At 39.8% G+C, this 144179-nt stretch overlaps 2 protein-coding genes across 2 annotated transcripts in view; one reads left to right on the plus strand and one right to left on the minus strand.

Annotated features, from left to right (window-relative positions):
- Positions 1–56126: 56126 nt before the first annotated feature.
- On the plus strand, positions 56127–117395 carry LOC310957293 (netrin-G1-like; the record flags this gene model as incomplete). Its single annotated transcript, XM_083927790.1, has 6 exons — positions 56127–56375; positions 79944–80587; positions 103117–103289; positions 106967–106993; positions 108992–109036; positions 117157–117395. The coding sequence occupies exons 1-6, from the start codon at positions 56130–56132 to the stop codon at positions 117393–117395; spliced, it is 1374 nt and encodes a 457-aa protein (XP_083783916.1). The 5' UTR covers positions 56127–56129.
- Positions 117396–138535: 21140 nt separating this feature from the next.
- LOC310958174 (guanine nucleotide exchange factor VAV3-like) overlaps positions 138536–144179 on the minus strand; it is a gene marked incomplete at its 5' end in the record, with an annotated part of 48451 nt that continues 42807 nt past the window's right edge. Inside the window, 3 exons of the mRNA XM_083929011.1 lie at positions 138536–139068; positions 139717–139865; positions 141251–141304. Coding sequence (XP_083785137.1) covers positions 139027–139068; positions 139717–139865; positions 141251–141304 — 245 coding nt within the window. The 3' untranslated portion in view covers positions 138536–139026. The remainder of the gene's footprint in view (positions 139069–139716; positions 139866–141250; positions 141305–144179) is intronic.

Consider the following 144179-nt stretch of genomic DNA (forward strand, 5'->3'; position numbering starts at 1 on the left):
CGTGTGCGTGTGCGTGTGCGTGTGTGTGCTTGATGCAGTCATGACACAGGTGTGTAGGTGAGATCAAAATGAAGGCCGAGTTCAAAGATGGATTTGATCTGACGAGGGTGCAGGAAGTAGGGGGTAGAAACTAGGGAAGGGGTCCAGACCTTAGAATCCACCCACTTCACAGAGTTTATTGCTTTGTCTGGCAATGTTGGCCAACTGTGCTTTCTCGGTTTAAAACACAGATGGGCCAAATCAGCACCAGCGATTAGCCTATTAGCGCCATTTGCGGGACTCACTCTGATGTCAAGCTTTGTGGCTTACAAATACACTTACTGGCTAATCAAATCAAGCCGTGTTGACGTCATAGGCTCCGCCTTGATGTGCTGTAGCCTACTCTGTTGCCACTATGTGGCAGCTGTACAACGGACAATAAATAGTGTTGAGCATCACAACCTCCTCAAAAGGACTTGTCTCACTGGCAGAATCTGTGCGTTTCGGTCCGATAACATTTTGGAAAGTCTAAAAGAGCCACATGATTGAAATTAATATACCCCACTATTAAAAACACATAAGTCACATTGTTGCATTGGGTGACATGTTCTTGTATTACCAAGTCACTCTCATACAAACCAACGTGCTGCTGTAAACAAACGAGTACCAAATGCAGTTTGAGTAATGTTTGCTACAAACTAATAACCCCCCCTTTCAGGAATTTATTTTTAAAAACTTAAATAAGAAAAAAAACCAAAAGCTCTATGTTTAAAGTGGCTATAATCAATTGTATTTTTTCTCAATATTATTTTCACCACACACAAAAAAAAATACTTACCCATTGTATAATTTAGATTGTTGTGAGTGCAATATAATAACACAATGACCTCAACAAGCACCCAGCGAACAAAGTTCCTTTTTACCTGTTATTTGCATGGCAAACAAATCCATCCAATGTAATTCCATGCCACTACCCTTTGTTGCTAAAAATTGAGATGTAAGGTGCACTAGTTCAAACATTAACACCACCTCACATCAACATGCAGACCCCATGTAGTTGGAATAATCAACAAGAGAACAACAATGCCACTGTTCTCGGGGTGAGATCGAGGTTCTCTTTTTTTCCTCCGCACCATCACAAGGCTCTTTGACATGCTATGAATCACTGGCGCCTCTCATTCCATCTGTCAGTCTGTCTCTGTTCCTATCGCCCCCTGCCTGGGTTCCTCTCTTCCTTTGGACAAACTTCAAACATACCAGCTCCTAGACAGCTACATCTATCTTTGAGAGCTGGTCATCGGAAAATCATAAAAAAAAAAGTTATTCTTAAGTTTCTAATGGTATTTATTTTTGTAGTTTTGTTTAAATTGGTCCAGTATTAAGCAAGAGCACTGCTGGCAGCCAGGAAGCAATGTAATCACACAGGTCAATTACGTACCGTCAAGAATGTCCACTTGCTTGATTGTTTTTGCCACTGTCAGGCTCTGATTGTCTAACGACATCAAGAAAACATGGAGCCTTGTTCTAAAATCTTGCAAGGTGACTTGTTTCTGGAAGACAGCCAGCAAGAGAGTTAAGTGACTAATTGGAACAACATTTTTTTAAATTGGTCCAGCATTGAGAGTGCAATACTGAGGCACTAGTTAAGTCCACTAAAGGTCAAGTTTTTGCCACTGACCGACTCAAATTGTTATTAGAAGTTTCTGACTTTATGAAAAGATGGAGGAGTTACCGCGCCATACTTTTATGTGTACTGATCCCAGGTCAACAAAGCTACTTTAGATAATGACATACCTCCACTCTGACTACAGCTCTCTTCTCTTGGAACAGCACCTTTCTTCAGGAAAATGTGTTTTGGTATAGGATTTCTTATCCTCTTTGGCTGGCAGTAGTCATCTGTGTATAGACCGGAGTGTTAGCATGAATTTGTAGCACAACAAGCCACAACTTCAACCTGTCCATGAGTCACACAAATACATGGGAAAACAGGGTCCAGGTAAAAAAAATACCAAAATCCTCCTTCAACAACTATAAGGCAAAAACAAGGTGATGAATTGTTACGGTCATGTAGCTCTTTTAGCGTCTCTCAAGCTGGTGCTTTTAGTTGTCTAACCTTTGCAGGTCATAAGCGGTTATTGAACGACTAAACTCAAACACATCTGAGGTAAAAGCTTGACAGACAAGTTAAGATAACACATTCTTTCTGCTGTTTCTGTCAAAAAATATGAATTTCTAATGCAAAATAATTAGAAATAAAACATCCATAGCTGCACAAAAGCATTTATAGGAGATAATGATGTTACTCAAAGTGAGAATTGTTATATTGAACTTTTTCAAAGCAAGAACGAAACACAGAGTAAACCCACTCTTCAGTTTGCACCAGGGGTAGAAAAACACAATGCATCGTAGGCTAGAATTATCACTGAGGATAAACAGAAGATTAACAGATGCATATTCAGCATTAAAGGACCATTTATCTCTCCCCTGGGTCAACTTCAGACATTCTATATTTGCCAATTCAAGTCTTTTTTTGGTTACTGTATTTTCGAGGATACACACCTAAGCATAATTCTGGGTATATATTATTAGGACAAGTGTGTTTTTGCAATTTATCAACAATGCAATACCCCCCAAACAACTGTAACTGTAACCTCATGATGCACATCACAAATAAATATCAGTTTAGAAATTGTATTTAAACTTACCAGTGCACTTTTTTTGACTCTGTACTTAAACATTTGAGTGGCTGTCAGAATGTTAAAATGTATAAATTCAGAGTTCAACAATCTCCATATGTCTTGCGCTCCAAATATGTCAGGACCAAAACATCAGGGAGCCTCTATCACATCCATCTCCCGCACAGGAGTCAACTGAACTGCAGGGAAGCTTTGTAAATTTGTCAGTGTGTGAAAGACAGGAACCGATTTTTTTCACTGGAAGAATACATGATTATAAATGATTGTATGAAAATACAAAAGATCTTTTGTGAAATGATCTAAAAGGTTGTTGTGGAAAAAAGAGATCCTGGAAAACTGTCAATCTGTGCTTCAGCAGGAAGCATTTGTGCCCATGTGTTTACTCTGACACCCGTGAGGTTCCCAATGCACTCAGGCTTTATGTCTACAGCTTTAAGTTTGTAGTACAAAGATGCACCAAAGGATGTTAATAATTTAATTAAATGAAATTTGATGCAGGGTATTGTAAAGTTTGTCTGGATGTGTTTAGGTGTACAAGAAATTTGCAATTAAGTTTTGAAGGAAGCGTAATGCTGCTAACATTTCATTTTATTATTAATTGTGAGGCCCATTCCATGGTGAAGATGCACGTAAAAATGGCCGCCACTGACACTTTAGCTGCGTTAATTTGAATGGGAATGCCCTTTCTGGCCACTTTATTTCAATGGCAAGGAATCCCTATCCATCTGTGTGTGTGTCAGTAATCACATATCTTGATAACACTTGGCGGCTGTATTGCTGGGTAAACAATGACATGCTTTGTGTTGAATTTGGTGAAATTTGGCCAGATGGTAACAATTAACTGTTTTTAAATTAAATTTTTGGACAGTAACATTTGAACAGTAAGTCTCAGAAAAAAGAAATTCTGCCCCAGATCTATTTTTCACTATTTTGAATTGAGTCCAAATTTGTTAGTTTTTTTGCTTCTCCACCTACAAATGGATAAAATTGGATTTGTGAAATTTCACACAGTTTTGCTATAGCAGTCCCAAAATGTTTGCTCAGGTGTTGGGCTTGGCTTATATTACAAAAATATCATATACCCAGAGCACTATGTAGATATTATGTCTATGACAAATTTGGTGCCATTAGGCAAATAAGTGTTAGGCTATAGCAACATCATCTAACTATAACAGAAGGAATGTCTGTCTGCCTTTGTTTGTATGTGTGAATGTATGTATGACTGACCTTGCATATTCCAAGAACTGTCCTCCAATCGATTTGACACTTAGCATGTATATTGCAGAGGATCCAAGGGAGTGCAGTATTGAATGTGAAGTCAATCGGAAGAGCAGTTGGCCACGCATTCTGTATGGCCATGTGCTCGGGCGCGCTCCTGACTCTGCTGCAAGCTGATACACTGGGAGCCAAGCAATTGCCCTATACTGTAAAACTGTCAGAAAGAGCATAGAGCAGAATTGTACTGCTCAAAAAATTAAAGGGAACACATAATTATTAGGATGCAACTCCAACTTAATCACTCTTCTGAGATATGGACATGTCCAGTTATGAAGCAATACTGATTGTGAATCAAATTAAACTGCTGTTGTGCAAGTGGAACAGTGAACAGGTGGAAATTAGATATTTTCTGGATTATTTTGGTCACTCTTGCATTCACCACTACAGCTAGCATGAGGCGGCGTCTTGAACCCACAGATGTTGCTCAGGTAGTGCAACTCATCCAGGACCTTCTTGCTATGCGCTGCAGCAAGAAGGTTTGATGTTTCTCCCAGCACAGTGTCAAGAGCATGGAGGAGATGCCAGGAGACAGGCCAGTACACCAGGAGTGGTGGAGGAGGACGTCGGAGGACAGCAACCCAGCAACAGGACCGCTATCTGCTCCTTTGTGCAAGGAGGAACAGGAGGAGCACTCCTGACCTCCAGCAGGCCACTAATGTGTATATTTCTGCTCATATGGTCAGACTTCATGAGGGTGGTATGAGGGCCCGACATCCACAAGTGGGGCCTGTGCTCACAGCCCAACACCATGCAACCCGATTAGCATTTGCCAGAGAACACCGGGTTGGCAGATTCGCCATTGGTGCCCTGTGCTCTTCACGGATGAAAGCAGGTTGACATTAAGCACACATGACAGACGGGACAGAGTCTGGAGAAGCCGTGGAGAACATTCTGCTGCCTGTAACATCGTCCAGCATGACTGGTTTGGCGGTTGGTCAGTGATACTCTGGGGCGGCATATCTTTGAAAGGGATGCACAGACCTCCATGTGCTAGCCAGAGGTACTCTGACTGCCATTAGGTACTGGGATGAGATCCTCAGACCCATTGTCAGACCATATGCCAGTGTAGTGGGCCCTGGGTTCCTTCTGATGCATGACAAGGCTCGAGTGTGTCAGCAGTTCCTGCATGAAGAAGGCATCGATGCTACGGCCTGCACGTTCCCCAGGCCTGAATCCAATCGTGCACCTCTGGGACATCAAGTCTAGTTCCATCCAGCGATGCCACGTGGCACCGCAGACTTTCCAGTAGTTGAGTAATGCCCTGGTCCAGGTCTGGGAGGAGATCCCTCTGGAGAACATCCATTGTCTCATCAGGAGCATGCCCAGACATTTTAGGGAGTGCATGCAGACTCATGGAGGCCACACACACTACTGATCCTCATTTTGCATTGTCTTGAAGAATTTCCACAGAAGGGGATCAGCCTGTAATCTATTTTTTCCACTTTTATTTTGAGTATTATTCTGAATCCAGACCTCCATGAGTTAATGATTTTCATTTTCATTGATCATTCTCATTTCACACATCCTATATTGAAATATAGATTTTCAAATGGAATATTTCATTCATTCTTGTTACCCTTTGAGTGTTACCTTTATTTTTTTGTGCAGTGTATATCACCCCATGCGACCTTTCTTGGGGTCAACATGGGAAAACTGAGAATCACGTGCCTATATAACTTTAGAGTTTGTCTTCTTTTTATTTTACAGTATGTTTATTGGGTTTTACACTTTTGTGTCTGAGTAATGTGAATTATGTGTTCCCTTGTACTAAGTCAACAAACATTCATTCTTTAATAAGAAGTTAAAGATAAGTCACAAAAAAACAAAAAAAGAACTGGTATTGCTGTGAACAGCATCTAGTGACCTTTATATGAAAATTATTGGTACAAAGAAATCACAAATGGAGCTCCAGTCCTGGTGCTATTGTCCTGCATTACCCCAGCCTACATAAAACCCACATAAAATGTATTTCTTTTACAAAGTTTTAATAAAATCTGGTAATTTGGGTTTGCATGATTCAAATTTTTTTACTTCAATGATTTTAGACATTTCTTTATAACCTGAATACAACCCTTTCCCATGTGTGTTTGATCATATTTGAATGTTGGTTGTCAGCCGTTGCATGATAAAAAGTAGATATATTGGAACCAATGAGGCTGGTGTTATTTTATCTATTTCTTAATGTAAACAAATCCCATTTTTAAAAAAACAAGGAACAAAAAACAAAGCCAACATTGCATTAGTGGCTGTTCACTTCTGCGAGTGGTTCATCATTTAAAATCATATGCACTAATATCCTTATCATAATATTTAGCCAAGTTTAAAAGAAGTATGGCAAAATCCCTTTACAGCATTGAAGCATCCAAACAACAGAAGGTGACTAGAAATGAGAATTTGCGCTATTTGCTAGCCTCTCAAAACCTTAATGGTGATTGACAGCCATAAACACCTACATACATAAAGAGGAGTTCAAAGAGGTTCATTTGCATCCACAACAAGATGGCTTTTGACAATTTCCCAGCTGCTCACTGTGGGAAACTTTCAGGAGATAATGATCTTCCCTGACAGATTCGGTGCAATCAAACTTGTTTCTGCCAGTTCTTTTCATTGCACATACTCCACCCTAACAAGGACATTTTCAAAGCTAGGAAGTTGTAAAGTGTGAAATGCAGAGAATGCTTGTGTGTCCAAAATAATGTTTAAAAAGATGATAATCCTGTTGGATTGCCATGGCTTTGACAATGAAGAGGTTTCTGAGCATTTTTTTTTAGAACATAAGTGCTCTCTGAAAATATTTCAACATTAATTTTTCTGTGGATTTCCTCAAAGTCTTTGTGTCTTTTTACATTTTTAATACATTATGGTGTAAAAAACAAAACAAATGTGAAGGTTTGCACCAAGTTTGTACCAAACAAAATTTATCAATTCAAACATTACTGCAACAATTTATGAGACATAATTGAGCATGGAACAAAAAGGCCATCATAACCCTTATACACTCTAAACTTTAAACATTTAAATACAGTAAGCGCTGCACCAAAACAAAATTTTTATTACAAATTTATGATTAGGGAAACTTAACACAGTGCAGAACTTCTTTATATCTTAAGAAATATGACATTCTATGAAAGAGTTACTGCACACTGCAAACATGATTTTTGAGATGTCAACTAAATCATATGACTGTCCTGTGAGGGAAAACCTCAGTGCTGGTGTTAATATTGGAATTCCTCATTTCTTCATGGGTTGAAAATGGCTCAACATGGCCCCCACCGATCTAAACCAGTTCTACTGCAAGTCCATATACCAAGGTGAATCGACTGGGTGGGACATCTCAATATCATCAAACTATAAATTGTTAACGCCCTCTAATTTGGTGGGGGCAATCCTCCCTTCCCCTTGCCCTGTCTCTGCCTCCCACTTAGCCCCTTGTACACTTTATTGCATTTTTCAAAAGTATGTAGTGGGCGGAGTTAGGCTCACACCAGGAGTTGAAGTTACACTTTCATACTGTGAAACAGGTTTGTATAATATCTTACAAAATATGGCATCCTATTTAATATGTGAAATGGTACGTGAGTGTGATGGTTAAAGGTATAATATGTATTATTATCCTCAATAACAATGTATAAACTAATTCAAATGTGATTCCTGTCAATCATCACTTATGGCCCACTAGTAGTGTGGTGTCTGTATCAGCAGTGACCCTGCCCTCTGCATGGCTTTTCTGTTTTCACAATGATTGTGGTCTATGAGGGACATTTGTGGGTGTCCGCAAAACGACTTTGAACCCATGTGGGTGTTTAATCCCCAGCCACTAACAGTGCGCAAGGTAAGTAGCTCTCTGATTCCTAACCACTGCTTTGTGATGCCCCTCTCCCCAGCATTGCAAACTGACACAGAGCATAAGGCAGTCTGTGTTTCTCAATCTCAAGAAAGCAAAGAACGGACGTGTGCTCTTGGGGGGAACGCTCAAGCAAGTTGTTCTTGGAAAGTACTGTTCTTGGTGTGTTATTTAGTATGTAGTTTTGTGTTTTGAATGCACACTTCATGGCAATGACAACAGAAAAGACACTCTCTACTCTATACATAACACATTATTTTAGTTTATGTCAAGACTCGGTTCTGTCAGTATCCTCCTCTCTTCCTTTTGTGTGAGTTTGTCTCCCTCTGTTTGGGTTTCCCTGCATGTGTCTCCCTCTTGTTTTTGTCGTCTAGGTTCGGTAGGCGTGTTTCCCCCAAGCTGCAGCCTGTTCCGCTAATCACCTGATGACTACTAATACCCTGAGCTGACAGGCATGCAGCGCCGGACCGTTGTATTCCTTCATTGGTAAACTATTCCCCCCTCGGATTTGGCTTTCCTTTCTCGTTTGTGGTTTTCATGCTCCCCGTCGATAAGTATATTTAATCGTTGTTTGTATTTTGTTTCTCCATAGTTTTGCGTGTTCCTGTTTCCTCGTCCGTCTCCCTGATCGTCCGTCGTCTCCTCGCTCCTGATTTTCCTCGACTGTCTGGTTCATAGTATTCCTGGTTCCCTGTAGTGTTTTACATTTTGTTTGTAGTTGATATTAAACATTTGTTTGTACTTTTATTCCGTGTCCGTGTCTGCATTGGGTCGAGTCTTTTTTGTGTTATCTCTGTACCGTTCATGACAGTTTAAGCATGGCAAATCTTTTCGTTATTACTTAAAGTCATAATCCGTAAGATTTGAGACACGTTGTTTCTAGCAGCCTCTTTGGCCGTAAAATGTAATTGTTCTTTCAGAGCCCTCCATCTTGTCAAGTTGCTATGCAAATTGACTTTTATTTTATTGCTCTGCACTTTTGTAAACTTTATTGACACACATTCACCTCTCTATTTGCAGTCCGTCCCCTATATGTTACCCTCTTAAATCCATACACACATATGTTCCTATCACACTTCTGTCCTTACTATAAGCCTGAATCAGAAGTTGAAAGTTCCCGATTTCCGATTACAATGAAACGCAGCATAACCAACAGGGATGAGCTTGCACCAGAAGACCAACCGCTGTCAGTAAAGTCACTAACATGGTGGTGCATTTGCATTCAGGGAGGGAATGTAGCCACAGACACACATATTGTCATACTCTGCAAAGAAGAAAGTACAAGTGCTTTCATTGGTGGGTCATATGATCACCATTGTTTTAATTCACTCTTTGATAGATAGTAATTTAGCAGACTAATAACTAGAGGAAAATCTTACAGATTACAACTATAAATAGAGGTACAGCTATATTGTACATGAATCAAAGAGAGATGATTAACGTCGAAGCGCCGCTGCACTGCGGGGGCCTCTGCCTGCTGCTCTGTAGCAGGTCTGTGTGGGTGTGTGACTGGCGGCTGGTGAGCTTTTAACCTGATTGTGGCGCTTTTTAACTCCTGCCATAATAAAGGGAGATAACAACAAGGTCCCAGAAATCTTATAATGGACATATGTGTTGTTCTGTCAACAGGGTGGCTTCTCGTCTACGAAACCAGTCTCAGAAAGCTCGAACCAGCTGAGAACCAGCTGAGAACCAGCTCAAACCAGTGGGGACTGTGAGTGTCACGCTAACAGGTGCTTGCTTGCAGCTGCGTCAGTTTGTGGAGCTTCTGACCTCTGAAGTAAATTTGAGGCAACAATTCACCATCGATTTTCATAAAATTACCAAATGCATTCAACTTAAAAAAAACAGTGGATTTATTGATAAAACAGCATACGAAAATGATTTTTAAAAAGATGTTTGTTGTTTGTCTGTTGCTGCAACCCGACCCTAGCTTGAAAGCCAAAATAAATGGTGAGACTGATGCTGCCAAGTTAACAGAAGTTAGCAACCAATGCTTCCTGAGCAAAAAGACTATATGTGGACTACATACATATGACAGTGCATTACCTTTCATAGGTATATAAATGAACTATGAATGAGGACAGCCTTTTCAAAGAGAGTTAATATGCACATTTTTGTCTATCTTCTTTTATTTGTCAGTGCCATATACCAACAGGCCCTCTGCTGCTTATGCACGTCTTTAAAACACATTTTGTGTGCTGCTTTTGTCATCTTGAAGCTGTATCAGCTAGGTGTCATCACACAGAGGAACAAGCTTTTTATTAGCACACCCAGGCACTCAGGTAATTATCCTAGGTGTCTATTCAGTTCAGAAAGTAAATTGCTCCACTACATCATATGTTTGATCATATATTTGTTTACGGTAATAGAATTACACCTGTTGGGAGAGAAGCTCTACAAAAGGATTGGAGTGGAGTTGTCGACAAGAATGAATCAGGCATGTTTACATAAGTTTTAAATAGGTAGAAAATATACGTTTATGGCTTTCTATCCTATAACACCACTGAAAAGTAAAAATAAGGGGAATTCGTTTTTGTCATTGCATTGTTTAGATTTGGAAACTTAGGTGTAGGTTCCATATGCCAGGCTTCAGTAAATAAATAAACAAATAAATTAATGAATAAACAAACCTGCTTGATTGCAAATTGTACATGTAAGAATATATGTCTAAAGAGACCTGTGTAATATTTTCAAAGCTGAACCAATGTTCTTGAGTTACATCTTTGGTCCAGTCAATACTATGGGTGGCACCTGAAGACACTGTTTTAAGTTATACTGCTATATAGTAATATTCCTGAGGAGTCAATTAAGTGAAGACTGATAAAGATGGAAGTTTCCTTTCTTACTCCCCTTTAGTTATCTTTACGTTACTATTCTAAGTTTAACCGCTTATAAACTTTAGAGTTAATGGATTAATTATAATACATTTATTTGATAAAGCACCTTTTACAGACAAAGTCACATGATAAATTGTTTAAATGAGACCCACACCGTAAAATGAGCAAGAAAAAAAGAAATACCAATGTAAATAAAATTTTAAAATATAATATTGTATATTATATGAAAGACCTTTTCCACAGCAATATCATAGCCTCCTTTTGACCTCTTTTTAACAAAGATACAGAAAATACTGAGATTTACAGTGTTGTGTCATCTAAAGACTGTCCCCCTGACTGACAACATGGTGAATAATTGGAGATGTTTTCTTTCAAGTTGATGATTAGGGAGCCGATGGCCTGGAACATAAAAATGTAAAAGCAGAGGCATGAAATAGTTAATCCCTATTGTTAAAAAAAATAGCAGTTTGCGTCATTGTCACTTGTATGAAAACCACAATGCATAAAACAAACATTTATCACCAGATACGCTGTATATCTCAGCAGGGTGTTCCCCTATTAGTCTGTGGAGTAATGGCCACCACAGGGAATTATTTCTTCACCCCCTAATGTGTAACATCATTCTTTATATTTAAATATCCTATTACAATTCAATAGATGGAGAGAAAAGGGATGAGCATCTGAAGGTAAGGCACTGGACCTGCCTGGGCATACTAAACAGATTATACATATGCGTAGAGGCCAGCACTCCTCTGTGAAGAGAGAACTATGGATTTGCCCAGACTCTGTCTCTGGCATTTTAATCCAGTGTGGAGATTAAAGCAGTAATCCACCTTCATTACAAATACATTGACACATATTGTACAACCTGCTCCTCACACATTGCAGGTGTGGTCTTAACATTATTTGAAGCGTTTTAATAAATATTTTGTAGATAAAATCTATTGAAGGAAAATGCAACGTACAGTACCCTTTCTACAAATTGTTAATATATTTTTTTCTGAGAAAGGAATGGGTTTGTATGTTATGTTATATGATTAAAGAGGTTGCTTTGACATGCTTTGATTTTTTTTTCATATCGAAATTTTTTGAATTTTTTTCTTTTGTGCTTATTATCTTTAAATGCATAAAAGCATAAATCCTTGAATCTAAATTTAAGACATGTTTGTTTCAGCAGGATTTCTCAACTCACAACTAGTTTTGGAAGCCACTCGGGGTCCAGTTTGAAACATTAATCCAGCACAGAGCACATACACAAAGATTTGATCTTTCTGTGAAGTAGGAAACATCGTATCATCTTATGTGCAGCAGCACACAATTTAATTCCAATGCCAACATTTAGGGACAAAGCAGGATGCACAGTGCCCTCTGTTTAGTAAGGTATAAATGAGGGTGTTCAGTAAGGTGGATGGGCATGTTCCATGACTTTCATGGAAACAGAAGTTGTCCAAAAATGTATCTTCAATTAATCTTTCCTTCTCCTTTAAAAAAAAAAAATCTACAGACTGTGCACTATTTGTGACCTTGATGCTCTGTACGTTACTCTAAGCGGGGCCATGTTTTGTAGTGCTGTTCCTGAAAAGCTGGCCACAGCTGGTGGCTGGATAAATATTGGATTTAAACATAGGTTTCAGCCCAGGGAATATGTTCTTATCCTGAGAAGTTGATAAATGTCAGGTGAGATCATATACATGACTTTGAAAATTAAATTCCCAAACAAACAACAGCAGAAAAATAACGTAACCTGAAGACACAGAGTTCAAAAATGGGGCTCAGCATATTCTTTGCTTCTAGTCTTTGTACTAATTTGGATTTAAAATGCCCTGAACTTCAATAGATACTAGGTACTGTTGACTGATCTTCTCATCTAACTCTGGATATTTCAAGTGTATTTCCAAAACTGTTAGTTTTCCTGTTCCTTGGTAGCTGAAAGGTTACAGTGCATGCTGTATAACCAGATGCGGTTCAATTCCCTCCACTGTCATATTTTTTATAAAGTAAAAAATGCACAAAAAATCCACTAAAAGAAGTATACCATCCACCCTCAAACTGCTGGTCCACGGATGACATTCTCAACTTTTATTATCCAAGATAAACACCTCAGGTTAGCATGGCTGGCAGGTTCCCTTACAGTTTCTTTTGACTTGTACCCAATGTCGTGGTAATGATGGTACTGCCAGTAAGATATCAGCCAGAATATGTGATACTGTATTGATTAGTAGAGGGAAATTATACCTACACTTGTCCCTCTCACAGTGAGGTTAGAGCTTGAGGTCAGCCAAAGAACAATACATTTGGAGGGAGCGTTGATCTCCTGAAACATACTTCAGCAGGGGCTTGACAGAAGTAGCAACATCCATCCATCCATCCATCCATCCATCTGAGGGTTGCACCTACAAATGTGAAAATGAAAAAGGGTATTATTTTCTTCCTTCCCTGTCAGAAAGTACTCCATGGGGTAAATCTTCTCTCTATGATAGCCTCAGGCACTGAGGATCTCACTACTATCAGCATGCTCCATCTTTACAATTCTGCCATATTCAAATGTGGACTGTTTGCCAAATGTTGGTATGTTTATTAAATCCTCTTTGGATCCACTTGGCTGGATCATGAAACTAAATGAGAAGCCGCCAACTTGAACCAATTTCAGCTAATCTCATTTTTCATTTTCAAAACATAAGATTTAATGAATCTGAATATATTGTTAATAGTCAAAGATGTGTTTAGGAATAATTACAAAAAAGTGCCCTTGCTAAAATATTCATGCATGAATTATTCTGGAAAGGAATGCAACAGTGCTTAAGTGCTGCATTAAACATTCATTAAATAATGATCAGCATATTGGAATAATTTATACTGTTTTATGGCACCCTTATACAAAATAACCAAATGCAGTTGTGCATTATAATGTCAACACTGTATAGACTGTTGCCCTTATCCTTACTTTTAAGAGTAGCAAAACATTGTGCATGAAATGAACTGGCTTTCAATAAAGTTAATGACCTGTTTTCAGCAGGACAATGGAGAAGATAATGTTCATCTGTACTTTAGTATTTTATGCTTCCCTCGTGTATGCTTAATGAATCAATTCAACCAGCCAGTGGTGGGCAATAGTGAACTGGCTATCACATCAGACTGGAGCTTTAGAATTTAGGTCACACTTCATTTTTCAGCTGATACTGAAAATGCATTCATATTGAAAAAAAAGATACCCTTTACAATTTATGTGTATGGCTTGGCTCACTTTTTCTCAAGTCATAAGTGGACATCTTTTTTTTTAACTGCTCTGTGTGCCATCTTTAGCTCAGAGGAAAGCCAACAGTCAGAAAAAGCCAAGACGGCAAAGTTTTCAAGAGGATTACAGGCAGACTTTGTCAAACAACCCAGGACAAGAAAATCACTTTCACTAATCCCACTCTCTGATGTCCACCCCACAAAATGTCCCTTTCATCAGCAATAATTGAACACTGAGCAGACTGCCATTGTGCTGGAGTCATTTCCTATGCCCTTAGCCTCTTGACTTTCAAAGTATCCTGTCACTCTGTCCTGTCTCAGATTTGGAAAATGTTCCAGCAGTGCTCCAATACCATTTATTGAGTGATTCCCTTACAGTGTTGCAGGATATAGTTTACGATTTCAGTCCACATCTAAATTTGTCATTTCTTAAATTCTCTACGTATTTGACATTTCACTATGCCCTGCTCTTTAGTTACTATTATAACTTTTTGTTCTGCACAGCACATATGTAGTTTACAGTGTTTCAGACTTCTAGCCACTAGCCATTGATTTAGCTATCTAAAAGGATTTTGCAATAGTGAGCTAAAATATGCACTTGATGGCTACTTACATGATGTCATGCCAAGCGATTGAGATGAGATCAAAGCTCAATGTCCCCAAGCAGAGTAGAGCTAGTTAGTCCTAGAATTATCAGTATGATATGGACAAATCTGATTCTTCCTTCATATCACAGCAGCTCTAGCAGGGGGACTCCAAACTTCCCTTTCCCTGGCCACATTAACCAGCTCTAACTGGGGGATCCTGAGGCGTTCCCAGGCCAGTGAGGAGATATAATCTCTCCACCTGGTCCTGGGTCTTCTCCAAGGTCTCCTCCCAGCTGTACATGTCAGGAACACCAGATGGCATCCTTACTAGATGCCCGAACCACCTCAACTTGCTCTTTTCAACGCAAAGGAGCAGCGGCTCTACTCCGAGTTCCTCACGGATGGCTGAACTTCCTATCTCTAAGAGAGACTCCAGCCACACTCCTGAGAAAAACCCCCGGCTGCTTGTACCCCCCATTCATGTGTAGGGTGTTATACTTGAATAAATTCAAGTATAATTGCGCACTTACCTTATGCTCTTTCACTCCCTTAACTAGCAAGATATTTCAGTTTATTCAGCAATGCTTGAATGTGAAACCCAATTTTAAAATGCTCTATCCCAAACTGAGTTAGTGAAATGTCAAAGTGGGCTTTGGGTATTGCTCATGTATTTACAAGGGAGGACATGGTGTTAAAGTTTATACATTTGGGCTTGTTGTTTTGTCTTGTTCTCTAGCAGCAGGGAGTTCTCAGGACCTGCCATCTTCACACATGGTTTCGCCTGGGGCACTTTAAACCACATCCGTGACACAGACACATATACAAACACACACTCGCTTCTTTCCTCCACTCACGGACTCTCTTTTTCTGTCTGTCACACTCTCTCTCCTCTCTCTTACCTTCTTTCTTCCCCTGTTCAGTGTTCAGTTAGTGAATCCCTCAAGTCTATGCTGGACCACTTCCTTTGACACACACACAGCAAAAGCCTGTCTATCAGCGCCTGCACTGACAGGATGAGGCCAAGCTTCCCCAAAAGTTGTGTGGGTGTACGTGAGTAGGTTTTATGCAAGACTGAGCTGTGTGAATTTAGTACTTCCTTGCAGCCTTTACATGCATGTGATGCCACATAAGTTTAATTTTCCATATATTAGTTACTGTCAAAACATATTGAAGTTTCGATGGTGAGTCCAAAATCCAAAAGGGCATTTTTACACCAGAACTTATTAGTCTGGTTAAATTGGACTCCGGTTTGTTTTCCCCCTTGGTGTTCCTCATTTGGGCAGTTGTGAACACAGTAATGGAATACGATGTGGATTAAAATAACTGCATCAAGACCCTTTGAGGAGGTGGTCTCCGTCTTGTTCTTTTTTTTTTTGTGGTGGGAATGTGATCCGGCCCAACTACTATGTATACTCAGCAAGTCTGAGCTAGGTGGATCCTGCAGCCAGGTCTGCTTTGCATTATGGGATGCGGCAGAGCGCGCAAACTGTAACAGCTTGCGTAGCAGTAGCAATGTGTCTCTCACAGAAATATGAACAGCACTAGTTCAGAACACAGGACCTTCTATATCCTCCTAATTTTTACATTTCCATTGTCAAAAATTTTGGAAGGTACCAATAGAACTGTTCCATTCTATTTAATTTATTAGTTACCCCTTTGTTGCGGTACCTAGCACACTGATCAGATACTATAAGGTGGAGCTTCAAACACTGTAATTGGTGCAGATGTGCCAAGAAATATGGTGAGAGCTGGACAGAGCAGTGAGCAATTTAAATGGTTTTCAGCTTGTTTCTCATTGCATGGCTGTCTATGGCTTTTGCCACCCGGTAACAACCTTGCCTACCGTCTGTGGTGGAAAATCAAAATTGGGTTACATACGTTTCCAAGGTACTATATTGAAAGTGTTTGATGGAAACATGGCTTATCTGTATTCACTTTCAGTGAGTTTTCACATGGTTCATAGTGATGTATTTTGGTTTTCATCAATTTTTCTCCGTGTCATAACGGGAAAACAACTACAATATCACATGACTGGTTGTGTTGCTTCTCTCTTTATTTTCCTGTTGACTGTACACGTTTTTAAAATCAATGTATTTGGCTTAAACTTTTCTTTGAATCACTGTCCTGAGATAATGAGCAAGGATGAAATGCTGTGTCACATTTGATTTTACAAGGTTTGTATCGACTGTTACTGAAGTCATCGGTCTCCTTGGAGTCCATAACATTATTTGTTACTTTAAATCAGCTTGACATTGATGTTTTCCATGTTATTTAATCTCCTTTAAAGTCAGTAGAAATTGGTTGTGGGGCGTTTGTTTTATCATAAATATGATATAACAGCAGTATTTTCTCAGCTATCTATCAAAATCAAAGTTGATTAAAGTAGTTGACATCAGTTTCTGCCATGAGTGGTGTATTTTCTAAAGCAACTGATATCATTTTCTTTAAAGACCAGTTGGCTTGCAAATGTATAAGTATGCACTGTGGGATCAAATAATGGAAGGACAGAGATGATTCACAAATAAGGCACAAGGTGATTGTCTACTACCGGTGCATCTTCACGACAAAATACTTGAGAAAAGAGAGGGCCGAGACAAATTGCCTGGTTGACTTTGCTGTTGTCTTCAAGGGCATTTGCTCCAGCCTTACCTCTTCGTCTCTGCAGGCTTGACTGGTGCAATGGAACAAAAACGTTGACACCTTGTTTCAACAAATAAGAAATGACAAATGCATAAATCATTCAGGCTCTGCCGCGTCGAGATTTCAGTTTGACACAGTCTCAGGATGTTTGATGCTCCACTGATGAAAACGTCTACAGAAGCCATGGAAGGTGCATGTATGTTGCTACAGACTTAAGCACACCCTGCAATTTCACAAATGTAATCATTCATGCATCTCACTTAAGATCATTATTAGTCTGGTCAATATAATTTAAAAATAAATACCGTGAATCAATATACTAATGTAAGAATAATTAGATTTTGAACCCATTCAACCTCAGTGGGACTATATTGCACCTATTCTATATTGTGCCTGTCCTCCTAGGAAAAACTCCTTTCTCTTTCAGAGGTTAGTAGTCCTGTGTGAACTGAAACAATATGAGTTTCCAGAGAGATTTTCATCTCATTTCATCTTATTGAATGAAGATATATATATATATACAGTTTAGGTAATGTAAACACAGCAACCCATGTGGTTCAATACTTGAAAATAGACTGTAAAATGACTGTCCCAAAAAGGTAATTTCTTCCAGTTTCATTAACGTGCAAATCAAGCAACATCTTTAATTATTCTCATATCTATACTATGGGTATGGAACACAATTGCTGTAAACTCACTTTCTTGCATTACTTCAAAAGTTACTGTATTTTCCAACTAGACCAATATTCCACAGATGCACTAATCTATCTTCAAGCCATTCCAATTATCTCTTTAGCCAAACGTATAATTACTCGTCTGTGGGCCAAGAGTGTTTATTAGGATTCCTTACACACAAATTAAATTGCCCCATAAACAATTTGTAGGCGCCATTAAGGCATCCCAATAAATGATTCACTTAATGAGGGGGTGGGATGGGAATGTTGACATGATGAGATGGGAGGATGTAGCGAATACGCACCAGTGACATTGGGGAAATAGACAATTAGTTCTCAGCCAGCTAAACTGTTATACACTTTCATGATGGCTTGTTTGAAATCAATATAATGAGCTACATTCAGAGTGTTGTAACATTTTTCTTTATACAGAAACAGATGGAAATAACCCTCCCTTGTGCTATTTATGAATATGTGTTGTATAGAAAGCTGAGTTGGATTTTAATGCAAAACACTCAGGGAGAGCACATTGTATCTCACTGGCGATGTCAAGTGTGCATCTTTTTGTCACCGACGTCTTGTCGAAGTTGGTTCCAGACGCCACCAGAAGGCTAAATAGTAGGTGTGTGAGTGGAATAATTAATCTGTGTAGCAGCTGTCCTTCATTTATGATGATCGATTTATACACTTGCAACCCTGCAGTTGTAGATCTGCAACACAGAATACATATTTAGAAAAGCTGGAAGAACCGGAAGAACTACATGTATCCTTTGCATGAGAAGAAATAATACCTAGTTACTACGTCAAACTATATGAGTAGCCTAAGTAAATAGAAATATAGCCTAATCAGAAAAATATAAATATATATTTCAGAGTATATGACAGTATATAACAATGTGTAGGCAGTATTTTAATGCTGCACTTTGGGGTGTTGGTGTGGGCATTATTTTTTTCCAATCTAGTCTTTGTGAAATATTGGCAAATCCTATCTAAAGCAGATATTAAAGTAAAACCATCTGACAATTTTTGAACTCATACCTAACCTAACCCTTTAGAACAGGGGTATCCATTCCAAGAGGTCCAGTTAGACAACGTTAATCAAGCCGAGGTCCAGTTGTCAGTTTTCACATTTAATTGAAGAGGCTCCTATAAACACATGTTATTTTCTCCAATTTCGAGTAAAGTAAGGCCTGAATTTAATAAATCCATCAAATAAAATACATATCAGAGATATTTTGAAAAAAGTGAATCTTAAAATCAACTACGGAATTTTACAAAAATGAAACAAGTGTAGCTTCAGTTTCCTTTTTTCTTCTTTTTTGTTAACTCTATTTCACATCTCAACAGTGACAACCAAATTTACAATAAACAAAAACACATCTTAACAACTAAACTGCTTTAACACTTTCTTTTCTCTCCCTCTTGTGTCCCACTCCCCCATCTTGTTCAGTGAGAGAATTGAGCTTTAGCTAATACACCATGCTACTGTATTCTCCTTTATCTTATCTTATTCCCTTCTCTCCCACTTTCTCCCTCTTTTGTCTCACTCGTGTTATTTTTTTACCTGTGCTCCACCCATAATGCTGTGATTAGCTTTTATCGTTGCCCCGACTCGTCTTTGTGAGTAGCATGTGGAATTACGGGTGCTAACTTTAAGCAGAGGTGCTTCCATGAGCATTGTGTCATGAAAACTTCCCATTTCTGAGGAGTTTCTGGTACAAAGTTAAGTTTAAAGTCCGAATCAGTTAAACTGAAACTGCCTCCAGCAGCGTGGTGTCGGTGTTAGCTCCAAGGAAGCCGTCGGTGAGCCCCTGGTCCTACAGCCACAGACAGACGCAGCTGATAAGAAATGAGTCTCACGTAATCACTCACTCACTGAAACGGAATGCACAAATCTGATTGGCTAACAGCATCATGTGCGGTAATACACAGGTGCTAAATGCCAGTAAAGCTGCACCGGTTAAAAAAGTATGGCTCTGTCAAATATAATGTTAGTTTCAATCTCCGTTTTTGGGACTCGGTCCAGATTGGACAGTTTCTGGGGCTTGACCCGGAGAGCAGTGCGCCTGTTAATGACCCATGCTTTAGAAAGAACATTATGAAATATCAATATCAGAATCCATTGGCTATCAGTCTGACGATGATTATGCCTCTAGGGGGAACAGCTAATATTTTGAGCTTTTTGTTGTACAGTAGCCAGTGGTTATGCGGGTCAAGAATTCCGCTTCCAGGCGGAGGCCATAATTTACGGTTCAATAAGCAAGTTGAGACGGAGAAAGAAGTTGGAGAATGAGACGGCAGATGAATAACAACAAACATCTAATAAAAAGCTAAATCATCATCAGACGATAGTGGATGGGTTCGTAGATTGCATTATGGCCAATTAGTTTAGCCTCTTTTGCTCTCCACACTGTTTACCTGCATACAACCAGAGTATGCTCAAACTTGATTGGTCTACTACTCAGGCTACTAATGAAAACCAGACCATGTTCACTACCCAAATCCTTCCCCGTTGCATACAGATTCTACTATATATTCCTATGCAGAATCAGTTCGTATAGATTACTATATAAATGTTTAAATGATATGCTGTAATATCATTTCTTCAGCCAACTGTACAGTACAGTATGTGTTTTGAACTTCCAAACAAACCTTGAAGAAAAAAACTTTGACCACAAGAGGTACTGTCATAACTTATTCACTAGCAAACTAGGACTCGTGTTTTGACACCTCACTTCAAAGTATCTGGATTCTATTTCATGTTGGCATTGGAGGAAAGTCAAAAGGATGCCAAATGCAAAATCCGTCACCGAGGTCAAAGCTACTTCCCAAGATGACAGAGGGGTCGACAGATTCATTGTCAGTGCAGAGATACAATGCCACCTGTCCTTGAAATCCTCTTCTAAGCATAAGCTTTGTCTTTTCTATCCGGCGTGACCAGCTCTCTTTTCTTTTTAGCTGCTCTTTCATCTGTTATTTAATTGAGGGATTGCCAACATGAAAGACATGACCACTTTGCTTTTCATCACAATGACATCATCCCTCTGGCTACACCTGAGAACTAGTCTCATTAAAATGGAATGCTGTATATTAAGACAGAGTACTATATATCACTCCTGTTGTTGGGGAGAGTTTAATCAAAAGCCCTGCTTAGACGTAAGGGTTTGGGATATCATCAGGGGGTCTGAAGCCTCTCATTGAGAGTGAAAGGGAGGGAGGTTTGTTTCTGTATTCCTAAATGAAGTTTAATTCTATTTTAAAATAACCTTTATTCTATAATTTTGTTCTTTTGATACAGAAAAATTGCACTAGTATCCAGTCATGGTTCTTCTGTTAGTTGTTTTCCAGTATTCTACCACCGTTATAATTACTTTTCTAGTTTGCAATCTGTCAATAATAATGTGATTCTGGTTTTCCATATTCTCATTTTACTATTATTTTTTCTGTCTATTGTTCAAGTTTTACCTGAATAAGATATGATAAATAGTACTGTATTCTGAAATGAGCAATTCTCCCTAATGATTACTTTTATTTCAGGTACTTTAAGTATAATATGATGCCAATACTTTTGTACTTTTACTGAAAAAAACATATGAAGTATGACTACACTGTACTATTGCCACTTTTACAGTACTCAGGTAAAATATCTGAATCTGAACATTTTTTTAAAAGGGCAACATAACACTCAAAACTCCCACCATATATTGTATTTTCCATATCCAGTTTGTGACTGTGGATGGCATCGTCTCTGCTGTTCTCTGCTGTTCCCTCAGTATCACAGTCAGTTTCAGAAACAAGCAGGTTTTTTTTTTCTTTTTACCAGATCATTATCCCAACATTGCATTCCTTTTATGTGGATTCTGATAAGACCTTTAGGATCTGTCTATTTGTAATGGTCTCTAAGTACTTCAGGGAATAAGGCATCTCTGAGGCACAACAAAACATGTATAGGTGATTCGTATCTGTCTTGGACTATCTGTGTATTTGAGAAAGAGAGGCATTGAAAGGACGACAGTGTGGATGCATCTTCTTAGTGCCATTCATTACAAGGCTCAGACATTCAGTAACACTAGTAGTTTCACTTCAGATTTTAACTAAACATTTACTGAAGAGAACCCCTTGACCCGCTGCACTGATTTTAACAGAAGCTTTCTCTTTTTCATTGAAGTAGAAATGTTTCCCTGTACTTGCTCTCCTGGAGACCGTAAAGACATCTTCACAAGAACACCTGCCCTTATCAGTGTGCTTGACCTATTTCCCCAGCTTCTTTGCTCTATCCCCCCCACTGTACAGCGTGGGCTGCAGAGAACAGGAAATCCCATTGACACCAGCAGAGACTGATGTAGTGCATCTGTGATCTGGTTATCTTGCCCTATCTCGATGGTAGATAAAGCTGGCAGCAGGTTCTTGTGAGAGTTCTAGAGTTGTCACAGATCATTGACTAGTGTTCAGCTAAGTGAGCATTAAACTGGATGTTAGTGAGAAATAACATGGATGGCATAGTTTAATGACGCCTACATTAATGGTCACAGTCATGCTAAGCGTGCAGTAAATCTTATGTTACTAAGGAAAGCCAAAGAAATTCATGGTGAAAAGGGGGGGCGGTTCTGGTGGTATTAATGGAACCACTGTACTAGAGATGAAAAGCAAACCATGACTACATACTTCAGCAGCACAGTAGGGATCATGTTAGAAAATTGGAGTTGTGCAAAGAACAACACATTGATCTGACCAGTGAGGGCTTTTGCATTATGAAAACAAATATAAGTAAAGAAAATATAAAAGTACCCGGAGCATGGTCAATGAAGTGAAACAGATCAACATAAACAAACTTAAATATTGATGGAGGATGTGAATCTCCGGGGAGGAAAGGCAAAGACGTCTTCTGGTGCCTCTGCGTCTGTCTGAGCTGCAAGGGAGCACAGGGAGCTTCTATAAAAGATGTGAAGCAGTGAATGCAGCCCCTATCATTCCTGGCCCTCTAGGTGCTTAACTCATTCTTTTTACTCATTTTAAAACATAATGTGCACTTTGTTTTATCACAGCAGTGCAACTCAATCCATGCTGGAGTTGTCCACTCATTCAATTAATCGATTTTGCTGTCATCAGCCACTCTCTCCTGCGTGCTCTCTCTACCTTTATGCAGTCTCTCTTCCTCCCCGACCTCTCTGCGGGCTCTTGATGGCAGCCGGACAGTCATAGCAAGGCCCAGCAGGTATTTATGCTTTCAACAGCTCAGGATAATGTGCATCTAGTGCATGAAGCTAAAAATGTAGCTACTCAGGCCTCCCTAATTCATTTAGCAAAGCCCAAGGAGGCTGCGCTCGGGATATGTAAAATCCATCACCTGGCGGAAAGAGTTCAGGCAGGAGCACACAAAACAAACTGCCTCCAAGAATCTGTGATGAGTTTGTGGAATAGTTTTAATCCTCTGCCACAATGGCTGCTTCCCATCAGATGAAGACTGATAAGTCACAAATGAGGGAATATAACAGGAAAGGAAAAGGCACAAGTGCCTCACTTCTATCAGGTCTGTTTTGTTTGGCTTTGGTAGGGAATTTTACTGGTTTGGGTGCTTTTTCTGATGGTTATTTTTTCTTTGCTAAAATCAAGCAAATTGCATCTCCTGCACAACCCCAGAGGCTGGTGCAGGAGATGCTCATCTTTCTTGCTAAGAAAACCAGGGCAACCACCTTCTGACAACTCCCTCGACTCCCGTGGCTTATAGAGTCAGACTGCGAACAGATGCATACACACAGGCACACGCCAACACATGCTGGAGGTGGTGAGAGACAAGCACCCATGCCCGCATATCTATGAATCTGGAAGACAGATGGATTGGGAGATAGCAAGACACAATTGCAAGGCAAAAGTGCTGTATATGCAATTCATATCTTGCTGTTTATTAATCACACAACCCTTACTTTAAAAAAATGTGTTAATGTGACAATACGTCCATTACCATATAAGGGTGTAATTAGTAAGATATCTTTAGTTCAAAACATAAAAAAATTAACTAACATTATCAACAGAGAGTGAAGAAGAAACAGTCTATGTATTTTGTTGTAGAGGTATCTACTGAAATGAGTATGCTAACCAGCTAGTCCCCACCTAAACTGTCTTATAATACCACTTGTGCCTTCAGAGGCTGTAGTGACTCACTGTAACATAACAAGTCTGCCAACTTGAGAGGTTGAAAAAGCAGCTACCCCGGCGCACAGAAGCAGCTACTCTGTTAGCAGTAAAACAGCAGCTTTACACCTAAAACCAAAATTACCTTAACTGAGATCATGTGTTTAAGAGAATGTTGCAATAGACGGGTTCCTCAAAGAATTAAACACCATCTAGCTCAGCAGAGCCGATCGGTGGATCATCGATGATGCAGCCTGCTAGCTCCACGGCTAAGTTGGATTTTTTTCATGCAGCCAGTTCCCACCATAACCTAGCTATCCTAGCGACGGCTGGTAATCTGCTGCCTCATGCTGTCCAGCTTTTTAAGGAGAGAGTGGGCTTTGGTGAGAAAAAGATGCTGTGTACAGCAGGTTTATGCCAGGCTGACGGAGTAATCTCCACCCAGATGGAGCTAGACTCTCCAGGGACTCACCCATTAAACAGTTTCTTAAATGCTGAAGTAACATCTTTGAGGTTATTGAAGGTTTATTGTGTGTCTAACTATACACAAGCTTGAAAAGTGTCATCTAAATCATGATTTTTTTGTCCAACGTGAAAAGTTTTCCAATAAAATGTTTCATACCCAACCTGCCTTTATTCAATTAATAATTTCTAGTATGGTGAGGTTTATTAAAAATTGATTGAAGATTGTCTTCCCAGATGTATTTGCTCTATGTTAAAGAAAAATGTCATCTGCAAACATGTTTATGTATTCACAGCCTCACCCCAAATTTTCATCTTGTGGCGACAGAGGTATTGAGGCCTGTCTTTGACTGATGTGCTGTGGCACAAGTTGTCTTCGGCTGAGATGAGGACTGCAGGTTTTGACAGTGTTCACTCCACACATCCTGCTCCGAGTAGAGCTGACCAGAATAGAAGCCTCTCAGCATTGCTAAGCGAGCTCTTCATCTCTGTCCCCGTCACCACTGTCAAATAAGTGGGGACTGCAGTTGGATGCTCACTTTACAACACGACGATGGCCTGTAACATATCAAAATCTCACATATGCCAGTTTTCATGCTCTAAGCAAAGGTCTGGATTTTTTTTTTATACATAAAAGAAAATATTACAAGGATCACACATATTCTTCCACCAGAAGCAAACTACATTTACACACACTTACTGACCCAGACAAATTAGAAATTACTTTTCTAGTTATTGTGAAGTGAAAAATGAATCATTACGCCTGCAGGTATTTCCTTTTCGTTTCATCTAGCCAGAAGGTAACTCCCAAAGTACATGCTGCATTCCTGCTGAGTCCTCTGGTGATAACAGCCTCTCAACGTTCAGGTACTAACAATAGATTGTGTGGATCTGTAAAAGTTAAGGAAGGAAAGAACAAGTCATTTGGGTAATATGGCCATATAATGATCTCATTAAAAAGAGGGAGATGAGCACAGGGACAAGACCATTCTCCCAAACCATTCCCTACATTAGAGGTATTTCTAACTTGAGTTTTGCCATGTTTTTCTCATCAGCCCCTTGATTGGGATTCTGCCTCAGTGTTCTGGTTGCTAGGCAAGATGGCCGGAGAGACCTACCATCAACACTCAGGTGAAGTGAAATCTCAGACTGATGAAGAATTCCCTGGTGACTCTACAACATGGCTAATGGCCTTGCTTGGGGCCTGCCATGGCATAGCTTGTCAATACAATTCTCTTACATTTTGCCACTTGCCTGTTCCCATCTGGAGCCAATTCATGAACTGAAATGGTGTGTACTTTTCCCACAAGGACACAGTCTGTCTCCGTATAACACTTAGCCCCAGTCCTTCCTTCCACCCCTCTGGTCCACTCTTGTCTCGCTCTACTGCGCTTCTGTTCATTGTGATGGGCTGTAGAGTGAAGTACATTACAGTGAGTGAACTGCCTCCTTACTGTAAGGGTTTTATATCTGAAAAAGTGATAAATGTGCTGCTGTGGGCCAGTGAATACAGCCAAATAACCACTTCACTATCTATCTACTGTATCTATCTATCTATCTATCCATCCATCCAGCCATCACAGTGGGCACCAAACCTTTGCATGCAGTTTTAATAATTAATGGATGTGTGTTCACAATTCGCATTTTTCGCCCATCAATATACTATACATTCCCATGGACTCTGTTAAGTGTGTAGTTTGCTTTTGTTTAAACAGATGGGTGCACACATTCTGTTAAACCACGCCAAACTTTTCCCTTGCATTTCATTCATTCTTTTCTTCGTTCCATCCCAATAAAATTCTGTTTATTTTGCGATTACATATTGATCAAACCTGGAAGTTTAAGGTTTGTACATAATGTGTGGGTAGGAAAATATTTGATTCTTGTATGGTGTTTGCTTTAATCACTGTGTTAAAAGTACAACTTCGCCTTACAGCTAAATGAGCTGTTCTCTTCCTGCTGCTTCTAGGAAGCGTGCGTGCGCGCGTTTGTGTAAACGGGAGAGAGAGGGAGCATGATGCAAAGGGCCGCAGATCAGAATCCAACCTGGTCACTGCAGCACTCATTTTAACAAGCCCGTGCAAAGATGCACATGCATCATTTTCTGCGCTGCGTTCTACTTTACCACTGGATAAACAACAACAACAAACGGCTGCTCAAACGGCGTCTCAAGTGAATCATGCAAATTAGGGGCATTTCAGAGAGATAGACCCGCCTCATTCCGGGTATTCGAACAGAAACGCACCTTATATATTCTAAATGGGTCAGTTCTACAATTGTATAAAAATTCAGCCCCCTACAGTTGCCATGAACAGGGAAATATCTACAATATAGAGACTAAAACTGTTTTTTGTACCAGGATGTAAACGTGCATTTCTGCTGTTAAAGCTGTAATCTGTAAGATTTGAGATACATTGTTTCTAGCAGCCACTTTGGCGGTAAGATGTAATTGCAGGCACACCTCTCCCAAAGATCCTTTGGAAACCGAACAGTGTCGACTGTATGACTACAGTAGATTGGTAGCTCTCACATGCGCTATGCTCAGTGATGCCTTCACATGCTCCACACTGATAGGAGGTCCGAAGAGAGTAGGAGAATGACTTAAAAAGTGTCACTTACTGTGCACCGCATTTGTTTTTACCACTGAAAAGTCGCCGGAGACACTTCTCTTGGCAAAGCAGTATATATAAGCGCTTTCATTAGTGGGCAATTTATGCAATCCTAAATTGGGCATTTTAACATGGGGTCTATGGGGATTGACTCGAGTCTGCCTCGAGGAACTGCAGTTTTTGGCTGCTGCTGCTATTTGCCCTTATGTTAGCTTCCACAGTTTACACTTTTATCCCTACACATGCTCTTTCCTGTCTGGCCTATACTTAGGTTGTTGAAACTATTTCCCCTAAACTTGCCCAAAATGTGGTTTTAGTTAAATATTTTTTCATTTAATCTACACTTGAAAATAACATGTCACATTATATCCATCATCTTCAACCGTTTGTCCCTATCGGGTCGCGGGGGGGAGATCCCAGCCGATATCGGGCGTGTAGCGGAGTACACCGCGGACAGGACACCATTCTATAGAGACAAACAACCATCCACACTCACACCTAAGTGTCTAAATGGTAATTTAGAGTCATCACTTAACCTAACACATGCATGTCTTTGGACTGTGGGAGGAAGCCGGAGAACCCCTACGCAGACACGTGGAGAACATGCAACTCCACACAGAAGGGCCCCAGCCAGGATTTGAACCAGAAACCCTCTTGCTGTGAGGCGACAGTGCTACTCACCACACCACCTCTTAAATGATAGGCTTTCTCGTACATCAAATAGCTTAATACAAGACTCATAAGTACAACCCAGTTCAGACCAAAGATTGGTGAACTGACCTGTCTCGTATCAGCTCAAACCAGCTGATGTTGTCAACTGCAACTCAGCTTGTTGAGTCTCCAGCGGCTGGCTAACTCGTTACAATGTCCGCTGGTCAAAATGGCAGTTTTGGACTGAGGCTCAATGAGCGTGTCAGATAGAACGAAAGAGATGGAGAGAGAGGGTCGAGCGAGCTATACACTTATAGGGAGAGGGAGCACCATGATCAATAACAAAGCAGTGAATCAAGGAAATAAAACGGTTCGTGTATGTTTTGGTCATCAGATTTTCAATTCACAAACAGATATTGAAAAAAAGAGCTCTGTAGCTATGGCAACAACAACAACAACAACAACAGGCTAGCGTTTCAAAAACAATAAACCATATTAACCGTCCTCACAGCTGCTTCACTGGGGAAATGGAAACTTCCGGTCGGAGAATATACAAAAGAAGTTCTTTTTTCGTTTTAGTCTTCTAGTGATTTTAGTTTTTGTTATCATAACTACAAAACGACAATCAAATAAAATGCCTTGTAATTCAATTTTGATTTTAGTATTTTAAAATTCAAAAAACCACTCATTTTTTGTTTTTTAATATCCGTTTGGGAACTGAAAATCCATTGGACAAAAGATAGACGGACCTAAAACAATATTTTCACCGTTTTATTCGTATTTATCAGTACTGAAAATGCAGCTTTAGCAAGTATCTTAATATGTAGTTTGAAAGAATTTCTCCCTGATATAATTTCTTCACTCCTTATATGGATATATGCTGTAAGCATAGAGCAACATTTAATTGCCTTTGTTTGACAGGTGTATGACATAACCAAACACTTCTCTGTATCACCTTATCTGGCACTTTTATTTTTATATATGGCAGTTGCATATATATCGGTTGTTAGTCCGCAGGGGATGAATATAATGATGATTTTCTCTTACAATTTTGTTAATTGGATTCCCTTTAGGTGTAAATCTGTACCACCTTGAGGGCTGCAATTAAAATCAACCAAGGTCTCCTAAGGACAATTTAAAATAAACAGGTTGAATAATTTGTGTTATAGCCAAAAACAGTTTGACCAAGTTTTGCAGTGTACTGTATGTACAAATTTCTCCCCTGCCAGCTTAACAACTTAATGTAAAAAAAGTTTTGCTCATCTCATTTCAAAGTGGCTTGGCTTGTGATCCACCAAAACATACCATCCATAATAAAAACAAAAAACTTTGTAAGCTGCCACGAGTCAAGTGCTGAACAGCAGGAGGCTGTCAGACAGCCCGGCTGAGGGGGTTATGGTTTCCACTCACCCAGTCAAAGTGCATATTCATTCACACTGCTCTGCTCTGGTTCAGCGCTGAACTGTTCAACTGTGTCTCAAGGGTGAGCATCAGACAGGCATAATATCAAGGCCATGCACTGTTGCTCTCATTACTATTCTGAGCCATATTTACCTGTTTAGCAAAGGGAAGAAAGAGTGAACAGACGAGACTGAAATAATGTTTGATCAATTTAAACAGTGGGGACTGCTTTTATATTTTTTATTAGAACCTTATGAATCTTTATCGGTAATTATTGACTGTAAAATAAAGAATTTATGGAGAACATATTTTTCAGGCCCATTCTATGAACTCCATGCTATGACTATAGAGGGAAACTAATAGATACAATGCACACGCATGCATTTACATGCAAAACACACAAACATTGACGTTAAGATTTGTAATCCTGGTTCTTTAAACCCAGGCGGAGTCATATAATGTTGCTCTGTTATTCACCGTCTCGTCTTCACGTCTCAGTGTGCTGACTTCTGTGCGTGTACCTGTTCAGCTAATGATGACCTAAACCATATGGTAACTGGCTTATTTCTCTTGAGACGAGCAGGGATGGGATGAAAACTGAGGGCATATAAAGGGTTCTGCCTCTAGAATTTGTGTTCAAGTGCACAGTAATCATTGTGTTTCTACACATATACTGTTATTGTACCACATGCTTTAATGCTGACACAAAGACCATACTTTTGAGTGGTCGCATACAATAAGGCTGCCACTTGTAAACATTTTAGGATTGAGACCCATCTTTTAAAGCAGAGTTTGTCATCCTTTATCAGCATATTGCTATTATTTGTTACATATTAAAGTTGTACTCCATAAGATTTAAGATAACTTGTTTCTAGCCGCCTCTAAGATGGCAGTAAGATGTAACTCCAGGCAAGCCTGTTCTTTCATAGCCCTCCATCTTGTCACGTTGACGATCACTGCGTGTTGACTATTTATTTAGATTTTTTTCTTTTTGCTCTCTTGTAAACTTTATTGAAACACATTCACCGCTCTACTTCCAGTCCATCCCCTATATGTTACCCTCTTAAATCCCCCCCCCCCCCACACACACACACACACACACACTACTACAAGCTTATTTTATTTTACATTACTACAAGCCTCACTCAGAAGTTGAGGTTCCCGATTGCTAAATTCCAAGTGTATGCAGCAAAGCCGTTGCTGACTATCTGGGTGACAGACCACCCGCTGTCTCCAATGTATCTAACACAGCCTATTTACATCCAGCCCTGGAATGTCACCACTTACCCAAATATTGGAATGCTCAGCAAAAAAAGGCAAGTAGAAGTGCTTTCATTAGTGGGTCATATGACCAATCATAATTGTTTTAAATCACTCTCTTATAGATTTTAACTTAAAAGTCAATTAAATATGAAATCTTACTGAGTACAACTTCAAACCAAAAAAAAATTGCTTCTTAGTTTTATTTAAATGCATTTTAGAGCCCGAACCAGGTTAAATTAAGCGGTAATTCACAAAAAAAAAGATTATTGAAAGAAAATCTGCATAAAAGCTTTCCCACTGTGTTAATCAACATGCAACATCTCAGATCTAAAGTATAGCCTATGGTGTTTGTAGATAAACTTCATAGACGGATGAGACCTGGATACTGGACAACAGGATAGCTCCCATTCATTCTAATGAAAGTTGTTTCCCCAGTGTATACCCCAATTAAATCTTTTCTTTTCCAGATTTACTTTAGTGTCACATGGATCAAAACATATATTGGTGTTTTGGCTGACTTTTCCTGATCGTTCCACAGGCTTCATACATTTTTATTACCTATAATTACTAACTGTTTACAGTCCAAAGTTGTGTCCTGTCAACAGCTTTTAAGTCTTGGTTCTGAGGCATTCAGTATGACAGTATGGGGATAGTGGTTTAGACTCAAAGAGCTGTTCGGCAAAGGGCTAGATGGCACCAAATTGTTTTGCTTCACACACAGCTCAATAACTGTCACTTTACAGGAAGTTTATCAGAGTAATCATCACATCCCACATTTTTTTTTCGCCATGCAGAAAGCAGTTGGCAACCCAGCTGACACTGCTGGTGTCATTGCACCACATCGTAAAAGATAAAAGCACCAGTCTTTCATACCCACAGGTCTCTCCCCAGAGCACATACTGTACCTGACACAAAGCAGCCATCTTTGGAACTATGTCACCTCCCACGTAGTTTTGCCTCTCGGCAAAGGTTGTGGACACATACAGTACTTCACACAAGGTTTGACTCAGTGCGCAGCACTGTAGGCCCAGGCATCTGCCTCTCACACCCACAGGTCTCTTCTTAGTCCACAGGTCTCTTCCATTTAAAACCCATTCTGGCAGCAATTGCAACCCACCAGCTATCCCAGCTGCCAAACAGTAGGTGGTGAGAAGCAAAATAGGTAGGTGTAAGTACAACAACACCTCAAAACACAAACCACAGTCTTACCGACACAAAGGTCTCCTCCAGGACCCAGTGCCAAGTAAGAACTTTGAGTGTCATTTAAAAACATTACTTATCATAAAACACGCTAACTGAACTAATGTGCACACTTCCAATGTAAACAATGATCCATATGAACTAGAAAAATTATGTTTCCAAAGTAGAGTAAATTACTCAGTCTTGTAATAAATACATACCATGCTCAGAGAATATACAGAATTAAAACCACTTTCAGAGGCCTTATAGAAATATAAAACTGCCGACGAACTGTGTGGAAATCTCTTTACACACAAGAAAGCAATGGCCCATTGAAATCACCTGCAGGGAAATCTCTTGCAAGATCAGTGTCTCCTTCCTTGTGTGGAACAACACCATTTATGATGCAGTATCCAATTATAGAAGACAGAAGCTTGTCAAGGGTAATGAGCCCTAGTGACCCCCGACCCCACAGCCAATTTGGCCGTGCCTACTTCTTAATAACCTGTTAGCTGCTGCAGTTCACTGTTGTGATGTTCTGCCATTCAACTAATTTTCCAAAATATTTTCCATTCACAATTATTTTATTTAATTTATTTAAGAAACAACGTTTTGGTCATTGGACTTTTGCCATAGGTGTTATGAAACAAGCTCATCTTTACAACATTTTATTGAAACATTAACTAACAACAATAACAAATTATTTTTTGTGAAATACTATAGTATTACATGTTTTCTTTAACGTAATCTTTTTTTTTCTATGCATGCCTGTATTAATCATGATGACGCTAGAGATTTTCATCATTATGTACCACCATGTCTCCTTCAACGAACAAAAGAGTGTCAGTGTTGTCAGGGATTTAGTGCTGTTTTCCTGGTCTCTGCTGTCACTATCCTGCAGCTTACTGAGGGCAAGGGAGCCAAAATACTCTAAGACTGGGGAGCCTTCCATGCCGGCGGTAATGCTTAGCATGGATGCATGATCAAATCAAATCAAATCAGCTTTATTAATACAGCACCTTTCATACATTCAAAAATGCAGCCCAAAGTGCTTTACATTAAAATAAAATAAAACAAACCCCCTTAACATCCCAACTCCTTCTATCGTGTAACCCCCCCCCACACACACACACACACACACACACACACACACGTTGTCCTTCCCCATTAACAAACACTGCAACGCTCAACACTACGCAAGTCTAGCGTTGACCTTTTACCTTTTTATGAGAGTGGAGTGGACTCAAATTAGCAAAGCTTCAGTCAACCACTTCATAACTTAATAATCTAATTTTTTAAAAGACCAGGGGTCTGAGTATTGATAAGGTTGATTTTTTAACGTTAAAACCAGTTTCTGATTTGTATCGGTGAATCGTTACCCTATAGGTGCTTGTGCTTTGTGCAGAAGAGAATTTAATTATGTTGAACATTTTACTGGAGCAATAACTAACAATATTTCGTCATTAAGTTAATAGAAAATATTTTGCTTCAAAACATATTTGGTTTTGCAAATGAGGTGTATATAAACAACATTTCTAGGAGACAGGGTTGGAAGAGGAGGGGTTAAAAGAACACGCCCCTCATTCAAGGCCAGGAGTTTTTTGCACCATCTTTTCCCTGTGAGCACCAGGTTCATGAACACCGTATTTGTTTCTTGTGTTCTTCACACTGTTTTTTTGTTTTTTTGCACCAATCCGACTATTTTGTGATTATAGATAGACCTCTGTCCATCAAATCTAATCAAACCACACCCATACAGTGGCTTGTAAATTTAAGATACTGGCATCAGTCAAATGTCCATTTTTGTATCAAATGTTGTGGCATCATAACCTTGCCATAGAACAATATCGTCTGGATATAATGTCATTTCTAATTCTTGCAAAACAACATCAACAGATGCCTATCTAGCAATGCAAACATACACCCTAGCTTTTCATGAGAAATGAAAAGGGTGGATCCATATATCCCTTCATACCTGGCACCGCTACTACTGTCTACCCGCCAGGCTCTCTCTGAGGTAAGGGGAATATTACACAGCTCTTTTTTTATGTTCTCTGTAAATCCTGTGGGGAAATTACCCAAGCCTGGTCACCACCGTTTGTGACAGATGGAAAACCTTTCCAAAGGGATTATGATGCCCTAGACTTGCTCTCGTTTCTCATTTCTTTTAAAGCCCAGGTATCAGTTATCTGTCAGACAAGCTCTGGATTGCCTTGACAGAGGTGCACATGTCTGAGATCGGCCCTCCTCGAAGAGCGGATGAAATTCCCCGTTATGACCTCTCTGTCTCTGCCATTCACAGCTGTCAGGCAACACAATGACATGATGGCGACATTTGAAATGCACCTAATAGTGCCCTGTTGGGCCTTGTTACCATTATCACCCCTACCAAAGAAAAGGCCTGATAGCCTTTCACTATAGTGCCACATCCACAATTGCCCAATGCAATGGGATTAACTCTTAAGTACACATCCAAGATGGCACAGTTAGAGGGGAAATTGACACACTGGTCTATAATAGGTCATGCTGTTCACTTTTCTTTTATAGGGATATAATGAACTGATGCGAAAGGGTTGTTATAGCTTCAGTGTGTGTGAACTCAGGCTGTTGTTAGCATGTAAGGGGTTTGTTCATTGTCCTATCAAATAATAAATAAAAATAAATTATTCATAGAGGACCTTTTAAAAAGCAGTTACAAAGTGATTTATAACAAAAACAGAACACAAGAAACAAGATAAAAGCTGAAAACTAAACACCCAAGCTCCAGCTTTGGGGTTTTGATCACAGACCACCTCGCCTCCCCTCTGGAAAAACCTCACAGCAGTGGGCAGCACCAGCCTACTAGCATTAGATGAGTTGAATACTCATATAGCTAACTTACTGTGAATGTTATGTGGAAAATGGAACTGTGTAGTAGCCTAAGGCTGTCATCAAAATGTTGTACGGTTAAAGTCACCTAGCATTAGCATTTAGCTTATCGTTGTAAACTAGATGAAATATCACATCGATAAATGAGGTGGATTAACGTCACAGTGTTTCAAAATAGCAAGTAGTTCATGCAAAACAATGCTATGGGGCAGGAAAAAATAATGTATAACATTTATGTTCTTACCATGTTTTCCGTTTGGCTTTCTGACCAATGCCTTGAAGGCTCAGTTCCCTGTGTGTGTGTATGTATGTGTGTGTGTGTGCGTGTGTGTGTGTGTGTGTGTGTGTGTGTGTGTGTGTGTGTGTGTGTGTGTGTGTGTGTGTGTGTGTGTGTGTGTGTGTGTGTGTGTGTGTGTGTGTCTTACGCCGGACATTAGAGCAACTTGAGGTTCTCTTAACACGTCCATGGATATATATGATGCCACTGACAGGCGACTAAAGAACACCCTCTATGTCGTTAAATAAGATTACGGATTTCTCTGTGTTCGCATATTGTGGGAACCATTTGGGTAAATGTAAGTACACACTTAAAGAAAACATACAACATAAGTAAAGCAATTTCAAGACACATGTTAAACATGTCCTTGCTGCACATGGATACTCAATAGTAACAGGAGAATCAGAGGGAGAAATAACACTGAGACATTCTGTGTAAAGAAAGATAGAAATTATATCCATTTCTCAGGGGTGGTATCTAATATCAGGCCTGGAGAGGATCAATGACACGGCTTACAATGTTGTAAAGCATTCTTGGATTTGGCAGATTGTTGTTGTAAAATATGCAGATGTAGAGTTTTTAACCTCTTTTAAAACTCTTAATAGTATGGGGAAAATTCCATATTTAAATATACTAACCATGTTCTGTGGCTCATCTACTCTAAGTGTGCAGGTCAGATGCAGGTGTCTTTGGCCTTCGGTGTTAAGAGATCTTAAATCAAGCATCTTCTTATTACTTCCACTCTCACACCAATACGTCAGAAAACTGTCTCTGGAGGAAGGAAAGACAAGACAGCCATTTGTGCTTATTACATGGCTTTGTTGAATCCTTGATTCTGATTGGCCAGTTATAGCATCACGTTTATTTCTGAAGAACATACTGCTGCTATGCAGTTCTGATCATAGACTCTGGGGGACCATCTTTAAAATCAATAAAATATTTTTTAAATAAATAAGCAAATGAAACCCTTACAAGTTGATGCAGGGCTCTGACAGGTAGCACACAAACAGGATCTCTGTTAAAACAGCCGTTCTGTCACTACTGGGAGGTGGTTCCCTTGAACAGCAGCTAGACTCTTGCAAGGTCACGCGATAATCATGGGATCACAAACCATCTGGGGCGTCAGGTTATGTAGGCATATAAACCAATAAATTACCAAAGTTTCTGAGAGAACTGAGAGGTTCTGGATGAACTGTGAGTTTTGATGATTTCCACAACCACTCCACCCTGTGGCACTCTTGTCTCAGCACTCAAATATTGTAATCTTCCAGGGCATTGCGAGGGGCTAGATTTCTTGCTCTCAAAGGGAGCGATTTCATCTAAGATGGAGGAACATGCATTATTAAAACAGCTCACTTGCAGAAAGAGGCAAGTCAGAGAAACTAGGGGGGAATGTTGAACCAAGTGTTAAATCGAAGCAGAGGATAAGTTAAAAGTTCTAGACCTAGTTTTTTGGACTACACAGTGTAACGCCATTATAGACTAGATCAATATTATGACCTTTTGAGTGAAAAGGTCCAGTCAGAGCATGTGATAAGTTAAAAGTCCAAGGTTTAAGAACTCCAGACACAGAGGGTCGTCAGGGCAACAGACACGGAAAATAAAGTCTCCAAGCAATTCAGCGAATTCCCTTATAAAAGTGGGAGCATATCTAGTTGAAATATCAAGCACAGTGAAGACGATTTCCCTTTAATCAGGAAAGACGGGGCTTCAAAAGTGCTAAGCAGCCATAGATCAATGCTGGAGCATCCATAGCTTTCTTTATGTATAAGGGCAACCCCACCATCACTGCCTGTTAGTCTGGGCTGGTTTAAAGAGCAATGACCAGGTGGACAGGCTTCAAGTTGGGGAAAATTATCATTTGGGGTGAAGAGATTCTGTGATGATAAAGAGATGTAGATCATTTGAAAGAATAAAACCTAAGTATATTACTACAAAAATATTGTAGTTTTGCTATACATTTGATTGGTTACTTTAACTTTTGAACAAATAAAAAATAAATTAACTCAACACAGGGTTTAAATATTGTATTTTTCCAGAATGATTTGGCATGTTGACATTGACAGCAAGTAGAAACAAAGCACCTTGTCTAAGAGCATTTCAGCGACATACATCAGTGGACTGAAGAGGGAGATTACATTCAAACTGGTGACATGGAGGTAACACAACTGCTTAACTAACCTGGATGTGTCTGCCATTTCTTCTAAATGTGTTTGAATATATCCATTGAAGAGTAAAATAATTACATTATTTAATAGACTTAATGACATGAACACTTACCTATACTTGACCCAGGGGGTTAGGAAATACAATTAAAGCTCGATTGGGAGAAAAAAATAATCCCTAATGTATGTCTGCATTTTCTTTTTTTTTTACAACCTGATATTCCCAATGGTTGCCAGACACCAATTCTAGACTACCCACACTATTAAACAGAATATAGCCTGAAGGAAGCTAATTTCCATATGTTGGCCCCCTCATCCCCACACTGGCTAAGAGTGCTTTATGTATTCATTGTCTAGAGCTTCGCCAGGGGTATGGGTATACTTCTTTACATCTTTGACATTCACATGAATGACATTCTCTTTTAAAGTTGAGTCAAACCTCCCAGGTCCATTATTTTCTGCTCTTCTATTAGCTCCTAAGTAAGACAAAGAGAACTGTCCATGAGGAACTGTTTAAATAACTTATTTGAAAAGAAAATTCCATGGAGACTCATGCAGACTCAATGCAAATTGAAGTACTAGTTTAGCATTTTGCAAAATATACTTATTTTCTGTCATTTAACTTCCCAATAGAAAGATGAAAATATCGATACCACTCTTGTGTCTTGAGTTTGAGTCTGCGTTTGTTCAAGGTCTGTGCGAGTGTCTATCCATATTTGAAACAGTCATATCATAACATGTAGTGTATCAACAATATTTCACTACTACATAACATAATTCTACCGTCTCAAACTAAACAGAGCGTGCAAAGACTTTCAGAGATTAGTCACCTTTACTGAGACTGCATTTTACATTAAGTGCCACTGGCTAAGGTTTTAAGGAATAATTAACCTTGTGCTATATGCCACTTTACTGCATCATTATACATCTGGTGAGCCAAACTAATGTGTTAAGTACGAAGCTAGAGCCAAGAGGTAATTATCTCAGTTTAGCATACTGATTGGAAACAGGTAGACTGGCTGTGTGCAAGGCTAAAGAATATGCCTACTAACACTTCTAAGTGTCACTAAATATTATCCTTTTGTTTTTTAAATTTATAGATATACATGTATTGATTGTATTTATTCCCCCCAGTGAAAGCATGTGCCATAGACAATGAGGCCCCGAGCATGAAGGAGGGTCAGGGGAATGGCTGGCACCTTAAACACAGAACTTTAAGCCAGGGGAGCAGGGTTCAATTCCTGTCCGTACTAAACCAAACCATGGCCTCTTTTCTGATCCTAATCATGTGTTTTTCATGCCTAACCTTAACTGTCACCTTTCCTTTTAAGCTTTGGACAGAGAGAGACTCATGAATGTAGTATTAGAACTGGATTGCAAATTAAAAATGGCACCTATTCAATTCAATGAGAATTACTGGTGAATACACCAAAAAAGATTCTGGGCTTCCAGGTTAACTTCTGTTTATGCTAAGCTAGGCTAATCGCCTTCTGGCTCCAGCTCTGTACTTGAGACGTGAAAGAGGTATTCTTCTAGAATAGACCAGAACAGAACAGTCTTTGTCAATGTAAATGTACTGTACAACAAAATTGAACGCAGTCATTTCAGTGCAAAACATCAGTGAAAGTGCAAAGCAGGTGAATAAATAAATATAAAGTCTCTAAAATATATAACAATCACTCTTAGCAGGAAAGTATAAACACAGATTTCAAAAAATGTCAAATTATTCCTTTAAATTTCAATAAACTGAGTCATAAGTCAATAAATATCGTAAACTGTTGCTTAAACAGCGGCAGCAGTAAATTAGTTCTCCCTCCAGAGAGAGCTTGAATCTGGAATCATGAGAACATCCTTTGGACCTCTGGGTATTGAAGTCTTAAATATTTAAACTGGTAACTTGCTTTCATTTGAAACTACCATCATGGGGACATTTTCTTGAACATGTTTAATTAATTTCCATTACTGTTTATATCTAGATATAACCAACTTATGTCTGTGTCTATGTTTTCTGAATGGAATATAGTGTCTTATGTGACTGACAAATAGCATGATGAAGACATTTTTTTCCCTAGATGTCACTATATAATTGAAATACATAATGATTAAGTTGAGTCTGATTATCTAATGAGTACACCAATAAAGCTTTAGTTTTTTAATTGACATCTACGGTAAAATAAAGTCTTTGACCAAACCTCAGAAAAAGGGGGATAATGGAAACTAGCGGGGAGGGTAATCTTTGGGTACTGGGTTGTAATTTTATTAAGTGAGTCATCAAAGATAGCGATTTAATCCCAGATCTGTCCCAGACAGGAATCAAGAACTCTTTGATCAGGAAATGAGGCCAACACTGGTCCTCTAGAGAAACGCCCAAATCCATTTGGGGGATTCAAGTCAATTCTGGGAATGAAAAGATCAACAAACTATCTATTTGTCAAATGTTAAGCCAGTGATTGACCAATTAAGTTAAATATAAACAAATGAGGCTGTGGCTGCTCCATTGCCATGTCTGCATGAGGCATTTTTGTAGATTCAGATTTTGTTCACGTTTTAGCTATCAAAAGATCAAAAGAACAACCGGCCAGCCAGTTCCTGAAGAGATGTTCATGATATTACGGAAACCTGGTGATCTCCGGATCATCCATCAGAATCTCTGTCCTTGTAACTGGATAGACACATTAACTGGTTACACAGTATGTTGGTTTTGTTGTAAACATGCTTTGTACCATTCCGTTATGCAACCAACACTCTCTCACACAGAGAAATATCACAGCTTCGACGGCTGTCCTCTATTATTGAATAGAAAGAGTGAGAAAAACTGCAGGTGGTTGGCGTTTAATATTAAAGATGTTTCGTTGGTTTCCAGCACCTGCCTTGCATACTGAAGAAAAACTGAAGATTTCTCTGGCCTGCAAACCCTGTGGCCTGCGGACCTTGTGGCCTCTGCACCGCCCTGCATCCCACAGCACCCTCTTCCCACCTATCCACCCACATCTCTCAACCCATCCCTTTATTCTCCTCAAAGCCTGTTCTGCACCCAAACAATTCGCCTTCATGCTTTATTCATTTTCCATAACATGAACATCACAAGTAAGTCTCTGTCTGTCAGGCAGTCTTCAGATTCTGAGATTAATGTAAATCTGGACAAACCAAGAGGATCCAGTGGTGGATGATAATGGATTGGTTCTATTTGCATTGTAATATGAATGCATTAGATCTGTCTATAACCAGGAGACGGCTGCCTATTTCAGCGCTGATGTGATGTTTTGTTTCTCTGGAAAACAATGCTTCCTCCAGATGAGGGCTGGAGATAGAGGTGTCCTTGTTCATCTGGAGAAATGTTCATCATGATTCCTACGCACTCTTTTCTTTACTGACAAATCAGCTGCAACACTTTTTTACCAACATTTGGAGGAGATGTGCTGTCACGCTCCCTTAGGACTCCCAATTCTTAAGCTTCTCATTTATATCCTCTCCCAGGCACTCAGCAGGGAAGGATGCAATGTTTTATGTTTAAAATGAAAAGAGGTGTCATGAGGCATCACTAAATGCAGAGGGACTGTGTTTGATTGCTTCGCTCTGGTATTAGGGGCTGTTGTCGTGTCGGTTTGGTGCCTATCACTTGCTGTTGGTTTGCCTCATCATAAATAATGCAGTCTCCACCCTGCCCACCCAACAAACACCTGAAGACAGTCTGCATTGCAGATTCTCAGAATGAGAAAGGTTACTTCAAGGAGCACGGCGAACCCGAATGAGAAAACAACAGGGAACGTTTGACGAGGATGCCTCTGTTTGAGGGCGGTGTTTACAACTATGTGTATTCTTGTTAGAATGATGTGTGTGTGTGTGTGTGTGTGTGTGTGTGTGTGTGTGTGTGTGTGTGTGTGTGTGTGTGTGTGTGTGTGTGTGTGTGTGTGTGTGTGTGTGTGTGTGTGTGTGTGTGTGTGTGTGTGTGTGTGTCTCAGGGTGCTTTTGTGCACACTTCTGTTTGTGTGGGTGGAATAAATAAAGGTACCATACATATCAGGGCTGGTATAGAGGGAGAACAGAGAAGTCTATGGGCGGATACGTGAGCCTGTAAAATACAGTAGCTCTATCTCCAAAAATATCATGTTTTTGGGGGGAGATAAGATTGGCAGAGAGAAATATGTGATGACAGTTATCCTCTACATAAAAGTCTGCTCAAGCAATGTTCCAAAAAACTTGTGGCTAAGACATTCCAACTATGCAAAATCTGCTTCCCCTCTACTTTTAATCACCTGAGTTTCTGATGAAACACCTTAGCTGGAGGCATGTCAATGCTTGGTAATACCGGGAGTAAAGACAAACCAACTGTTATCTGACTGCAGCATAAAAATTAATGACTGAATGTATAAACAGATGCATTTATAAATGTTGGAAATCCATTCTTAAATATTAATTGTTTGCAGGTATAAATGTTAGTCATTATTTAAGGGCAATGTGTATAACCATCTAATTAACCATTAATTCAGTAGGTATAAATGTTAATAGAGCCATTAATAAAGGCTCACAGGCTTCTCACTTTCTAATGTATCATTAACGTAAGGCAGTCATCATTTAAAATGTGGTATGGATACACAAGGTGTATATCAGGGTAGACGTGGGCTAAATAAGATTAATATTTTGTCACAGTATGTTATTTTATTGAAATATTGATAGATATCCAAAAATGGCCATCAAACATTAATTGAAAACGTGTTTCAAGATAAAAGAAGCAGATTTGCATAACCAGTAGATCCAAATACATGTTTATATAATCTCATGGCAACACTTAATATTTTTATATTGTCCAAAAGGTAATATAAGTACAGTTTTATGTATTATTATTTGACTTATTTAAAATGACAACTGCTGCTCTCAGTGTTATTGCATTTTTCTGACAGAAATATTTTCCTCAAATCCCAGCTATGGATGAAAGCTGGCTTTCATACACACACACACAAAACTGGGGTTTATTTTATCTCCTCCTATCCTTAGATACATCTACATCCAAAGGCAATGAATTGATTGGGCAGTTCCTCTGTACTGATTAGCTGGAAATCGAATCATACAAGACAGACAGGAAGACAGGGAGACCTAAAGTACTTGTTTGTTATGAGGAAATGTCTTAAAGGAAACTGAATGTCATCATAAAGACTGAAACTCTGAAAGGGTTATCTTCTAGCCTCATATCAACTTTGACTGAACTTCATATTTTTCCCATGAAATGAGGACTGTGGAATAGCATCTAATACTTTTTTCAATGTACAAATATGCATGTCATTGCCTCAAGACAAACACATGTCAACCTATCCTCTAGGAAGTGTTTTTACTTTGGAAAGTACTTGAATGTATTGTAATTGACCAGATATTTATCTTATGTTCTGAAAACATGTGAACTGAAATGGTCTCTGGACCTGGTGTCACCTTAAACTCAACTGGATTTGCTCTGAAAATGGACTTGACAACTAAGTTTGTCTGGACTCCGGCCCTGAGGCTATAGGAGCCATGCTGTCAAAATCGTGACTATTATGTAACATGCAGTGGGTAATATTTCTTGGTTGACATTTATTTTGAAATGATAGCTTTCCATGTTTAATGACTAAAGACAAGCCGGATAATAATATCAGATACGGTGGTCAACCAATTTCTTTACTAAGCCACTTTCACATATGAACCTTCTACATATCTGACGAATCAGGTGTGAACATTGTCTGAAGTCTCATTTGCACACATGTAGGACACAACAAGAGATTCTCTGTGTCATACTTATTTCCTCAGTATGATTTAAACAACAGGTGGTGCCTGTATAGAGTGCCCAGGACTCAGGAGGCATATGGCTCTGACGGTTAATGTCTAGATAATTTCTGGTTAGCAGTGTGTGAGAAGGGCTTCAGAAACAATGGTCAGTCAGGGCCTTTACTGTTCTAATTTCCAAGTGAAATGCATTGCAGTTAAGGGGAGCCAGTGGGAGTGATAAGTTTGTTATTCTAGTTTTTGAAGATGTGAGTTCTTTCCTCCTGATACTACAGCGGCGATCCCTGTGGTTTTCAAATCCCAACAGGTTAACCTCAATGAAAAGTAAATTAGACATGGGTGAGTGAATGCTTAGTCAGTCACACACACACACACACACACACACACACACACAGACAAGATAGTAGACTTCTTCCCTTTTTTTTTTTTTTTACAGTGTATTCAAACCTTCTGAATCAATATTCTCTAAGTGCACCTAAACATCAGTGAGCAGTCGCCGCATCAAAATGTGTTACCCTCAATCAAAAGTAGATTAGGTAGAGGTCAATGACTACCTTGTCAGCTGCCAATGGTCCATGTTGGAAATAATGAACCGCTCAGAACATGACAGACACAAATAGCATGATATATGAGAGTAACACGCTCAGCACAGGCTGTGCAGGCTTAATTGATAGTCAGATGATTAATAAGGCCGAACACAAGAAAACTCCAATCCATTAATAGTTTCACGTTTATGGGACAACACCCACGCAGCACTGCCTGTAGAATAGAGATGCATTCTGTAGTGACAAAGAATAATGAATGGCTGCTTCGAATTTTAATTAATGACAGTGGCTATGTTTGTCTGTGCTAAACCATGTTAACATGCGCCCAGCATTGGTTTGTTACACTCTGTTGACTGTCTCCCGAGTGCCTCTACTAGACGTATTCAGCACTACTGTTCTCTGTAATGCTATCCAATTTAGAAATAATTGATTCTGGGATATATTCCATCTAAGTCTGCCTTCTGGGAAGTAAACTAGTGGCCACACAACTACTAAAAAGCTTCAAGACATGAATGTCGAGCCAAGAAATACTATCGTGGTCTGAATAATTCTTATGATCTTCTTTTTTGTTCCCACTGTTAAAGCGATGTGATTTCAAACTTTACAATATGATCTAACAACTGACGCCACAGTTTCTCAGTAAATGAGGCCCTAAACATAGATCAAGCTACAGAGCTATTAACATGTTATGGTCAGATATTACACATTTGTACTCTGAAATATAAACACACACCATACTTAAACCAGTGATTATCAGTGTGTCAACCCACCAGAAGTCTTACAAGCAAATCTCAGCTCTCCTCTGCTCCACATAAAAAGTCTAAACATTGTCAGGACAACTCAAAAGAACCCCAGGGAATATATGGACTTTTTGGCATGTCGTGCCTAATAAATGTCAAGAGGCTCACATGGGTTTGTAGACATGTGACTCAAAACTTAGAGCCGTTGGAATCAACGCTTTACTGCAAAAGAAAAAAAAAATGTACAAAGCCGCTTCCAGTCTATTACATGTTGGGATGTTCTTTTTCACCTCCAAAACCAGTAGTGATTTTTCTTTAAAACCTGTTTAATGACACGTTAAGCCCTTTGATTGTATCATTATGATTGTATAATTTTCCATTTTCCATTTTCTTGCTATGAGCCATCATTACATAAAGCCACAATCACTCAGCAGCATCATCTCATCTGTCTATTGATGTTAAAGTGTAGGAAATAATGTGAATGCATCAACTGGCCTATCGCTCATATCATAAACTGTATATAGAGATGGACGATGCAGCTCCACCTTCTGCAACTGTACAAAAGTGAAGCCAAAATATCACAGATACATGCCTCCATATTATTATTTTGCAACCAGAGTCTGTGCAGTAGTGGGGCAGTACAATTGCATCATGGAAAGTGATGTCCATACACCAATGGAGTCTGACCAATCACGAGTCAATCACAGCTGTCAATCATGAAATTTCATCATGTTTTTGATAGCCTTAAAAAACGAATTCAAACATAAGGTACAAGGAAAACGAACATTTGAACATACATCAGCATAAAACCTACCTACATCGACAGAAACCATCTTTGGGAAAAATGTATTTGAAGTGTAGGCCTACTTTGACTTTTTAGTTTTGCCCAAGTCCCATATGCTAACATGGTGAGGGGCAGGACTTATGACTTATGCTGCAGCCAGCCACCAGGGGGAGATTGAGATGCTTTGGCTTCAATTTTGGGAAGCAGTCAAGCTGTCCATCTTTATATACAGTCTGTGGCTCAGATGGGAATATTTCCCATCTATCCCCTCATTAGAGTAAATATTTCAGCCTTTATCTTAAAAGAATTCTCTGACTTTTATATGGAGGTCTGTTGATAAAATTATTTGTTGTTACACCTAAAAATCACTCGTGCCATCCATCATTTTGTGAAATGTAGCACAGTTCCCAAAGAGGTTGGCATGTTACCCACTTTTCTCAAGGCAAGAGATGCCGGGCTTATATGCCCTGGTTCTGGTGCAGCTGAGGTGCCACCTGGTTGCCTCTGATACCTGGCAAGGAAGTGTGCCACCCACTCAACAAGACTTTTGCCTCCAGATGCCAGGAGTGTAAATAGTACAGTGTTGGTGCTATCTGTCTGCTTGTCTCTCTGTCTGTCTGATCTACCTTACTGGACTTGGTCTTGATAATGACTGGAAATGCTGTACCTATTGTATAATTACCCTAAAGTAAGAAAAAGATTACATAAGGTTTACTGAGATAGCCATTCTGTTACTGGGTAAGACTTAAATCAGATTGCTTTACAACACAAAAGAGAAAGTGACAAACTGAGGACATGTCTGGTGCAAAAGGAGATCCACTAAGATAAAGGTAGGCAACCTTTTTTTTAGTGCTATGTTAAATCATTTTGTTAAACCTTGTTAATCAGATTGCCATAGCAATATTAAGTTTGCCATCATCTGCCTATTCCACTTCAACAGTGTTATCTTTTGTCCCACGTGCGGTGCATACTGTTAAGACAGCAATAAGTACTAGCCACTCTGAGGCAGTGTAGGGCTGGTCTTTACAGAATGCGGATGGGGAAAATATCAATCAAACAACAATAAACAACAGACCATGCACCTGCCAATGGCTGTTGAGAGAGGCTTGCTGATGAGAGGACACTTCCACATTTTGACCCCTTCAGTAAGGCTTTCAAAAGTCTAGCAGTACATTATAGAACAATCAATAAAAAGATCCAGAAAGATGGTGGTAATGACAAGGGAACAAAAAAAAGTTACATGCTCTTCATCTGTAATGTGGTCTCACTATGTTTTGACATGCAGTTGATCCAGCAACACCACTAATAAAACACCATAATAAAAAGGAATTGCATTGACCTTTTGTTAATTTTTCTAGGATTTCACACCAAAAGCACAATCGCGACATTCTACAGAGCAAGAAAGTCCTTTCCAATTTAGAGGGTGAATGCACTCTCTTAGCCACATTAGCACATTTAAATATATTCAATTTAAAAACTATTCAAGTCAAAGACATGTGCTGATTTAAAGGTTAACATTTCCCTACAGCCGCATCAATCAGAATCAGACAATTTTGTGACGATATTTCTGTTGCTATTTTTCAAAGATTCATCTGGACAGCCAGCTAGCTTTGATGGTTGACGACATCACCATTTTTTATACTGCATACTACATAATTGGTCGATTGTCTCTCTAAGTTTGGAGAACTGCCATCAACGAGTGCAGCACCAGACCTATCTGAATTAATAAACATATTGGAAATGAGACTCCCTATGGTTATGCACTATGGTTTGATATGTGTATGATGATTATGTTGTAGTAATACAGTTACCAAATTGTACTGGTAACTAATTATGTTTTTTAAGAAAGATGTTTGTAATTGCAGTCTACCTTTCACCACCGAATGTTCGCCAACAAAATGGATATATTTAATGCTTTGTGTATGAACTCAGCAATAGGCCATTCACACATGCATGCACGCACACACGCAGCGCCTGAACTAGTTCCAAAGATTGCTTCCTTGCTCTCTCCCTTCCTTCCTTGGCCTGATCACTTCCTGTTCTCAACTGCACTGCACTGGCTTTGGTTTACTCTCCAGAAAAATGTCACATATTCCTTGTACACAGAGACTTTTATGTGTGGTAACAACCCACTCGACTTCACAACTATGTCTCACTTGGTGAAGAGCTACACATTCATATGCCACTTCATATGTCACTGTAATGGTGAAGTTTCACTCCAATTATCAGTAGACTTCTGTTGACACAAGCAGCAAAGGTAAACAGCCTTCTCAACCAAACTTTACAAAAAGATGAGTGATGTTTGTCCGCATGTGAACTTTTATTAAATATAGCAGAAAGCACTCTGAGGTCTTTATGTAAATCAACAATACCTGAAAAAACAACGTTGGGTTAACTTTCACTGGGAATTGGGAAGTTATCTAATATTTATATCCCCTCTAATTGCATGCCATAATTACAACATTGGCCTTAAGAAAGGCTTTGGAATAAATTGAAATAATTTGGCAGCCATAAGTTGTGCCTGCATGCTGATTCACTATCCTGCACCTCTGGAGAAAGATCTGATTAAATACACTAATAATACATTTAAACCAGATAGAAATACTTCATGAGAAAAAACGAAGCCTTGAGCTGGATGGAATCAAAGCAGTTTTATTCCAACTCACACTGAGAAAATTGCAACCCACACATGATGACAACGGGGTTGAAAAGTGGCTGGACAGACTCATTTCTTCGCCCCATCTTATCTCTTTAGTTCTGAATGTTTCTTCATCCTCTCTATATCTATCTCTCCTTTTTTCTTCTCTTGACTGTTCACACACAAACACTCAAACCTACAGGGCTGCTGATCCCGTCCCCCTCTGCGGTCTTCCGACATGCAGCTAGGGTCATGGATGATTAAAGCAGTGGCAGGTGGACTCCACTTTGAAACTATCAATAGACCCCCCGAGAGCTAAATCAAACAGCAAAACCCTCCATCTCTGTCAGCGAGAGCTCTCAGTGGCATCGAGGGAGAGGACATGCAGAGGGTGAGAGGGCAGACTCTGTCTCTGTATTCTCATCGAGCACCGTAGCACGCTGCTGAAAAAACGTGGGCCAACTATGGACGAATTCCTGAATCTCTGATGTCATTTCAAGCGGACTTTGTAGATTCAGATGACCCTGCAGCCTTTGACCCATGGGGGGTGCGGAGGAGTTCGGAGAGTCATCTTCTGCAGCAATATTCATTCCCACTATGCCAAACTACTAGTTGCAAACAGTGAAATCCAACAACTGTGGTCTAATAGCTACTGTTGATTGAATCCAAATAGGGAAAAGCAAAGACAGAAACCTACAAGACCATTGTGATTGTTGGAATTTTGAATGTGGAATTTTTTTAACAATGGGGCTTCTGACATTTATTTCAAGCCAGTGGCATGGCTGTAGGGACAGCAATAGTGGTAAGTCAGCCAGACCACCACTTTGGTCCAGGCTGAAAGAACTCTTTGAGATGGATTGTACTAATATTCTGTACATGCATGTATGGTCCCCACTGGATGACTCCTCCTGACTTTGGTGATCTTTGAGTGAAATGATCAATCAATAAACAGTTGGAAGGATTACCATGAAATTTGGTATCATCAGGTCAGAATTGTCATTTGTCCAATACTTTTGTTTATGATCAAATAACTTCCAGACTATCTATCTATCTATCTATCTATCTATCTATCTATCTATCTACCTATCTATCTATCTATCTATCTATCTATCTATCTATCTATCTATCTATCTATCAATATATCTATCTATCTATCTATCTATCTATCTGCTTATAATCAAAATGGCCAAGCACAGTCGGATGGATGTGACTGTTCGGGTGGCATGTATTTCCAGGAGGAATGATTTAATGTAAATGTCAAGAGCAGCAGTGGCTTCAAGCAAAGGCTGAACCCTCCGATACAATGTGAGCCACTTTACCACAGTGGGGATGAGGGACTTGTTGTCATTCAGCTCCAGTCCAGACCCAGATCTGCCTTTATCTGAACAGAAATGGCATTGTCACTATTTAATGGGATTACGGGTCTTTCATTGCATATTAATTTGCCAGAAATCAATATGGGCTGTGGTTCTATTTGGGGGTATTTTAAACACTTAGCTGCTTAGCATCCCACAAAAAGAGTGATGAAAAGCAAGGAGAACATAATTGGAAATTAGACTTCTGTATCGTGGATTTTTTTTAAAGAAAGGGGTAGGATAAAAAAAAAAAAATAAGATCAAATGCACCCCTTGTAAACGCGGTAGTTCATTCCAATGTTTATTCTAACATTTTCAAATAAAATGGATGAATGGATGTAAGGACAAGTGAATGACTAAATGTAAAAAATAAGGATGGAGGGAAGGAAGGAACCCACTGGGAGCCCTGGTTTAGTTTTAACTATAAAAAACTGTACTCCTGCTGTAATGCCTTTATACTATAAGCATAATTTTAATGAATATGTTACTTTGTGATGGAATTTTAACTCGTGAGAAGAAGTAAATTGTAGACTGTGGGTTTTGAGAGCAAATCTAGAGTCACACTAAAGTATGGATCAGTGCAAACTGACTGACTAAGAACAAGGATGTATTTATAAGACACTTTATATGTGTACAGACATCTAGACACATGAAATAACTCTTGCAGAAACAGGAACTCTAACAAGACCCTGTAAAAAGTTTAACTGAGTTGGTTCAGGCCAGGTCAGTGGTTTCACATGTGCTCTGTGCAATGAATCACGTGGTCAGTGGAAATTATTTAAAATGATCAACACATAAAAATATGCATAAATGGTTAAAAATATCTCATTCAGCTATTTTTGTATAATTTTACCTTGAAAACTTTCTTCATTGCAAATCGACTCCAGCATGTGGTGAAGTTGCTTTCATGGACACGAGAGCTGTCCAGGGTGCTGAAGATGCGTGCATGTTGGTTAAAGCAGATAGTTTAAAACAGTGTAATGTAAGAAACTAAAAAATCTTCCCTGAGGAGCACCTTTGAATCTTTTGTTAAACAACAGAAAAGAAAACCCAGTTCGCACTGTCTTTGCATGAGCAAAATCATTTCACACCTCTAAAAATATGAATGGTGAATATAAGTGCCAGAGTTATTCATTCTACAGCTCGGTAGTTTTGAGCCTTTATTGTGCCGACATGGGATATCATGGTCCACTCAATTACTGTGGTGACCTTCAGATGGGCGCGGTTGTTCTTATCGTGCAATCCACCGGTTGGCATTACACCACAATTAAAATGCATGTTCAAAGCGACCTGACACCGAGGCTGTTTACCGTCCTGCTTGGCACCCTGTGGGGGAGAGGGTGACATCTATGACTCATCGCCAAGGGAGCCCGGTAGACGCACCTAACTGTAGTTGGTTAACAGCTCTGCCTTCAAAATCCAACAAATAATTACACCAACAACTCCGTCTAGAGGAGTTTTTTCCATTTCCCTTTTCTTTTGTTTTTTTCCCCAAGAGCAGCTCCAATCCCAGATGGAAGGTAAGATATTTTATGTTTTCCGAAAGCATCGAGTCCTGAAGTGTTGTTGTAGTGGACATGATATGTATATGACCTCCGCAGCATATAGACAAACAACTAAATTATTGTTATTTTTTTTTGGATAGCTTTTTTTCTTTCTTTCTCTGGCGATCCAATTCTTACAACTGAGACTGCATTCTCTGTTACACTCTGTATATCTGCCCTGAGGACTTGCCTCTGTTAAGTTTCGGTGGATTCTCCACATGCATTGCCCGCCAAATGCTCCTGAAATGTGCAAATTAAAACTCAATGAGTTTACTCACAGGTTTGATTTGCACGACGTTACATTATAAGTGATCACAGGTGAAGATCGTGGCTGCTATCACTGCTGTAGTCGACAATGTTTGATTGTTGTCTTTGAGGCTTGGAGCATGTTGGATACAGAAGACCGCTGAGTAATTATCGGGCAACTTTAAACAGAAGATTCCACTTTAGTGCCACTGCAGATATGTCTCAGATTACGAATCGATTCATCGTGAATGGAAGGGACTTTTCAAAAGCATCAGGGCGAAATAAAGTCAGTATCTTTGTTAAATTATAGGGCGAGTTGCATTTTTAAACACTACATCAGCCGCGACGACCAAATAAAACTAAGATCCGGAGACTAAATCGCCTGCTTGATTAAATGACTGTAGAAGAGGCTGGAGGTTTTTGCGCAGTCGATCGAAATTACCAGCCGCGTAAAACCAACGGTTGAAGTTGAGATTTACAAGCAGGTCAGTGTTATCTTTAGGACCCGGCGGCGCGCTCGTATGTTACTGGACATAGTGGCTCCATTTGAGGAAGATTGCTTATCTCTCCCCTCCTCTGCCGTCCACAGCTCGGCTGGACTAAGACATCTATTCAAACGGCTCCAAGAGTTGCTCTCCACCTGGCCGTGTTTCAATAAGCGTTGATGGACTTTAATGTATTAACAAGCACCGTGAATCCCGTTAACGGCTATTTGAAGTATTTCTCGTGAGCCATTCCGATGAATGCTGCGCCAAGAGCAGCGCTGCGTAAAGTCAAACATCTTGTGTGGACGGCAGTCGATACCCGTTCTTAAGCGCGAAAGAAAAGGTCTAATGTGAGCCAGTCCCGGCACGTTTTTGGGAAGGAAAGCCTGCTATAGTGTGACGCAAAAGTTGAAAGAAAAGTTGAGAGAAATAGAAAGCTTTCTGCTCTTCATGTGCAACTCTCGCTTTTTTGATCCATGGAGAAATTAGATTAAATTAGAAAGGGAAGGATCAGTCGCATGAGAATCTTTCTGCAACTCCTCGTGGCTGTAAATGACTTGTTGAATCAGCAGCTCGTCCCAGGAGCGCATTTAATTGTGAGTATTGTGTTTTGAGCACTCAGATTGTTCATTTTGCTTTTCTGCATGCCGTCACTTGTACAGTGATGACAATCGTGGCTAAATGGGCAATTATATGGAAATGACAGTAGGCTGTTTCATGGGCGGAACGTTAAGTGTAATCAGGTTAGGAGTGGGTTAAATGGATAAGGAATGAGCGGCCCACATGAAATAGAAATAATAAATAAAAAACATTCCAAAGCGTTTTCCCTATTTATTTATTTTTTTCAGTATTAAGAAGGTATTTGTTTTGCAAAAGATGGGAAACATTCGGATCAGCATTTTATATGCTTTCATCTAAAGCTGTTGTTCTAAATGTATCCACATTATCTGCGGTGGTTTAAATGAATGAATTAATGTGACTAACCTGTTGCGCAGCAGGTCAGTAAAGTCAAATATAGGTGTGTCTCGCCTCTGCGCAAAATATGACCCAGAACATACGGAACACAGCTTGTGTTGAATATCTAAGTTGTTATAAATTGATGCTTTCTTTGCATCTTAATTTAAATTGGGTATATGGCCCGAGCAAATATAAAACAATTGAACGTTTCCCTTTGTCTCTGTCCTGTGTTTCTGATTGCATGAATGTTACATGTCGTGGATTTTAAAATGTTTGCAACATGTTCTGGGTTTTTGGATGTTAATGGTTCAGGAGAAGAACTTTGAATGATGAATGGCATCAGATTTCATGTGTGGCAGTGTTGCAGGCAGGGCTCCATATTGAGGGACCCTCACATTGTCTTCACATCAACCACATCCTCTCATTGAAAAAGCTCTTTGCACGAAAGCAGTCAGTGATTGTTGTAAATAAAAAGTTACTCTAATTGCAGATGCTAAAGGTACATTCATCTTAATGTTTTACTATGGATAGCGCAGCAAGCCTGCTGATGAGAGACAAAGGAGTGGACAAGGGTTTGAAGAGAGAAAGATTGCATGAAAGACCCAGAAAATGAAGGAGTGAAAGACAATGGGAAGACAAATGTGTGCCAGTACAGACACGCTTCTGCTTGCCAGTCGATCCCACTGTGACTTATATGGAAGGGTTGGTTCTTGGCTCGGAGAATGTTGGAAGCATTAACCCGTTTATTGTTGCACTCATCAGCCAGCCACAAATAATCGGTCTGCTCAAATTGGCTACGGATCAGAAGGTATTGGTTGGAAGTCAAAGAAATCAATAAACACAGCGAAGCACTACTGTATGTGTGCACATCCAAAATCCCGACCAGGTGCTTGATACAGAAAGGCAAGACAACAAAACAACAATTGTTGCAGGATAAACCACAGAGGAAGCATCAGATTAAGCTGTCAGGGGCTTCTTTTAGTTTTTATTCTAAAATCAATAAAACTGTAATCTTGAAATCACTGTTGTCAGTGTTAAAGGCACTGGACGTCCAGTGAGGAGCAGATTTTATGTCCTGTTATCCAGCACCATGGATAGCTCCCCTCCACGTTGCCCTGCATGGGAGCCAAGAAGCCATCAGAAAGTCACGCTCAGAGACAGAGAGCAAAGCCACACTTTAGCAGGATTACTATAAAATAAATGGAATACATCCGCCATGGTTTTTAAGAGTCTGGCTGGGGGGTTATAACCAATATAAGCCACAGGGCACGGCTGCCTGCTGACTTTTAAAACACTCTGCCATGCTTGAGCTGCCCAGGGGATGGAATGCAAGCGGACACAAGGGGGTGTTTCAGAGACTTTGAAAACAAGTGAAGGAGAGAGAGAGAGAGAGAGAGAGAGAGAGAGAGAGAGAGAGAGATGGGGGTGGGGGGGGGGGGTGCGGTGGTCACCCTAAGCTCTAAGCTCTCTCTTCCTCCCTGCATACGGAGAGCTGCTCAAATATTGATGACTTTTAATATAGAATCTGACCTCATATGTTTCTCAGTGAAATTATGACATTCCTGAGCTTCTCTTTGCATTTTGAAACCAGGGTAAAAGAGTCCAACTTTGCTGTATATTGTATTCATAATTTCTCTAATTTTAACTAGAGATTTTGATGTCATTTTGACCTCTATTAATCTCTATATGAGATGAATAAGCTTTCTAAATGGTGTCAGAACATTAATTGTATGCTGAAATTTGAAACATGAAGTATTGTATGCTTTTGCCTCCCTTTCTTGTCACCATAGAAGTGCTCTAATGTTGAATGGTATCTGTCCATGGAGGTTCACTGAGCTTCCTGGCACCTTTCCTTCATATGTGTAAATCTCATTACTCCAAGTGTCATCCAATATTCCGGTGGTTGGGTCCATTTGCTGTAGCTTATTAGCTTTGAATGTTCCCTATTAAATAAATATAAGATAAGCGACCTCCATGACCATGCAACTGATCGACTTTAGTATTACGAAAGGGGGTATATAGGTGTGTGTGTGTGTGTGTGTGTCCGCGCGTGTGTGTGTGTGTGTGTGCATGTGTGTGTGTGTGTGTGCGTGCGTTATGCAAAATGTGGTCCTGGAGACACCTGCTGTAGCGGGAACTATCCCAGCCCCATGTGTATGTGGCCATGTGAGTTGCCAATGGTCCATCCCGTGATGCATTTCTGATCAGTGACTGACATTTATATATATGAAATTTATTACAAGCATCCCCATGAAAGAAATGGCTTATTCATCACTCAGAGCTCCAGCCGTGTTATCAAATTTGTAATTGGTCTCTTCTTAGGAGTCTTGTTGATTGACATGAGCACATCTAAAGAGCCAAATTATTTTACTGTACATTTTTTTCCGCCCGTTTCTTCCCTTCTCCCAACAGAGGTCTGTGAAATGAAGCCTGCCATCCATACTTCCTGACATAGCTCACTTTGAAGGGTCTGCTGAGTCTGAATGGCAGTGCAGATAATTTTTCTGGCTCAGATGAACAGCTGGCATTACAGTTGGAATGTATTCAAGCTCGTGGTCATTTTGTAATAGGTGCATTAGGTTGGGAAATTAAAGCAGTAATTGCCTTAGATATGGTCAAAACCCATTCAGACTGGCACAATTTTCCGTCTGAGAGAAGATGGCCAAGTTAAAATAGTGAATTACAATGCCTCCATGTGTCAGCAGGGAGTACAGAATCCAGCCTGCATGTGTGAGCCACAGCAACTCATTAAGATGAGTTTCCCAAATCTGATCTGAATGTCTCTCCTTTCACACCGTGAACCTTTTAATTAAAATACTTGATTTAATTTATTCGATTTGATTTGATTCTTGATAAAAAAAAAAAAGAATAATATCTTGGCAGAAATCCAGAAGTAGCTCTTTCATACGGACATAAAAGACCCTCATTTTACCTGAAACCTTTTTATTTCAGCAGTGACTTTCATTCTCGGGGAATCAGCTTTAGCCTGAAGGTTAGAGAGGAGAGCTGCTGACCGGAAAGTTACTGGTTCAGCTGTATGTACCGGCTGGTTATGCCAGGCATTTTTTCAAGTCTGAATCTGCGTTAGACTAAATGTGATGTGACACTGCAAACTTGTAATGGGCTTTTAGAGAGGATAATCGTACATGCTTGTAGAGAGTGTGCCCTAGTATGCAAAGGTTCACTGGAAATGTAAGTACATTTTTCTGAACAGCCCCTCCAGGGAACATAGACTTATTTTCACTATGGCAAAACCTCAGGCCAGTAACTTTACTCCTCCTATTTGCATTGTCATTACTCTGTTGCAGGCAGCTGTATATAGCTGTTCAATTTCATTTTCTTCAGTACCGCACACGTTTTGACATTGAGATGGTGTGGCTCTCTGCTGACTGCTACCAGGCACCATTACCTGATGAGTTAGGCCATCTGACGGATGGCTTGTGATAGTTGAGCGAAATGTACAATCCCTCTTATAGACCATTTGTGTCTCCAGTTTTACTTTAATATTTCCCAAATGCCTTTGAAGGCACTGGGACAAACGACTTTACATTCAGATAGTAAAGGGGCAAGAGAATTGGGAAAAGCAATAACTTAAATGCAGTGACATGGAAATAAGCCTTTTTGTATGAAAATCAAATGGAGATTAGTCTTTGCAGAACAAGCTCGATTTGAATTGTATACACTGACTTTGGCAAGGTTATTATTAAGGGATACAGTGGAACCCTGCATTGTGTTTGTATATAAATTATGTATGTGTGTGTGTGTGGGGGGGGGGGGTACACATTACTTATCCACTTCAGTGTCCTTAAACTATGTAGAACCTCTGTTAATATAATAGTAATAATAAAAGTGTTTCAAATGTATGTTTGTTTAATTAACAAAGCCATCTTTTTCTTCTGTCTTTTTTAGAATGCTGTCTGCTGCAAAACCACAGTTGACAGGAGATCAAGCTAAGACATCAGACAGCCACTGACTTATGTGGAGTGTCACTCCTCTCTGCACATCACATCTGACCGTTAGTTGACCCAACACTTGTGAAGAAGCTCCTTTGTTGACACACCTCATCAGCCAAGCAGAAGTGGCAGCAATCGAAGACAAAATAACTGAATGTGGGCTAATCATTGCCCGAAGCTGCTCACACAAAAGTAGCAACATGCTGCCACAGTTCCCAAATGCATCATTGCACTGTTCAAAGCTGCAGTGATTTAAAAAAAATATTCTGTAATATTGTCATTTCTGTGACAAAGCAGCAGCTGTAAAAAACAAGAAGTTCCACAGAAACCATACAGAACAAGATCAGCGATGCTTTGGTCTGTATTGTTCACTCTGCAAGCTGTGTGCACTAGCATGGCACAGGCCATGCAACATTACCCGGCGGCCTGGGGACACTATGACGTGTGCAAGTCCCAGATCTATACAGAGGAGGGCCTGACGTGGGACTACATGGCCTGTCAGCCAGAAGCCACCGACATGACAAAGTACCTGCGAGTGGCCCTTGACCCCCCAAATATCACGTGTGGTGATCCGCCAGAAACGTACTGCGCTTTGGTGAGTCGTAACCTCGCCTGTCCAGTGATGGAGACAAATGAGGCTGTGGGAAGGATCACACAGCATACTGGGTCAGGGATAGAGAGCAGTGCATACAAGGCAACGTGCTGCCGCTGCAGCAGAGATTAATGTGCACAAAGACCTAAAGTGCCATGCAGCAGCACAGTCACAAGCGAGGCACACACAAATATAAGGACACAGACACACATCAGTATTTGCACAAATCTTGGGGAGGCAGATGAAAAGACACAGAAGATCAGCACACACATACACACCTAAGACAAGTTTCCCACAAGGACATACAGGCAACTATGAATTCACTCATACACACATGAACCCAATCATACAGCATGTACAAAATGACATGCATATGAAGACGTACATTTACAATACATATATTCAACAAGTAACAGAGCATAACTAGCAGTGAAATTACAAACATTTCTGAGCTGATCCATCTGGTCTGGCTGAGTTAAACAAAAAGTGTAATTTATTCGACCTAACTGAGGTATTTCTTTTTCACAAAAGTCCAATGTGTATGTATCACAGAAGGGACATGGGGGTCCATCCCACCCATTAAAAATTTACAAATCACCTAATGCATAATTAAAATATTATATACACTTGTACACATGACTTCACATACCCAGTTAAACCACCCTCAGAACTGCATACAGACATGCACAGAGGGAGGATCAGCGTTAACAATGACAGGATAATTGTACTGCCACAGTTATTATGCACTGCATGCTCACCTCAGTGTTCAGTGTTGTGTTTCATTTGCTCTTATCAACTATTAACAACAGTTCAACCCCAGGTTGCATTTGTTTAGAATCACACTCAAAGTAAGCAGCAAGAGCCCATAGGCTTTAAAGTGCTTCATTTGAAGTTGTGTGTGTGTGCCCGCCGAGAGCTCCTGCAAGTAAACATTTACCAATTAAAATGGGCATCTCTAAAAAGGAGGGGTTTTATTTTCACAGCTCCAGATGGTATTGAGACATTTAATGCCACTGTACGCTGAAAAAGGAGCCGGTAGCCAGATGTGTGTGATGTTCTGTGAAGCCTTACTGTACATCAAAACGAACAGTGAAAGCTTTATCAGCCACAACAGCCACATTAATATAGCATAGGGAGTCAGATTGGTAAGACTTTATACTGACAGTATTTCTTTTTTATATTTCTATATTTTTCTTTGTCAGAATGAGTTGTATAGTTATCGTCACACAGCTAATTTATTCAATTTTTACATTTATAGATAAAACTACCACAGGTGAATTTTTAAACTTGATTATATATACCAGTATCATAGGTCAGCTGTTTAAGGAGAGTAGATCACTCACTGGTCACTTTTTTTTATAGAATTATTATTTGCTTGTGTGGGTAGTACTTTGCTGGACACTTGTTGAAGTTTAAATTATTAGAGAATGGTAGCGATACATGATAGTTGAGTCTACTTTAATGTTGAAAGAGAGCAGGAGCAGTGTCTTTTCTTCTTGACATTGGTGCATGGACATTGGTTATCCTGATTATTATACTGGAATAATGGTTTACATGAATGATGCTGACAAGATGCTACACACCTAGTTAGGTGCTGTGGGACTACTCTGCGTCTGAATTTTTTTTCTGTCTAGCGTCTGAGTTCTGTCTAGTGTCTGAGTTTGTATACAAGTGGTGCAAATTTGGATATTTTTAACCACCCTAGTGGCCTGGTTTTAGAGATATCAGTTGGTCATCAGTCAGTCAGTCGACCACTTTGGTTCAGACTCAACAACTATTGGATGTATAGGAAGACGTTACACCTCTCATTCAAGAGGCTTCATCAGTTCATGTACGCAACTGACCAGGCTGGGACCGGTCCAACTAACTGGTGTGGAGATCCAGGTATTTAACCTTTCACAAGGCCGATGATGTCACTGGAACCCTTTGTGCTTCAAGTGCCAACGACCGTCGTTAGGGTGGCAGTCGTTGGTGGGAAGTAGGTTTCAATTTAGTTAGTGCTCTATTGAGTCTTAACTACAGTCGTTGGAGAGAGTGAAATCAAGGAGGCCATTTGTGAACAGTTGTTCTTTGAGGTTAGATTGTTGAAAATCCTGGAAAGGGATGAAAGGGCAGCATTGTAAATTGGAGATAAGTGGTGTCTCAGACCTCCTCCTCTGTTTAGCGATGGTTTCTCTACTTTCGCATAGACAGCTTCTTTTACTCCTCTTCCGAACCATCTGTCCTCTCTGTCCAGGATGTGGACATTGTTGTCATCAAAGGAGTGGGCTTTCTCCTTAGGCTTTCTCCAAGACCTTTAGGGTGACTTGGTCAACATTTCAGTATGTCTAAAACTTTGGTTTATGACCAAATGCCTGCCAAACTAATGGAATTCCCATGAGCCTCAGCTATACTTTATATTGATGGCTAATTACAGTAGATAGCATGCCAATTAGATAGCATACTTAAAGGCTTAAATAAGATAGTGAACTTAGTAAACAATATTTAATAAATGGTAACAGTGCCATTGTCAGCATGTTACGATACTGATGTTAGCATTTAGCTTACAGCAACATTGTTCCTTCATTGACTTTATTGCTCTAAATTCTAAAGCCCAGGCCAGACTACATGCATGAGTAGTGCGTGCCACCTGCATTGCTGAAACTGCTGTGGCTTGCACGCTTGTGGTGTACACAGAAACAGCTTTTTTGCTGCCGTACTACCCACATTTATAAATTGAGTTTGCCTATGAAAATGGCCAAGAATAATAGAACGTTCCATTTATTTTAATTAGAAGTATAATTTACATTGTTTTAGACTGTAGAGGTTTAGATAATTACTACAGAAATGCTAGAGTGCTTAATGTAAAACAGAAACACACTAAACAGTTAAATATAAATATTTATATTTTTCATGTCTGTGAATATTCTACATATAAACACATCGAAACTAAAGAAAAAAACAGTTTTATGATGTCAATATGAACATTTCGCTAGTTCTATGATGACATATATTTTCAAACTTGACCTTCATTTTTACCTTAACTAGACTAGACACCTGTATCTTGATTGTATCACTATCACGGTGACAGACAGACTTATAAACATTTAGCACAATACTCAAAACTGCCTTTGGGATAGTTCCTACTACAGTAGGTGTCTCCAGGACCATATTTTGCCATAATCCCCCCCCCCCACACACACACACACACACACACACACACACACACACACAAACACACAGGCAAGGTTAAAAAAAACCAACCACAGTTGGTAATAAATTCACTTTTCAGGTTTTAGGCATTGATGTAATCACTGCATGTCAAGGTGAACGACCTGCCATAATAAGACATAATCCTGTTCACATCATGGATCGAATATAACATTTGCAATCCCCACAGCCCCGAACAAGTGTACATTCAAGCTGTACCTTAACTTGACTAAAACATTTTGTAACTCTTCAGATGTTCCTACATCTGACTTTCAGGATGTCAGGATCACCTCTGACATGAATTTGAGGTCATCATTGTCCAGATAATCAAGAACACAGACTTCTCTTGCACTCGCTTAAACGTCTGTTGTGTGTTTGATCTGTTTATATTCTCGGTGGCACACAGGCAGACTGACACCAGTGACCTTATCCACCGGTGCTTCCTGAGAATTTGTTAGAAATGAGAGCAGCATGCAAATGAGCTCTTTTAGCCAATCACCAAGATGCCAGCAGTGAGACTAGTCTAATCACTTTCCCCAGGAGTTGGTTTCCCTCACTGTGGATGGTCAAAGAATTCAGGATCTCTCTCCCCGTACCCCCCCCCCCTCCATCTGTCTTTTGCTTATGATTTCCATCTCTGTCGCTCAAGGATATTTTTGTTCATACTCAGCTCTGCTGAATATAGTTATAAAACAGTGTTCGCTGATGATAATGGCATTATGGGCGGCTGTGGCTTGGTGTAAGAGTGGGTCGTCCTCTGTTCGAGAGATTGGTGGTTCGATCCCCATCTCCCCCCGGTCCTCATGTCGAAGTGTCCTTGGGCAAGACACTGAACCCTGAATTGCTCCCCGTGCTGCGCATGGGTGTGTAAATGTGGTGTGAATGGTTAGATCAGATTAGATGGTATGTTGATGTCCACTGCCATCTGTGTGAAGCGCCTTGAGTAGTCAGATGACTAGAAAGGCGCTATATAAGTACAAGTCCATTCCATTCCAATCAACCAATAGTGGATCCTTTATTAATGAAGGTTTGAGGTTGTTTACTTTTTCGAATAAATGATTTTGGTTCTTATACCAGGCCTGCTTTGTTTTGAATGTTAAGGACGAATAATAAAGAGAGTCCACGATAATAACTGCCTAGGACAGGTGTGGTGCATCAGGGAGTTAGCCCTGTTTTTATTTTTAGCTGCAGACCTTCAGGGGTTCTTCAGAATGTGTTGGTATTAAGGCTGATCTCCTGTGGTGCACTGCACTGTCACCCGCTATCATTCAACACCAGTTTAAGGTATTTGTCAACTAAGAGGCAGTGTGCAAACCAAACCATTGCAATACATGGGCTGTAATTTCAGATTAATTATTATTGCCATTACTTTTCCAGATTTGTATAATATGTCTTAGTCAGGTAATTCTACTGTAACTAATGGGGGAAAAGACATGATATTCTGCATTTTCATAGATTAATAAAAATGATCTATACAAATCATCCACTTAGACCCATTTGGAATAGACAATGATTAAGCTATTGCCCCACATGGGCCATAATGAATAATAGCTATTAATGCTGAAGAATGCTTGCTGAATTTTATCAGCATTTAAAGGCTCTCATAATCATTTTGATATGGTTAACAGACATGAGAGTGTTTTTAATTACAGCACTTTTCTATCTCTCTTAAGTCCAGAACAGGTTGGCTTTGGTGGAATTTAATGGCAATTTAATGGCAATTCACAAAGCGGCAGACCTTTACATCGACTTCACTGAGAGAGGAGGTTTAATTTTCATGCTCTTCAAAGTTATACAAAATAATTTGTAGTTACCAAGTAATGGGCATGGATGTGTTTATTCCACAAAACATAAATAAGCGTTTGGCAGATGGCTGCCAAAGTCTGAATCTGCTGGGTAAATACATTCTGTTTTGTTAAACAGACCACCCCGTTAAGCATTTCTAACTGTGACTGAGTAGTGTTTGGATTAGTACCCTGCTGATTAGAGAACTTTTCACACAGTTGTTTGAAATGTGGTAGCGAAAATCTTGGAGAAAGAAGTTGAGAGACACTCAACTCCCACAACATCTACAGTGATCTGGCAGTAGATATAAAATAATGAATGTGAGCTTTGAGTTAGATGTCTTTGGCCCACACGCCCCACGGTATCTGCAGCCCTGCTGATTCATCCGTGTCACGTTGGCAATTGTATAAACATTTGTGAGACTGATTCAGTAATGGTGCTTATTCCAGCTACTCTGAGTCTAACTGGGTAGATTCTTGTAATTCCTCTGAACTTTATTCAGCTCTCTCAGAATGGATGAAAGGAGTTGCGGCTGCCAGTTCACCACACGGCCCCCTCAGAGGCTTAGGAAGGAAAGACGAGACGAGGCTCCCACTAAGCTGCTCGGAGACTGCCATGTTATTGACAGTCAATGCAGCAGACTTATCTTTGCTGGCAATGACGGGGGTCATTGTGAACTTTTCATCTGTGTCTTACATGCCCATAAGAATTGATATAATGGACTTAAATCGATTATGGACAATAAATAGGGAAGTAACCTTTGCTACATGAGCTGTGAAGTCATTGACATAAATAGTGAATCTGCAAAATGGCTGGTACCTCAACTCTGTCTTGCCGGAACATTTTGAAAGAAATGGATTAAGTTCACTGGCAGTTTTCAAACAAGGAAAGTTCAAGAAGTGTAAGTAGAGATAGGAGTTAGTGTCTCATATCCCACAGCTAGGTTTAAGCTAATAACAGTTAGTGAAGACAGTCTCGTTGCGATTTATTGTCTTGGAATTGTATTGTTTTGGTTCCCTCCGGAGTTGGTGGAGCAAGAAGCCTAACTCCAAATATATTTTAACCTTGTGTCGTGTCTGCTAGATGCCTATATGGGAAAGTGTTTGTTAATCATAATAATAACCACCTTAATAAGGTAATATTAACTCTGGGGGACTCTGACACTTCCTCATCCAAATTTAACTGACTTCTATAGACACTTTGGGTTCAGTCTTTCCCCAGTCCGATGCTGAACATAATGTTTCCTATCAGACCCAAATAAATTGAACTTTAATGTCGTGTCATGGTTTCTGGGATGTTAACTGCAGCAGGAGTTTGGCCTCTTGTACAGCTACATGGCAGGGTGAATGCAAATGTTTAATTGAACATCCTTCAGCAACATGCAATACCTGCACTGTAATTGTCTCCTAATCAGCCCACAATTTTCATGCAAGACAATGCCCCCTGTCACACTGCAAAACAGGTTAAACAGTTCCATGAAGCTAAGAATATTGAAACAATGAATTGGCCAGCCCAGGGTCCAAAACCCCATAGAGAATCTATGGAAAATCCTTGGCAACAAAGTAATGGCTAACAACCCACTACAGTTACTGAACTGTGGAAGAGACTGAAGAAGCTTGTGTGAAGTGGATGTCAGCAATGCGTTGGATGCCAGGTTTAACCCCAGCACTGTACATCTGTTGAGCCAGACTATCCCCTATATATTAGACTCTAAGTATTTGTCTCTGTAGGGAGGAGTAAATTGAGATTTCTGACATTCATCATTGGATAAAAAGACTGTTTTACTGGAATCAATTCTTCCTCACCGCTCTAAAACAGTAGCCTAGACAGTAAATTGAACCGTTGATATTTTGCTGAGGCATCAGTCACAGCCTCAGCAAAATATCAACAATTTGTCATTACACTGGAAAACCCCACCGATAAAAAGTAACTTATTCATAGATTTATTCATTCATATTCATTTTCCATTATTACTGATTGTCAATCTAGATAATTAGAGAAAGATCTATGGCATTCGTTGTATGCATTTGTTCACGTTTTACAGAGGGTTTAACCTGATCCTGGCAACAATGATACTAATGATATAATCCTGTCCAGGGTGTACCCTGCCTCACACCAAATGTCAGCTGGGATAGGCTCCAGTCTCCCGCAACCCCAACCACGCTAAGCAGTTGCAGATAATCGATAGATGGATTTTTTAACAGAGTGGTATCAAATTGATACTTGGTATCGACCGATAAGCAAGTTCAGTTATTGGAACCAGTATTGGGAAGGAATAATGGGATGGTATCGGAACATCTGTACCTATCTGTACATCATGTCATGTCATGCCATGTCAATTTAGCATTTTCTTTTCTATTGTGAACTTAATCAAGGACATTATATAGCACATAAATGTGCTATATTATATTGAAACACAAATAAAATGGTGGAAAGTTCTTCTATATAGTAAATAGGAAGTGATTTTGGACGCAGCCTTTGTCTGTGACAAACCCATATTTTCCAGCATCTCTAGTTGCTTAAATGACCCTCTGAAGTTCAGAGGTCAAACCAGAGATTGCCTCTTTGATCCCGGTACCCTTACTTCTTGAGAAGGGAGGGGGTTCACTCATCCATATATTTGTTTGGGGAAAGGAAACAGGTGGAGCGTTTAGCTTCCTGTCAACCTTGTGCCCTTGACTCTGTTCTGAACTGGCCCTGCCCAACACATCATCACCGCACCACTGCGTACCAAGACATCGAGATGACATGCAACATGTCCCCTGACTCCAGGAGAAGGGAGAGCCATCATTTATTCTTTCACTCGCCTGCCACCTCTTTTGTCTTGCGCCTTTTTAATTTCCTTGTCCCTTGTTTTCTGTCAGCTGATGATGCATAATATCCATGGCATGTTTGAACATGTGGAGGCTGGATGCTCCATATGAGGTGAGCACTCGACAGAAAGAGATATGTCGGCATTATTCACTGGGATCTGTGACAGGTTAATTCTTAGAGGGTTGTAAATACAAACACAGATGAATTATGCATGGAGATATAAAAGAAAGTGATGGGCTTTGTGGTTAGACTAGACAGTCTTTCTGAACAGCTTAACATTTGAATGCATGTTTGCTGTCTGAAATAGAGCTCCTTTAACACTTCACATTAATTCTTTTAAAATAAATCTAAGCAGACATAATCCTTAAAAAAGCCAGGTTAGAATATTTTTTCAGAACTACAACTTATTCAGCACAAATGGTATTAGCAGGTTTCCTTGTTGACAAAAACTAAAGTTACAGTAGCATGAGATTGTATTTCACAGTGTACATTCTCTATTATATTTAATATCCATATTGAAAGTAAGGACAATTTATAAACAATTATTCTGTGAAACAGACCATGCAGTTATTATATTGTATTTCACATTTATTTCATTGGTCTATGATGAAACCAAGCTGTGTGGAGTGACAGGCTGTCAAACCTTTACCGACTTTATTTGCCCACTATGTTTGATATGATGTATTGAAATTGTGACATATGCCTCCATTTAACACAGCTGGGGTCGGGGCACATTTAATTTAAGTGAGGCAGAAATATCAGATCACATTTTCATTATTCAGACATGATGAAACCAACATCATTTAATTTGAAGTCTTTTCTTCGCAGTGCTTTAGAGCTCCCCTATTACAGAAGGAATTATTACAAACATTATTATGCTTAAGCCTTTTTAAACTTCAGGTCAAATATTCATATTCACGTATGGGTGGGGTTATTGTTAAAACAGTTTAGAAACTACATTGCTAACTTTATTGATAACAAGTTAATGTAACTATTAATCAGCTGAACTTGACTGATGTGTCCATTAGATGTATGAAGAATAAACATTGCATCTTGTGTATATTGTTTATTGAATGGAATATTACAGATTTGCAGATTTGGTCTTTTGGTGGCTATATATGCCATGAGAGGTACTTGATTGAAACGTTGCTGTTTTTACCAAACCACATGGTCTGTGATTCCTAGAAACAAAGTGAGGCCATTTTTATTTGTGAGCCCAGCATTCTCTTTAGAGCATTTGCAATTCAGTAATCAGTTTGTATTTGAGGTTGTTTCAATTTATTTACTTCATGTGGGGAAGTAGTCTACATTGCCAATTTCTCAATTAGCATAGAGATTCAATCTTACAATACAAAACACTAACATGCTCTGTGTGATTTGGACTGTTGTATTTTTACATATAGATTATTATAGAGAAGAGTTTTTTCAGTTTTCAGTGTACATGCGAGAATCAGCCAACTGAAAGTGTATTGACTGCATCTCTACTCTCATCTATTTTCAAATTTTAGATCAACAGACTTTACACAAGATATTAAATCTTTTTTTCCCTTTAGGGTTAAATCTCAAAGCCGGATGACAAAGATTCATCTCATTAGCATTCACTCCCTGGGGTCCAAATTGCAAGAGATAAGATGGTGAATTGGAATGATTCAAAGGAAATCCTTTTACCTCACGATATGACTCAGCTTCCTTTCTTCCAGTTAGTCCAGTCATATTTGACTAATTTGCTGTAGACTCACATGCCAACGCATTTCTGCCGCTTGTTTGACAAAGGCATACTGTAATATCATGAATGTTTGTCTTACATCTCAGCACACATGAAACTATTTGTTATTTCAGTGTGTGTTGTACCTGTCAATACCAGCAAGACAGCAGTTCTTGGAGAGAACCCCACTCCCCCTGAGGGGGCCTTCTGTCCCACCAGCTTTGCTGTGTCCATCTCATCTCTGCTATCGTTTCAATAAAGAAATAATAGGGTAACAAGACTGTCTGCACTGTAATTTTAAAAAATAAAAAGGAATTATTTCACCATTCAATTGAATTCTTTGCGCTCTCCAATCGCACAGTGCTTATACCCATTCAGCATCCTTTTATTCCTAACAAGCTTGAATGGGGTTCTTGTAAAAGATATAGTAAATTAATTACTCCAAAGCTATTTGGCAGGCTGGCTCCATGTTGCTGCCCAAAAACATTCAATTTGGCTCATCCATTTGCAAAAAGGTTTTTTTTTCTTAGCAGGGAAGTGCATGTGCATGTGAAGGACTTCCCCAAGACACTGCCTATAAGTTTGGCCAAACTGAGAAGTGTCAAGCAATCAAGCAGTCATGGGAGAGGAAGACTTTCAAAGCTTTAACCTCAAAAGTCTGTGTTGGTGGGAATACAGCTGTGTTATGACATCCTTTTTAAAAACCTATTTAACATGAAAACACAGCAGATAACCTTTTTTTCGAATGTTATTCAGGAGATATAATATGATATTGACTAGAATATTGTATTTATTGTAATCTATAGTGTGCAGTGTTTGAAATTTCAAAAGAGAGAAACTTAATTTTTCAAATTTCATATTTTGGAAGGCAGTGATGTGCAGCAGAGATCGGGAAGTATGAAGGTAGATTGGAATTACTACAATATTTTTTGCTCAGGTAAGAAATCCAACAGTTGAAATCACATTGACTTTCGAGTACTCAAAAACGAGTAGAACAGAGGGGTAACATATAGGGAAGGACCGGAAGTAGAGAGGTGAATGTGTTTCAGTAAAGTTTACAAAGGAGCAAAAAACAAATTCCTCATGCATAGTGACCATGGACGTGACAAGATGCAGGGTTCTGAAAATGCAGGTTCACCTGCAGTTACATCTTACCGCCAAAGAAGCCGTAAGAAACAACGTATCTCAAATCTTACGGATTATGACTTTACTATGTAGAGCACATCCACTTAGCATTGTGTTCCCTTTGAAATCCCCTAGAAGTCAAAAAGCTGGCTGTGGTTTTTTGAAAGGTTCAAACATTATATGGTAAAATTGTTTTTGTATTCATTTAATTATTTTTTTTATCTGGAGAAATCATGAACTGAGTCAAGACTTGAAAGAGAGAAATAATGGCGAGATGACAGGCAACTGTTGCGGCTCACCTCCCCTTAGGAAACCCAGCCATCATGTTGTCAGGCCATATCGATCTCTGAGAAAGAGTGAAAGAGTCTGTGCTGTAGAGATGGAGGGGGAGGGAGGGATGTAGGTGCAAAAGGGAAGAATGTCCACTTCCAAAAGTGGCTGGTGTGATTTTATCGTGCTCAGTGAAAGGGTGACATTTCAGTAATGCTTTATTCGTCACTTTGGCATTTCAAATTAATAAAACCCTCTAATAACTATGCAGATTGAAAAGATGGAGGACGAGTTGACACACTATGAGCTAACACACTGATGAACAGTGGAGCAATTTCACTCTCGCTGTCTCTTGTTCTTTCTTTCGCCCTCCAATTTCATCACGGTTTCTATCAATGTCTCTGCGATGACCCCTGCATCTCATTGTAAAAGGCTGAAAACTGAGTCTGTGTCCCCTGATTTTCTCCTCAATGAAAGAACACTTAAAATCCCCTATTGGAAGATTGACATGTTTTAATGCTTTTTATATGATAACTGGCAAGAGTCAAAATCAATAATGCAATGATTTTAGAATATACTAGATTATCAGTCTGTTGCTAAGGTGGAAAACGTAGATTACACTTTCATTTTCATTTTATTTTAAAGCCCTATAGGAGTCAAATAGAGAAGATCAATAATTGTGGGTTTATGTAAATAATTCTGTGTTGCATCTTAAATTGTTAAAATTGAATGATAAATGACAATCAATATTTAGAGCGCACAGGTCTGGTGGCATAGCAAAGGTCATCTACCCTTACTAAGGACTTTAGCCATGAGGGCTGAATCAGTTATTTGAATGGAATCACAATTACCCGTTTAGTCACTGAAAGGAAAGGGAATTTTATGGTGTTTAAATTTAAAATTTTCCTTCTTGACAAGAGTTAGATTATAACACTGATTAATCTGTCATGGCTGTGTATCAAGTATGGAGCGAGAGCTGGATTAGGCATTTATCTTATTTTAGCATAGAGACTGGAGGCAGAGAGAAAGCCTAGCCTAGCTCTCTCTACTTTCAAAAAGATGCCCACCAGCAGCTCACCAATGAACATGTTCTATGTCATTTGTTTTACCCACTCATGCACAAACAATAATGTGAACAGTAGTTCTAGGGGAAGTTATGCTGTTAGACAAAATACTTAAAGACTGTGGAGTACGATCACATCAAAACCTTTTCATTTGTTATATGTTTTACAATAATAAAATAATATTTTAGCCCGGCTTAAAAACAACGAGACACAAATCTAGAAGTCTAGCATTGTGAGTGCCATGCCCTATCTCTACAGGATCAAAACAGATGCTTGTAAAATGCAATGTGATGTGTTTATTTACACACAAATATCTGCCCGTGTTAAGTATTCTCTCTAAAGTACCCTGACAAGAGAGATCAATTTTTACCACACAAGCAGGCAGCGTTTCATCCAGAGGCTGCTTTGGAATACAGAACGGCGCAAAGAGAGGGAGAGATCTAGCAAAGAGAATTAAACATCCCCTCATTATAGCAATGTTAAAGCTTTTTATTGAATCCTGACATCAGAGGGATTCTAATCCCATACACAGCCAAGCTCTATCTCTCGCCCATACACACACACACACACAGGAAAATATGCAGGTATGCTCACATACAGATAAACAGACAAACAAAACAAATACATATGTAGAAATGACTTTGATTCACTTCTCCATATGTAAACACAAATGAAAGCATGACAGCCCACCTCTATCCCCCATGATAATAAGGTGGTGTTATTTACCCCAGTGGTACTCTACCACATGGGACAGATAATGATGCCAGGTGTTAATTAATGTAGAGTGCGTTTTCCCTCATCCAAGACACCCCATGAATTCCAATCAGCGCTGAATTGCGGCACAATTATTTGCCAAGCGGTATACTTCAAAAGCCCAGACTGGCTGTAGTGCAGTCTTCAAAGGGACTGCTCTGGCAATGTCTACGTTCCAAAGGGGGGAGGGCTTAGCATGTGGCAAATGGAAACACGTGCTCCGAGAGAAATTTGTATTTTGATCTGAAGTCGATGTGAATAGCAAGTTACAGCTATCACCTCTGCACCCTGATGTGCGGTTCACTGAACTACCTGATGCATTTTTTCGATTTTGTTTGCTGTGTGCAGTCTTACGCATGACAATAAGAGGAGTCTGACGTGTCCTTGCAGATCACAACCCTACCAATATTGGTATTGTTTCTACCTAACATTTTACTGATATGAGAGACTAAAAGTCAGGATATTCTGACCTCTATACCAACTTTGACCATAATTTCTTTTAATTTCTCTGTGAAATAATTTATGTATTTAAATCATTTCTTTTCGTCAGAGAAGGTTGAGATCCTGGCCATAGGAACAGAATGTATTGTGTTAAAGTTATACTTTCATGTATTTAATCATCTTTTGAGTTACTATCTATGAAAGGGTTAGTTAAAACAATGGTGATTGATCATATAACCCACTAATGAAAGCACTTGTACTTGCCTTTTTTGCCAATTATGGGCTAAATGTAAATAACACTGCTGACAGCAAGTTTAAGCAGAGAGCTTACTGTTAGCCAAGTGTGTATTTTGCTCGTAAATAAATGGAGTTACTAGGAACAAGTGTCTGCTTCTTTACGTGACATGGTGTCAGAAGTCAGGACTCCACGCTAATACAGGAGACAAGATGGCGAAGTTTGGTCCCCCGGAGCCATTCGATTTCACCCACCTGGCGAAATGTGGTGGTGTAGAGGCAAAGGTTTTCCTGCTTTTGCATGGCATCAAAGCTGGATAGAGAGACTGGTGAGGTTTGTGTTTCCTGCTGTCACGGAGGCCATTCCACACCCTGAGTTTCACTTTAACATGTAATGGAAAAGTTTGACAAAGACTTTGTACCCAAACGCAACGTCATCCATGACCGCGCCTGCTTTCACAAAAGGACCCAACGGGCTGGTGAGACCGTGGAGGCGTTTGTCCAGAGCCTGTATGAGCTTGTGCAGTACAGTGAGTTCGGCAACAGTAAGGACGAGAAGATTCGGGACTGCATTGTGATAGGAATATTGGGCAATGACATTTCACAGAGGCTGCAGCTCGAGGCGGATCTAACGCTGGAGAGGGCGATCCAGCTCAAACTGCGGAGTGTGTGGAAACGAGGTGAGACACAAACAGTACGGCAACATGAGACGGAGCTATGATAAATTACGACAGCCACAGGGACCAAAACACAGTGATGCTAAACAGAACTGCCAACGATGCAATAGAATGCATGATAAAACAGAGAGCTATCCTGCCCGCAATAAAAGATGCAGGAAGTGCAATAAGATGGGCCATTTTTAAGTTGTATGCAAAACCAGAATGAAGTCAGCACAGAGGCTGTGGCGCTGTCAGAGGATGATTCACTTTTCCTGGGAACTGTAACCAAGTCAATGCCAACTGTCATAGAGGAACCAGACTCAGACACAGATTGGGATGTCGAGCTGATGGTAAATGGCAACCCAGTTGATTTTGAAATTGATACTGGTACTGACAAAACTGTTATGACAGAAGAGACATTTGGTGGGTTACGACGGAGGCCCAGACTGATCACCTCCGGGCTGACAGTGTAAACCCCCGGAGGGAAAGTTGTGTGTGTGGGAAAAAAAACTTGTCACTACCATGTACAAAGGGCAAAAATATCAGCACTGGATCCCAGTCAGTAAAGGACAATATACAAGTAACTTACTGGGCAAGTATGTGGCAAAGCAGATGGGACTGGTTGCAAGAGTCAACAGAATCAACAGCAGCCTAATAGGAGATGTGTTTGGAGAATTAGGATTATTGAACTGTGAGCCTGTTGAAATAGAAGTGAAAGATGATGCAGGACCATACACTCCACGCAGAGTGCCCTTTCCACTTTTCCTAAGAGTTGAAAATGAGTTAAAGCGCATGCTCAACCTGGGGATCATAGAAGAGGTCACCGGGCTGACAGACTTGTGTGCACCGATGGTGCTGGCTCCAAAGCACAACAAGGATGAGGTCAGAGTGTGTGTGGATTTAAAAAGGCTGAACAAGGGAGTAAAGCGGGAGAGCTACATTAGGCAGAACAAGCAAACAGAACAAACTATTTTATTTCCTATTTTTCCCCTTGTGACCCTAAAATATTATCCTAGCACTCCAAGGTTGACGATCACTAAACATTACTCAAGCCAGTTTGGGCTAAATGATTTTCATTCTATACAGAAATGAATGTAAGCTTGTGGTTGTCTGGAATAGTTATTTTGTAATGTACATGCCTTCAATTGCCATTATATGCTGTCAGGTCTCCATCATCCAACCCTGCAACCGCCGATGTGATGTGATGGTGCATTCACAGGTCAGATGAGCATTCCTCTGGCCCTTCATGCCTCTGAAGGTCAGACAAATGAAAAGCCTGGCTCTGTTGTGAGCCACTGCTGGCCCTGACTACAGGTCATTAAAGCTCTATTGAGTTTCTGCCAAAGCTCTGACTCTCCCAATATCTCACCATGGCTCATCTGAGCTGTCTCTTCCGTCAGGGCTTATACCAAGCCCTGAAAGGATCAACACCCAGTCCCTGTGTTCACTATACACTTCAGCATTCCCTCTACTAAAAAGCCGACCAAGATCTATCTTGATAACATCCTTTTTGGCTTGGCTTCTGTATATCACCACAAACATATCATCCTCAGTTATAACGAAGTACCATGTGAAGAGCAGGGCTCATAGAGGTTGCCTTTTTGCACTGATGAGATTTTATTGTGGTCTTAAAATGAGCATTTTGTGATTTCAAGTGGTCCTTCAGTTCCAATAACTGTCATTTTTGTTGTCCTGGATCAACTCCCTCAACACTGAATCACACACGAGTGATATCACCAAGCTGTCATTTGGCAGATTCTCCTCCTCTTGTGCACCCCATGAAAGGGGGTGGGCATCTGGAGGTGTGATAGGGGGGGTTTTGGTCAGCGACAGGTCTGCAGGAGTCATGTGGCAGGTTAGGAGGTGTAAGGGTGCGCAGGATCATGGGCTGATTAATCCAGCAACACCTTGGGTCCAGTGGGAGAGACTTGTCTCACAGCCACAGAGGCTCTATAGCTGGGATGTTACCGAGCGCTCAGCACAAACTAGTGAAGTGCACACACATCACAGACCCATTAATGTTATTTTACTGTATGTTTCACATCGTAGCTTTATCTCAAATGGGGCATTGTGAAGGTGAAGTCTCAAGTTTAAAGGGAAATTGTGGTTTGTTTATTTTTGTAGAAGTTTTGGCCATCCTTACTGTTGGTAATGGTAAAATTCAGATTCTTAATTGCTGAGATTGAGGAATGCAGTGACACAGCTACAAGAAGTCAGATGATCATAGATTGTAAAAATTAGAGATGGGATTTTCCATATAAAAATATACAATTCTTTTTATTTTATATCTCTTTCCCTTGAAAGATATTTGAACCAGTCAATGTCTTAAAAAAATATTCCATATCTAACCAAAATAATTTAACACATCAACATTCATAAACTTAGGCATGCACAAGAAAGCAGTGTGGACAACTGTGGAAGATGTCGTGCGATACAGTATTTGCGTATTTCAAATAAGCACAGCATGGGCACTCTGCTATGCTCCTCCCCTTGTGCCTGATCTCCGTCTCACTCAGTGGAGTAGCAAAGAAGGAGCCTGTGTGTGCAGAGTTAAAAAAAGAAAAAGAAGAATGTCTCACTACTCTAATAATAACTCTACTCTAGCTGTCCATTGTAAACACTGATCACAAGTCATTCAAGTCTGACTTGCGAAATGACTTTGAAAAATAAAAATAAAGTAACATTTTAGTATGGTAAATGTTTTTTGTTTTTTTTACATTACATCACATGCAGCTGTGAAATCATTTGCCTTAGAACATCATCTGTATGGTCGGGAGGAGTGTATCCGTGCCCCCTCAAACTATGTTGAACAAAGGTACCAATGTGTTCCTCCAACTCAACAATTGCTCTTGGGAGTCTAGTGTAAAAGAAAAAAACGGACCAAACTCTCACTGAAAAAGGATTTTCCTTCAAAGTCTAAGGTCTTTAATAGTTCAAACCATACTTATCATTATAAATTGGTAAGCAAATTCAGTTTCTGCAAGGCTACAGGTGCATGTGCCTCATCAGGTAAGAGAGTAGGTTTTCCTCATTATCATCATCAACTTCAGATTTCTTAAACACCTCTGCATTGAAAGGGAACTGCTATCAATTATAATTCTAAACAAACATCTTACCCATGTATACAGTATTTATGTCGGTAGGCAGTATTATGCATCAAAGTAGTTGTGCAGTATGTACTGTATATGTGCTGTATTCATGTAGGCCGGGCGGCTGGCGGAAACTCTGGCAAATAAAGAATTAATCAAAATGTAATCAGTAATTATTTGATTAAGTCACAATTTAAAGTTATTATTGCTGACAAAACGTGGTATACAATCATCATTATTATACCCCATTATTATACCCTTCCAGTGTTATGGCTTCTGACTGAATTTCTGACTGAAATTTCTGTTCTTAATGCACTCTTTATATGTTGTGGGCCTCTGTTTATAACCCAAATGAATTACCCCCCTGGGCTGTTTGGTTACTGATAGCACAATATTTCTTCTTTGTTTCCTGAAAAGGGGTGCATCAGTCAAAAAAAGTGAAGCCAAATAAATTTAGAAAGCATTTACTCAGCAAAAATATAGAGTCCCAGAGTGATTTACAGAGAAACAAAGCAGCGATCACATATCAAACTTTAAAATGTCACAATAGTAAAATAACAAGCTAGCCTTAAAGGAGATGGTCAGAGCAGAAAACAGGGGGGAATTCAATCTGTGATCTGAGCTTCAAGTCCAGAAATCTGTCAACAAAACTGATTGGTTAGATTGCATGCACCCATCCTTCAACTGAAGCCGTCATTGGCCAGAGAATTTATCTCCCGAGCCACATCTTGTGTCAAAAGGCACATCAACGACAGGTTACGCTTTATCAATCTCACAGGCCATATGTCACTCATTTAAAGATCTATGTGAGTGTGTGTGTGTGTGTGTGTGTGTGTGTGTGTGTGTGTGTGTGTGTGTGTGTGTGTGTGTGTGTGTGTGTGTGTGTGTGTGTGTGTGTGTGTGTGTGTGTGTGTGTGTGTGTGTGTGTGTGTGTGTGTGTGTTTGTGTGTGTGGTGTGTTTAGTGTTTTAATGGGTTTTTGTATTATGTGTACATTTGCCCAATTATGGATGTTGCCTGTGTTGGCGTTGCCAATGCAGCCAATTTAGGAGATAAACCATCACATACTGTACTGTTAGATCATAGTGCCAATATTGCAAAGATTTTATTGATGTATTCTGTGTGCAACAAATATATATTCTGTGCTGGGTTGTTTGTTCTGTCACAGTTAATTAATTCCTATAGAAAAAACCATAAACATGACCATGAGAAAACATTAAAACGTCTACTTATCCTTCATGAAAATCTGAAGACCTGAATGTCCTGAGTGCTTTATATTCCAGTGAATGACATCTGGATGCACATTCCCAGCTCAACTCTCTGTTTCTCTCTTCCTTGTTGTTTTCGCTATTTCGATATTGGATTGACCTTATAGGTTGCAGAGATCGAGTCATCATTAGCTGCGACCAGCCACAGACCTGCTGTTCAGGCCTCCTGCACTAAGCCACTGCCCCCGGATAAATCATATAGCACTGATAGAAACCAGCTGGCCTTGGTTACACAGCAGCCATGGTGGCAATAGAGTTGTCAGCAATACCAAGAAGAGACAGGCCATTAGAAGCCCATGCAGCACTGCATGTAATGTCAATAGTTGTGGCCTAGGGTGACTATCGGACTGCTATACCATGACCTAATCATTTAAACATACAAACCAAGAACAAAATAAAAAGAATTATAATGATGAGTAGAATATTTAGCATAAAACATCATGTTTGATGTTGAATTAGGGTTTATTAGAGAGGTGACACATAATAATACAATAATGTAATACATTGAAATATCCTAGTTTGTAACTAGACATGTAGCCCAGGTTGAGATAACTCTGATGACATCACCAGGGGTATTTTTCTTAGACTTTAGAAAGCCCATTTAATACACAATTAGACTTTAGAAAGCCCATTTAATACTCAACATTAGACTTTAGAATGATCATTTAATACACAACATATTTTTCTTGATTGATATAAGATATCAATAAGCTCATAAAGTAGCATTGCATACGAATTATATTCCATACATAAATTGTTATACAGTTAGATATGTTAAGTCATTCTGTGAAATGGTATTCTACTATCATTAAAATGATAAAATGTACAGTATGAGTAAGTGTATGCATATCAGTAAGCTGCTTTCATCAAAATACAGAAATACAATATTTCAAATATACATTGAACAAACTTCTCAATAATCTCATTACACGCGATGACCTTTAACTTCAATTATAATCCCTGCTAAATTCTACTACATGGCAGCAATTCTTTTGTTAGGGCAGGTCCCATTTTTCGATTGGTCGATAACTCATTTTGGTACAAAACTCTTGTTTCTTTCTAATTCTCTGCTGACTATTTCCCTCTCCCACAGCCATGATCACAGGTAAAAGATCAAGCTACGAGGGCTTATTGTTTTTCAATAGCCGCCCCACGGCAGAGCACTGAAGCCCTGGGCCTTAAATGACCACAGAAGGTATTGATCTTCATAAGGCACTGTTTTTGTTGTTAAAGAACCACCACAGGGAATCAAATGAAAGGTCCTAACCTTTGCCTAAGTCCCTATCATTCCACCTTCACAGGGCTGTGTGAAAGTGTTCCAGTGTGGTGGGCTTTTCTGGGAGAAAATACATACTTTACATGTCACTTTTTGTTGGATTGGAAAAGTGCCTTCACATTATTGAGCATTATTAATGATGGTAGGGTCTCTTATCCCCAGCCAGCTCCCATAGTGAACAGTTAGAATGATCACTTCCCTGAAGGCCTGAAATCGAGAAAGGCAATGAGAGAATGATTTTGGATTGAATTTATAACTTGCTTTTCGCTGGTCTCTGAGCACTTCTGCTGGCGTGACGAAGCAAATGTCTTCCTTTTGAAAGCATCTATTTATTCTTCTTCTCACTGTTCAGTCGGGAAATACTTTTTCTCATTTGCCACGGACGCTACGGTCTTAGTTCTTTATATTGATGTGAATAAGGCTCCCATTTTAGAAGATGCAAAGGAAGCCACCTCGCTGCTCTCCTAAACCAGAGACAAGTGAAACAAAAATAAGTTAAAGGGGAAATATTGTACTCTTTTTCACCTTTATACATATATTTTGTGTTTCTACTAGAATATGTTTACATGCTCTAATGTTCAAAAAACACTTTATTTTTCTCATACTGCTCATCGCTGTCTGATACGCTCCGTTGTAGCCCATGTTTCTTTTAAGTACCCCTACCGAAAAGCCCAGTCTACTCTGACTGGCCAGGCACTTCCTGGTCTCCGTCAATGCTATGGAAGGGAGCTAGGACACCAAACAAAGATGGTGGCGCTTTGGGGGCATGACGAATACTCAGTGGAACTGGAGCTGAGCCGATGGCGCTAGAATTAAAGTGATGGTTTCCGCTCAGGTGCTGTTTGGGTGCGATTGGGCCATTTATTCTTCTCTTTCTATTATAGTGTTCCGCCTATTGAGCCTTATTGCAATTGAAGACTAGATTTTACTGCACGTGTTAAACCCCCAAAGCGCAGCCATTTTTGTTTGGTGTCTCAGCCTTTTCCCACTAGTCTTTGCCTCCACTTCGCTATTCCGTCTCTGTCTCCGTACTACTGCAGAGGACTGGCAGCAACTAAACGTATAGTAGGATTTTCTATCGACAAAAGTCACAAATAAAGCTTTCTAAACCAAACAATACAAAACTGAACATGTTGCAGCAGGAGTGTGATTCGAAATTAGGGAGCAGCACAATCTACTGGAGATGTGCGTCACTGTACTATGTGGGCGTGCCCGGCGTGCTTTTCCTAGAGCAGATTACCTTCTTTGAAAATCTGCAAAGGCTTGATGTCCGACCGCCGAAAAAAGTAGAAAGAATTGTCTGAAAGGAGAAAATTACAGCAGTCTGTATCCTTAACAGATCTGTTAATGAAGAGTTAGACTGGTTATTTGAAACTTTGGTTATGCTTAGCTTGAACACATGAACATCCGACATTATAAAAACATGTTTTTATATATATATGACAGAAAATAAGGAAAAGCATAATAGGGGTGTTTCTCATGAACCTTCAAGGTCAGATCTCTGAGCAGACCACCAAGGCTGTTGAATCACACGTTGGGAATATAATGGGCCTCAGCAGACATCATTGGCAAACAGTAGACAATAGTACAATTTATTGTCCTTGTGGTCAAATTCAGGCAGCAAACATCCTCTCTATAAGACCTTAACCCTTTCTATCGGATCTCTCTTTCTCTGTGTTTATGCATTCGGTGTGGCTTCTCAAGCTTCATGTCGGCTTTGCATGTGAGTGGCTGTGCATGTCCGTGAGAGGAGAATACTTATAGCAACAGAGATCTTTGTTCAGAAAACACAAAAAGGCACACTTATTTTACGTTCCCTCTCCTTCCCAATATCTCGTATGCTCTCTGTCTTAGCAGCATAACCCTTATTACCCTCCTAATTGGATTATGCAACGCTCCTTTGAGCTAGCCGAGCAGGCCTAGTGACCCACAGTCTCTCAGTCTTGTTCTACCTCATCACATAGTTATCACCTCAACAGTAGCTGAGGAGCTGATAGCATATCACAGTCCTGCAGGAAATAAAATGTACTGTGAAGATCTGTATCTATAAACAGGGAAGTTGTACATACATCTGTGAAGAAGATAAAGCATCAAATACACTTTTTCTTTGGGTGTGAGGAATTTAGGGTCATTACTCAAAGACAAAAAGCAGCCATTGGTCTTTTCAAATAAAATATAATGGCGTCTGCTTATCAGTATTCCTGCCAGTGATCTTCACTCAACTAAGTGGCAGTCTCTGTTGAATGCACTGCAATTCCGGAGAGATAAGCGTGTAAGGTTGCCGATAGCACTGCTCACCTTTAGATAATTTTGCGTGTAGAGTGTCGGATGATTGCTGATTATCGAACCGCTTAACAGTTGATCTGAATCTCATCTACACTTAACCTCATTGTTCCTGGAGCAGAGGTGATAGGAATGTCAATTGGAGTGTGTCTTCTGCTCTCTGGCTCTGTTTCAGCTCTCTCTCTTTCTCTCGTTGCCATTCACACACACACACACACACACACACACAGAAAAAAACTGCATGTGCACACGCAAGCAAACACATTGAGGGCTCTCTTTCCCTCTCACAAACAAACACAAGCACATCAAGTACTCCTCTTTCCCCCAACTAGCACGCTCACATAAACATCCAGACTCCGTGGATGTCTATGGTAAAGAGCAGACAGGCCCATGAAAAATGCGTGTTTCATAAGAAACACTCATTGGGATTCTATTCCAATCTCAGCTGAAACACCACACAGGAATATCAATTACACTGGCAATTTGGGTGGCAGCGTAGGCAGGAATGGTGCTGAACGAAAATATGGGATCCACAGAGTCGTCCTAATGAGAGGGTCAGGGTCTCCTGCTGCTCTAGGGCCAACATTGCTTGCACAGATTATAAAATACACGTTGGCCTGAATGTGATAAAAGTGCTATTGAATACGGTTGTGGAATCATGATAGGATGGCGAGCCTATGAGGCACAGGGTAGAGGAAATAACCTGTCGATGCAAAGCGGACTAAGAGCCAACCCGGGAGATGCTTTAGGGTTTGTTATCATGAGAGTGGGACGATAAAAGAAAGCTGCTTTTCAAATAACAAGTGCTCAAGGATTCCACATTTCCTCTGAATATTCTGTGCAGAACTAAATATTTAACTACCTTTTAGACATTTCAATTGCTTAACTTACCTTCTTTAAACTACATAGTTTGTCTGTAGGTTTTTCCCCATTTGCCATTTTTATTGTACAAAAACCTTTCTCCACAAAGGTAAACTGTTTAAAATTTCAGATATTTTCAGTATGTGCCTTGATATCTAATATTTTTCCCAGTTTGCTGCAGAGTTACCTACTCCACAGTTAGCAGGTGGAGCTGCTCCCTATTATAATCTAAAGTCAACAAGAAAGTCAAGCAGTCCAACACAAAAAGCAATTAAATCTGCTCTAGACCCATCGGCCAATTGTGAAAGATTAATTTAATAGCAGGTATAATTACTGTAGGTGTAACATATTTGGTTTTGAATTTCAGTGACTTGTTGTAGATACTGCCATGATTTTCTTTATAACACTCTACACATACATAACACATTTCTGAATGTAAAGGAATATATGAATAATTCCACCATATTTTTTCTGTTGCACTTGTTCAATAAATAACAGATTTCACTGCAAAGTTATAAAGATATTATTTTCAATATTGTACCTCACTGGATGAACATTTCTCTTCATATTGTATGTGCTAGTGTCCCCGGACTTAAGCCCACATTTAAACTACTTCATTGTATGTATTTATCTTGGGCATTGCACTTTGAAAACACTGAATTTTGTAAAAAAAAAAATAATAATAATAATCTAACTATACAATTAACTCAGAGTTGCAATGTCCACTTACATGTGTGTATCCATTTTTTTTTATAGGAGAATCCTTATATGTGCAATAATGAATGTGATGCTACCACTGAGGAGCTGGCCCATCCTCCAGAGTTGATGTTTGACTTCGAGGGTCGCAACCCCACAACGTTTTGGCAATCAACCTCATGGAAGAAATACCCAAAGCCCCTTCAGGTTAACATCACGCTGTCTTGGAACAAAACCATTGAGCTGACTGATGACATCGTTGTGACCTTTGAGTCAGGCCGGCCGGAGCAGATGGTCCTTGAAAAATCACTCGACTACGGCCGGACCTGGACCCCGTACCAGTTCTACGCCACCGACTGCCTGGACGCCTTCACCATGGAACCTAAGACAGTCAACGACCTCACCCAGCGCACCCTGCTGGATATCATCTGCACTGAGGACTACTCCCGAGGCTACGTGTGGAAGAACGACAAGACGGTACGTTTTGAAATAAAGGACCGCTTTGCTCTGTTTGCCGGGCCTCGGCTACACAACATGGCCTCTCTGTACGGTCAGCTGGATACCACCAAGAACCTGAGGGACTTCTTTACCATCACTGATCTGAGGATTAAGCTTCTGAAGCCAGCCACTGGAGCCACCATGGTGGATGAGAATAACCTGTCTAGATACTTCTACGCCATCTCCGACATCAAGGTGCAGGGCAGGTAAGACCCATTTATATTTCTCACCGTTTTTTGGGTTTAAATAAAGGGCTGTCTTAATGTTTGGATGCTTACAAATGCTTACAGTATCTTTTAAAAGGGCCTTCAGTTTGTGGTTAAGTTTATGGTTACTTTTTATACATTTGTTTTCTATTTAAAAGGTGCTGAGTTTGCTGGAAACCAAAGAAAAGTTATTTTTACATGCAGGGTTTTTCCACTAAGAAAACACTGTGTATCCTTAAGGTTTAAACCAACATGTTGAGTCAAATTCTTTCTCATAAAACATTAACAGAGCAGATTTTTATACTTTTTAAGTCGTGCATGGTTTACAATCCATGTTTACTTGTTTAAAATCTACTTCTTCTCAACCTCTGTTTGCTGCTGTTAACTAAAACTGGCTATTGTCGGGGTATTTCAAACCGAAAATCCTGTGATGACGAGCTGTATCAACACTCCTGACATTCTGTAGACCTCAGTATTGGAGAAAGACAGATCAATATGGATAGAGTTTATGGCATCACAGTAGAATCATCATAAAACATCAGTATTAATTGGGGGTGGTCAACCATGTGCTATTGAGAGGCATCAATGTTGAGGTCTTCTCACGCTCATGAGTGAAATCTGCTAATGTGATCGGCTGGAATCAAAAACCTACAGACTGTGGCTTTTCCATGGTACAGTACATGACACCAACCTATTTTTTATGTCTTTGTGTAAAGGTTGCATCTGCTTGGTGTTGTTCTGATGTTCTAGTTAGAGATAGAGCTAGAGATCTAGTTTCGATAACATTACTAAAAGCGGTTGAATATTCAAAGTACAAATGAAAGAAGCTTTCTTTGGGCTAAGTCTTGCATCAGATGACCCAGAGTTTGGATGAGCCCAAAATTCTGTTTCTATAATGTGTCTGAAAAGAGACAGCCTGGGCAGATACTGAACTCTACTCTCTTAAATTACTTATTATAACCCTAACTTGACAAGGACAGAGGGCTGAGATTTGCTCCTGTGCTCTGTGGTGAAGAGTTTTAATGCATGTCTCTCTGCATTTTTTATTGCAGACACACATTAAGATTCCAGACATCTAAAAATCCCATAATATGATATAAAGATTATCAGGTCAAGTAGAACATGAATTCTAGGGAGCTGAACTTAATTTGGTTATTTTCAAGTTTTAAAACATTATTGTCATCTTCTTTTGACTAATGTGACTTAATGCATATAAACGTTACGAAATTGCTTAACTTTGTTACATTACAATACAAAAAATTCTGTTGTTGGCGTTTCCCCATTGGCTGCTCTTTTAAAATAAACGGGCGCTTACAGTCCTCATATGTCCTCAGAGGGCATTTATAGCCATTTTCAGAGGCGCGCCTTGTGAACAGGCAGGGCAGCCAACTGCTTGGGGCCCCACCCCATCATTGGTCCCCTGAGGGCTGACAAACTTTCTCAAAATGTGGCAACGGCAGTGAAAGCAACCCTCTCCGTCCCCTACAACCAATGGAGAATTTGTAGTTATCCGTCTGGAAGTTTACAAAAAAGAAGAAAGGTTTAAAGAAAGCAAGATGGTAGTAAGTGGAGCAGGTGATGAAGTATAAGATTAAATAACTGGATGCTGTACATTTTTTCTACCCTTTACTAATAGGGGGCACTAGCCGGGAAGTGCTGCTTGGTTTACTGGTGGCCATATAGGTCATCCAGCCGAGACCAAGTCACTTGTTTATTAAAAAGAAAAATAAAGAAGTGGCTCAAAATCTTTACCTAACTTGCTGAGAAGCCTAAACAGTGTACGCAGTCTGGAGTGTACACACCAGACTCATTTTTGATATGATTTGGTGATGGCACTGTTGTTTGCAGTAATATAACCAGGCTTATAGAAAATTATTCAAGAGTCAATGTAACATAATATAGTATACTATGGTAGCCACCAATATGATAAAGTAAAAATATATTAGGCATATTATAAGGGGAAGTGTAATAATATAGTAAGCAATTCAGTTTAGTTTATAATTTGCTTCACCCAATACAGAGATGACAGGGGCCACAAGACAGCAGGGGAAAGCTATAAGGATTCATATAAAGAATAGAAAGGTAAAGTAACGTTTTTGATGTCTGATCAATAACAACAATGTAAAGCCTTTTGTGAAGCAAAATGTAGCCAAAAGTCAAAGATTTCTGTGTGCAGAGTCCCGTTCAGGTACATGACCATTAGCTGTAGAAACAGGTAGGTTTAATGGTCTCCCTTAAGAGAAAAGACTTTGTGATTTAGGTGAGACTGGAGATGAAGTCGATTTTGAAGTTTTATTGCTCATTATATGATGATTTAGGGGCTCCTTTTAGTGAAATGTCTATACTTTTTGTTTTTTTGAATGTGTAATTATAAGAAATGTGTGCTGTATTTTAGGAAGGGAACCTTTTCTGTGACTAATTCTGTTTCTGTAGCCTGGGTAAGTTTGTCTTTTTTGCAAAGTAATTTAAAAAGTTAAGTTCATGAAATATTAAACAAATAACTATGATTCTTTGAAAGCACATGATGTATAACTAGATTATTTAAAGCTACATAAAGTGAGGGCACCAGGAAAAACTATAAACACAACATATTTATATCAGCTTATAAAGTCCTTACAGCAAAGTCAACAGTAAATAAAAAAGGGACCTCTGATGTCAAGTCTTAAATGTTAGCCCCATGTGAGCACTGGTGTTTCCTTCTATCTGCGCTTGCACAGCAGGCAATGGTGTGTTGAAAATACAGAAACAAAAAATCATGTGTAGGTATCTTGTTGTGGTGATATTATAAATGTTCCTGTGATCCTTTTGCAGTCAGTTATCTTTTAAATAACTATTTAAATTCCCTGTTTTCTGTCTTTCTGGTGCTGAGTAGATATTGTACTGTGAGTTTATCATATTTTATAGCCTGTAAATGAGGATGACAAAAACATGCAATTGCAGGCCAGAAAACCAAAACAACTATCTAAAAACTACATTTAAAATAAGGTTTGAGCTGGGCCCTTCACATCACACATAGCCTACTAACTTGATCCATTGCTAATATAAAATATATTGATTAGTGAAGCTTTTAATAGAGCCAGTGCTATTTTTTACCTCCTTAAATTTAGATAATCCTCCCTCTCCACCAACAGTTTCCAGAGTAAAATGTAGGCATTGTGCATTTCTGCTTACCACAATGAATTTTAAAATTTCATACGTTCAGTCTTATCATTACTCATGCTCTATTTATCCCTATACTGTTTACTCTCCTCCCAACCATCCACCCCGACATCCTCCCTAAGTGGAGTTTAAGTCTGAGGCGAAGTCACTCCCCTTCCGTTGGACCACCATGGGTCCTTATTATGGAAAACAATAATTTAATGAGAATTTTTCGATCATGTTTGAATCGTGCAATGAACTACAAATATGATGCTTGTTAATTTTAAAGAAAGTTTAAGGCTTTGAAAATACATAATTCGAAACTACTCATCCAAAGTCGCACAAGTGACGTCTCACTCAAGCTTTGATGAATTTTCCCGAGATGTAGCCTAAATCACACAAGCAACAGGTGAGTATGTTTCATAACCAGTGTTGTGCCTGAACACGTTCACTGAATGATAGTTTATGAACTTGTTCATATTCATTCTGGTGTCTGTGAACAGCACAGCCTCTCAGTTTTACTTTGTTGAATAGGGTGCCAGATTCCTACAGAGCCTTCCAGGTGAAACTTAGGCTAAAACACACAGTAAACAGGCCTTGATATGTAACGGAAAAAACACCCGATCTGGCAACACCAGCCACCAGTGTCACACTGCCGCATGCGTCATTGAAACAAAAAACAGCATGGAGGCGACAAAGCAGCAAGGAGGCGTCGTATGATCATTTTTATGACAAGGTCGATGAGGGTAGGAAAAACCTTATATTTCTGTGCAAACTTTGCTTTTAAAAAGAAAATCTGCACTTCAGTCACATCCACAGCAAACCTGGAAAGGCACATTGAACTGAAGCACCCGGCGTTTCAAGGTATGTGTAAGCAAATACAAAACCAAAAGACAATCAAGATAGATCCCTAATACAAATCCTATGAACTGCGTACAGTAGTGTCTCCGTCAACCTGGTGGTAGAGTATATTGACGGTGACCTGCAGCCTTTGAGTAAAGTGGAAAGCCCAGCTTTCTTAACCTTAATTGAGGGGTTGCAGTCCAAAATCCAAAAAGGTGCCATCAGTTAAAACTGTTAAAATAATTGCTGTATGTGGTTCTATATGGGCTGTGGTGATAATTTAAAAAAGTAATAGCTTGCAGCATAATATTGAAAAAAAGAACTATGAACTAGTTCATTTTTGGAACTGTGAACTTAGTTAAACATTTTGAATTATGATCTTTGGACTGGACATTTTAGTTCATTTTAAAAATGCGTGAACTGAACTTTGAACTAGTTCATGTAAAAAGTGAACTTTTCCAACACTAACCATAACGTATATTGTGTGAGACGACCCACACAAACCCACGATGTAGTGTGACCTCTTGACTTGGAAAATTACCTTTCAATTTGACAAACATAATATGTGTAATTCATGGCACGATTCTAAAGCAGGGGTGGTGCCAGGCAGTAGCTTGGACTTGCTATAGCAACCCATTTTCAAAGGGGTTAAAAAAAGATATTTGACTCTCCCTGTTGGCTACCATTGATATTTTTTTTCTGATATTCACTGAATCTGATGCTATGCTCTGATAGAACATAAATCATCTGTTCTAATAGAACATAAATCATCTGGTCTTAGAAAAAAAAATATCCGCCCCTATGTGCACCTAGAGCCTGTTTGTTTTGCAAAAATCCACAGTGCCCGTATTATTCTGTCGACACAGCGCAGTTCACAGTTTGTGCACACGCCACAGATCCCCCTCACACATGTTACAATATCACACGCCCACACCTCAAGCTAGGCATACGCTAAATGATGTTAGCGATTGCTATCTGAGTTAATTAGCAATTTTACCACCGTGTAGCGCATTCTCCGTGGCGGCGCGTTCACAGGAATCCGGTGCCCATGCACTGTCCAGCACTCGATGGGGGAGAGCGGAGGAGCCTTGGAGGAAATGGGGGAGGGTTGTAAACATTTGAAATTTTAATGAGTCAACTCAATCTGCCAGACTTGCCGACTGCCGCCTTAAGCCAGGCTTTATTCAGAGCACCTCAGCTCCACTGTGCTCTGCCTCTGCCAATTTTTGGATTAGCTGGGGGCAGGCGGAGTCATGACTGTGCCAAGATGGTGACGGCCGGAGCTACTGGTAGCCGCCCATTGAGCTTCATTTTGGCTCTTCAGAAACCTATGGGTAACGTGATGGAGACTATGTCTAAATTTTATACATTCTATGAGCGCACCATGGCAGGCTATGTGGAAGAGGACCCACTCCCTATGTGAAGGGCTCATTCCAAGGTGATGAAAACACAAAGATTCTTAGTGTCAGGTGATATACACTAATAAAAACATAATTTGGACTATTGTATTCGATGTCTGCCAATTGATCCTGCCAAATCCTGCACCCTGCATATGTCATAAACACAGCTTGCAATGTTGCAATTGCATAATATATTCATCAGTGAGTCATCAGAATGCCTGTGTGATTTTCAGGGAATGGAAACATTGTCGTTTCATGATGCATGAAAATTGCCCACATGATGGTCATAAAGCCTCTGCAGCTGCTCTCCAAATGGGACCTGTGTTGCTTGCTGCAGTTGGTTTATATGAGGATAACTAGGTTGGTAATGACCCATCAGATGGGCCCTCAGTGAATTGAAACAGTTAGTCCCTAATTAGAATTCAGTCGACTTCAGTGGCAGATTAGAACCATTAGCACATTGGCTAATTGGTAGGAGACTAATCTTGTAATTAAGAGCATTTGCAGCTGATTAAATGGTAATCATCAGAGACACATCAGTGAAACATGGAGACATTCAGAATTGCCAGGCCGTGGTCCCAAATTTAGCCTCACCCTGTTTAGAGATTTATGGTTTAACCTATGAAGTAAACCAATGGTCTATGTTTTAATTAACACACATTTTCAGAGATCTCTAGTATTCATTAATCATCTTTGACTGCTGGTAGCAAAAACTCAACAAATCAGTCACTGAACATGAGATGTCATAACTGCCAACAACATGAAAAAACACTTGTTTGATATCTTTGATCACATGCCACAATATTTTTTCATATTTTCATACTTGGGCATACGTGGCAACTGATGTTCACAATCGAGCCCTATCACAGAGACATACATGTTCTGCATTCAGACACACTCTTCCCATATTCACACTCGTACTGTAAACATGAATTGATTAATTATGAATTACTTGGCATGCTACCCCGTACAGACTAGCATCTCTCACAGATATCTTACTTTGCCATTTGTTAGAAAAAGCGGCAAAAGGTTGGATGGGAGGAAAATAAGCTATTTTACCCAATTTTCCATCCTGCCCCTGGGCATCAAATTCAATTTTGCACCAAAAGTTTGCAATGAGAAAGAAAAGAAAATAAACATACGATTTCTGTCCAGAGGTGTATCAGTAACTCACTTGAAAGAGGGTGATGGAGATGGGTAGGGGGAGACTGATTAGAATTCCCAGCAGCCTTCTAGCTACAACCAAATGTGAAAGCCTTATCACAGAACGGCCATCCTGTCTGAGAATTCCCAGAATACTCCAGACACACTGATTAACTTTCACTCATACACTGCTAAATATGTGCAGTGTCAGGTAACCTGCAGATATGTTCATGAATGTCACAGCTCTTAATGGATGGATACCGCTATGCTTTAGAAATGTCAAATGATATTTCCACAGTGAATGGTTTTGCCTGATTTTACATTTACATTGCAGAAATGACGGAAGTAATATAAATTTACTGTGTTTGTTTCGTGAATTGCAAGAAAAAAAATCATAGAACAATTTAAGTCCCTTGAACTCTAGCTATCAGCAACTTTTCAAAATGATAATTTTGTCATGTACATATGAAGGTTTCATATTTGAACACGTTTAAATACTTCCAGCTACAATAGAGTTGCACATCAGAAAAGCTTCAGCATTTTTTAACATCAGCAGTAGAAGATATACCACTTTGTCCAACAGTATCCAGAGAGTTATTGCATTAAACAATAAATCCAGCTGAACACTTACCATGACTTTAGAATACTTTATTTAGTTATTTTCCTAACCGTAATGTACAATACACACTCACATGTTGTAGAAACTAATTACTTTGATGATACAATAAATCCATACCAAACTACGAAGACTACTAGACCACTACGACTAAGAAGTAAAGCAAGTCCAACTTCTACAAAAAAATTGGTGATTTCATCATCGGCTCCTTCTGTTCATATGTCGAAGTGTCCAAATTGCTCTCGATGGTTGGCCAGCTTGCTGCCCTCGATGTGTGAGTGTGTGCGAATGGTTGAATGAGATGCTAAAATTATATATAAACGCAGTCCATTTACCATTTACAATTGTGTGGGGAAAAAAACAGCATCATCAACATTGTTCATTTGTCAGTTTGCTCAAGTTGTGGGTACATATCTCTCATAAATGAGGCTCATTACCTGTCAGCTCTTGGAAGCCATTGCAAGAGACTTAAGCGCCGAGGCACACCAATAAAAGTAAATAACATTTAATTCTGAAATAAATACTGGGAAGCTTTAGATGCCACGCATGAAAACATAAAAGAACCAGAGCGAATTTCTCTTTTAATAATCTAAGAATTGTTACAGAGCACAAGTTTATAAAAGGCTCACAGTCAATGAACTGAAAATACTGTGATCTCACTGTGATGTTGTGTAATAGAATAGTTCTGTGTAAAAAGAAGACATGAGGAAAAAGCAGAAGGGGTATTATTTATTTTACCTCTCCCAAGCAGAGAGTCATGTGTGGCGGGGCTAGCCGTGCTATTGATTTCTAATGTTATTCCACTTCAACGTAAAAACAAAACCCTTGAACCGTGCAGGCTGTCCCACCTTTCACGTCTCCCTCTCCATCGTTCCTCACTTATTGATCAGATGTCTGCTCGTTAATTAAGACATGACCGCTACTGGCTGGCTGCGCGGTCAGAGCTGCACATCTACAGGGCTGCAGCAGGGCCTGGGAATGAGAGGCAGCTAATCCATAAGTGCTAATGTGCTATTTCTCTTACACCCCCCCCCCCCCCATCTCTCTCTCTCTCTCTCTCTGTGTGTCAAAGTAACAACATTTCAACACTATATCCATTTATCAACATATATACAGTACAAAGAGAGCAATAAAATATGTCTTTCAGAGTTAGCGGTATCCATGCGGTTATAAATGAGTGGGAATTGTGCTAACCTGACTGATGTCATTTGGCTATTTAGTCTTATTTTACTGCCATGATATTTTGAATGTTTAAGGTATTGTGTTTTTGCGTGAAAATTCATTTTAAACCAGGGACTTTTACATATAAATGAAGGTCAATTAGATTCAAGTCCTTGTCAAATGATTTCACACAATGCTGATTAAGCCTATAGCAGCCAGGGAGATTTGTCTGTATTTCTCAGTATTTCTTAGTATATCAGAGTTGTGGTCTGCGGTGACATTTGCGCACTGGAAGGACGCATTTTACATCAACCAGCCACAGCTAAAAGGGGGCAGGAAGGGGTGGGGAGACCATAGCAACGGAGTAGCAGCGTAATATTGCGTAAATATGTGTGAAGTCATTCATACAATGCACCATTTGAGGCTGAAACAATTGCAGTTTTAGTTCTTAAATCTTAAAAAATAATTTTGCTTTTCCTTGTTGGAGAGCACTGAAAGACAGAACAGGCTGTAGGCAAATATAATGTCATCTGACAACTCAAATATTGGCCTATTCTTTCTCTCTGGCCTTATTTGAATGGGAAGCCTTGGAGAGAGCGCTGGATCTTCCGCAATGGAGGCAGGCTAAACACTGTTCATCTAAACACAATGCCCACACTGCCATGACACAGAGCTGGATTAACGTATCCTTTTAACATCATGTTTAGTTCATTTTCATTTACGACAATTTGTCATTTTTTATGGTAGCAGGTCTTGTGCAATTGAATACCCACTGAAACACTGCTTTGTTACATTTAGACTATCTAATGCTAACATGACTGCAGGCTTGTAGAAATTAAAAAGAGTGAGATGTTGTATTCCCTTCTGACTTTCTATACTGACAAATATATAACAAAAGCAAAGTTCAAAGACAAAAAAAATATACTTAATCTTCCCTCTGAAGTATACATGAGAGTTATTCAAAGACAATGTAGATACTAAAGAATACTAGTTTGAGATAAGATATTAAACATTTTCTAGTATGATGTGTTCCCAAATGTTCCCCTCGAGCTACAGACAAACTCTGTATCCCCTCTCCCATTGGAAATCCTGAGCTCATAAAAGTATCACATCTCACACTCTTGCACTATCAAAAAAAGGTCTATTTAAATCCTCCTTCACAGTGCATTCACACAATACACCTCGCTGAACCACATATACAAGATCTAATCCCGGTGGATATCTACAGTATGTGTTCCGATTGTCTCATATAGAAATTCAAGAAAAAGTCTAATGATATTACATCTTTTGAATGTGCCAAGACATCTCCCCCCTCATGTCATACTGACATTTAACTAGCCTTCTATCTTGAATAAAAAATAGCCTTCCTTACTGTCTTTGTGTCCATCTCTCATTCTCCCTATAGCTTTTACATGTATAAGGCATGACAGGATGCAGCAGGAGGAAATAAATCAATCTGAAGTGTTAGAGTAAAGGATGTTGCGGCTTGATGGAATTGGTTGTGAGATTTTTAGCTCAGTGTGTGGAAATAATTTTATTATTTTTGACTGTTGCAAAGTACACTCCCGCAAAGACGGCAGGCCATCCACAGTTGAACATTGTGTAGCTGGGTTTTTAACCCACAAGGACTTTCTAGGAGGTGACCTGGGGTGGCACCCACCACCCCTAATATCTGATGGTCAACCAAGGTGCCATTCTAGTAAGAACAGGCGGTCGATCTCAGCCGTTAACTGAATTTAAGAAACTTCCATATTAAAGCGAAGTGAAGATGTCGGTAGCATATTAAACTAGGTGGGAATCCATTGGTTCCAGCCATGTCACACTAGCTTGTTAGGGAGACAAAAATTTGGCGAGGGAAAAACTGGTATGGCCCTTTTCAAAGAGGTCCCTTGACCTCTTACTACAACATAAATGGATTCTTTGGGTACCCACAAGTCTCCCATTTACAGACATACCCACTTTATGATAATCCCAGACAGTTTGGGGTGACAAACTTAAAAATGTGTTATTCTAATATGGTGTATGTGAATATTTTTGCATTCCTTAAACATATGGTGGTGGAATGGATCAATTGGGTCTGACTTGAAAGCACAGACTTTTGTGGATTCTATGTTTGATGATGTTAATCTCCATAGTAGCTATTTCACTGTAGAAAAAACACTTTTCTTTTTAAACATGACTTCACTGTATAAAATGACCTGTGGTGACCTCTCGAATAACCACAGTCTCATCCATCCAATCGAAATCTCGAAAAATGTCAAAAGTTTTTCATTCCAAATCACTGTGAAAAAAATAATCAGTATGGCTTTTTCTATGGTGTTCCTCAAGTGCTGGGTGTCTCAATGTGGTATTTTGGAGGACTTGTTTTATAATTTTTTAAATCATTTCTATCAATTCTGAAAAAAAAATGGGTAGCTAATGTGTAGTCTAGACAGAAATGGTAAATAAATGTTATGTGTGTGTTAGTGTGTGAAACTATGCAAATACTTCATGCCACCCCAGCATAACACATTGGGAATAGACAAACAGCATACGTAGTTCGGGCGCAGCAGGGTTTTTTTAGCTCCTACTCCGTCAGTAGCATGTGGCTGGTGCCAGGTTCCCTTTGTGTATATTGAGTTTTGCCAAGTGATAATTCAGTTGGTTCTTCAGGTTTGGAAGCTCTTCTGCCTCACATAACCTTCTGGTACAATGACGTATGTACCCTCATCATTTTAAAACAGATTCTAATCGTTAAGTTTTTACCTGTTGAAACATGTCGGTGTGTAGGTAGAAAAAAAGTTGAGCCGCGTAAAAATAGAGTTGAGCCACAAGGTTTTCGTGGTCCATGTAGCAATTTCAATCTCCTCTTCCCTCCGTATTTTAACATTCAAAGCTTTTTGAACACAGATTCACCCTCATAGTTGACAAATTTCTGTTTCTGTGCCTTTTGGGATGTTTGCTGCCTCAAATGGATGCTCTTTCTTTTCATGTCGGTCTTGTAAAGACTGTCAAAGTGTGCTGTTTTTTTTTAATCTGCCATTGCCAAAGTTCAATTGTTGATCCACCTTTTGCATTTTAGATCATGTCCAGTTAGCAGAATATACTACATGATCAAGTATCACATTATAGTAAGGTGCTTTTGTAGGAAACATTGCCCTTATATGTCATCATCAAAGAATGGGGACATAATTTGTGATGATGCCCCTAATGCCAGTCTGATCAAAAATTCCTATGCCTATCAGAACTGTCTGTCTTTGACCTTTTAGGGGAAGATAAAATGCACTGAAGAGTGAACAAAATGACGTCAAGGTCATTAAATGAAGAACCATGTAAGACTAATTTATGTAAGACGAACAGACAGTGTCAAAAATTTAAATTAAACTGTCAACTAATGGAGAAAAGACTTTCTCAGGGGAACTTTTATTGCACCATCGACTCTCCAACCCAACTCCCCAAACATTCCTTTCGACCAAGAACAACTCACTGAAACCTTCAACACTTTTATGACTCTGATCAACCCACAGACCTTCTTATCAGATAAGGAGACAAAGACTCACATTTTTAATGTTCTTAAATAAAACTATTATAGGAGGTATAAACTGTTATAATGCATATTTTGTTCATCTGTAAAGAAATTTGTGTTGTTTGAAAGGTCTCTGGCCGTTCTATGATCAAGACTACCAAAGTTACAGAAATGTGGTGACGTTAAACCTGATCCTCTTCTTTTAATTCTTGCAGCTGACTAGGTTTCCATCAGGCTTAGTCCACATTACCTGTCTATACGGAAGTAGTGCCTCCCTTTTTAACAAGGAATAATTAATTAGCCAAATTAATACTTAATAAGGTGATTAATTAATGTATAATAATATAATACGTGTAGTTCTCTCTTCTCTTACTTCTTAAACTATCTTTTACCTTAATCAACCTCTATAGGTGACAAGAAGATATTGCATCTGTTGCATCTTCAGTTACACCTGTAACTATCTCCAAGTTGAGTCCAACATTTCAGAGACCTCTAAATAGCTCATTAGAGCAGAGATCCAACATAACAGTTTACTTGAGAGGATATCTTGCATTATCCATTATTTAGAAGAGCTACAAGATACATTTAATGTTTATGACTGACTGAGTAACCACAGGCAAGCCTATCAAATACAGGACACTATTGTTTTAGTACTGGACTGAATTCTGCCTTTAAATGGCTGCACTGCAGTCTTGCCATTCACAGAACCACCTCAGTCAACACACACTGCACACATCCAAATATGCACACAAACTCTCTGGCTCTTATCCAGCCTCTCACATACAGTATATCCACACGCGCACGCATCCAATCCTCTAAGCCCGTGCCCTGTGAACCATGACAGCTGTAGCCAGCTTGATTGACAGAGTTTGAAAGTCAGGTTTCAAGTGCAGGTTTACACGACCCCCAGCGTTACTCCGCTACCACCGTAAGTCATTCTCCAGCTATGCCAACGCCTGCTCACTTATCTTCTACCAGATGTCTGTCACATGCTGCAATGTTTTCTGCCAGTCATATTCCACTCTCCAGCGTTTAATTAGAGCTCATTAAGGCCCAGGCTTTCTTTGTAAATAATATATGGAGAGAAAGTACATCAACATAAGCTGTCTCTGGTGGGCCAGCAGCCATGGATAGTAAAATCATCAGCATGTCTTTTGGTTTCATGTGTTGTATGATCAAGCTTTAATGGAACAGACAAGGTTGTTGAGGCTTCACAAGTTCAAGTTCAAATAGAGATGTGTGTGTGTGTGTGTGTGTGTGTGTTTGTGTGTGTGTGTGTGTGTCTTTTTTCACTAGAGTAATGCAGTGTCAAATAGTGTTTTTTTATTACATTAAAGTATTTACACTTCTTTTCTGAAAATAGCCTTTTGATTTGTATTTTCACCCTTCACAATGTAGTTGGTGAGGGCAGGCAGTAAGCACCACTTGCATGCTTACACACATACACACACACAGACACACACACACACAAACACACACACACACACACACACACACACGCCCTCTGATTTCCATATTAATATGTCTTCCCATTACTGATTTCTTCATGGCTTCCTCCTTGTCTCAGTGGCTTACATCACATGAATGAGACAGCCCTCCTAGGGCTGAGGTGGGTAGACATTACCATACTGTATGCCTACATCAATGCACAACCGCAATAATAGGCCCTGTCATTGAAACAAATCATAGGCTTTCAGTGGCAGTGGTCCAAGCCACGTAAATTCAAATTTCATTTCGCCTCGGCAGAAAATTGAACCAGGGGGAATTAACTTGTGATCCATTCCTAATATTTCTCCAACAATTTGGGGAGCCCTGGCGCGGCTACTTTATATTTCGATGGGCGACGCAAACAATTTGCTTGAGATGTATTACATTACACCCCGAAGAATGACAAAATTGGCCACAGCACAGAGCGACAAAAAAACAAGCCTAATCGGACTCTTCAATTTCACGGTGACACAGCCTGCTGTAATGAGGTGACTCTGTGACTCCCCTCCTCTCCTCATGAAAGTGTTCAATGCCATCCAAAATACAAAAGGAGTCAATGTAAAGTAAAGTTGTCAAACTCATTATGTCAGCTATATTTGCCTTGTTCTCTTCTCCAATTATTGCTGAGGCTTCCCTCTTATCTTTAGGGCCTTCTTTAAAATTATAAACAACAAATTTTTCCTTCCAACTTTTCCCACAGGAAAGTATCCAGTCCATTCGTATAGAACTTTTCAAAACCAGGACCACAGAGCTTCCAACATTCACATTGATTCATTCAGTTAAATTCTGAAACCTTAACCACACATTAAAATATATGTTTGTATTCTTTTGTATTGTTTCTATGTTATTTGTTTGTTAATATATTGAGATAAAAAAAAAATGTTGGAACAGCCTTAAAATAAACAGCGTGTTAGATTTTTAATTGTAGACTGTTAAGGCATTAAGATAAGACAAAGAAAGTTCTTCGCCTTCATTAAGCATTAAGGTAACAAGATAGGATAAATAAAAATATAAAGTAAAGTAAAAAAGATTGAATAGAAAACTACACTTCAGTGCAAGCTACAGTATGAGTGAATAGTCGCACATCGGATTTGATGAAATGCAATGGCAAACAGAAAGGGTTCAAACCTCCTTTTCCAGAAGTTCTGAGTGCTCATAGCACCGGACCAGTATTCAAGCTGAATACTGATAACCATTATTCTTCATTTTTGTTTAGCTGGAGGGTCATACAACGAATAAACATAATGAAAACAGCACCAACTTCCTGATTTTTCATTTCATTTTGGTCATCTTGCAACTCACATGTATCACAGCATTCCTTCCTCTCATGTAAAAGACATCACCGAGCCTCTCTTTGCCTGTAAATGTTGGTGGGTTATTCTGATTCGTCCAGGTAATACATTGGTATTCGTCTAAAACTCTAGGCAAGGCAAAAGTTTTATCCAACAGCCTTGATCTCACCATACCTGTCACTGGTCAGGATGTGTGAGCCTCTCAAAGCGTCTTGTCGAGGAAAGTTTTAGGAAGCCTCAGTATGTATTTATACAGCATGGAGGTGCATTACAGGTCCTGACCATGGGCAACTTGTGTGAGGGAACAGGTCAGATATAAAGCTGAGGGAGGCTTGTTTGCTCAGTCAGTCTTAGCAGTCAGACTTGCGGTCATGGGTTAGATCTCTAATGGAAAAAAATAAATACTGTACGACCATTTTATACAATACTTAATAAGTAATGTCACCATACACATTTGCAGGGTCAGGGCAATGATCTTTGGAGAAGTCTCTTTTTTTTGACAGAAAACATTTTGTAGGATGACAGCAAATACTATGCCATGTTCCTTATCTTCATAGAAGTAGGGAACCATGTACAAACATACATACTCTTCATTAGTGTAAGGCCTGGCTCTGTGAGCTTCAGGATCCATACACTACCACAGGTGCAAGATAGGTTATTAAAGAGAATCAAAAGAGAGAGAACCCAAGTTGAATCAAAGTGTAAGCAGTATGTGTTACCAAGTACAGTGTGAGAAATGAACAATAAAGGTTACTGTGAGGATTGGACCACATTCAGAAGAATTTAGTAACAGCACAGAGCAACGTGTTCGCACCAACTGGTTCATATGATACCCTACAGAAACGTATGCACAACAATTTGTATGATATCTTACAAAATATGGTAAATATTTAATTATATTTAACGCTGTGAAAAGGCCAACCGAATGTGGGACCTATGAAGAATGTTATGTATGTGTGTCGCTGGAGCTGTATATGTGTGTAGTTCAATCAACTAACCGCACAGGACGTAGGTGTTCTTTAGTTCAGTCTTCTTACTGCAGGCAACAGATTATGTTCCTTGTGGGCTGGGCTCGCCATCCAGTGCTGGAAAAGATATTCTCTGGAATCTCTGAAATCTCTCTTGAGTTTCTGAAATATCCCCTGATGGCTCTGAGATTTCTGAAGTTGGAACGTCTCAAGAGGAATCAACTTAAAAAAAACCTGACCAGTGCAATGAATTGGCTATTAGCTTGGAAAATGCCCTCAAGCCCAAACTGGAAAGTTAAAAAGTATGAATTAACACATGGAAACACAACATTTATTTCAAAATGAGTTCCTCCATTGTTTAGCTAAGCGTTTAGTGAAGTTTCTTCACTGCCGTGACCAGGGTCAGTGGATGGTTGGGAGGTGGGCTGAAGCGTTTGATTGACTAATGAAAGCAAACATGAATTAATTGCTCATCATTGGTTATCAACAAAACCAAATACACATGGAATATTTATATTTATTTGAATTTACTTCAAGTCGAATTGTATGATTTTCTTAATAGAAATAAAATATCAAAAAAAAAAAATAATAATAATACAAAGATGTATCACCTATTCTGGGCTTCAGTAGGGAACAAGATGAAACAGCAATTATTGGCATGTAATAGCAGAGAAGACATGAGTAGGTGTGAAAAATGCAGACCTGACCTCAAAAGCACTGGTGTGGTGATGTGCAGGTAAAAAGACATATACAGTGGGAGTATTGATTGAAAAGTAAACTGTTGTAGGGCATCTAGGTCACGTATACTGTACCTATTGTTTCAATGACATTTCAAGGACTACACGTCCGTGTGCATTTAGGATCTGCTACACTGAATAGTTATATATAACCAAGATGTCAAAACTGTTCCACTGAAACATTTATCAAAATGTATATTCCTCACACCCTTCAAAGAGCAGTTGGTGCCAGTGACTTATTTATTGACACTAACTTAATTTTGACGAATGAATTAAAGGTTTTGGGTGTGTTACAGTCGTCTTTTGTTGCATGTATTAAGTGTTTTGGCGAATGCATCTTTAGTGTTGAGAACTCTTTTTGGGCAATGTGATAAAGCAATTGAGAAAAGCTATAATTAGACCTCAAGTGGGCAGAGATACACTGGGAATTCTGCAAGTTCACTAAAGTCAATCCATCAATAGGCATTTTTACAAAAGTAATTTTGTCTGGTCAAAGTAGGAAAAGCATAGGTGTTATTAATAGTATTAACAATTGTCCCGATCTATTGAAGTATTCCACTCACAGTGGCAAGCACTTTGGATAAAAGCAATCCATTTACCATGTCACTCAAGCACAGTTTGTACACACCTACACTGTCTTGAGAGATCTAATAAGGGACATAAGTGGAAACAGCTGTCCTCATTCTCTGTTCGTACATGTATCCACGAAAACTAATGCACTGTCATTCAGATTTAATCCACATATTTATTGCAGTAAAAGTTCATCCTGAGTGAAGGAGGAAATCAGGTGATATAGTATAACAGTGCTTAACAATCTGTGTGGAGAGGAGGCTTTTTCCAATCCTAAACTTACCTTTTGTTTCCTAAATGCAACCGTCGCAGTCACATATCGGTCGCCATTTCACAGCATTTAATAGAATATTTTGTAAAACTAATACAAGTTCTTAATGAGAATAAGATGTTGTGGCTGGAATTCTGTAGAGCATGTAATAAAATCTGAAGGGAAGATCTCAGCCTAAATCAATCCACCTTATTATCGGTTTCAAAGCCAAATCCCTCCCAATATTTTTCATGCAGATTTTCAAATAATGATGTCTCTACTGGATAGCACCAGTTAACAAGACATCACTTATCACTTATAACTTGACTTCTGCTCCATTCACTATCTGTTCTATAGACTTTTAGACTGTGATTCTGTGATTTCTCTTTGTTCCAACATTGTTATTCCTTGGCACTGACTTATCTCCAAAGCAATTTGAGTCAAAAGCAACTGGACTTGGTTATTTGTCTAGGAAGATGTTTCACCTCTCATCCAAGAGGCTTCATTAGTTCATGTACGCATCTGACCAGGCTGGGTCTGGTCCAACTAACTGGTGTGGAGATCCAGGTATTTAACCTCTCACAAGGTCGATGGTGTCACTGGAACCCTTTGAGCTCCAAGTCGTTAGAGTGACAGTCGTTGGTGGTTACTTGACTGTCAGTATATTATCAACAGTGAATTTGTCTCAGAGGTAATGCAACAAATGGAAGATATATTTTACTCTCCAATTAGCTCAAGGTTGCAAACTTCACGTTGACAAAGACTATTACAGTTTGTCAGAATTGCAGTTTATTCCATTAAATGTTTGATGTCTGTAAATGTGGCAAATATAATAATATTAATTTTAAAATTTAAAAGATGACACTTCATTTCAAGATATCAGTGACATAATAAGATTTTTCTTGAAAGATGCTGAAAGGTTAAACTTAAAAAAAAAAACGAGCGAAGAAAGTTTTCTTAGACTGTCAGTTAAGACGCTTCTACTTTGAGGTTCCTATTTAACGAGTTCTGTGCTCCGCTCCTCTCTTGTCTTGAATCAGAGATTCTACAGTAGGAGCTGTCACAAGGCAGAACACTTGTGTTAGACATAGTGAGCCTGTCAACACAGTGCCAAGCAGTCAGGAGAAGCCAAGGTTAGGTAGCACACACAGGGCACTGCTTCTGTCTACCCCAGAATATCAACATAAACTAGCCCCTCACCTCACCTTTACTTCACTGTAGAGGTTTGTTCTTTTTTACATTAAGCATGCCCATTCACACGTTACAATTTACTCCACAATCTGTATCACATTATTCACCAGGTGTAGCACAAATCACATCCAGAACATTGTCATGCATTTTCATTTTGTAAAGATTAAAAGGTAATTTACCTATAAGTAGATGAAGCCTTAAGTCTACCCTGTTGAATGTTAAAGCTTTGGTCCATTCAAAATACAAATAAAGATACCTAGAATGGGGATAACCCCACATTTTATTTGATTTTGAGATATCGGTCATTGATATTTATTCCCCCCACACCAGTTGAAAGATGGTTAAGCTAATTTAATTTGTGAAGTTAACAGGATCGAGAAATTGATCAAATTCAAAAGAGGAAACTGGTTACTCTGCACAAATACTGACCTCACTGTGAACAGTTTTCAAACTACTTTATATCAAAGAAATAGTCCCAATAACAACTGTTGACAACATAAAGAAAAAAACTGGGAATTCATTTGGAATTGAGTGCTGCAGCTTGTAGTGTAGCCGTGAACCAGACTGCTATGTAATCACACTAGGCAACAGTCACTGTCACTGAAAGGCTACTAAAAGTGATTGTTTTTGCCACTGACACTGGCTCAGTTTGTTGACAATCTAACAACATTATTAAAAGATGGAGTAGTTGCTGTTACCCTGCCATGCTTTTATGAGTACTGATGCCAGATCAACAAAGTAACTTTAGCTAAAAACAGTACCTCTGCTGTGTCTCTAGCGCTCCACTCTCGGAACTGCATTTTTCTTGAGGAAAATGTGTTTTGGTAGGATTTCTTTTCCTCTTTGGCTGGCAGTTAACCTCACTCGTCAGATGGTTTGTTTCACAGAATCATCTGGGAAGGAGCCATTGGAAACTAATTTGGAAAGGATGAGTGCTTTCAAAACATACCTAGCAGATGATTGGATGTACCATGTGTCTATCAAACTCTCGCTGAAGTCAGTTAGAAGAGAGAAAAATAGATTTTCCATCAAGAAAAACCTTCATTGCAGTTCTCTTCTCTCAATGGAGAAAAACTCTCCAGTTCTGGTAATAATGATGCTATTGCATTTGCTAACATCAGCGGTTGCCTCTGGCATCATTGTCACCCCCTGGTCGCAGTTGAGGGGAGATGGGGGACTGATTGGTCGGCTCACTTTAGATTTTCCTGAATTCAGTTGCTGTGCAAGGTAAGCTGACAGTAGCCATCTGGATCAAAATGGTCACTGCCGACCCAATGGTCTACAAGCATTAGCATCCATTTGTAGCACAATTCGGAAACATTCAAACACAAACTATTGTTTTTATCGAAAATCTTTTAGATAATACTGAGCTGCTCTTTCTGTATTTCAACACAACAAACTCTCCTCGACAGTCCTCTCTCTCTCACTCTCACTAATGTTTCCACCACCTCTCACGAGATTTCAGAATGAGACTCACCATCTTTCCCTTATTTAGTCAGACACTTCTAATAACACTCTCAAAAATGTTATTCCCATTAGTCACTTAGCACGCACTCACACTTGGCCAGATGATCCGTACCATGCTTTAGCGTGATTACCTACCCCCCCCCCCCCCCCCCTTCTCCCCAACACCCAGTCCAGCTTGCTCTCAAATTACCTGAAATGATCTGGGCCTCAGCTCAAATGCTTCTTGCTTATACCTCATCATCCCTCTGAGATTTTTTGTTGTCCAACTGTTTTTGAATATTTTCATCAGACTAAATCTGCAGTAAACACTCCAACTCCACATCAGAACACCGTGGAACCTTCGGCGGCATCTGAACAATAACAGAAATCCATAAGTGTTAATCTTGTCTTTTCTAAAAACATTTTTGACCCCCAGCTGAATAATTGCAATGGATGAGGGAAGCACAAAGCCACTTGGTGATCTCCAATGTCTCCTAAGAGAACACTTGTTTGGATAATTGCCATTGGGCTGTAAACTGGATAAAGGGTCATTAAAACTGTACGTGCCTTGGTAATGGTGCTGGTTGAAAAGACTGGACATACAGGGTATCTTTTCCTTTTTGTGGCCAAAACAAGGGCCAGAAAAACTCCCTGATTTCAATATGACAATGCCAGGGGCAAAAGCATCACATCCCAGAGCTCCCCCGAGTGCACATCCCCTACTCTATCAGCGTGCTACGTGCACCGGTTGGGCATGATGATCCAGATTTGGCTGGTTTTTAATTAAATGGAAGGTCAAATCTCATCGCTCTTGACTTCAGGGAGCTGCTGCTGTCTGCATGGGAGAAGAGCTACACCCAGTCATTAATTTTATGGAGGAGGGATTTTAATTGATTAAAAAGTTAAGGACTACGGGGAATGCAGGGCGAGAGGCACTAGCATTTAGTTGCTGTGAATGTGAGCTGGTATTCAATCACATCCATTATGGCAGCTAATGTTGTGAGACAGCACTTAACCCGAGGAAAGATTGTGATTTTCTTTTACAGATAAACTTAAGAAGTTGATTCTCAACCTTAATGTTGCTGTAGCAATCCATGTAACTGCAAATGACAATTTTTTTTTTCTCATTTGAACTTAAAGGTTTGCATGGTCGTCGTCTGTAAGGCTTACAGGAATCCCCACATGATCCCAAAAGATTTTAGGGAGTTTATGTAATTTGAGCCATGATTAGTTGCTAGTAGTACCAGATTGCTTTTTTTTAACTTACATTCCCAATGAACTAATATGCCATTTGGCAATAATCATTTAGTAAGTAATCATTCTAAAATTGTAGTAAGTAGTAGTAGTGTTTTAAGGATATCATTTAATCACATCATTTTAATACATTTTAATATTCACATGTTCGAACAATTTAAAACCCTAATCAAGCACCTTTTAATAAGTATTTGTATGATGCTTACAAATGCTATATAATGGGATTCAAATAAAGTGCTACCCATAAAGCATTGTTTCCACACATCCACATGCACACTTCATACCTTATTCACTGACTTTTTACTGCTACTTATCTGCTATTCAGAACAAGCTACTGTTTCCCGCAGCTATCTATCATTAATGTGAGATGTCACAGTAAGGCCAGGAAGTCAATTAGAATGGATGTATTAGTGACTGCTGCTGTCATTCCTCAGTCTCATGTTCACTGTCGATGATGTAGGCAACAGATAAACGAGCTCCTCACTCTCAAATGGGAGAAATCTTCCTTCGGAAGCACTTTGTAAAAACAAACATAGGCATGATGTGAAACCATGAGCCGTCCAAACCTCTGGGGATGGCTAGTGTGTCAGATCCAACCAATAACACACCGACCCTACAACTGTTTCTGTATCAACCCCCCAATCGTCCAATATGCTGAGGTCACTAGTTGTAACATTTCACCCTCTTAGGAGTAAAATCAAATACGGAGAATTATATTTGGAATACACATGCAATATGAAGCTGTAATATTTCATGTGATAACAAACACAGCCTGTTCTGCCTCTGAGAGAGCTCTTCACTGGGAGTAAACACAACGGTCACTACAATAAAAAATATTATGTTGTGAGAGCATATCATTCACCCCCTGCTCATTCAGGTTGTTAGAAACACACAACCAGCTTGTTTTTTTTCTCCACGAGCCTGGAATTATAAGTGCGCTTGTTCCATTCGGTTAAAAGAGAGGGTGGATTTGGTTGAGTTTTGAAAGTCGTCAGGCCTTCTCTCCTCTATGGTCAGGAGCATCTGTCAGCTCTGCCACAGTCTAATAAAGCAGCTTTGTTGACCGGTAGTATTTCCTAACTGAAGGCTCCCTTGCCAAATAACTCGGTAGCTTTGAAGAAAAAAAACAAAGAATTCTAAGGCTACGTGGCTTCTCTTTATGTTATCATCTCTCTGTCAGATCTGTGTTTTGTGCTCAATTAGCAAATCTTAATAGAGTGCCTTTCATTTAGCTCTTAGAGTGGCAAAAGTGACCTTATTTGTATCACTGTTCTCTCCACAGAGGCAGCAACAAACGAGGCCTTGTTTTTTTGTAAAGGAGAGAATAATGATGCTTTGTGGAGAAACGATCCAAGTCAGATAAGCTAACAGGATTTCCATTTACCCCTGTCAAAAAATTTAAAAAGCACAAATACACACCACAGCAAGGGCAGACTTTGTGCATTACCTCCAAAGGGTATTGATTCAATGGCTGCAGAATGATGCCTATTCATGTGTCTGTCTTTTGTTGCTATCTCTCTGTCTCAGGTGCAAGTGTAACCTGCATGCCAACAGCTGTGTGTTTGACAAGGGGAAGCTGGGCTGTGAGTGTGAACACAACACCACAGGGCCAGACTGCAGCCGCTGTAAGAGGCACTACCACGGAAGAGCCTGGAGTGTGGGTTCCTACCTCCCTATACCAAAAGGAACAGCTAATATATGTAAGTATATCAGTATTTCTAATGTTCAGTACTGAGTGATGCCAGTGGTAATATACATAGACTGTATATAAAGATAGACACACACAATCATCACTATCATTGCAATATGGTTTGTAGTTCTGTCATGGGTCATTTTAATAAGTGAGTTATTTGATGCTATAAAAACTGGGTAAAATCAGTGGACCACACTCTGGCTCCAAAATTACAGCATAGGGGCATCCGTTTCTGGGATATTTTGGCTTCACGTTTGTATAGTGGGAGGAAGTTGGGACACGTCGTCCATCTTTATTTACAGTATATGGTAGTAACACAACATTCGCAGCCTGGTTTCAGTAGACACTGGTATCGTAACTTTTAAGTTTTACTCTTTGCCTTTGAGAGATTGTTGCACTTCCTTATCACATAACCTCTTTGCTTCTGGGCCACACACTTCTAAATGTTCTTAATACAGTTACTGCTAAATAAAATAGTTTGTTGTCATTTAGGATGTGAATATCGCAATTTACCTACAGTACAAAGATGCTTACACTTTGCATTGTAATAAAAAAATTACACCTCTGCAGTTTGTTCAAACTCTGACAAATCGTTTTTTTATCATGTTAATTATGGCTGTACTAACACAGAAGCAAAAGATGAAAGTGGTAAGACATCATTCGACTCGCAAAATGTCTTGTCAAATGAAGTGAATTTTTGCCAAGCTTCATTTGCATGGATTTAACCAGTGGCTGTGTATAGCACAGCCTGGCTGATCTCCGACCTCACCAGAAACTCCAGTTATTTCTGTCATTTTTTGTATAGATTGTAACACCTGTATTTTGTTGGATGTGAGTGGACTTCTTGGTCTTTATCTGACTCCTCATTGATCATTATGGCCTATTTATCCCTCCACATCCAATGTTCAAGTTTTTAAATAGGTACAGGGTTTTCAGTTAGACAGTTGGAAGCTCTTCTAAAGGATTATAAGCAGACAGACGCTGACCTAAGATTATTCTGTCAGGTAGCAACTAACAGGTAGTTTAGTTGTCTAAACGTAAGCTATACTCCCCACGGGGGGTTGATAAAAAACCCTGATAAGAGTTTTTAGAATAGTTACATTCATTCTTCATTTTGGAAGGCAGTGCTGATAATTGACCTATTTTGTTATTTAGATATGAACATTTGAATATGTTAGGTTTGTTTTGTAGGGACTTGATAATTGGTGTGTTTTATTCCTTCTGTGGTAAGTGAATATAACTTCCTTTTAGTTCTGTAACATGGAATTTAGTATTCCTACCTCAACTCCATTACAACTACTACTGCTGGATATTTTTCTGCCTGGTCACATGATATCTCTGAGGCAGAAGGTGCTCTTTTGCATTATCCCCATTATAATCTTGGACAGGAGTTGAGTCACATTTATCAAATCCCATGCCTGAGGCAGGGGGCTCATTGCCTCAATAAATCTAATATAGCCACTCAGGGATGTGGTGGTGGACGGCCAGGCGAGGCCAGATGGTGGAAGATCTAGCCCTCTGGTCCTCTATTCACACTGATTTCGCCTTGCAGTCTCACATGGACTCACATGGCAGCAGTCTGCTGGGATTGACAGCAGGTTTTTCAGATTTTCAGTTTGATTATCTGACTTGAATTCTCATACATGGTGCTATGATTAGATCTGTACTGAGAAGTGATATTGCTATTGATCCCCTGATTTAGTGCGAGTACGTTTGTGCAGTAACGGAGCTTTTTCTTGCTCTTCTTTGGGCTATTTGTTGACGAGGAATTGAATGATTACACAGTCATTTGTCGTGTCATGAGTCGTATGTGTGTTATGCGTCCACGCGTGCGTGCGTGCATACACATATTTATTGTGAGTGGGAGTTTGTTTTAGCCAACATTTGTGGACTCAAAGAAGATATTGCTAGATTTACCGCTGCACCTCTTCTGTGTTATGAGTCTCCCTGCAATGTGGTGCTCACTGTCAGATTGACAGGCCGTTATTAAAAAATCCAACACTTGGCCGCATCTGCACTGAACTGATGAAACAAAGGTCTAGCCATATCAAAAGCAATATTAGCACTTGTTTGGCAGTGGTATAAAATGCAATAATGTTGCACATTGAAGTGACGTAACTATATTGGTCCCCCAGGTGTTGAATGAACACACTTTTTTTCTTGAATTATTCTTATTCCTCTCATAAGTAAAGCCCAGGTCCCGTAACATGCCTTTATCCATTATGTGAAGCTCATATTTCCTATGAGGATATTAAACATACAGGCCTCGTAACAAGATAAATTTGCTGAACGTGCAAAATGTAATTATGGTTTAATAGCTTTCATCTGTCATCAAGTCTTCCTCTTTAATCATGGAAGTCATTTATCTTACAGGTAGAAACAGGACGAGGTCTATTACATATTCAAATCCCTGTACATGCGGATATATGGACATACGCAACCCTTCATCTAATAAATTAGAACCCAAAATGGAGCCCTGTGTTGCTATGGGCCATAGCTGTCAGTAGCAGAGAATGACTGAGAGTGATTCAAATCCAAGGCTTCCCTAAAATAAGGGGGAGAAAAATCCGTAAGTTGCCTGTGGAGCAGAAGAGGAATCACTTTGAGAATTTTGTTGACAGTCCACTTTGCAAGGAGCGTCAACTCATCTTGTGTTCCAAAGCAGGTTCACAGGTTAAGAGAGGTTGGGGCTTAGAGTTTGATCAGAATGTAAAATGTGCTCTGGCTTCAAAGGGCAGTACTGTTTGCCCTTTATTTCTCACACAGAACAACTATTGGTTAGAAATTGCTTGCTTGCTTGCAAATTGGAGCATAAAATCTGTGCTTTTCTTGCTGCTGTACTGTTGTGCACTTGCTGACAGTTGTTGTGACAGCCCCAAACTGGTAATGAAGTGACGAATGGGGTGCGCAGAATATGAAAACTCTGTTGAAACATAATCACAGAAGGACAATGTGATAAAGCATGAGAAAATGATCACAGATTGCACTAATTGTGGGGTAGGATTTCCCTGCTGATTACATAAACGTAACACAAAGATGGTGAATCCACAGCCAGATACTGATAACACAGATCTTTCAGACGAAGGCTGCGAAAGGGTTGCCAAAGTCAGCTCCAGCTCACAGTACGGGCCTGTTTTGATGTTTAGAGACATACTTAATTTAAATACTCAATTTACAATCAGTCAAAGGGTAACTTTTGAAAGCTTTTTTGTTATTCTTCACTGTCTTTGAATGGATTTATCTCCGTTTCATATATACTGGAAATCGCACTCACCTGACAATAAGAGAAGACGACATCAAACTGAACTATTTGAAGATGCAATTTTAACTGGTTTGATTCAGAGATATGTTGATTCAAAGATGATAGTTTAAGACAAGCCATTAGTAGAAAAAGAAAGCAAACTAAATTAAAATGATAAAATGAAAACAAGCTTCAACGTGTTGATTGTAGTCATTTCTAGACCTGTTATTATCAGAAGTAGGCAGATGTTGGACATTTCTCAGGCTCTCTGCGGAGCCATAGTCGCTGTTTAGCAGCGGACACAGTGGAGACCAATTTGAAAGTTGCTGGTAGGCTTTGAATTAATTCAAGGCAAACAATAATGTTTTCTTTTGCAGTTTGGTGACTTGCCTTTCCATAGTCCATACTTTTCATGAAAGACTGTTTCTTTGCTCTCTCTGCAGGTATCCCCAGTAATCATGGACCAGTGCGTAAGTTGATCAAGCTTTTTAAATTGGCATGCTGACTAATGGTTTCCTCCCTCAGTGATGACTAACTCTTGTTTGACTGATGATGTTGGTGTGAGAAAGTGTGCTCTGAATTGCCATTATCATTCATCAGAATGTTTTCCACAGTGGAAAAAAAATCCATCCTAACAAGGCATTGATGTAGAATTGTATCTGCATATCCTACTTTTATTAATGTAAATGAACCAATGCATGGTGAGAAAAAATAATTTTCCTCCAATGCTTTTTTAGAAATGACAAATGTTCTTTTGAAATAAAAGAAGCTGCATCTTAAACAATTTTCTCATCCAACTGACAAAATGTCTATCTTGTTTTAAATGTTAAAAATGGTCTACTGTTTTATTACAAATCATACATGATTAACATTTCTGCTTACAGTTTTGCAAACCATGCTTTACTGTTTAATATTTTGAAAATGTTGTCCTCTGCCTTTCTTGGAATTTACTGGAAACCAATGTTTTCCATATTGTTCCATGTAGTATTAAAATCAATGACCATGGAGCAATGTAAACTTTACACATCACAAGTACGATATCTTACGAATGTTTGAATGATATTTCAGAAAATATGACAGAAACTGGTGTGTTTGATATCTCCCGAACTATTACATTCTTTTAAAACACTTTGAAACGGCGACTTGTATGTAATTTCTTAAGTAAATATGTGGATTACATTTGAATTACAGTGTATTACATATCATCAGTAAATGTGCAAACAGTGAATGAGGACTGATAAGAGGCTTTTTTCATTTTCAAATAGTGGAAGCCTGAGATGTTTCCAATTCTCCAGGAATCCATTGTTTTAAGAGCGTAAATACCATAAAACACTGCAGCATGGTTTGCAAAATAGTCAGCATTAATATGAAGTTTACTACATATAGTCAATGAGCTAAAACTTGCAGAAACACTAGTATTGTTTAGGATTAAAGCTGAAGTAGGTAACTTTCTGCAAAAAAACAACAACCGTTTTTTGTTTATATTTATTGAAACTCTCGCTATACCTGACAGCAAAATGAGAAAGACGATACGTGAAAAAGTCATGTCGCTTTACCTTACCATTCCACCGGACTCCACTGACCAACCAATCAGAGCAGAGCAATCTCTGATGCAGCACTTTATGCAAGAAATATCCAATACAGGAACAGAATCTGGATTCGTATTTGATCAGTGTTGCCTAGTTTCACAGGTTGATCTGAGTTCGCGAGCAGTCATTGACACTGCGTCAGAGACTTGGCTCTGAGTGGTTGTTGTAGGTCGGGCTCAGTGGAATCTTACAGATGTCATTAGGAGCAGACAGAGAAGGCTCTGGGAGCAGATAGAGAAGGCTCTGGGAGCAGAAGATGGAGGTAGAGATACATTAATTTTTAAAGATTGTCTGTCTCATTGTGCTGCCAGGATATAGTGACAATTTCAGCAAATTTGAAAACAACATATTTTTCTTAGAAAGTTACTGACTTTCAATGATTTCATAAAACCAGCCTATTGTAGAAGTCCTGCATGTTTGAGATACCACTGAGAATCATTCTTTCCCTCCAACACTAGAATATTTGCTCTAAGTGCACAGGCAGATATTTGCCCAAAGCCAGAGAAAAGAAAACTTTTTTTATGAAAACATGGCTTATGCATCCTTATGCATGTTTATGCCTGAAGGCGACTTCTCATACTGGATGACAAAAACGGCTACCATTTGTACGTGTGTCTGCCTTTGTCTTGTGGAAGATTCACTCATTTAAGCTGCATGCACATTTATCTAAATTAGTCCATTTACTACTCCAAAACATGACAGAAACTTTCATATAATTCTGAGGCAAATCAGCTCAGATAATTTACAGATTACTGTAAAAAAAACAAAAAAAACACACACACAGGAATCTATGCATGCTGTCCCTGTGCTTTAACTACATAACAGCATGAATTATATGACAACTCAGTGTAATATATAACTTCTCCCATTTTTACACAGATCGAGCAAATGCTTCATCTCTTGGTGTTGCAAATCGTAACCAAGGTAGGCTTATAGGCTTTGTAACTTCAGCATGACATGAAAAATACATTGAAAGAACTGATTGCTTATTGATTAGCGACCTGTAAAAAAAAAAGTGTAATGCAGAGTATGCTATGGATGTCTGCAATAGGTTGTTCTCCCAAAGCCAAGAGGCTTTCATCCTCCATGCACACAAACACACGCTGGTCCTTACAAGGCCGACCTTTGTTGTGAGAACTCTGTAGGGAATGGACCACATGCTTCATGATCACCAAGTCTACAGCTTCCTAAAGCCTTTGATTATGCCCTCTTTTTAATTACCCAGAATGCCTCTCTGGGGGTGCACCCTTTCTGCCATGTTCACAAGGAAAAGAAACAGAAAGAGGAGAAGGAGAGGAAAGGAGAGAAGAGGCTCCAGGGGGGTTTATGTAGATTGATCTCCAGCTATCTCCAGCTAATCCTCAGGCCCAGATATCCTGTGTAGTGAGTGTTAAGTTGCATCTGCACCACTGCTCTCAAAGCCAATAGAGATTTTTTTTTTTTTTCAAAGAGGAAAGGATTTCCAAATTCAAAAGAGGATGTTTCCTTCTTCTCTGGACTCACAGAGCTGATTATGCAAAGATGCACCTGTAAAAAGAATCCAGTGTTTGCCGCAGTCAGAGCCGAAAACAAAACCAGTAACTGCACTGGAGTGGATTACAAATAACTCTGCTTTAGCCCCGAGCAGTTGGGGGTTAGGTGTCTTGCTCAAGTGAACTTTAATAATGGATATTCTGTTAGTATATTTAAGTTATCTTAAAAAGTAGCAATATTTTAGAGGGATAATTAGATATTTTTGGAAATGTGTGTGTTTGCTTTCTCGCCTAGTTTAGAAAAGCCTGGATGCAGGTGCAAACCATGGATGTAATAAGAGAACTGCAAACAGCATTCTAGGTGGTGCTCCGTTCATTCCTGGGAGTTGCTCAGTGGCGCATGGAGCTAAAGAAGTTCAACTACAGCATACATACTTGTTCAGTGTTGGGCCAATAGTTCAGGCGCACTTGAGACTCTCAGCCGAGCTGGCTACCTCCTGTTTATCGTTTTGGCTAACTTGAATGGGGATTAAATGATTTAATCATGCGGCTCTTGTAAACTTTCTAAATGGGTCAAATTCTTATATTAACAGGATTCATTTTACAGGGGTTGTGACACTCACAAAAAAGTATTCACAGATGTATAGACATATCATTCGTCATCTAATGGACCGTTGACGTCACGAGACCGAGACAGAGGTTATCATTTTACCATTTGCAAGTCAAATTAGCTTCAAAGACCGGCACACTTCCTGCATGTTTGGAAGAAACGGTTAGCCACCTCTGTTCAGATTTAAAGATCACTAATAAATATGTTGTATCCTGTGACATGCTGTATTTCATGACACAAAAATGGCTGTGACGAAACCAACTGAGACTTCAGGAAGTCACTGCATGCAGATACTGTTCTAAGAAATTGGCTAGTTAAAGGATGTAACTGGCCATAAAACCAAACCTTGTTTCTGTTTGGGTACATATTAAAGTAATCTTCATTCAGAATATTTCTAAAACATCAAACACATTTGCTATGAAAGGATATAGTGGAGGAATGGTGTCACTATCTCTGTGTGTTGTAATCTAAATTTCCCTGATGTTTGTTTTGATAGCTATTCTGGCAACACGTGCATATGAGTGCATGTGAGTGCCTTGTGCATCTGTATCAGACACCCAACAAGTTGGGAAATGGTCTGTAAGAGCCGTGTGGAGACAATCCGACCACATTTTTTTTAGTATTGCAAGTACAGCTCCTTTAAACAAACACGGTTCAACATGTACATTAGTAAGACTTTTTGGTACATATGCACATATTTTTTAGCAAAGCTAAATTAGCATGGTTCCACTCTGTGCTAAACTAAGCTATAAGGCTGGTGGTGGTATCTTCACTCAACTATTCCTTTTATGTAGCTGTCTTCCGATGCAGTACTGTATCCCTACCACTGTCAAGTGCTACTATGCAGCTGACATCTTATATTGAACTTCAGAGTCTCGAATCATGACTAATGACGAAGCCTTCATGTTAATATGATAACAGGAGGCATGGCTGAATGTGGGTTTCAGCTTACACTGACACCATGGAAAAAAGATATCGATCCAGTGTAATTGAAACAACACTATACTGTCTCAGAGCATATAATTAGAAGATCGTGTATCTAAAAACTGTCTTCAGTTATAGTTAATTGCATCGGTGAATCTATAGCTATAAATGCTTTTTTTTTAAATCAGACTAACTCATACTATTGTTATCATACAGTATATACTATAGTATAAATGACTAAAAGTATTTAAATGGAGGTGCTGCTGTCTCGGTGGGGTCTGTTTGGCGAAAAAGAAAAGGGAGGAACCTTATAACTCAGTTTCTATTTTAAAAGTTGGCTATTCAAAATATCTTATTTGTACCACATACACAATATAGATCTTCCACAAAATAGCTGTTTCTCAGAGATTGACAGTTGCAGAGTGTACTCAGATATACAGTATCTGAGGACACCGCAAGCTCACCGAGATGAGAGTTGGAGAACTGTGTATGTTTAAGACATAAACAGACTGTGAGATCATCTAAAGAAGTCACAATAGAAGGAACACTATATCCAATATTTCAGTATCATCAGTAGTGTGTTACAGAATGTGATACAATCCTATTAAAAAAAACACACCTTTCAATTGCTTCATGCTTCCAGTCACTCACGCAGCAAAATTAAACAGCTTTTTGTCTGATCTTTTCCATCCATGTTCCATCGTGCAACACCAAGGCCCAAGGATGGATCTGTCATAACAGTTATACTGCTAAAATGTCACACATTTGAAAGAGGTGTGAGGTGCACATATGTCTCTGAAAAAATACACTGGTGCTTAGCCTCTCTGTTGCTGCCAGCAAGAGTGACAGATATCACAAAGGCAGAGCTGGTCCTGACCTTCATGTGGCCCTAAGCAAAATTCTGCTCAGGGGTCCTTCAGTTTTCTCTATCCGTCTAAAAATAAATAAACCCACACAGAACAGAAAATGGTACAAACAAACAATATTCATTGAATAGAATATGTTCTATAGCATCTCAAGATAAGTGAATATTAACATAAATAAGAAATTGTATTAAATAATAAAACACTAGTCCAGTCCTCACAATATTATTAAATATACTTTAAATTTCAGAGTAAACATAGACCAGTAGGATGTGGCTGCAGCTCTATGTCTTAAAATAGTCAAATAAAACATATGCAGCTGTATGGCTCTGAAAGCTTAATGTTTATTATTTTCAAATATAAAACTACTATTTATACTTTGGCTAGGTTAAATAATTAATGGTTATTTACTGAGAGATTTACATCCAGTGTGCCCAGCTAATCAACATTTTAAATCCATCAGTTTATTAAACGTAATAAATCGTTTTATTTTAGAGGCTGTAAGAAACACACAGACAGCCCAGAGAGCACTGACTGCTAGGACAGAAAGAAAGACATATTGTCCAGAGTCAGTCAGACATATCTGAAGCACTCCACCCTCTCAAGAGTTTCATTATTAATACAGGTGGGCCTGTGGATGGAGTTGTGGACTGTACTGGGGGTGCTTGAGGTGTTAATTAACAGTTATTTTGTAATTGTTCTAGCACCATTATGTGAAGAGGGAGATGGGGTCCTGATAGCTTTCAGTTCAGTATAACAGAAACAGTCAAACACAGTTATTGTCATTAAGGAGTGCGAGTATGGCAGTGTCATCCGAGTATTTGCAATATGTGGTGCTAGGTGAGGGACTGATACAGTCATTGGTGTACAGGGTGAACACAAAGGGACTAGGGACAAAACCTTGTGGGGCTACGCTGTTGATGACGAAGGTTGAGGATATTACAGTGCCCACTCTCACTATTTGTGGTCTGTCACTGAGAAAGCTGGGTACCCAATGGATGAGAAGTGAGGGTACATTGAGGTGGTGGAGTTTCCCGATCATCTGGTGGTGCTGAATGGTTACCAGGTGATTCTAGTAGGAGGCATGTCACATCTTAAGTACCCCTTCTGGCTTTATTGGCGAACTAGTAGGAGTCCAATTGTGGTCCAATGATTGGAAGAATGATGTTAAGCACCCCTTTTTCCAGACACATCATTACTACTGAGGTGAATAATAGTTTGGTTTTGAGGGGCGTGGTTTTTTGGTCACCAGTATGACAGTGGATGTGCACTTCCCTGAAGTCTTAGATTCAAACATACCCAAGGCAAGCTAAATTAGGTACGTCACTAAACCATAAATCGATGACTGTCTAAGACCTCATTCAGACCAATTCAGGTAGTCAGACAAACACAAGTCATCCCATCCATTTTGAATGAGGCTTGTCTGTTTAGGCTGCAGCAGTTGAAGTCACAGGGGGGTAGAAAAAAAGGAGGTTTGCGAGAGGGCTCTGTGAGACAGCTGCCCCACCGCCTCCAGTCTGATCTGGTGTGATGCTCAAACATGTAGGCCTACAGATGAATCTTTCCGATGCGTCTAGCCAGCTTGATGCACGCTGCTCTTTCACCGGTCAACCTTGGATAGATGCGAGAATATAGTCACAAGACGATTCCCAACTTAACGTGTGTAAAAGAAAAAGTAGATGTGCTTCCATCCTCTTCTCTATGGATTTTTTTATAACAAAATTTATAGCATTTTACATACTTTAAAATGTGTCCGGAGAGGGACTTTAAATTAGTTATATTGAGGAGTACTATGCATGTGTAAATATATCTTATTGTTGACACCAATATATTCCAAGTAAATCTCACTGTGTTGTTCAGACAGAGATAGTTTCACTGACAGGTTCACCTTATCTATGAGATATAGTAATTTTTTATCATTTCACTCACTATTGTGAGATTTGTTTTTATGAGCGTCTCAGAATAATTGACTAATTTTGTCATGACAGCAGGGCCTTGTGGCTCCACAAAGACACAGCAGGCTTAAGCCTTGGCATCAGCAAACTAATTGGGCTACAAATGCTTTTAAAATGGCCAATGGTCCTGAGGGTCTGCTGGAGGACACAGGGATTATCCTTTGGCCACAGGAAACAAAGTTAATGTGTAGTCTAAACAATGGAGATTCAGCTGATCCCATGGTAATTTTTGCCAAAACACACAAAGCAGGTGTTTTCCATTAGCTAGAAAACGATGACTGATTGGGGTGTAGCCAGAAGGCCATTAATGTTTGAACCCACCGAGGACAGGGCAGCAGCACTCCGCAATTCATTCCATGCATGCAAAGTCAAGTACAGACACTTTTGCGCTATAAGGTGTTCGTTTGTTGGCCATTAAAACAGCTGCGTGCTGCTGCCAAAAATAACGTTAAGAGAGAGGGACAGTGAACTAAATCAGTAAAGTTGCAGGGCAGAAGAACAACAAAACAAGTCAGTAAATTTAGTCTGTATAGTGCTTTTCACAGACATAAGTCACAAAGTCCTTTACAAGGGCATGATAGAAGAAGGCCATCGTAGAAAGAACACAATACATAATGAATGAGTAATAAAAACTGTAGACCTGGTGCATACAGGTCAACTAAACGCCTGTCTAAAAAGGATATGTCATTATCTGCCCTCTAAAAGAAACCACAGACCAACAGTTAGGAGCTACGGACACTAAGGCTTGATCACCACAAGTCTTAAGGTGGGTGCAAGGGACAGACAGACAGCAAATTTAACATATTTGACCCAAGCGTATAAAGGAGCAACAGGCAGTCACTGAAGAGAGTTGAACAAAGCATAATGTGAGACCGTCTTTTTTATCTCGACAATAAAGAACAGACATACTACAGTAGGGAAATGTGTAACAGTATATAGGTATCTATCAATCAATCAATCTATCACGTTCAGCAGCTGAAAATACAGATTTCAGTTTACTAATATTTCTTGATGGAAGCATGGGTGTCACATATAACCAATGTCAAATATAACCCCTAAAATACATAGGTGGTGGTGGTCAGCAGTGGAACGAGGACAAATACATTGCATGATCATGGAGGCAAACTTTTCTGGTACAACAACCAGAACCTGTCTGATTTATTTTCTGCCAATTATAACTAATATGAGCAGTTAAGGTTTTGCTAAGCCCCCTACGTATAAAGTAAATACATGGCACGTTAACAGCATAGGTAAGAGTTACATTCTATCACTGCCGTTTTTTTTGATTGGCTGGTAAGTGGCAGCTTAACCAAACTGCAGGGGAGATGTGCTTGATTCCTGCCGATTCCATAGTGAGAAAATTAAGTTTGTCTAGGAGCCTAGGTAACCATGATTAACAAAGAGCTGAAAGTCCCTAAAATGTCTGTAGAGGTGAGGATACGGAGTCAATTTTACGTACAGTAATTTGTTCCAGTCATTGTTATTATTATCAACAGGTAATCGTAAAATATATAGGTGGATAGGTAATACGTAGACCTAATACTGTGTGTGTGTGTGTGGGGGGGGGGGGGTGAACAGCAGCCTGTTTGGTGTCTGTTTGTGTGTTTCTTCTAAGTATAAAGTATATAGATTATGATGTCCTATTTCCAGCATCGATCCAAGTTTTGTGGACGAAAAATGGTAATCTATCTGAAACATCATTCGTAAATGTCAGGTTTTGCTGTCTGTCCCTGAATCAACCAGCAGTGGCTTCTTGCCAGACTCATTATTTTGTAGCACCAGTGTTCGACAATCATACAAGAAGAAATCTATCATGTAACTCAGCCCAAGACCTGCTGCATTTTAAGTAAGGAGTTTGACTGACTGGAAGAGCTACTATGTTTGCTCTTCATTATCAATCTGTCTATAAATACATAAAAACGGTTGTACATAACAAGGCTGTCACACCATACTACTCAGGGTTTTTTATAAGTAGAGGCAGAAGGGGCAAGGGAAGTGCCCCTTCATACCAAAATAGTAATTTTCAGCACCTCATCACAAACGTATTGAAAATCCTGTATTTATGATTAAAAAAAAAACTCTACAGGTCCTTCACAGGTGGAATTTCCATTTAAGATGCATGACAGCAGCTGTGTCGGTGTGAGGGGGGTGGGAATATTATCAAGTTAAATGCAATACCAATGCCTTTTTAACCAGTTTTGGCAGGAGCAATGATTATTTGTTGAGTTTATTCTGATGCATGAGCCACATTACTGAAAACCCAAAATGTGATTACTATTTATGCAAGAAGAGATATCCAATTACACTGAAATCTCTTGGCAAATATTACCTCTTCCAGGATTTCACCTCTGCCAGCAGACGGGCTTCCTGGGATAATTAAGTTGTGAGTTTTTGTCTGGAAATGAAAATATTGGCTTATGTAGTCCTAATCAATCTATATCAAAACAAAGAAATTGTTTGCGCCACTAGAAAAATGCAGTTCTGGATATAACATCATTTTCATTGTTACATTCATTTCATTTCATTCATTTTCAACAGGGTTGTATTGTTTCGTGTAAGATTAAGCATAAAGAAGAAAATGACAACAATTGGCGAATTACTGCAAATGCTTATTTGCATATCAAAGGTAGTGTGTGTGATGGTGCAGGTGGAGCCAGGTATGTATCCCATGACTTCTCCTCTTTTTGTTCTTGTAGTATCGTTGTGCCAGAGGGAAGCAAAATGGAATTTTCCTGTTGTGCACAGAGGGGCTGTTTCACAATACTCTGGCATCCTTTGATTCACTAATCACTCATTTCACCTCATCACTGCATGGTTTGTTTGCTCCTTTGTTATGCCGGGATTATTTGCTCTTAAGTCCCTTTGGTGCTCCTAAAAATAGCCATGAACCCATAAAATGTCTCTCTGTGTTCTTTTGTCATAAACAGTCGTTCATGAAAAGGATTTTCCCTATAGGCTGCATTCTAGTCTTCATACAGTAGCCTATGTGCCTGGGTTACCAGCCTCCTTGTCATCTATGCACTCCCCCCAAAAGTCCTTGGTTTCACCCACCCTAATGTGTCAGCTGTGCTCTAAGGATACAGAGCGACGCAGACGGGACAAGAAGAGGCAGCTTGTGCCCTGTGAACTTGCCTGTTGATGTTCTCTGCCGCCCTATCACTGAGTGATCTATTAATCACCCCTTTCTGTCTCCCCTGCCCTTTTTACTTTGTCTCCACAGCTCGGGTGTGTGACAACGCGATGCTGCGCTGTCAGAACGGTGGCACTTGCCACCACCATCAGCGCTGCCATTGTTCCCCTGGCTTCACTGGCGTCCTGTGTGAGAGAGCTCGCTGCCAGGGCCCTGGGGAGTGTGATGACCAATTGTCTGGACAGGCCTCATTCCATCATCCCCCCATCAGCCGCCAGCTCGCTCTCGCCCTTGCCGTGCTCCCGCTATTGATTGTTTCCCTTTGCTGAGAGACCTGAACGGCCTCCCATCCTCAACCAAAACCCTAAGTCCACATATGTTGAGACTGAACTCTCAACCTTAAGGACATAAAAGAGAAAGGATGTGTGGACACTGTGCTCAGCATATATAAGCAATTCTTTTGTATATCCAAGGCTACAGTGTTGGGTGACATTGTTACTAGTGCAGCAGGTTGTGCACTGATCTGTTATACTGAACGCTGGATGAATTTCTGAAAGGCTTGGTGGAGTCACTGCTGTATTATAGTGTCACAGAGGAAGTGGTTGGAGCCCTAATTTTGTGAATATGTCATTGGCTGATACATCGTTAAATACCAGACTGGAGAGTCAGATAGAGCTACCAACACTCTGAGAGCAAACTGTATAAAACTAGACACATGATTTCTAAGTATCATCTGAAGTCATTAAAAAAATATGTGGACGGGGACATCTTAAAACATCTTTCCTCACTGCCTCATTCCTTACTTGCTACATTCTTCTCTCCATTCCTCACTCTTCCCCTTTTTCCTCCACCTTCTTCTCCTTGTGCTTTGGTGACTGGTGATTTTACTTTGCTGAAGGGTGTCTGTTGTTTTGCCAAATGTTGCACATGTATTATTATCAAGCCCCACAAGTACCAATCTAGTGCTTTTTCTTTTTCAGAGGCTTTGTAGTCATGCTGGAGGTCACCTGTATGAGAGGGGAAAAAGTTGTATCATATAACTGTATTTAATTTTTGTATAAAACAGATATTTTCATGACTACGCAATACAAAAGATGTATTACTTGTTTTCTATTGCTGCCAATCTGTCCTAGATGTGGACTGAGTGCGCAAAGAGTTTGGTTGTATTATTTCTTTTCTTGTGTGGCACATGGTTCTCTTCATTTGAGAGCTGCTGTCAAAACTATGTTTACATACACACTTACACAATACACTTTCACCAAAGGGAAAAAGAAAAACATGTCTCTGTCTTGTTGTTGAACAGTAGTAATTTTTTTAAGTAGTAACATGACATTTGAGACAAGATGTGTGGAGTAACAGTGTATTGTTTGTAGATAAGTACAAGCCAATGACAATAGCTGAATGTCATTTTAAAAGGATTTTTGAAAGCTGTTTAATGCCAATCGTTGACCTATTGACTCAAGCGACAGTTGCTGGTAGCAATATATCAGTCAACAAGTGAATTCCTAGTTCTGATTACTTGAGCTCTCCTTTTTCGAATGTGTTGTAACCACCCTTGTTGTGCTCATGAAACGTGAGAGAATCAGGAGAACCTTAAGCCAAAATCCTGTCTGCTTTATGTAAATTTAACAAGAAGACTTGGGGGTGGGGGGGGGAGATTGCATGGTTGTTGCAGAGGTTGTCCAGCTCAAATCTTTAATCAAATCTAATCCTTGAATCAAATGGAAAGAGGGTTTTCTGAGCTGGTGCGGTTGAAGCATGCATCCTGCTGTGGAAGCCTCCAAGAAGCGACATTCAGGAAATGAGCTTTAATTCATGGAGGGTCAATGAATAGAAATGAAGTTGCATCCCACTGGGTGACATATTGAGCACTGAGACCAATTTCATTCGAGAGATTAATTTTCGTACCAAGGTTGTCATAAAACACCTAATTGTGTTAGAGTCTGCTGTAAGTGCCTGTCATTAAAAGACACTGTCAATAAAAAGAGTAGCAAATGCCTTTTTTGCCTTGGAAAACCAATTTTGGAAACTAAGATGAGGTTCTTGAAATGTGAAATACCCAGAGAAAAATGGGTTTTATTTATTTAGCAGAACAAATGTTGCATTTTTGGAAGAAAAAATAAAAGCTCACGGTCAGCATATACATCTTCTGAGTTAAAAACAAGAAGCAGCAATATGAATGCCAATTACCTAAAGTATAAAGTAGAGAATAAATCAGTGACATCCTTGAAGAATTGACAATCTGCTAAACGTGTTCCCAAAACAGCGTTTGTTCAAGGCAACTCGGCACAGCGGGCCGGCTAAGCGTTTTTACATATTTTTACATGTTGAAGTGACTGTATAACGCTGTATTGAGAGTGACTGTATAAAGAGGTTTTTCATCCTTTCCAAACGAAAACTACAAGAGCAAATCTCTAAGGTAAGCTGCAAACATTAGCATGTTCGGCTTACTAGCGCATTAGCATGTTCGGCTTACTAGCCGACTAAGCTAGCATTGCTCCAAGGCCAAAAAGGCTTTCATAATGTGGGGATACACAGCCATTCTCATTGCTACAGCGTCAAATACCGCTGTTTTGTCTTTAACTGTAAATCTGTCAATGGTGACAGTGAATGCTCCGAGCAAGTGTTCTAGGATTAAGAGGGTCAAGCTCCACTAGACTCATTGACGGTCGCATTGTGAATTCAAACAAAACGGACGTTAACATTAGGCAACAAAACTAAATGGTTAGGTTTAGGAAAAGATTGTGGTTTGGGTTAAAATGCGAAAGAATGTAACTTTTTAAGTTAACATTCCTAATGTGGGGAAGTTTACACTCAACCTAGTCAAATGTCATGCCAAATGCATTAGTTAGACTGTATGCTTAAAGCCTTCTCTCTTGTAGAAGAGCACACTGCTTGAAAACGCAATAAATAAAGCATCTTAATGCTGTCTTTCTCATCAAATTATGTATGATAAGCAGCCAAGCAACTCATCATACTTGCAATGTAAGGACTAACTAGGTCTACGCTGCAATTCAAGAAATGCTGATGTCTTTATTTCCATGTTCTCCAAGTACATCATTATTAAAGATGATGACTTCTTGCACAATATCATGTATGTAGCCATTAAGTTCAAGTTAAACCCTGTTATAAGGTTTTCCATTTAAAATGTGTCCACTGGAAATGAGACATTGTTGTGACAGTCACTCTTTTTGGTCTTTGGTCACACACACTCCAGCCACACATTGTATTTCTCATGAGGAAAAACAATTTATAATATGACAAATGTCTCTGGCACAGTAGAATGTCACGGCGAATGTCACTCTTGCCTGTCTTCAACACTTGAGAGCCCTGCATTGTAAACTGCATATGTAGTAGACAGTTTACAATGTCGTTTACGTACCACGCATGAAGTTTATACGTAGGGGGCTTAGCAAAAGGTCAAATTGACAAAAAACACCTGACAAACTATGCTCTTACCCAATTACAGTAACATCCTATCCAGCATTACAATTATATAGCCTTCTGTGATTTGATGGTCTTGTTCAAGGTTCAGTCTCTGAACTGCTCTGCAGAATGTGAAGTGGCACTCTTGAGACGGTTTGAAGTGACAGTTGGGGGAAACAAAGCTTTAGAGCAGTGTTTAAAGGGCCAGAGTCTGTGTGTGAAAGACAATTACCTTTATGATATGTTAGTGCAATAAAATCGGTGTTTTATGACACTTGCTTTGGGCTGTACGTAGCCATTAGCACAAAAAAGTTTTAGGGTTAAACCAAAGTGTCTTGCACTTAAACGAAGATTATGGCACAAAAGGTTGATGAACCACTCTACTGAGACCATAGCTCTGCCTCTAGAGTAGGTGCAACACACTGCCAACACGACATTCTGAGCAACCGAAGGAAAATGAGTGCCATAATTCCTCCACATGGCTGCTGGAGTATAGGCATGGGGGTATTTAAAGCAACTTTCTCTTCTTCTACAACAGATAAGAGACAGAAAAAGTTGTGGCAACTTCAACCTGTTTTTGAACATATCCATGCTTATATTTTCTAAGACTATCAAAAATAACTAAACAAAAAATGCTGACATTTAAACCACCACGTAGTGGAATTTTGTGTAAAGGATTTTATTTTTTTGTATAATTATGGAGTGCACCATGATGCTTTTTTTCCAGGAGTCAGAGTTCAGTGGGGATGAGGATTTTGTTGGCTAGTTCCCCACTATTTCATGCAGTGTCACCACAACACCTTGTCCTTCCTCCTTTCACTTTTAAGACTCAGGAGAGGGTATTAGGAGGCCATTTTTAGACATGAGCAGTCCTTTGTTCTGCCACTGTCAGCACTGGTGGCACCAACAGAAAGTTACATAACGTATGACAAGGGGTATTCGGTATCTAGGAAAGAAGAGGCTCAGCGTCATGACTGGAGCACTCGGCTTATAAGCAATCCAATATCCATATTCAGCTCATCAATGACACTCTTTTAAATGCCCAGCAGTAGAACTCAAAACACAAATTAGTGGTGCTCAAGGACAAAATTTAAACTAAAATTTTCTGCTAGTCAACAATGTAAATACCATTGCATGCATTTTTCCCACCCATTAATATTATTACCTGAAAATAAGCTACTAGTGCTCAGTGGTTAGGTGGCAGAGGTTTGCCAATACTAAGGTATACAGAATATAGTGTTGCACAGTACCATCAGCAGAGACCTGAGAGACGACAAAGCACAAACAACTCCGGGGAGGAAGTTGAATTAGTAACATGCATTGATGAGACATAAATGATACAGATAGAGAGGAGGGAAGCTCAGAGTATCAGGAAAAGTATAGTATAGTAATAGAGTATATCCAACTCTTTTATGGAAGTTTACAATAACCATCTTTCAATCAATAGGAGAGTATACCTACATCCTCCTCTGTAAATCTACCTCATCACCATCACTACACCACTGCCTATGCATGTGCTAAAAATTTGAATGCAAGCCTCATTCATTTTTTTATCCCATGGCTGTTTCAAATGAAAGGGCTATAAAATATGTACAGCTTCTGCTTCAACCATGTTTCGAGGTGATTTACAGCTAAGAATCTAAGGTCAGGGTCGCTGTCATTATAGGCCTACTTCTCACTGATACAGTAGCCTTAGTGTTTCTGACAATAAGTCAACCTTGACCCGTCACTTAGCAAGCTTTAGCTGCTGTCCCAACTGTCATGGTAACAAGTGCCGCTCCATATGGAGGGCTGCAGTTTCCACAAAGACCTTATCTTCCTTTGAGCAGCAGCACTCAGCTCTCATAGATATATATTTTTTATTATTATTATTTTTTGTTACAGTCTCTTGTCCATGTGTATGTGCATTATGACTTCCTTCAACTTGCCTGGTCACACCACAAAGTGACCCAAAGCAAAATAATCTGCTTGTCTCTGCAAAATGTGTGGTTATGGTTGTGTAGGGATAACCTTCAGGGCTGTGACAATTGACCTAAACTTTAGCATGCTAGCCAGTCAGGAACATGATAGAGCTCATGGAGTCATAATAGCTCTCCAAGCTTCTTTCTATTCTCTCTATGCTGGTTTGTTTTATTACTCAGGCATTATGCACTAACAATTTACCTAATTTCATTCAATAAGATTATTTGAGAGGAGGAAAAGTGCTATGTTTTAGCAAGTCCATTAGCTAACATTGCCAACGGAACAAAATATTCACAACATGTAATTTTAACGTTTACTCCTGTCTCATAACTGTCTGTAAACCATTCATTTTCTGCAACAGTTTACAACAGACAAGATTAAATAAAAACAGAGGGAGCACAGTCAAGTCTGCTTTTAAAGTGAATTTTGGCCACACTCGGTGCATTGCCCTCTAAGTTACAGCAAGCCTATATTAAAAAGGTGCAGAGTAGTGCAAAGAAGCTCCACACAAAACCAGTGATACATGTTAGAATTGAACTTGACTGGTCAGATGGTTTGTTACACGGAACCATCAGAGATGGTGTGATTAGAAACTGATTGGGAAAGGACAGACACTACCTAGCAGGTGATTGGATGAAACATCTGTCTATCAAACTCTCTCAAAGTTAGTCAAGAGAACAGAAAACATTTTCACCTTCAGTGCCATTATCTTCTCTCAAGAACAACTCTCCAGTTCTAATAAAAACTGATGCTATTGCAGCATCTAAGCTAACATCTTTAGGAGCTTCCATTATTGTTCTTTGAACAAGACACATCTCATGTCCAGGCATGGAAACGTGTCAGCGGTGAAAAAGGTAAGAGGGGGGGCATTATTCTCCCCCTACAAGCATAAAGTCGATGCATTTTGAGAGAAAAATAATAAGTATGAATATATATTAAAGCAGGGCTATTCAATTCATTTTGGAATTAAGGCCGGTTGACAAAAATAATCCAAAATGAGGCCAGAAAATATAAGCGCCAAAGTAATGGATATTGTATAACACTTCATCGACATAAGAGTGCATATATTGTCTTTATTTTATCAATATACAGTGCATCCGGAAAGTATTCACAGCGTTTCACTTTTCCACATTTTACAGCCTTATTCCAAATTGTATTAAATTAATCTCTGTCCTCAAATTCTACACATAATGCCCCGTTATGACCACGTGAAAAAAGTTCGAGAGTTTTGAAAATATATTAAAATTAAAAAACAAAGAAATCATATTTACATAAGTATTCACAGCCTTTGCTTAATACTTTGTAGAACCACCTTTGGCAGCCTCTACAGCCTCAAGTCTTTTTTAATATGATGCCACAAGCTTGGCACACCTCTCTTTAGGCAGTTTTGCCCATTCTTCTTTGCAGTACCTCTCAAGCTCTGTCAGGTTGGATGGGAGACGTCTGTGCACAGCCATTTTCAGATCTCTCCAGAGATGTTTAATCGGATTCAAGTCTGGGCTCTGGCTGGGCCACTCCAGGACATTCACAGAGTGGTCCTAGAGCCACTCCTTTGAGATCTTGGCTGTGTGCTTGGGGTCGTTGTCCTGCTGAAAAATGAACCGTCGCCCTAGTCTGAGGTCAAGAGCACTCTGGAGCAGGTTTTCATCCAGGATGTCTCTGTACATTGCTGCATTCATCTTTCCCTCTATCCTTACTAGTCTGCCAGTTCCTGCTGCTGAAAAACATCCCCATAGCATGATGCTGCCATCACCAGTCTTGACTGTAGGGATGGTATTGGCCTCGTGATGAGCAGTGCCTGGCATTCACACCAAAGAGTTCAATCTTTGTCTCATCAGACCAGATAATTTTGTTTCTCATGGTCTGAGAGTCCTTCAGGTGCCTTTTGGCAAATTCCAGACGGGCTTCCTTGTGCCTTTTACTAAGGAGTGGCTTTCGCCTGGCCACTCTGCCATACAGGCCTGATTGGTGAATTGCTGCAGAGATGGTTGTCCTTCTGCAAGGTTCTCCTCTCTCCATGGATAAACGCTGGAGCTCTGACAGAGTGACCATCGGGTTCTTGGTCACTTCCCTGACCAATGCCCTTCTCCCCCTATTGCTCAATTTAGATGACCGGCCAGCTCTAGGAAGAGTCCTGGTGGTTCCAAACTTCTTCCATTTACAAATGATGGAGGCCACTGTGCTCATTGGGACATTCAAAGCAGCAGATATTTTTCTGTATCCTTCCCCAGATTTGTACCTCGAGACAATTTTGTCTCTGAGGTCTACAGACAATTCCTTTGACTTCATGCTTGGTGTTTGCGCTCTGACATGCAGTCAACTGTGGGACCTTATATAGACAGGTGTGTGCCTTTCCAAATCATGTCCAATCAACTGGATTAACCACAGGTGGACTCCATTCAAGCTGTAGAAACATCTCAAGGATGATCAGTGGAAACAGGATGCACCTGAGCTCAATTTTGAGCTTCATGGTAAAGGCTGTGAATACTTACGTAAATGTGATTTCTTTGTTTTTTAATTTTAATACATTTTCAAAACTCTCAAGAAAACTTTTTTCACATGGTCATAATGGGGCATTATGTGTAGAATTTTGAGGACAGAGATTGATTTAATACAATTTGGAATAAGGCTGTAACGTAATAAAATGTGGAAAAAGACGACGCTGTGAATACTTTCCGGATGCACTGTAAATAGTAGCAATAGCTACCTTAACAGATACCTGTTTCACGCAATTACTGGACTGAAGTACAAGTTTGAGGCTCTTGTTCTTTACTTGAGTTTTTTCTTTTCATGATACTTTATACTTCTACTCCACTACAAATCAGTGGGAAATATTCTACTTTTTACTTCACTGAATTTATCTGATTACTTAAGTTACTGGTTACTTTACCAGGCTGACAAGCACATATGAAACATTAGTTTATTCATCAAAAACTGGACTGACAAAAATGAACGTAACATAAATGCAGAGTGGTAGAAGGAAAGTGGTGTTGAAGTTAGCATGAAATGCCATCTCAACATATACTCTTAACACACCGATATGGCTGCAGCGTAAACACAGGCTTCACAGTGACAGAAACAAAAACTTTTCTGTCCATACTCTGGTGAATTGCCAGTTTTCTGTGTCAACCTTTCTTTTTTTCACAGTAGAAAGAGACATTGATGTGGTGATTTAACCGCAGATTTAACCAGACTGAGACGATTGAGAACAACAGAGCGGAGCTTGGCTAGCTGTTGCCAAGAGGATTCAGAAACCCTCGAAGAAGAGCGTAGCGGGAGCTGAGATCAGAACAGATAGCAGTCAACATTGGCCATGAATTACTGTTTCACACAGGCTTCTACTCAAAGGGCCAGGAAATATTCATCATTTGTTCGCAAGTTCGTAGTTCACTGATAATCTCTGGGATACCTCCATGTCCCGTCCACAACAACAAAAAAAAGTTCTCATCAGATCTACAAGATTCACGTAGGTCACCTATTTTGGTTTAAAAACGGCGAAAATGTGAACGTGATTCTTCCGTGATAACGCGAGAATTCGGCTACTGTGTAAAATAAGGTATAGTTCCCCTTACTGTCATAATGTATCCACCTTTCATCACATGTATTACGTATCAAGCCCACTATATTTGAATCAACAAATACATGAACTACAATTTTACAAGGAACTAGAAATAATGGCAATGATGATGCTTTCATGCAGTGAATGAGGATTCAACTTTTATTGGATTATATGACGTGTTCTTTGATCCACTTAAGAGGGCAAAGGTGTAGTCCATGTGCTTCCATGTGTACAGTACAGGCACACTTACTCACCAACATTTATAGGACCTTCAATCCTTTCCATGCTAATCAATTTGTCAGCTCCAGTGGTAGAAATTGCATCCACTCCATTTATCAGGAATCAGGTTTTATAGGGGCGGGAGCAGCATGCCATCTGTGGCTTTATCAAACTCCTATTCACATCCCTGACACTACAAGAACAGCTGGTGGGTGGTTCGCTGGCTAGGCACACAGAGCCAAAGTACAGTAGAATCAATAGACTGAATAAAGAGGAAGTTAAGCTGCCTCCAATGAAACACAATGGAAATACCTTTCTACCTACTGCTCTTTCAGAGCTCTTGGAACTGACTAAACAGGAAGCAATGCCTACACTAACCACCATCCATTAGCTCAAGAAAGGTGTGATTGTTTTTTATTATCAATATTATAAAAAGGTACAGGTCCCCTAAGTCATTTTAAATTATCCTTGTATCGCTGAGGACTTCTACTATAAACTTGAGTTGATGTGGAAGTAACATAACCTGCACAACAATTATTGCAAAAAATTATAGAAGTAAAATAATTAATCTGAAATTCGTGGTCAGATTTAAATAGATACTTTACCCATTTTAGGCAATGTGTCATTCATTGTGTCTCCGTGGCAGAAGTCCAAGCAGAACGGACCATCAGAGATATGTCGAAATCCACCAGATGATGTGTTTTGTGTCATTCTGCGGATTTCAGCAACATGGGTAAAGTATCACTTAAAGGACTGTTTAGAGATACTAAGCTAATAAAAAAAAAAAAATCTTCCCTGTCACAACCACAAACCCATCTGATGTCCCCTCTTTTCAACACAATCTAGGGCAGCAATCGGCTCTTTGGCTTCAGATGGTAATCCTATTCAGTATAACACATGATCAGAGCTCTTGTCTGTTTTTTCTCAATGCCAAATCCAACACTTCTGGCCCTCAGTGCCACACCTAAATTGCAAATCAGCCACGGCTGGGATCGGCACTGCAAGCTCCCGACACCGTTGAAGAAATTATTTATGTATCACACCGATGCCTTCCATAAATAAAAGATACCATTCACAGTCTGTTCCAGAATTCCCGGAGCTTGAGAGAAAACGGTTTATCCTCATTTTTGTCACGTGCTGTGAGGGATGCAGGGTTTGTGATGGTCCCTGGGTTGCATCATAAACACTTCAGACTGGGAAAACAAAAAAAACATACCTGTAGTATATGTAAAAATCATCACCTGCTTCCAAAGCACATTACACACAAAGACTGATATCATTTTTTCTACAGAATTAGAAGTCCTACTAAGCTGATTTTAACCTTTAGTATGTTTGCATGATCATTCTCTAAGTACAGTAGGCACCAGACAGATTAGGTTTCCCTGATAGGGCTCACCCTGAGAAAGGATATAAACCTGTAAACTTTCGTGACTGCATCTTGTACGGTTTTTAGGCCAGGGGCGTAAAAGTCTGCTCATAGCAGCACCAGACGCAACAGAAGAAGTTGACATGGTACAGCAGACAGAATGCGCTGTTTGATGATAGAAACGTGATACAATTGCCGCTAAGGAGTTGAGATGCATCAAAACTAGGTAATAGGACAATGATTTATCCTGAGGGGTTGACACCCATCATTCTATAGTGACACGGATGTGTGTCAAGATGCCGCCATTGTGCAGTCTTACACCGATAGATAACAATGGGTGTAGGTATTTTCGATGTGTGCTGTCCTTTACACAAAATTTAAAGGCAAAACCCCTTTCCAGAAACAATGCCCAATTCATAATTCACAGACTTCAGATATGCATTCAGATTGTTATCTCTATCGTATCAGAGTGAAATGGATCTAAAATTAAAAAAAACTAAAACTAAACTTTATTCAATTACTGTTATTGTTGTAAATCTGCAGCTTAGAGCAACTTGTAACAAGTCTGTTATTTTCACAAAAGTATTTGTTTCACATTTGTTGCAAACCAGTGTTGGCGATGGTATCGGTTAATCCAAGGACTGTTGTCTCATGTTTTGGAAGAAAGAGAGGCACAGGTGGTGGTGGTGGTGGCGGAAAATCCCAAAACAAAGAGCTGGTGCAAAGAAGCGGTTAGAGAAGAAACAGACACAGAAAGATAGATAGATAAAGAGACAGACTGACAGGGACACAAGAAGAGCTAGTTTAGAGGCAGACAATCAGCACACACAAAAAAGATTGAAGTTACAGCGGGGAGAAATAAAGGAGAGAAGACAGAAGCCTTCATCATAAAAGCCCGCCATGAAACAATGGTTCCCTGATGGAAAGAGGCAGCAGTAAACAAGAACACCCGTGTTTGGCAGACCTGGAGGAAGGGATTTTAGATGGGGGGGGGGTCAGGCAGGATTGGTGGGAGACAGACAAGCCCTGCCAAAGCAGCCCCCATGACGAGCAGCACCACCTCGTTAAACCTGTCCGCAGGAGTCACAGGCAGATGCTCTGCTTTTTCTATGATAATGGCCGAGCTGCTTAGCAGCTAGCAGCGTCACGCTCCTTTGAACATCTATTGACCTCAAAGCTGTCACTGGGTTTCACGCCAGCACTGGTTCCAACTCGGCACACTCACAAGGGCCTTGTTGCACCATAAGTTTTAATGCAAGCCTAAACATATGAATATTGCTCACTCATAAGTTTGTTAGGCTTCTGCGCTCAGCTGCGCTGCATGTGGGCAATAGATAGAGTAGCTAAAGATTCATGATCACCAATTATGTCTTAAGACCTTTGAAAACATGCTCCCCAGCCTGTGCAAATTGGCATTAAGGATATGAAAGTGTTACCCATTAAAGCACATTTATTCACCATTTTACATTCAGCAGGCCCACCGCTGTCAAGCATCAAAGCACAATCAGCACATGGAGCCATGAGTCAAGGGGAAATAACCAGTATGAGAGAGAGACAGAGAGGCAAAGAGAGAGCTAGACGGGGGGAAAGAGAGCAGCGACTCTCTGAGGATTAGCTCATTTAGGCTGCTTTGATCTGTGAGATCTTAATTGCTGGGTAGCACTGATAGAGTCCTCACAGCCACTTAGCAACACTACCCAGGCGAGGAGGGAGAAGGGTGGTCTTGTCCTCACATTCTCTTCTCCATTCCTTTTCTTTCTTTGGATAAACGCATCTCAATTTACTGGATTATAATTTCATTGTATTTCTATTAGTGGTTAGAATATAGTGTATATCCACAACCACTCTGGAAGCTCTGGGATATTTTACTTTGGCACAGCTACTGTATGTACAAAGTACAATCAAGGCTGAAGTATTGGGAAAAAGTGACTTTTTTTCATATTCCAACCTGTGTGCCTATCCATCATATGGACATATAGATAGATAGCCTTTACTGTCATTGCACAAGGCACAGTACAACGAAATTAAGGTACTGTACAACGAAATTAACTGGATAAGTGATTCATTTGACCAGGAAAACCACCCCCCCATGGCATTGATACAGTTAAGGTTTGTCAGCTAATGAGGCTTTAAAGATCTTTCCTCTCGTTTTCATCCAGCTCCAACCTTATTTTCCAGCCTATTCAGAGCTCCTCTTATTCACACATTCTTACATCATTGAATCTGGTCAATCATCATCTCTCCTAACTTCCATGAACCAATTACTCCACCACAGCCAGTGTCTACCCTTTAGGGAATATTTATGGGTCTGCATTTTACAAAGGTGCTTCATGTTCTTGGAATATAAATTGCCTGTTGCTATCTAAAGAAATGCTGTATATATTTCTAATTTGCTTGATTAGTATTAGGTAAAAAAAACAAAAAAAAAAAAAACATGGTTATGATTGAGACATCCACTATAAAGGAGAAGTGAGAAAAAACAGCAATGATCTGCAGAAATGAATCAACAGGATTTTTTATTTATTGGTTAAGTATTCTGTTGAGTCCTCCTTTATCAAGACAGTTTCTGATTTCATGGCCTCATGTGGTCATTAAATAGTAAATGTCGGCTTCAATAGTGTCCATTGGTTTTGTAACAGGACCTAGATATCTTTTTTCGACCTCCTTTTCTCCTCTAAGGTAGTTTTCTTATGTACCTTGATTACATAGAGAACAACTCTGTAGTTGTAGTTTTATGATTTTGTGAAGGGGGTTGATGGTCACAAGTCAGCAGTTGAACATAAATCTTACAGATAAAGTCTTTTGGAGAGTTGAGTCCTTTTGAGAGGAACTGAGAGCTCACCGTATTTGCGAGAAGCTTCAGCTTTTGCTAAATCCCTGTTTAACCCCCATATAGAGATCCAGAGGGGCTGACTGGCAAAGACTCGGGGTTAAGGAGATCATTCAGACAGATGAAGATGATGCATGGCTGCCTTCGCTTCCTTTTGTCTCTTTCTCTCTCTCAGGCCTACACACAAACCTTTACACACCATCCTCCTTCTCCCTGCACTTTATCTACACCGTGCAACCTTGTACGCCCATTTCTCTCTCTCTGGCTGCTGTCCAACTTCTCTGCCGTCGCCTTTCATCTCTCTGGCTAAGACAGGAACAGGCAGATTAAGGAGAGGAAGAGTATTAGGGGGGCCATTCTTTCTGCCTCTTTCTGACGGGAGGGTTACTGTTAGAGGAGCAGAGCCCTCCCTCTGCTGAGTTTGGTCATTAGAGAGGCTGCAGAGCAGTGGGGGAAAAGTAAGCCTGAAGGAATGTTTACATTGGCAGAATACTGATGGTGTGATACACTGCTGTATAAACGCATCCTCATATTTCATAACGTATTTATGTTTAATCTTATGTTTCAAATACATAAATACAATAAAATACAAAAGGTAATAAATGAATATAGGTGTATAAAACAGTAGACATTGCACACACGCACACACACACATCTCATCTTTCTTACTCTCCCTCACACATGTTTTCAAAAAGACAGAAACAAAAATGATCCATTGACCAATGACAATCCCAGCATTGTCTGTGCTAACGTTAGCTGTAGCATGTTCGGAGGCTGAAGAGCTTTGGTGGGAGGTGAATTCTTTCGTGCACAACCGTGCTCTGGTCCATGTTTCCACTTGGTCGTTCTTTAGAACTCAAATGTCCGCCCACTGAACGCAGCTTCTCATCTGTTTAATTTCTCTCGTGTTGCGTCCTGTGCTGGAACTCGTGCAATTAGCAACATTCTGCAATGTGCAGAAATAAATTGCGATTAATTGCATTATTTTTTTATCGCGTTATTTTTTCTCTAATTATTTAATCGTAATTAACGCGTTAAAGTCCCAGCCCTAATTATTATTATTATTTCCACCCTTATTATTTGTGAGCAGTAAGTGTGCCAGGGCGAACATGAAAACCCGGTGGTTTAGCATCGCGCTGTTCGCATAATCCAAAACAGCCTATGTCAGAAAATATGATCTGTGACTCACGTTTATGATACTTACACGTTTATGGTCTAATAGTCAATTGTCACATACTGGCAGAGCCACTGGAAGTAGTTTTGAACAGGGGGTGCTTGTTTTTTGGGGGGATAAAAAAAAACCATGAGTCTATGGGCCTATTTAAAATACATTTAAAAAAAAAAGGACACATTCACTATTTTATTGTCATCACAATCACAATAACGTTAGAACAATGCAATAGATTTGGTCAGCTGACATGAACCTGAGTCATGCACCATCTAAGTTTATGTCACACGGCAATTTATTAGCTCCAAAATTCTTTTACGCACATGACAAGGAAATAATATCTGACTATTTAAGCACGTTATTGAAGCACTCTCCACATCCATTACGCAAAGAACACACGCACAAAATAACACCCTCTGTCTCCATCTCCGACCTTTTTACGCAAACCACAAGGAAAAAATCTCCGACTATTCAGACGTTATTTAACAGTTCTCCACATCCATTACACAAAGAACACACATTTGAAATAACACTCTCCATCTCCATACCCACCACCTTGCAAAAATAATATAGTGTGAGGTTAAACTGCATGAAACGATACAGTACGAAAGTACACGGCAGCACAGTGCACTTACTATGAGCTACAGGCAGGGCGTCATGGTACCTTAGCCTAGCATAGCTACCTGCCCATGGCGGCCCGTTCAGATGGTCTCCTTGCTGATTTTTGCTGACATATTCAGAAATATAATCTGAAATAATTTGCCAGTGTCATTAACAGGCGGCAGACTTATAGCGCAGCTGTGTGCAATTGTAAAAAAAATGGTTATTAATAATGTTTGTGTGTGTGTGTGTGTGTGTGTGCCAGTGCCATTCTTATTTTAATTCATTATGGTAAATGTCTGCATTAAACAAATATTGAGAACTGTATCAGATTGCATCATATCACATCAAACCACACTGAACTGAATCACATAGAATTGTTATAGATTAAAATGTATTGTTCCCTGAATCAATTATATGATCAGATTGTCTTATAAGGGAGAGATGCACACCCCTTATAATTTAACATATTTGCTGGAGGCAGTGATGTGAACCATAATATTCTCTCCCCAAGGACATCCTTGTTTGCAAGTCCATGATATTCATGTATGTTAATAAGGAACTGATTTGGATACCGACAATATTTTTTTATTTTATTTTAAACATGCCATGGAGCCAGTGAGTGTGTTGGTAAAGCAACAAATGTTTGCTTGCTTTCTGTAAGATCTCCTTTTCATGTATGACCACTGACCTAGACAGAAGAGCTATGGTAGAAGACATTACAAACTGGCTCCTAATAAAACAATGTTGACACAAATGAACAGACCAAGAACAAATTGTGTGTTAATTCTACTGTAATCCAACCAGATTTTTGAAGTGACAGCCGATTTGTGCTAAAATTTGATCTGCTCCTCAACTGCTGTGAAGTTTCAAATTCAGTTTTATTTCCCCTCATACCATACCGCTAGCCATTATTTTTTCTTCTGCATGTGATATGAAAAATGCATCTAAAAAAACTCTCTTACCTCATTCAGAAAAAAACTTCTAGATATCCTCACAAAAGCAAGCAGCTCTGACATGCAGACTACAAACTGTGGCAGTAGGGCTGTCGCAATGCGATATTGCAATATTGCACTATTAACAAGTTGCTTGCAGGGGATGACAAGCAAATGCCACAGCCGCTATGTTAATTTGTTTTTTCTTTTTTTTCATGAGACTCCCTTCTTTGCACTTCAATCCCTTCAAGAGTTAAGGCATTTCATGTGCGCTTGCAATAGTGTGGCTGAGTGTGCCAATGTGCTTGTTGTGCTAACCTCAGCAACTGTTGCACACTGCCGACAGCTCACACTTGGTACTTGGTTCAGCCTGACGAGCCACCCTGAATCAGAGCATATGAGCGGAGTGTGATTTTGAATGGAGTGCAGAGCAGATTTTTTTTTTAAAGTTGAAGCGTCACCTATAACTCCAAAAGTTTTGCTCTGGTAACGCTCACACCATGAGTTGGAAGCATGCCCGAGCTCATCTTTGTGGTACTGCAAGCAAAAGTACATGCAGATGGAAGCAAGGGGTGAGCGATTTGAGTGGAGTGAGATGAAATCTAGTTGTGCGTGGAGAGTTATTGAGCAGATTGGAGTGACTCGGAACAGCTTTGAACGAGGGAGCTAAGGAGAGGTGGAAACGAACAGCCCTGCAAGAAGCGGAAAATCCCACCGCACCACTCCACTCACATGCTCTGCCCTGAATCACCACAAGAAAAATTCCTTCACTGAGACAGTGACAGACACTGAGGAAGCATCACATTTCAGCAGCACGGCAAATTAGAGATAAATATAAGAGTCCTAAAGAGATCCCACATGCTCATTCATGGGTTGCAGGTGTGTGGTTTGTTTTAATTAGTGAAATGTGTCAAGATTAATAAGAGAGGAATGATCTCATGTTGCAAATTTGGTGAAAGGTGGCAAAAACTTTTTCAAATTTAAGTTACGCAAATTTAGACTGACAACAAAGACCTTCGCTGAGCTTACGTGTTCTCATACCACAACTCATTTATGGTGTCTCTCGCTTCTTTACTGTTTGTTTAGCCATTACTTGAGAACTGCACCTCTACATCCGTCAGACACAGCTATGATTTGTGATGCAACCGCAAGCCCACATCTGTCTGAAGAGGGAAAAATATCAAATTTTACAAAAGTCTAAAGAGTTTGCTTAAATTAAATATTGATGTCACACATGGTTAGCGGGATGTTAACATTTGAAGGAAAACAGCATCACTTAACACCCTTGTACTACCTTGCTCTACAGTGAACAGCTGTTACATCACCTTTGAATCATTCATTGTGAAACCAAAAAGAGTCGAGATAAACACAAAATCTGTGGAAATGTGAAAGGGCTCTGGCAGTGAAGTATTCACCTGTAGATGCAATTACATGATCTACCTCACACACATGCAGTTTTAAAACGTATTTTGGCTTTGTAATTCCTTTCATACATATTTTTGTCTTTGATGATTTCACATCAAACATGATAACTGGGCATTCTGTATTTCCTTTAGTGCCAATAAAGTGGAAACTGACAGATTTATTACCTTCATAAGTATAGAAGCAACTCAAGCGTGTTCCTCGTCCTTGCCGTAGAGCAAGCCATCATTTCCCTGAGAGTTTGTACCCGGTGGCAGACAGAATTGCATAGTGAAAGCGAGCCTTATAGGGAACTGACCTAAACATCGGTGATGTCATTATTTTATACCCATTACATTGTGCAAATAACATTAACGCCGCACTGATAATTTAAAACAGAAAAGTTATATATTGTCACTTTAAATGTAAACACTGAAACCGTATCCAAGTGTACTATACAGGGGGACGGGGCCTGAGTTAGTCTGGAGATGGCGCTACCTGTGATAACTGTGACAGTGATATAAAGTAACTTGGCGGTGCCTCCAATAACGTTTAAGAAGTGAACACAAAATTTGGTACTTCCCCTTCAAAATAAAAGTTCACTTTATAATTCTCTTTATAGTTCACTTTATTAATTGATTTTATGTCAATCCAAAACGTATCACTCTTGTAATTGCAACACAGGATTTGGTTGAAACAACAGAAATTATTCATTACAAAGTTACGTTTTGGATTTGCAAATTAGTTAACTAGTTGAGTGTCGACCTTAAAGTATGCATTAACAGAATTCAAAACTGTCGTATAATGCTCTTGAAGGTTTGATACACAAATGACCCCTGATGAACCCAAACTGAGAATGTTAAATCAAAATGACCCAGGAAACTTAAATGTCAACAGCCCACACTTACACACATTCATGCGGGGCTATGGTCGAAGCTTGTGTGCGTGGAAACAAATGGCCACTTCACTGGGTTTTAACCAGCATAGACAAAAGACACGTGCAAAGTTTTAACGTTGTTCTCACGGGTCCTGCAACAGTCGGAGACGAAGAGGGGAAAGAGGGCAAAAGGCCAGGTGTTTCAGCGGCAAGGGAAGAGAGTATGCAACAACAGAGCGTGGTGAAAAACGCTCAAGTAGAGCAGCTACAGTGTCCCTCCAACGGCCCAGGGCTCTCCTGGTCTTCACTCTCTCCTTCTTATGACAAATGTCTGGTCCTGAATCACATAATTCATTTCAGTAACTAAGCTACAGGCTTATTTGTGGCGAAAACCCGACAGTATGTCTAAACAAACTACCAATCAGTAACTGCTAAACAGCAGCGATTAGCAATTCAGCTTGTATTTAACACATTGCAATTAAACAACATTGCAAAGTACATCAAAACACATGGATTTACCAGAGTTCTCACACATCAACAACAGGACGACTCTTATCGACGACTATTCAGCTCTGACGCAGATTAAGCAGACTCTACCGTCGCTAACTTTGCTGCGACGTAGCACCTCCTACCTGAACAAGATGACCCTGCGGTAGGTTCAACAGACAAACAAAGATGAGAGAATAAAGAAGGCACTTCACTCCCCCGCAAACAAACTTGGTATCCTGGCATTTGTGCTGACAATCCCTTATGAAGGATTTTATGAATGAAATAACACCACTCTTTCCTCTGACTTTTAACTGTATATAAAATGCCTAAAATGACATTTTTTTCAAACACATTCACTCCATGAACTGCTATTTATTACCAACATAAACATTGTAATGTCTGTATTTGAATAAAATGAAGGACCACAGGGCTACACAAGTTTGTGTTCTATCTTTCTTCCTATGAGATGATTCACTATATTCACTTACTGTCATGAGGACAGCCGTGAATTAAATGTGTTAAATTTGATCTATGATTTTACCCATTATCACTCTGGTGAAAAGTAAGTAGCGGTACAATAAGAGACAATAGGTTTGTTATCATAGGCCCATTAGTTGTGTAACAGTCAAATGCTGAGTGATTCATTTCCATGGATTTATTTTAGACAAAGGATGCAAAGGCTGGAAAAGATGAGTGGCATGTGCAGCGTGCACAGTGTATGCGAGCACCTTTAGAGTGGCACTATTTCAGGCATGTTTATGAGCCAGCGACGGCTTTTGAGCTCAATATTTCAGTAACTTGTATAATCACTCAGGTTTCTCTGATTTCTCTCTGACTGACTGACACTTTCCTCCTCATCTGGCTGGCTGGTTTATTAAGAAAATGTTAGACTGAGGAAGAGTAGGGGCATTGACGTCTTATCCATACTGAGTTACCGATGTTAAAGTAGCCTATTATAGTCTGTCACCTCTCTCTGTCCTTGGCCTTTTATGAAAGAACACTTCTTCATTTTAATTCCAGAAATTATATTTCAAGTTATTGCAATATTTTAGACAACAGTGACAAACAACTGTGTGTACTTGATGGCTGGTTTTTATTTGGAAATTTTCGATACTACTTGTAGAGAGAAATTCCTTTTGTCACTGCTGTAACCACGGTAACAGTAAATAATACTGCGGTATGTGCAACATATTTTGGGGAAACATGCCGTAACCTGGCTGCTGAGGTTCAGTATTTAGTCTTATTTACTTCTGTAACTGAAGCTACCCTCGCTTTCACGAGTTCATGCAAGCGATTGATTACCATTATTTCCCAGATTCCCCCAATTCATGGCTTATTGAATGAGTCATTCCCCTGTTGCCTTCATCCTTGAGGGCTGCAGGTTACTAGCACACACTTCGTTTAAGAGCATGTAAAACAGTTACTGATAACAGTCACAATAGTTTTGGTGTTCTGTTATTCTCAACCAGAGCCGGCCAGTAATACAAAAGCCTTTGGGTTCGACAGGCAGGGAAAACCATTGCACTGCCACAAGGCCAGATGACCGTTGATCATAACCTGGAAAATAAATCTGGGGAATAGGCTGTTTGTCTGCTATTTTGATCTGTAGACAAAAGTAAAGGGTAACAAGACCATTAGAAAATTCAGTTATTGTACTTGATTTTGAAAAAGTCATTAGTTACATGGCTAGTTCTCCGGGACAGTCAATGTTCCCATTCAACATGTTTCTGTTACAGCGTGTCAGCTGAGTGCAGAGCAGTTTCTTCTCTTTTGCAGCTGCTAATTCATCTCCTTCTCTCTTCCCCTTTCCATTCTCACAGTTCATCAGGACTTTTTATGTGACTTGAAATGTAGGGAAGTTCAACACTTGAGATAAAAAATATTTATTTAAAGCAAAAATTACAGATTTTTTTATTCTAAATATTTAACAAAAACAAAAAGTTACAGTAACAAGAGTAAATTGAATTCATTACATCCATCACTGATTTATCTTTGAATACAGAACTGCTAGCACCTCTAAACCCTTTCGTTACCTTCAGACAGAGCCAGGCAAGCAGTTTCCAGTCTCCATAATAAGCTAAGCTAACCAGCTGTTGGCCGTAGCTCAATATTAATCAGAAAGATATGGGAGTATCAATCTTCTTTCAATTTTTTCAAGAGCAAACAAGTGTTTCTTCAAAGTACCAAACTATTGCTTTAAATTTGGGTGGGAACAACAAAAGGGTGAAATTCTACACTTTGACACCAATCCATAGTCTCATGAAGATGCTTCTAAAAGTTGAGGTAGCGGTTCAGCTAAACAATGATTTGGAAATATGAAATCAAAGCTTAATATAGCTGTATCAGTGGTGCATTTGAACACTTTTCCACAACAACTACTTTGTCTCCAGACGTGTTGTCCTGTATGTCCAAATCCCTTCTGGCTCCACAAGATTTATAGTCATTAAGATCACAAACACACCCCATGTGCATAACAGATCAATTCTTCACACTGTGCCACTGAAATCTTTCCATCCTTTTTCAAACAGCGTCCAATCACAAGTCAGCTATGGCATTTAAATATCACATAGTTTATATCATCCAGTGATTTGAACTTTTAAAAACACAAATCTTTGACAGAAAGTTGGACACAAAAGTATTCCAATGACAGTCAAAGCTCCTCAGCTTCTGCATTTCAATTTGGTGCAGTACCTGGGTGGTGCACTGTCAGCAGGATCTGTGTTCCAGTTGGGTGACTGAGCCTTCCTGGTATTGAAACATGATGACAGTGAAGGCAATTCTCACACCAGCCAATGGAATCATCAATAAGACAAGGTGAGCGGGAACGGTGGAGGGAGGGTTATTTGGGTGCAGCACATGCACTTCCCATTGGGCAGTGGGGTCAGACAGGGCCACAGGACGGAGACATGGCGCTCCTGGAATCTGTGATTTGACATTTGCACTGTGTGAGAGTCAGAGGGCAGGAGAAGGTTTTTGAGGGCAATGCTACTTCCTCTTTAGTCTGAGTCTCTGGGTTTTATCAAAGAGACCTGACTTGCAGGGCACAGAGAGTGGCGGGGCAGCCTGGCACTTGCTGGAGGTGGTCGGCTTTGAATAGATGCTGAACAAACATCATTCATCCAGCAAAGTCAGTCCTCTTCTTCCACATAGGTAGAGGGAAACCAGCCTATCTGATGAGTAACAGATCAGGATTGAAAGATCAGGATACAACTTAGGCAGCAACACATACACAGAATATATATTTTTCTCATGTGTATTTTGTATTTCCACCCTCTTTCTTCTGATTTTGAATGGTGACTTGACTCTTATTTTTACTCTTGGCCCAGCCTACACATGCCACTAACAGATAGGAGCTTCACCGAGGTTGCATGGCACACACACACACACACACACACACACACACACACACACACACACACACACACACACACACACACACACACACACACACACACTCTTCCATTATGCTTTAATTATTGAACCACTGAAACCATCAGTGAACCACTGAAATATCAAGCATTTGTAAAGTCAAGGAAAAATTATTTAGCTTTAATTAGTTTGAAGCATACAATAATTATTATACACATATTATATTATACACTAAAACTCTTTAAGTTTTACTCCTTTTAAGCTCTAAGAGGCAATAAATTAATAACATGTATAGAAATTAACTGACAGCAGAACGCTATGCCTCTAACAATAGTTACCACTACATATAATTGAGCACAGATGGCACAAAAACACCAAGGTAAAGATGATGTGTACAAATCAAATGTGTACAACAATTTTGCCATGACAGAATCCTACAGCAGACCTACCCTGCCGTTAACTTCTCCCTTCCACCACCCATTGGACATCTTGGTATGGATCTTGATCATGTCTCCCTGCAGCAGGGACAGCTCCCGTGTGTCTCTGGAGCAGAAGTCATAGCGTGCCACTGCAAAACCCACCACCCTGGGAGAAAACACTGAGGCAGAGAGATCTTGTTTTATTATTGAGAGCCATCGCTACTTGATTTCACAAATATTCGGAGAAGAGATTCAGATTGATTTATCAAAGTTCTTAGAGCAACTTTTAGACTACAAATGAGCAAGAACTTCATTATCTCTACCAAAAACGATCTAATTCACATAGTCATACTCCACAAAACAATTTAATCCGGATATAATCTACAAGTAGGATTTATAATTGCTCTTAGGTTACCTTGTAAGAAAGTGCAAGGATGCTTTTTAAGTTTTATCCCAAACTGATGTGATTTTTAATTACTAATAAAACTTTGACAAGACAAGTGTTAACTTAAGGTCCACTCCAAACCTCCAACCAAGTACTAACAAGCCTTTTAAGACTCCAAGGACGAACACAGGCCACAATCAGCATAACAAAACTCTTTCTACCTTTAGTATACAGTGGTATTTAATCATAATTTTTTCACAGTAAAATGACTATGACTATCTTGGGAGGATGATAAGGCAGCAAACTACAGCAAAAAACTAAGTTTAAAAACAAAACCACAGAATCACAAATGAAGAAGAAATATATAGAGCTGCCCAGCTTGGCGGTACCAAACACACAGTAAAGATGACGCAGGTTATCATGGTTATGTGTTGATCGCAGCAAAGGTTAATGTTCAACAAAGCACTTATCAGATTATACATGGTTTTTCCTTGGTATGCAGGTCAGGGCTAAGATCACCTATGAGCATCATCATCCATCATGCACACACATGCACATCAGGCCAAAATGGAGCTCAAGCCCACACACATGCAGTAAATGTTCATGTACACAAAGGCAGACACAAACATGGTCTTCATAATGGACTATGGTGCTGCATTCATGGCACGTCGGCATAATGAGAAAATTAGGAAGACCTCCTGCTATCCCAACTTTACTCATTATTCCAAGATGGTTACTTCCATTGCAAGTCTTGTAATTTGTCATTAACAAAATGAAACCATACAAACAAGACTGTATGTCACCTTTTAATTGACAGAATTAACAATGTGGTTTGAGTAAAATTGTAAATGCCAGCAATGGTGGCTTTGCAGCTCTTTGGAACTGGTTTGCTGACAATTATGCATTTATTTTCACCTAGTAGTAGATATCAGAGCTGTCAAAAATTCTCAGTATTTACTCGAAATGTATTATTTATTTATTTGAAATCACAGGAGATTGACGCTAATGTTTTTCCCCACATGGCAACTCGTACGGTCTGAGCAATATGATGCAAAAGCGGCATCATCAGACTACATTATTTAACAAAGACGGGGGAAAATACAATTCGCCTATGGTAACTTGGAAATGTGGGTATACAGCAAGGGAAAGATAAAGAGAGTAGAAAAGATGTACCTGTACCTGACCAGAAAGGCGAGGAGGAGGGAGGAACAAAGCTGCAGCCGCCAAGAGGAACTACAGAGCAAGTGATGGGGGGTTCAGGCCGTGGTGGGAGCAAAGAGAGAACATAAGCAAAGTAAACACAACTTTGACGGAAAGAGAGTATGAGAGACTGCTCAGGAGAGAGAGAAAGAGTAAAAGTTGGCAAAGTCAAAGAACAAGCAAAAAGCAAGGCCTGGTGGGAGAGAAGAGTGAGAGAGAAGGGAAAAACAGTGAAAGCATCAGACAGTTTGTCATTTCACCTGGCACATGATATTTGTGTTATACTGACCAAAACAAGGTGGGTTTTGAGCAGTTAATACTTGGTTGCAGTGTATGTGAATGACATTGACATGAAGTGAACAAGTGGACTCATTCTGTTGCAGAAAGAAGCTAGCGATGCAATTCCAGTGAAACAGTCTGTGATCTTGCCAAGGTCACACCTTTTGAGCTGCAGACCAGGCAAGCCAGAGAAGCAGTTGGTGGTTAGTGTACATGTGGGCACAGCACAGCACCCTGACAAGGCAACACTGCAGAGCCAAGGACTTCTTCTCCCATATGAAATCACATCTGAGCCACCAGACTCCTCACACTGAGAAAACCACCTGCTGTCATCACAGCAATATGCCTCCATGCCTCCCCCCCCCCACAGGGATAAGTAAATGCAGGCCAATACGTGTCAACTGTTTGTCTGACCAGAGCATACACCAACAACTATACACATAGTATATGCAGTATAGACAAACATACTGTATGTATACATATATACATACACATATTCTGTACATAAAACCAAGAGCATGCAAGCAGAGAATTGTGAGAATTTATGCTTCTCACAGCGGAACTGTTCTTCCACTCCACTCCCCGGGACAAAGCAGCTCCAGCCGCCTAAACATCACCCCATGCTCAACTCAGATTTCAGCCTGCACCGCACTACTCGCTCCTGAAAAAGCAAACTTTTCAAAGTCTTGGTGAACTCCGTTGTTGAGCTTGCACGCAACGGCAGATCTTTGACAGAAAATAGCGTGGGTGTGCAATACACGGATGCATTCTGAGACTGGGTCGGACATGCTTTGAACTCATGGTGTGAGCGGTGCTGAAGCGGGATTGAGCAAGAGATAAGGTGATGCACCAACTTTTTAAAAATGGTTCTCTGCGTTATGTCCTAAATCCTCCCACTCACATGTCCCAATTGCTCTACCTCCGCTCAAATCCTCTGATACAATCTTCAACTTGCGCTAGGAATTGATGCTAGGTGCTGCTACAGTTTATTATGATCTCATATCCTGTAATCCTTATCCCTACTTTTTGAGGAGAATTGCATATCCTAATAACAGTGATAGTTAACTACACAATGATTTTGAATGATTTCCCATCCCTAACATCCACACACATATGCAGACGAAAAGCACTCGGCCGACTTAATTAAAGATGCTGGCTGGTGCTTCTCCGCACAAATTACTCCAGATTTTTGATGGTTTTTCAATAGTTCTGCATCTTGTGATTGTTTGCTCAGCCTTGCATTCTGTTTTCTTTGCTATGGGGCTTCTCTTTTGAGATTCAAACCATTTTGTGTGTGTGTGTGTATGTGGGTTTTCTGTTTTGGCATGACATCTGTCTTTCCACGGAGAATGTTTACCAGACAGAGAAGACTTAAGGCAATAATAATCCATCCCAGAATGCACTTAGGCAACGGCGGTTGTGTCAAGACATTCTCACAGAAGGAAGCATGGTGAATGGCAGCGATGCGCAAACACACCTCTTGCAGAGCTGCTTTGAAGCCTGATGCGATGGGAGACCGATGCCGCCGAAGGAGGCAGAGGGACAAGGATGTAGCAGAATTTTACATCCGAACAGACACAAAGGGCTAACTTTGACTTTGTTCCAGCGTTCGTCTGCTTGCTTCTGCTGCAGCGACTGTGGTTGTTTACAAGTACTCCTCTCTTTAAGTTAAGACAGTTTACCTCCAGCCGCTTTCTGCTCTTTTACATCAGATCATATTTGCAAACTTTTTCCCAGTTTCATGGAAACAGGCGCAGTCCCTCAGTTGGACCTGGAGTATCCCCCAGGTATGTGTCAGCAGGCGGCTGTCACACAGTTTTCTCTGCTGCCAGCCCAAGTGAAATGTCATGTTCTGTCAGGAAAATTGTGAAGCCATCTCGGAGCTGAGCAGTGTGAGGAGTGTGACGTTTAGAGTAGCAGGCTCCTGGTGCTTGCCTGGGGCATTGGGCCCTAACTGGGACTCCTCTGCCAAGCCTGGTGAGCTGCCGAAGCTCCTTTCTGTTTCTTTCACTCACTGTTGCTCTCACTCCCTCCTTTGTCATTTGCTCTTCCTCTCTCTGCAGCTCAATGGAATACATTGAAATTGGACCAGCTAGATCTTATCTGGAGATGGTCTGGGTTTTTTTGCAACCACATAAGACTGCTTAAAATCCAGATGATAAAAAAATAAGAAATGTGAAAGGATAAGTCAGTCACACAGACCTCCTCTCCAGTGGCATTTCTGGCACAGACATCCCCAGAAATGTGATTAGTCACCCCAGGTGCCACCCTAGTAAGAGATTTGCGGGTCAACTTTTATGCTGTCACATTGAAACTGGGCAACCTAATCCATTAGTCCATGCTAACTTCTTGGGAAGTGGGATAAATACCGCTCCAAAGTTAGGCAAAACTTTGACAAGGGAAAAACTGGCATAGCCATTTACGAAGGAGTCCCTTGACCTCTGACCTTGAGATTTCTGAATGAAAATGGGCTATATGGGTACCTACGAGTCACCCCTTTACAGAGATGCCCACTTTTTGCTAATCTCAGGCAGTTTGGGGCAAGGTTATGTCTCAACTTGACCTCATTGTATAAAATGACTTGTTGTGACCTATAGAATAATCATAGCCTCATACAGCCACAGACCTT

Source organism: Echiichthys vipera (genome assembly GCF_963691815.1).
Source record: "Echiichthys vipera genome assembly, chromosome: 15".
Taxonomy (NCBI): Eukaryota; Metazoa; Chordata; class Actinopteri; order Perciformes; family Trachinidae; genus Echiichthys; species Echiichthys vipera.